This window comes from Numida meleagris, chromosome 5, assembly GCF_002078875.1.
Source record: "Numida meleagris isolate 19003 breed g44 Domestic line chromosome 5, NumMel1.0, whole genome shotgun sequence".
NCBI lineage: Eukaryota > Metazoa > Chordata > Aves > Galliformes > Numididae > Numida > Numida meleagris.
This window is the reverse complement of record NC_034413.1, coordinates 14,814,754-14,949,330: the sequence shown is the minus strand read 5'-3', so window position 1 is coordinate 14,949,330 and position 134,577 is coordinate 14,814,754. Positions and strand designations below refer to the sequence as shown.

At 37.8% G+C, this 134,577-nt stretch overlaps 2 protein-coding genes across 9 annotated transcripts; one reads left to right on the top strand and one right to left on the bottom strand.

The window, feature by feature from the left end:
• MARCH5 (membrane associated ring-CH-type finger 5) lies at nucleotides 15,909–39,849 on the bottom strand. The gene is made up of 6 exons (XM_021399270.1): nucleotides 39,574–39,849; nucleotides 25,852–26,054; nucleotides 22,109–22,239; nucleotides 19,948–20,131; nucleotides 19,338–19,504; nucleotides 15,909–18,218 (listed from the first exon to the last, which is right to left on the bottom strand). The coding sequence occupies exons 1-6, from the start codon at nucleotides 39,615–39,617 to the stop codon at nucleotides 18,102–18,104; spliced, it is 846 nt and encodes a 281-aa protein (XP_021254945.1). The 5' UTR covers nucleotides 39,618–39,849; the 3' UTR covers nucleotides 15,909–18,101.
• Nucleotides 39,785–125,512, top strand: CPEB3 (cytoplasmic polyadenylation element binding protein 3). 8 transcript variants are annotated; one of them, XM_021399269.1, is made up of 10 exons: nucleotides 39,785–39,845; nucleotides 47,191–48,098; nucleotides 69,333–69,492; nucleotides 81,486–81,542; nucleotides 96,544–96,711; nucleotides 98,396–98,485; nucleotides 114,473–114,591; nucleotides 115,893–116,007; nucleotides 118,678–118,859; nucleotides 121,746–125,512. In XM_021399269.1, exons 2-10 carry the CDS (start codon nucleotides 47,202–47,204, stop codon nucleotides 121,971–121,973), a joined length of 2,016 nt encoding a protein of 671 aa, XP_021254944.1. In that variant the 5' UTR covers nucleotides 39,785–39,845; nucleotides 47,191–47,201; the 3' UTR covers nucleotides 121,974–125,512. The 8 variants fall into 8 exon arrangements, with proteins under 8 accessions (XP_021254944.1, XP_021254940.1, XP_021254942.1 ...); XM_021399265.1 differs by lacking the exon at nucleotides 39,785–39,845 and adding an exon at nucleotides 39,852–40,063; XM_021399267.1 differs by lacking the exon at nucleotides 39,785–39,845 and adding an exon at nucleotides 40,084–40,326.

Genomic DNA, 134,577 nt, shown 5'->3' with positions numbered 1-134,577 from the left:
ATGAAAGTAAAAATATTTCTGTAAGACCAGATTTTAATTATCAAATCTGAAATTGTTAATACAGAGCATCACTGCAGCCACATTTAATCTTGTCTGGTGTTGCTTTACTTTGGTGTTGCTTTTGAGAAACTATATTCTTAGGTCATCTTGTTTTATGCACAGCACAGGATTACTTGGAGAAAGATACGGAATAAGTGTGACTGTTAGAAAAATAAATACTGTGAATTCTGACAGCGTAAAGACACAAGTCAGTGTGCACTTCTGCTGTTCTGATGAGGCTCCTTGAAGTAGCGTCTGATAGCTAGCAAGGCAAAGAGAGATGGATTTTTTTTTTTTTTGTCCTTGGCTTTGGCACCAGGAGTGGCTGGTAATTTCAGCACTGGAATAAAATGCCTGCAAACTACCTGGAAAATTATTAGTCCCTAAAATTAGGGCCCTTGAACTACACTGTTATTGTTAGAGTACAAATTGGTACAAATCTTAAAACGTTGGCTTTATTATCTTTTCAAAAAAAAAAAAAAAAACCAACCCCAAACCCTAGCTGTCCAAATACAGTTAGACTGTCATGGTTAGCCATTTAAAAAAAAAAAGGAAGAAAACCCTGAGCCTTTTCAGACCATTGTTCAAGTGTGTTGATGTGAACAGCTCGTTGATGATGTATTCATTTTATAACACTCAAGTTTAATCATAATGTATGGAGATATCATTACATAGCTTTTGAGCTTAATTTATTATTTCTTGCTCTTGTTTTACTACAAGACTAGCAGGATTCTAGTCTATCTTCTCTCTACCATTTAGATGGTTAGTATGCTTTTCCTGTAGCTCCACTGTAAAGTGAAAAATCCTTATATTCAGTCTTTATTCATACACTTTTCCATGTTTTTTTTCAATTGCTGACCATTGAACTTACGTGGTCGACTACAATTACATCTGGATCCTTTCCTTGAGCTGATAGCTAACTTGATATTCAAATCCAATTCTGAAATACTTATTTAAAAAAATTTTTTTTTAATATTATAGCTGCATGCTACCCAATACAGGATACATCTTTACTTTTTTAAAGGAAGAAGAGCTCGGGCACCTTTCTGACCTTTTGTGTAGTTTAAAAAGAAGCCTAGCCTATGCAGATTCTGCTGAAGCATTTCAGAGTCAACTTACTGTTCAAAAATGGAAGTTGTAGTGTATGCTCTTGGTAGAATTTAATTTCAACAATATGTGAAACCTGAATTTCAAATGGAAAGAAGTGTGGTTAAGGCCAAAGACACGGCAACATGGAAGATGTCACAGTTAAACCAATTTAATTGAGCTCAAGCATCTAAACAGAGTTTTAAGATTTAAAATATTTATGACTGCTTAAATTAATATTTTTAAGCCACCCCAGCAATGTGAACTGTCACGAAACATGAAACATTAAGGGATGTGGACACCACTGTGCTGAGCATTTGCTGCTGTTAACTTTTAGGACCCCCTCTTTTGTCGTGCAATGCAAAATTCAGAACTATATTTCTTTACTATTTATGCAAGGCATGGGGAGAGGTACACACCTCTGTGTAGACTTCAGGTTACTGTTGTGTTGAGTGAGGAACTAACCAGGATTAGACGGTGGGGAGACTCCTGTGGCAGGGATCCAAGTTCAAATCCTGCATCTTCCTGAGGGTTTACCACCATTCTGTGTGTTAAAGATGCTTCATTCTGCTTCAGATTTACATTACAGCTTTTCACTGCCTGCCCAGCTTCTCTTTCAAGAAGGGAGCAGGGATCTGTGGTGCTTCTCTATTGGCAGCCGCTCTGACATATAGGGCTTTACGGACAGGTAAACTTTTCAGTGGAGCAGCAGCTGGAGCTCAGGGCCCCTTCCAGCCCTCCCCTCTACCTGTATATCAAAGTGGGTGTCCCGTGGTAGGTGTGGGCTCAACGTGCGTGTGTTCTTACTCTGCAAAATTAGAACAGTTGCAACAGAGGAATGAGGGAGTCTCCAGGCTGCACTGCTTGTCTCCTGGAAGGTGAGAATTATGGCCTACAGAAAATAGGCATTGTTAAGGCCAAGTCATCTCAGGGCATGCACAAAAATGGTATTCTGGAAAATCTGAGAGAAAATCTGTGTGTACAAATGTTAACAACACCCGAGTGTTGGCATTGAAGGTGTAAATTTTTGATATGTGCTTTTTAGTGGGCATGGCTTTTAAAAATGTGCCAGCTAGCTATTGAAGTGATGCACTTCACAAGGCAGTGTTGGAGGTGGTTAAAACACCAAAAACATGTAAGCATTTCTCAGAAGTAACACTCAAAATATCTTATTTGGTGTTTTCAAACTTGATTGATAATGAAGTAAGTTTAGCAGGACAGGTTTCAATCCAAAGGTTCAGCCTCAAGTTTCAACGTTTTTTTCATTTGTGCATGTGTGTAAAGCAAGGGAGACTGATGGTGGATTAGTGCCTGCCAGTGCCTCGAAGTCAATAAGCTATCAAACAGTTCAGTGCTTCCCAGCTTTATCTATTTGTCATTCTAGTAACTTCTAGCCTTCTGATGCTTGTATTCCCTGCCTTCTGCAGTATTCAAAAGAAAGCATTTCTTAGGAGCACTTAGTGCAAATGGCGTTCTATGTTTCAACTGTGAGATATGAGTACCATTCACTGCTACATATCTGTTAAGGGTGAATTTTCAGGAATCTGAAAAAATCTGTGCAGATAATTCCCCAGTTCACAGATTTGATTGATATTTCCAGATTAAATTGTCTGCAGCATTGGAAGTATTTTAGGAACACAGGAATCTGTACTTATAACTGGATCTGGCATCTCCACAAGCTGATTGTTTAGTTCTAATGCTCCTTGTGTCATCTTCAAAGGCAGATGCCTGCTGTTCATCATGCATTGTCGAGTCTGACCCAGGTGGGAGGACCAGGGTACTCCCATTGTCATACCAGCCACAAGTGTCATCAGTGTCCCTTTTGCACTGCCATGCACTGAGCGCGGGCTGCATGCGTGTTCTGGGATATTTTTTCATTATTCGAATTCATCTTCTTATCGTGGCAAGCTTTATCCATAATGCGATGCAAAGATGGCATCCACAGGATGTCTTGGCCTGGAGAGCCACATGACTGCTATTGAAGCTCAGCACAGTGGGAGACTTAACCAAGTATTTCAGAAATAAATGGAAAACAGGTGCTACTCAATCCATAACAGGAGATTGACCTGCTGTTGTATGCACAATATTATTTGATTGCTGTAAGTAATCTAATAAAAATGTACCTTATATGCAGCCTTTTCCTGGAAGGCATATTTGAGTGGAATAGCTTGTAGACTTTGTGCAACCTGAAGAATACATATACAAAGAATGCTTGTAGTTCTGATTTCCACTTGAATTTAACTGTCAAACATCATTAGTTTTAAGATGTTATGAATGTTAAAATACAAAAGATTGTATTAAGCTCAGTGTATACAAAATGTAAGAGTGATCTTGGGTGCTTTCTCGCACTCTGAGCTACTCAATAAAAATAATGTTGAAATGGAAGATAATGCATATAAGTTGAAAGCAGCTAGTTGCATGCCATTTTACTCTTCTTGTCTAACGATCATGTCTACCTGTCATATCACTGTGTGTAGATTATAAATTCCTGTAGAAAGGATTTGTGTGTTAATGTCTGTAAACTACCAATGCACAAGTGTATAGTTAATCATTTTTATTAGGCCTTTTAAGTGTTGAGTAATTAAGAGTTAATACAAATAACTTTTTTCAGGACGACTTGCAGTGTCTGAACAGCCTAAGTTTCTTTGAGCTTTGGAAGCAACAGAATAATAGGTAGCAGAATCTCTCATGAATTTTACTAACTACATTCTCTACTAAAAAGACAGAAGAAGGAAAACCAGTTGAGATAATTTGGAGATTAAACCGTAACGAAGAGCTCAAGCTAACCAGACAGCTGGAGTAAATGTGATGCCCCGTAGCATGTTGATAGTCCTAGATTATAAAATAAGTATACTTTACAATGATTCTGGCATATAAACCCTGACAAGTCATATAAAACGATCTTAAATACTTTTGGAAAAACTTAATAGGCCTGGAGTTCTTTTAACATTCAGTTTTTTCTTTAATTGGAGATCCAGATTTGGGGTCTCAGCCTTGTATTGAAAAGGTATTAAAGAGTCCTATCGTTTCATACTTTGCTGGACCAAGCTTTAATTTAGCAGTGGTGCTACAAAGCTCTTTTGTGACAGATCAGTTAAAAGATGCTAGAGCTCCCTGCTGTTCTCCAGGAGCCACTGCATGTAAACCGTGAAGGTAAACTTAAAACCCAAGATAATGTTTATCTAAATTTGTAAAAATCTGTATTAGTTACATCTGTAATGTTATTTCTTAAGCTAAAGAAAATAATATGTTTGTGGAAAGACTTATATATCTGATTGTCCAGTAGCTTGGGAGGCGGTAATTGATCAAAAAAAAAAAAAAAAAAAAAAGGAACTGGAACATAGAATCCAAACTGGGTCTGAGTTTATGTATATAACTAAGTAGGACTATAAGGGACAGCACAGTCAGGGTCAGGAAGCTGAAACTATTTTTAGATGTTCTGTTGGTAATTCTGGGCTCGGTGACCATGCTGAGGTGCCCTCAGATGATGCCAGTGATGTACTGGCACCAGTGTGCACAGTCCTGACAGACTGGTACTGCAGGAGAGACTGCACAGCTGGGTGATGCATAATGAGAATGGAAAGTACTGCAGGATCCACAGGCCAAGAGCAGCTCTTTGCTGTTAAAACAAAACAACCCTACGTTTGTAATGTTGTTTTCTGGTTCTAAGAGTAGATGAATAGCGGAAGGCATCAGGAGAGGAGAGCAGTCCCATCTTTGTTGACCCTTTGCAGTCTCAGATGCATCTGGAAAACAGTAGAGCTCTATTCTTGGGCAGCAGCTACTGCTACAGCAGCTACGTGGAACTGCCTCCTTACTCAGCAGATCTTTTCACTTAGTTTAAGGCTAAATGTTGCAATCTCTTTCTTGTTAGAAGTGAAGTTCCACTGTCTCTCAAGTTTTGCAGTACTTACGGTGTGCTACTTAGTGCCATTTCCAACCAGTTCGCTGTACCCCAGGTAGGGGATATGCCTATTTATTTGGAAATTATGTGTCGCATCTAGTCCCTGATCTTTGGATTAAGCAAACAAGCAGAACTGGGTGTGTTATTTATGGTGATCCAAGAGAATGAAAGACCATAAATCTGAAGTTTTGGTCCCTTGCTAAGTGTGTAGAGCTGGCACTTAATATTTTTTAACCTAGAAGGCCAAGTAGAAGCAATGTAATTGACAGTAAATGTTGAAGTCTATAGTGTTATCTTCACAACATTTGTTAAGAGTGGGATTGTATGTTTAATTTGCAGAGGAATGTTCAGATTCATGCTGTATCTTAAATAATTACTTCCTGTTGTTTGGCCAGGTTGGGATAAAGGAAGACCAGGCAAGGAAGAATTAATTGTGTAAGTTTACCTCTTTCAAAGTGTAAAGAAAATTTGCTATGCAAGAAAACAAATTTCATAGTTTAATTCTTAGAAAGTGTCAAGTTTTTTAGGTAGTTATATTTTATTTGTAATGCAAAGTTTAATTTTCATTGCTTAGAAAAGAGTGTGTGCTTCAGAATCCAAATATCAGCATAAAGGACTTGCCATGAAGAGCTTTCATGGTGTCTTTCCTTCACACTGTAATGGAAATTCTTGGTGCTACGATACAACATTTGCTGTTGTTCCCTATAATAATGTGAAGAGTTGTGCATCTCATCTTTATGCATGGAAATGATTTTCTCCTTTCTGATGAGGAAAATCGTATTTGTTTGACTCTAAGGATAAAAACATAAAGAGAACTTCAACTGCTTAACCTGAAAAAAAAAATAAATTACTTTTAAAACACAGAAGTTGTTCAGCTGTGGTTTTTTTTGTTGTTGTTGTTGTTGTTTTGTTTTTTTTAATAAGCAGCAAGACTGCATCTGCGTTCTCTGTCTTCACGCATTCAGCATCTTGCTTGATGGAGAAGTCTCTTGCTGGTGAAGATCCCGGGGCCGCCTCGCCGCCCGCGTTCCTCCTCGCGGCTGCCCGGCGCGAGCCGCCCCGCTTCCCGCCTCGCCGCCGCCCTCGGGCGGAGCGGCCCAGGCCAGCGGTAGCGCCTCAGGGTGCGGGGCGCGAGGCCGCGGCCGCTGGGGGCTCCGTGAGGCGGCGAGAGGGGCCGGGCCGGGTAGAGAAGGGCTCGGGGAGGGGAAGGCGAGTGACGAATGGCGGCGGGGGGCGGGGGCGGCCCCGGGGGCTGCGGCGCGATGCCGTGAATCCGCTCCTTTCGCGCAGCCGCGGGGCTCGGCTCGGCGCGTGCCTGCCTGGCCGTTGGCGGCGCTGTCACGACGGGCGCGAGAGCAGCAGTCACGACGGGCACCGATTCGGAGAGTACCGGCCAACGGTTCGAACCCAAGAGAGGGAAACCGAAAGGGTGGGAGTGGCAGCTTTCCTTGCGCGCTACTTTACTGATTGGGACGCGGTTATCTCGGCGAGAAGCACGAGGCGTACCACACGCGCCAGCGGTGGGCCTGTGCCCGTGTGATAAGCCCCTATCAGCGGGACCCGCCCTGCCCCAGCCTCCTCCTCCTCGTCCTGACCACGTCCAGGCTGAAGTCCTCCCTGCCTCCTGATTTCCAGTTCGGTGTTTTGAACTTTGAGACTACGGGAGACCTGCTGCCATGCCTCATTAAGTGACCAAACTATCATGGAAATCTTACGTAGTTATTCCCCGTGGGACACATACTCAGCGTGCCAGCGTGGTGCTTGAAGTTTGACAAGGATCTTAGCAATTGCAAACATGGTCTTATTAAAAGAAATGTCAGGCAACCTGGTGGTGGTAGCAGCCTTTCAGCTGGAGGAGGAAACCTTTCCTTGTTTGTAACTTAGGGCTGCCTTACCCTTGAACAGCAAGGATCCTCTGCATTCACCGGCTCAAGCTCTGTGCTACATCTCCTCTTGCACCTCAGCTTCCTAGTCTGGGGGAGTGCTGTATGTCTATGACGTTTATCTGTGATTCCATGAATCCGTGTGGGCATAATGCAGGTGCGTGAGCACTGGGGAAAGTGGAGGAGCAGTCTGAGCCTTCAGTGCAGAGCACAAGAGGAAAAACTGCTCTGGCAGTAATATGTAATGCTCATTAACCACATACTTTGCACAGTGAATGAACAGAATTACACCACAGTATATGAGCACCTGCCCTTTTCTGGTTCTTCAACGCACAGGGGAGCTTCCATTTCCCCTGAGTCATGCTCACTGCTGGCTGTGAGTGTCCATGGCTGCACCTAGCTCCCGTGGCTCTCATACATCTGCTTGGAAGAGCTGCCTGGCTTGCACCATGAGAGGAAAAATTGCTTATTCTGTTTTCTGCAATTCTATCACAGAGAGCAAAACCTCATTGGACTGGTTTAACTTAAAGGCAAACAGGAAGCAGTGAGGCTGAAGGAGATAGAAAATGGAGAATTGAGTCCCAACGAACTGATTTGTATTTAAGGGCTTGCTCTGTCTTTCTAAAAATACAGTTTTTTTTCTGGTTTGGAGAAAAAAGATATAAATGATACACTGGCAAGAAGTGCATACACTCTGACAGATGAATAAACTGTACTCTTCAGAACTGTAAGGTTGAAAAGAACATTGCAGAGATAATGCGTGCTTTTGGCTTGAGAGAAGTCCTGTGCATCAGAAAGATACCCCTCTGAAGATTGTTCTGAACTTTTGAGCTTTCAGCTGAATAATTGCTGTGAGATTTGAAATATTTTGAATTATTTAAATTTCCATTCACTGCAATTGAATAACATTGCAGTTGGTGATTTTAAATGTTGTTGAATTAATTATCACATTTTAAGTTCTCTTTTGTCTTCCCTTTGTCCTTTTTTTTTTATTTCAAAGGCCTCAGCTAATGCAGAAGGCGCATCGCCCCAGCACAGAGGAGAGATGAGTCAGAGCTTGAATGGCCTTAGACCTACTTCTGCCTATTAACCACCATGATGCAAGTTTGTAGTGATGTTACTTGCATATTAAAGAGCAAGCCTAGGAAAGCTACAGCTTCGTTTTTAAGCTCTGTTCTTCTGATGCTCTCTGTTGCAGCCTTTCATGGAGAACAAGTCAGATTCACACACATACAGCTGTAATAAATTACCTAAATCTAGCAACAAAGAGAAGGGTGAATTCATGTAGGCAAAGCGGCCAGTCTGAAGGTGAGCTTTATGAGATGGCTGTGGCCATACGTCTTTATATATAATTAATGATAGCAGTTTGAATATTTGGGGCATTAGCCCCAAATTTACATCCCACATGTGACTTAAAAATACCCAAGCAAAAGCTGTCCCCAGACAGCTTCATGCGTCAGGGCCGCCATGGACTCATGTTCCCCTGCCTAATGCCAGCACCATGAGCAGGACCAGTGCCACCAGCCCCTGCCCTGCCAGCTGGACGCACCCCGAGCTCAGGCACTGCACTTTTTGTCAGAGCTGGTTCCCATGTTGGTGCCTCAGGCCATGGGCAGTAATAAAGCCTGCGAACTGTCTCATCTCCAAAAAGCAAACCAAACATGCTGCCCATATTAACAGAAGAAAGGCCTGCAGCTATGACTCTGAGAATGTGTGATGGGAAAAGAAATTACACTCTTTCTGATAATAAGCCTGTCAAAGCCTTTTAGGGTGCTGCATGTTGGTCTGCAACTTTTCAAATTTCAGCTGAAGGCAACTTCCTCCCTTGCCCGAATCCAATAGCTTATTTTTGTGTCATCCCTCCAACTCTAGTTTTCTCTGTCATGCTCTATTGCAAGCTATATATAGGAATAGAGCAACTGTCAGCTTGGAAAAGTACATGGCTCCTTATGTACACAGCGTGGGTTAGAAGGCTGTTAGAAGGTCACTGTCCCAAAATGGGTAGCAGTATACCCATACATGAAAGGAGAAAAGATGTGCATCTTCCAGATTCTTTCCATCCTCTATTCTTGTAATGAAAGTCTCATTTCAGGATTTTGTATTCACTTTCTGGTTTAGGCATGCCATGATATGTACTAACGCCATCAGTACACTAAATAAATGCTTTTTTACTCAAGACTTCCAGTGCTTAATGTTATAGTTGATGATTAATTTTACATTATAAGGGAATTATTCTCCTCCTGAGACGGTGGTTTTCATTTAAAAGGGCGAATGGATTTGTTTTATTTCTGCATTCTTGTCTGGTCTCGACTGCATTGGAACAACATTTATTTCTTAATGGGTCAGACAAATGGTTCTTGCATATTTTCATGTATCCTTTGATACGCTTTTCATTAACTCAAAACATCTTTTAATGAGAGAGCAAATCATAGGCTGGACAGTAATCATCTCCTACAAATCACCTGTTCTTGACAGAGTAAGGCACGCTTACAATTTATTCACCAGTGTTTGGTGGCAACCACTTCACGGTAAGACAGACTGCTAGTTTTATGACTAATGTCCAAAGATAAGCAGCTATTTAGGCAAGACTCCCAACAGCACGATCTGAAAGTTTTAAACAAAAAGTGAGTTTATATTTTCGGCTTAGAAAAAAAGGCTGAGGCTGGAACTGAGAGCAATAGCAAACATCTGAAAAATCAGTGCATGCTCATCACCTTGATGCCTGCAGGTGGCAAAAAGTCTCAGCTCAACAGCAGGTGCCCACACGAGAGAAAACAGCAATCTTCCCCCACGATTCAGTGCCCAGACTAACCACCACCTGCTGGCCTTCGAGAGGAGTTATCCTTGGAACACTCCCTTTGCATTGTGTCTGCCAACCTCAAGGCTTAGCACAGGACAAAAGCATCATGAATTTAGCAGAAGTACCAATTCAGATAAGTACAGGCTCAGCTGTTGCTAAATTGGCAATTATGAGATAGTCTCTGCTCCTCGCCATCGTCAGCACTGGAAGTTTTGTCTCAGTTCAGCGAGATTTCTGTTTTGTAAGCTCTCGTTTGTCTTCTGTTTGACAGCTTAGAGTGATTTTTTTTAAGCTGTACCGATGAACTGCTGTCAGTGGAAAGACCTCCAACCACCAGAGGCATACCAAAGGATTAGCCAAAATCTGCAATTCCTACACAGTTGGAAAATGCAGAGATTAATTATAAAAGGACTGGACCAGAATATGAGATCATCTTCTCAAATGCGACATGTGTTCAAGATTACAAATCCACATCTATCTATCTTTATCTCTGACCTTTAAGAGTAAATTTTCATCACAACCACAACTACTGGCAGGAGCAGCAGAAGCAGGAAAAAGAACACCGAGTGCTGGCAGGTACTGACTTTTTACCTGCTGCAGGGCTGAGCAAGTTCTGCTTTCAGATAATACAGAATTTTACGATTCCAGCATCTGCTCTAGGCTTACATTGTAACCACAGCTGTGAGAAGGAGGAATGGTCTTGTTCTAGACGCAATATAAAATCTGTGCTTTCTGCCAAGCAGTTGGTACGCTTTCAGAATCCTGCCACAATTCTCTCATCTTTGTGTTTTGCTATTTAGCAGACTCGGATGCTAACCTGACCTCTGTGAAACTGTCACACTGGTCTGGCTGCATTTTGGTGTCAGAGCCTTGTAATGTACCACTAAAGCTACAGCATGCTTTAATAATATCGTACCTGCTCGGAAAAAGCGTGCATGAAGCTCATTCAGTAGCGCAGACTAGCCTCAACCCCATCCTCATTGAGGCAAGTAACAGCTAACTAGGTCAGCTATCTGCATTTAGGCTCCACTTTCACTGTACAGTGATGGCAGAGGGCACCTCGTGCCCTCTTTGTCTTTGACTCTACAGCATGACTCGGGCCTTTCGTACGCCTGAGAACTGACTTGGCTCCAATCCCAGAGGAAGTGAGAGGTACTGTTCTGCCAGGCTGGCTGCAGTACAGCCTCATTACTTTCAGGTCAGCCCAGAGCTCTGTAGTTCCCTGCTGTCCCAAGAACTGACCTGATGCAGGTATGCAACAAGCCGATGCAGTCTCAGATCCCTTTCTGTACATATCATTAAATAAGAGCTCTGTCCAGGCAGCCATTAACCTGTTGTGCCACTTGAGCTGGGAGCCTGCTCGCCCTGGCTGAGCTGTCAGCAGCAGAGGTGGCCAGCCAAAGGGATGGGGGCATCACTGTACAACCTAACCCAAGGGCAGGAACATCAGTACCTCACCAGAATCAGCAGTCATGTGGAAGGCAGGAAGGGGCATCAGGTGATTGCTGGAAAAGGGAATTTGTAGGACTTCAGAGACTTAAAAATCAAACGGTGCAGATGGAAGTAACCCTGCAGTCCTCGCCTGTTCCATCCCTCACACTTCAGTCACCACATGACTTTGTTTCAGCATTATCACTTATTTATGTGATAGGCAAGTATTTCTGCACATCCTATATTGCTTTCCAGCGTTCACTGCTATCCATCTCCAAGCAGGTGAGACCCCTGTGCATGAACAGAACACTACTCAAAGGACCAGACAGCTGAGGCAGCAGGCTGCCACTCCAGTATCTGTTTGGTTTAGTATCAGGATTGAGCAAAAATGATGATTTTTGTGTGCCCGTGAGCAGTGGTTACAAACTGATTAGATGTTTCCATTTTTAATGCCAGTAATAATTTTTAAAAAGCAGATGCACTACCCAAGACATAGCACCCAGTTCAGCTGTTAAAGACTACCAGAATTTAATCACTGCACACTCTCCCCAGCCTTCTGCTTCCTTATGTTTTGCACAGAAGGATATCAAGTCCTGTTACTGTATTTTGATGCTGATACTGTTCCTTTAATCAATTAGTAAAGAGACTTGACTTTCAGAAAAAAAGGTTGTTACAGAGAACAGATATTTTGAGGCTATCTAATTACATCTCAAAAGTGCAATAATAAGGAAAGAAGCTGCTCTGGGAATACAGGAAATGTTAGGATGCAAAAATACACCACTCAGTTTTACAGTCTGCTTACCATGTGCTATGTAATTGCAGTGCATATTTGATTTATACTAATTACATTTCAGTGGGTTTATTTGCTTTCTGACTGGAACAGAACGGCCACATTGTGAATTCAGCTTGCTTATGCCTTTTGTGCACAGTATCACGAGCCTTGTTCTTTTAAAAACAGAATATAACCAAAACAAAACTATAAGCCAGCATCCAAGCTGCACATTGTGGCTGATGAATATACTCAGTTTCTCTTTGTCATGTTCACTTGTATGCAAACAGATTTTAAAATTGGCTCAGTGGCTGCCATTCATAAGAATATATTTTAGGTGCAAAAAAAGAATTATATGGCTTCTCAGCTGATGATTACGCAGCTGCCAAGAGGGATGAATTCAAGACTCACGCTCTGCTTTTTAAAACATTTTGATAATTTGGTCCTGAGGAATATTCCAGATGCAACTAATTATCCTGTAATGAGGCTCCTAAAGCTGTCAGACAGACTGTTGAAGGTGTCCAACTTGTTATAAATAATGATTTTCTTTTAACTCTTCATATGTGGATGCCACCAATAGTCCTAGCAGTGAAGAGAGAGGAAGGAAAACACTGTAAGGTTTATGCAATTTCATTATTGTGGCAGCAAGGACAAATAGGGTAACCCAGGCAAATGCATTCTGCTCGTCAGTTTGAAATTACTTCCTTCCTTCTGTAAGGCTTGAGTGCCAGCTACAACAAATTAAGTAAAGTCAGTTAATACGGATACAGCCCTTTTCTGCTTTTCTTGTTCCTTAGTCATAGATAAGGACAATATCATGTCTGTGGGCTACTAAAGCGTTATGCAGAGAGATTCCAACACAGCAGATACGATTTAGCTAAGCTAGAACTGAAGCACTTTGACCAGGAGTTGCTGAGAACAACATTACAGATTGTCTGTAATCACCTACTCAGACTCTCTCCAAAATAGCAGAAGACCTGAAGGCATAAGCTTTTTAAAAACAAACAAACAGACAAACAGGCACCCATAGTTTTGAAATTGCTTGTGAATGTAATTATTAGTGTTTGTTTGCATTTTCATTCATTTTTGAAATGAGATGGGTAAGTAAGCCCTGGTAATGAGTAAGGGGGTACATGACCTAAAACACACAGCACAGTATTACACCTTCTGTGGGAGACTGTACTTGGTAATGGGGGGAAGGCTAGCTGCATTGTGCAGCCTTTAATTTATGTTAAGTAGAAAGCACTTTCATTTTTACAGTACCTTGAAACTTTTGATGAAATTCAGACTGAATTATTCTTGCACATTAGCAACAATTTCCTATTGTTCCAAACATTCATTTTTCTATCAACTGCAGAGACTACCTCTCTCTGCAAAGAAAATAATTGCTAGTGTTGATGACGAGAAATGCTACTAACAGTCATAGCTCAGTACTGAAGGACTTAGGTCCGAGGCTGTTTCATTAAGTCAAAAAGGCATTTTTCCCTAACTCCAGAAATCACGCTCTAGTTTTTATTCCTTCAGTCCCCTTTCTCCAAAAGGCTTTCATCATGTACCTTGTGTTCCATAGAACTGCAACTTCACTCATCTAGAGGCAGTTGTTACAGTATGTATTTAACCAACATCTGTCTTAAGAAAATAAATCCCTAAAGTTTAAATGCAAATACACTGGAGAAGTAGGACTGTCCTCCTGCACTGTACTCTTGTTATTTGAAACAGAGTAATGCACACGATTTGTGCCCAAACAACACCTCACACTATCACTTGTACCAAATTCAATTATCTGTGGGATCTTAGCCTAGAACTATGCAAGGGAAGTAAGAAGGTAGAGATTTTCTTCTGTCAAATTAGACAAATGCTTCTGAACCAGATATGATTCTGCTGGAGGAGGAAAAAGCCTTAATTATGAACAAAATCAAGAAGCTTTTGATTCCAGGCTTAACTCTTCTATCTTCTGTGCATCAGAAGTGTCTGGAAAACTAGTGTCAGAAGGCTCCTGCAGCTCCTGCAGAAGTACACCGAGTAGGAATCTTTGCTTCTTGTAATGATCCACAGCAAAAAAAATGGCAACTACTCACAAAGTTACACATATGGTAAATAGATAAGTGTGTTCCTTTACTGGCTTCTGTTAGCTGCAGCAAAATGTTACTGAAGAGTGGAAGAACAGCTAAAAAAAATACAAGACAGTATGCCGTGCATACTGCGTCACCAATAGTGCTCTGTAGGTGGAAATAAAGTTGCATAATTTTTTTTTAAATAAACAAAGTACTTCCTATAGAGGCCCACTGCTTAGGCAATTGCTTTTCCATGGCTTAGTCATCCAGCATGAAATGAGGTGCCTGCAAGATGTGTTTTGACAGGTGCTGCTGAGCTGTTTAGTTGAGGCAGTTTCAAGTCATGTCTGCTATTTGCTTACACTGGTTTCAGAATGGAATTTTTCTACTCAACTACTTAGTGTGGTACAACCAGAAATAACTCCTTTGTGCTCATAATACACAAAGGTGCAAAACACACCAAGCATAGGAGTAAATAACAGGCAAGAGCAAAGAGGCCGCAGACCTTCAAACTTCAAGGTATAGGGGGCCATGATCTAATGGATGTGATTGGTCCCTGATTACAGAACATTTCTTAACAAGATTTTTTTTCCACTTACAGTATTTTCTTTGCACACGTTTTTTACTTGCATTTCTGGAGAGCAAGCTATGTTACTCAAGCTCGTGAATATGCCCTTGAAATTAATAAAGCCTACTTTAGAGATGTATAAATTAGTAAAGGAGAAAGAACTTAAATAGTTGAAATCCTGGGCAACCTCTGGCACAGGTATTTCTAGTTCTGCAGCTCACTCCAGTAGAGGAACTTGCTAAAGAGCAATGAAGAAAAGTCTAGGCCTCAATGTCTGTAGGAATTGAGACAACTAAATTCTGATTTCCCCAGATTATGCTGGAATGTACTGAAATAGGTTTTCTCCCCAAATCACAGCATGTGAGACTAGGGGAGAAGATGTGCCATTTTCAATCAGCAGGGTTAGAATATGGCAGTTCAGATGGAGCTGCCACTGTAAACATTAGGCAACTGAAATTTTAGTCACATTGAATGGTGGCTCTCAAAAATGGGTAATTCTGTAGTCAACAATACCTGCGTACATCTTTTCATACAAGCATAGAACTGTTCTAAATGCTTCCCTGGAGAAATGTCTCAAATACCAACACGGTCAGATCCCTCGCTGATAAGTCAAAGGAGACAGCTGCCTTTAGAGAAAAAAACATAGAAGATGAGGGAATTAATGTATTTCAAAACAGGCAGCTCAAGGAAATTGTTGCAAATGGAAACTTTTACAGGAGAAGGAGAACAAACAAAAGAGAAACCATTCAAACAAAAAAGGTAGTAGAGCTCCATTTAAATCTAAGAAATTAAGATGGAAGATGAGTGAGAAGGGGAGACTCATTCCCCATGTATTACCATAATTGTAGTTCAGTTCTTGCCTAAATGGGAAAAATAAAGACAAGTTTTAGATAAGAATGATTGAGAACTCTTATACAATAGGATTGAGAAATGCTAAATAACATCTAATGCTCCTTCTCTGAAGGTAACAGGACATTAACCTGCAAAAAAACTCATTCCTACAGTCAGTATTATCTTTCTCTGTAAAGAGGGATCACTGTATTCCCCAAATAAACTCAGCACATCAGCCAACCCAGAGTTATCTAGTAACTCCCAATCACAATTTTGTATTAACAGAGGTCTTTCACACTGCAATAATGTTTTGCTTTAAATGTTTGAGAAATGCGTTCCCCCCATGTCATTCACTGATCACAAACAAGCGAGGGGAAAAAAAACAAAGTAAATTTAAAGTGTAAGGTTGAAGTCTCAGTCATTTTTCCTTTATCCCAAAATATTTCTTTGACCTATCAACTTAAAATTGATTATATACATCCTCAGACATGCATTAAAACACATTCCATTGCTGTTGGCTTTTGTTCAACTGACAACATACAATAGGGAGCGTAAAAAATATTTATTCAGCCTAATTCAACATAACTATAATTTGTAATACTAAAAACAAGATTTACAACATAGTAACCAAAGTAATGACCTTCTGCCACCATTTTAATCATCATATAATCCAAACAGTGTTTCTGTAATGATATTTTTACAGTAGCTTCAAGTTTCAGTGAAGACAATTATCTCTTCCCGTAGAACAAGTTTCAAGACCGGTAATTCGCATCATTCAATTCTTCATGAGACTTTAAAAAACAGTAATAAATTGGCTGGAAATATATACAGTGAAGACCACTGAAAAGCTGTTTTCTCGAAATGAGGAATTCCATAAGAAATATGTATATGTTTCAAGGCTATCTTACAGAAAGCAGCAACTTTCCAAGGTTGCTACTCTATCTAGAGTTTATATAAAAGTGAGCCCACTTTAAGACAAATATAATCAGCAGACTTGCAAGATTGTAGCAATTCTTCAGTTACAGCAAGAATCTGAAAGTATTTGATATGGATTGAATGTATGATTTTCTATACCTGTTATTTCTGGATACTTGGTGGCCATTATATACACTTTTATACAGCTCTAATATTACATCTCAGTATTTAAGACAAACATACTATAGAAAAGGTACCGTATTTTGAGTTTTTTTAACATACATTATTGCAGTCAAATATTAAGTCCACTCTGCATTTCCTTCATTTCTGGTGAAAAGAAATATTTACTTATGAATAATTCCACTATTTTTTTAAATTTGTTTTTTATTTTTATTTTTTAAACCCATCTCCATGCATTTGACATCCTATTAAGAAGAAGAAAAAATCCTTTTGAGAAAAACAAGTTGTTGTAAAGAAAACTTCAAGTACTAACTAGAGGTTAGATCCGACATGAGTATTAAACGGCCATGTGATATTTGTCAAAATTTAACTTTGGAAAACAATTAATTTCTGTTGAAGTTTTTAAATATCTGAAATAACTGAAGTGCTAGTGTCTCCATCAGCAGGCTACTTTGAACATATTTTAACAGTAAAGCTTACTGTGTAAATAAACTAACTTAGTTTATTACACATTTAAGATTTATCCTTAGTCCTTTACAGAACAGAACCAAGTTGTCTTCAGCTACCTAAACTGCTGGTAATGTCTTAAACGTGGTACCCCAGTGTAGCACTGCCCTCCTTTCCAGCCATTGTTCCTGGCTATCCTGCCAATACAGATGGCTTGGGCAGAGAAAAGACTTGTCCAGACACAGGAGCTGAGCTGTGCCCCTAGATCTGGAAGTTGAAACTGAAAACTACAGCTTTCTTCTAAACGTAACTTCAGCATCCATTGTTTCCTCATATTTTTACTACTCGTCACTTGTTCTGATAACTTACATAATCAAAAGGAACATGAGAACTAAACAATTGCTCTAATACTTAACTGGAAAGTAGGTGATTGAAATTCACTTCCCCCATGTAATTTTACTGTGAAGAAAAAAGAAAGCTATGCAGTACCAGTTACAAAACAGTAAGAAAAAGCCATGAGGAAACAAGTAGGCATTGCAGAAGATACACCAGGACAATAAGAACTATCAGTAATACAAGTCACCTAGAAGCCATGCTCATTTCAGAGGCTTGTACTTAGGTGGCTAAAGCTGACATACAAGTCCTGTAGAGTGATCTTTTGCTGTCTCTGTCCAGCCATTTGTGTATTGTGCACTCCCTGTTCCATACCAGTGAAAAACAAGAAAATCTTTATTGTCTGAAGTCCCTTAATTACTTCTCCTTAGTAATGACTCACATTTCCTATCTTAAAAAAACTTCCATTGTGTGAAGTACTAAAATGGATGATAGCCCGGGTATGAAAACACGGTATTGGAAAAAAGATCTGGACATGGCCTTATATTAACTACGCAATTTAAAGTGTTTTGTGTAGTTGGTGCTATTTTTTCATCCATTCAGCAAATTGGCTCAAAGAAAGTAATTCCAAAGCCTGTTGCTCAAGAGAAATACCCCAAAACAATGAAAGCAAGTCACATTCTTAGGTTCAGTGATTACTGAAAGGATATACCCTGCCACAAGACACTGCTTTATTATATTTAAAGAAAAAAACAGGAGCAGCAACTTATCACAATTCTCCACTACTGTGCAATAACGATGGAACCAATACAACATGGAAACCTGTTAGGTGAGACTGTATGACATCAGATGATCACATCCTTATGCACCTTCTTGCTCAGGGTAATTTAAAATTTTGCGGTGAGCTTGGCGCAAATACTGCTGTTGTTTGAAGTAAACCTTAAAAGCTCCTTTTATAGCAACAAAAGCAATTCCACCCTGAAATAAAAAGAGATTTTGAAAGCCTGCAAAGTTCAGCATGACATTGCAAATGTTCTTTGTAAAAGTTTCCTATTAAATAAGGTTTACTTTCTAATCAAACAGCTTTTTCTTTTGAGGTTACCTAATTAGGACAATTCCAAATGACTCTAACAGTTTTCTGTCACATACAGCATTGCAGAGGTTCAGGTTATAGATGAAGGGATTACAAAATAGACCTACAGACATTTTTGAAAACTTTCATCTCCTTGGGAGTTCAACATATATTCTAAAAGTCTATTATTATATTTCAGGAACTAAGTAAAACAGTTGTTTATCTGCTATTTTCCCCTTCTCTGAATAATTATAGATGGCACAAATAATATTTGTTACCATTCCATAAACGGACTGTGGAAGCAGCCACTTGCTAAAAACAAGCATAAAGTGAAATAAAACCATTTTTTTATTTTTAAAGTTTTACCCTGTGTTCATCTCAAGTCTTCAAAGTAAGAAGCAACACTAAGAAGTCTTTAGTCTGCATGAATGGTTGTAGCACTACTGTTTCTTCCACAAGTTAGAATTGGGGAAAAAAAAAAAGGGACTGAAGTGACAGTCAAATCTACCAGGGATGCCAGTTCACAAAACTCAATCTGCTTCCTCTTGAAAAGCTGCAAGCCTGAGAGGTTATTCACAAAGGACATTTCTCTCCTCTACTTGTTCTTCTGCCTTCATTTAAGGTGTATGGAATTATCTTTTTACTCTTTATTTCAATAAATTGATTCTTTCAGGGAGTCAACAAAAGCTAATCTGAAAAGGTTAATAATACAAACCCTAGTCCTCACTTGTAGAGCTTGTTCTTAGAAGATACTAATTGCTCATCTACTGTTAAGGATCTGCCTAGCACAGTACCAGACAGAGGTTTCAGCCTTGTCTGGGTTACTTTAAGTCATAGGGAAAAAAGTCTCTCACATGTAATGCTTGCCCACTGCCAAGATAGACAACTTTAGAAAAATCTCCTCTACCCTTAATCAAATGCCACTCTTCAGTTCTGGCTCAATTTACACTTTTTAGTTTCCCCGACCCCATAGCATTTTACAATCCCATATAACTATTTATATAACAAAAGATAAAGTATCTTACCAAGATTGTCCTTTGTAAGTTTGAGTTAACACTGCTGAACATCAGCTTGCCAACTATTGTGGCAATAGTAGGGAAAACTAGAGCTCCACATAGAATACGTGTAGCAGAGACGTGATCGGCCAAAGGGTTGGCCTCTGCTGGAATACGAGGAACAGGACAACCAATGCCTGAAGGGATGAGAGCAGAAGAAGAGATAATACAGCCGCTGCCTCAAACAGAACATAGGGGTAACTAGTCCTGCCTTCCCCTGCTTCATTATAAATCTACAGTGCATCAGCGTAGATATTCAGTTTAATTACTTTGATAACTCACCCTCTTTTCAGCAAATATTCCATTTCAATTAAGTGACTGTATTTATTTTTACTTTCAAATAAAAAAATCATCATTTTTAGTAGCTTCTTTCATTACTAAGGCCTTAACTGAAACCATGTTCCTGGTCCTATTGCCCCTCCTACCCCACTAGGTACCATACGAGCACCATCAAAAGAAAAAAACACAACAGAAGGAAGGTATAATCACCCATACTTAAGGATGGTAAAAACTCATATCCCTGTCTCCTAGAGGGAGAAACTTAAACTTGGTATTGCCTTTTAAAATTAATTCATATTACCTGGAAAGATGCTGTTCAAAATTTGTAGCTTATTAGAATATTTGCGCCACAGTCTGAGCACATAGTCCTCCCAGCGAATCATCTTGCCCAGTATTAGCATGACTGGGATAGTGGGAAGTCCAATCAAAAGAAATAAAGGATCAGCTCTCTCCATAACATCAAGACCTTCTTTGTGACCCACAACCTGATAAATATGTATTAGTGGACAAACAAATGAACAAGAAATACAATTTTAGAAGTTTGTTTTGGGGAGGTACCATCCACACATTTTAAGATAACAAAAAACCTTCCAGCTAATGTACTCAGTCTTCCCTTTGCTTCCTTGGTTGTTTATCAAGCACAATGCAGATGTGTGAGCTTCTTGCCCTAACGTACATGTCATTGATCTTACAACAGAGACCTGTAACACAACTCCTTACCATCTCAGCAAAATTTTCATGTCCTTCAGCATTCATGAGTAAAAGCACAAACATCTGAAGTACAAAAACAGAAAGCTATCTACAATGCATACAAAAACTTAAATTTTTGAATGGTTAATTCTATATTCAAATTGATTAGATCTTGCTCTTCAAATGATAAATTGCATTTCAGGATGTTTTAATTAAAAATCTCATATTTAGGAATCCTTTATGCAACAGAGATTATACTGTATGTAAACCAGAGGAAAAAAGCTAATTCTTCAAACTGAGGATTTAACCAGGTGTCTATAACAATGTAAGTGTGAAGTTGTCACCATGCAGTTGCTTAACGAAACCCAAAACTTGCTTCAGCTTAAGGCCAGATCCTCATTTCAAAAGTAAAGCAGCTACAGAAAGGAGCATTTAGTCTTCCATTTTGTTATGTATTTCTAGAGAAGCTATAAAGATCATAGAAGTTACTGTAGAAGACTCAGCATAGTAGTTTGCAAAGAGATAAGGACTAGTACATTTCACAGAATTCCAGTTTTATCCCTACAGATGCTTGCAGTGCCCCTGTAAGGGCTACAAGAACAAGATATGAGATGAGGAAATTCATAGATACACCATTCTGTAGTTGGGAGAGTCATCCGCTGGAATGGAGGAGGTCTTGTAAGTCATTTTATGTCACTTTTATACAACCATTTGACACTGGTACCAGGGAGACTGCATCAACTCATTTGGACTCAAGTTTAAATGGCTATCATATACATTTTTGCTACAAGTGTAAGTACAAACAGAACCAAATACCACAGGGCAGTACCACACAGCTCAAGAAAAAGCAGTTCCATATAACTTATGTGGATAAGCACTAGGTTTTATATGTAAAATAAGTTACAATTCTGTAGTGTAACAGAGAATTAATAAATGCATCTGTATGCTACTGTGTATAACTGAATTACATCAGAATACTTTACTTTCAGGCAAAACACAGGTTATAGGCTAGATACAGGAATCAACAACTAAAATGGTAACAAAGGTCCTGCTAGTTGTACAGTCTATGAACTTTAGTCTTGCAGTTGGAATGGGATAGTTGTGAACAAGTTAATAGCCCAGCATCTCTCAACATTATATTTGTAGTTAAACTGCAAGTCCACAAAAACTGAAGTAGAGACGGTCCTTTCAGCTAACAATCTGAAGTAATCAAAATATACTATTAAGTTGAAGTTGCTTGCATTTGTTGTTTATGCGTGAATTGCATCCTTCAGAACATGCATATTCTCCTTTACATAATAAACAAAGGAGTTAGGACTGAAGAATTCTCCGTGTAACCAGCAAAATTGTTTCGCAGATACAGTAGAGATTAGTCTCATATCTCTCCTCAAGACTAGGAGTTAGACTACCCATTACCAAAAGCCTTGTGCTAATGGCACTTTTTAAGAACAGAAGTGGGTTCATCAGCCTATCGTATGCAGGGCAGCCAGCAACAACAGTAGTGAATTTTCTTAGCTGTAGACTGTGAACCCAATTTGAACAGGCAGAACAGGCTTTATACAGTATGACTGGTTAAAAGTAAAAAGCTTTCTATCAACCCACCTTGATTATACTTTCTAACTGCACTGAAAGTGATGAAAGTAGCTAAACCACATTTTAAGCTAAGGGAAAAAAAGGAGTCTTAACAGTTTTTTCTTCTTAATTTAAAATCCCTATTAAAAAAACCTTGCTTTCAAGGCTTGTAAGGTCTAGAAGAGGAAATACACATGTACCTGCATCACTGTCACAGCTCCATATGTAACTGCTGTCCAGTATATAGAGCCCACCATTATTCCAGCTGCAGCAAATGGACATGCCTTTGAGATCAGTCGATCTGCAAGATCCAAAACGTAAACAACTGGACCTATGACAGAGGAAAAGTAAGGTTTCAAGATGCAGACAGAAGCATGCTGAAGAAAGCTCTCAGCATCTACCACTGACAAGAAAGCTTGAACTTGGCAAAATACAAGTTTGACATCCCACGTATGCTGCTTATGAGAGCATACAGCTTAAAAGCTACTGAGCTGAACCTGTAACTTCTATGTATTATTTCATTCATTGCAACACCTCAGAGAGAAATATACTCCTTATAGCACTACTAATTTGCGCTGCTAAGTTGATTAGATCCCTTTGCACCTGTTGAACCAGAATAGTTTTGTTGTACTAACCATTTTAAGCTTAGTGACTTTTTTGTCTATGTTAGGTATTTTTCAAGAAGATAAAATACCAATTAGTTATTATGTACTCCATAAGCAAATCTTTGACAGCTTCACCTAAGAATGCTGTCACTAAGCTTTATCCCACTCTACAGCAGAAGGAGCAGTCAAAGATTCATTCCACTGGAAAAATGATGGGTTGCATTCAGTATTTTTAGGATTACCTCAAATATTGGAGGAAAAAAATCCCTTTCCTTTAGTGCTCTTGACAATACACAGTTTCATTGTTTATTGACAACTCCACTTTTGAGACTTGCACAGAGCGACACATTACTCACGCCAACTTTGATAAGCAGGGCATACTCACATCTTTTCGTTTGAAGACTGCAAGAGAACCAGCAAAGCAAAAGCCACAAGTTGAAGAGTCTGGAAAGTATGCATGAACTGAAAAGTGGCTATCACCATGACCACATTCCATGCTATTTTTGTGTTTGCCAGACTTCTAAACATCAGTAAAAAAGTAGCAATTTTATTTCATGTTTACAACGAGTTCTTTAGGATATCACATGTGTTGTCAGAAAGTAAACATAGTTGGTGACTACTACTTTTTTTGCATATTTTTCTTGCTGACAAAATTGTGACTCCTTTCATGATTTAGTTGGCTCCGCAAGAGAACAATGGGTGTGCTTTCAAAACAACCAACCACCCAATACCAATACCAACTGTAGTCAGCTCAAGCCAGCCAATGAAAACAAGTAACAGGAACATCTAGGTGAACTAGATATAATATTTATCAACACTGACATTCTTGAAAAGTACTCAAATACAGAGCAATATTTTATATACCATTTGTATGGTAGTACCATCCAGAGACCTGATGCAGGGATTGCGACTTTTAAGTGGTGGTTGTGCATGTAGCATACTAAAGATCCACAATTTAAACATATCTAGCTTATATGTAGACTTGAGGTAAGTAATTGTAAATAAGGCTAAGCTATGTATCAATCTAGTAGACAGATTTGTAACTAACTTGGGCAGAATGTTGCTCAATTAGCCTGTTAGTCCAGCTCTGGCAGCACATCATGTTTTACCCTGCTAATGCACGGTAAGTTAGTTACCTTTCCATGCATCTTCTAGTATAGAACGTGTTTGTTTTTTTTTTTTTTTTTGGAAGTTCAAGTTTTAAGGGCAGGAAGCATCTTCCTTCGCAACAGAAAATACCTCACCAGCACCCTGCTTCAAATGCATCAACTGATGTAAATTAGTCCTCAAGCAGTTGACAAAGTTAGAGTTAATGTAATCTAAAGTTGAGCAATTTATTGTTGAATACATAGCAAATTCAGTGGTTGAATTTGAAGTGATGTTTCACTCAAAATGTAAATTAGTTGAACAACCAGTTAAACTGTATTATGTTTAATTTTCCAGGACAGACTTAAAAGATTGCTGGGATATTTTTGAGAATACTGAAATAGCAGCAAGGCTAAATACATAGTAGTTTACATATCTTGATAGCTTCCCACAATCACTGAGAAAGTTTAGTGCACTATTTGGAAAATTTACGTCATTCTTCGAAGGAGGTAAAGACAAGAGACTCTTCTTCCTTCCCCCCAGAAAAACAAACTACAACCTCCCCAAAAACCACACATAACCATCATATTCTGCAAGTCCTGAAGGGTAATACAAAGTACTGAAGCTTGCCTTATACATCTTGGCAAGGTGGTAAGGCAACAGCAGGTCTAAGATAAAATATTAACAGATTGCACCCACTAATCCCAATCATGAAAGGAAGCACGCTACAGAATTAGGTACAGAATTTTGAGCAAAGGCTAGGAAAAAAAAATTGTATCTCAAGGGTAAAAGTAGTGAGAAATGAACGCAAAACAAATCTTTTAAGATGATATTAAGGAAGTAGGAAATTGAAAAAAATCACTGACATATACACGAAAGAACAAAATACGGAATTATTTTGTGTGGTGAAAACAATCATGCTTTAGCAGAAGTTTGTAGGGCAAGCCTGATTTTTTATTTGTTAAAATGAAATAATTACCTAAAAAGACATCTGGGTTTTAAGCAGCTCTTTTAGTTTTTTGTTTTTTGTTTTTTTTCTTTAAAAAAGGAGAAAATTACAAGTCCTCAGAAGAGAACAGCTGGTTAAAAACATAGTACCAATTTCTAAAATCATTATGCACTACCAAATATTAACTTTAGGAAGATACTTCACTAGGAGGAGTTGTTAAGAAGTACTCATTCCTGGAAACCTGTTTCCAGCAGTACATTAAAAAAATCTTAATGTATATAAGTTTTTGAACCATGATACGTCATGGCAACTTGGTTAGTTGCTACATCTTACCTGCTCAAGAAACTTTAGTTTTTTTGAATGGTATGACTAGTTCACAACATACTGCTGCAGCACAGGGAACCGGCTACTGGTAAGACTCCTTGAAATCTTACTGTCCTAACTCTGTTCCATGTGACCTTGACTGACTTACTGTTGAGTTCTGATGTAACAGTTCCGGGTTACTAAAAAGAGCTACAAAAGGGCACGACTGTCCCGCCTGCTTGAAGGACTTGAGGTCATAATGGAGGTTTGATGAACCCCAAATCATTTTCCTGTTCTGCTATAGACTTATGTAAAATTACATGAGACTTGTTAAATGTTATGCCTCCCTTATCTTTACCATGGAAAAAGCTGGTATTGTGAGAGAAAATAAATCAAAAGATTCCAAGATGCCTGTATGCAAAAGCTGAACAGTCTCATGCAAGAATTTTAGGCCAGATTTATCAGCAGCTAGGAATATTAGTATTTAGGCATCTTAGCTTCCAAATAAAGTATGCCACAAATTGCAGGAACAAACAAAAAGGCCTGTTTTCTTTTTCCTGTGCATGCATCTTAACTAAACTACAGGCACTTCTTTTGCCCATTGCCAAAACCTTCAAGTATATCTTCTATGTCCAGATATCAAACCCTCCTCCCCCCACACCAAAAGTAATGCTAATTATCAACACTTGATGTCATCCTCACAGTGAAAATTAAGATTCCTTTCTACCTTATAGAAAAATTGACTCAGGGACTGATTTATCAATTACTTACTAACAAGTTATCATGCCGTTTTACATTTTCTTGATCATCAACAACATACTAGCCAGTTTTCAACCCCCTTAGCATTAAGTATCATCACTCAAATTTCCTTTCACCTAAATTTTTTCAGCTCAAAGTTGTCAATAAAACAGAGGCACCAAGCATTAAAAAAAAGCAAAGAATTGGGAACAATATACAGAAACAACCCATTATATCATGTTTAAAATGATGCACATCTTACCTAGCTTTGGAAATACTATTAAATATTCTGCATTGCACTGAGGACAAGCAACTCTAGCAGTACTGTTTCCTCTTTGCTTTTCATCCACCCAGCGCTGTAGACAAGTCTGATGAACCCACTTCGTAGAGCCCCTGCACCTGCAAGGTCTCACCCACTCTGCTGTCCGATCATCCTCATCGGTAGCAAAACAAACCCAGCAGCTTCTGTAATTACAGGAAGAAAAAAAAGATTTTTGCTACTTTCAAGTGCTAAACTTTCATATGTATTTTTAGAAAATGTATACCTAGAAATGATGCTTGTTGCTTCATTCTTAATCACCAAATACACAGGTTTTTTCTTTTTAACCACAGTCTTGTCCTGCGGTATTAACAATACAACATTACAGACAGCTAGGCAGATGCTTTTAATACATTCTGAATTATTAATTTGTTTTTGATCACTTATGGGTTAAAAAGCTGTACTGTAGTTCAACTTCCCAATAATTAAACACATGAAATATCCATATATTTTTAATTGTATTATCGAGTATCTTCTTCCACACTGAGCATTTTGTAATTTTTTTTAAATGAAAAATATAAAATCGATGCAGTAGTTTCAATTGGGAAAATAAATCCAATCCTTTTACATGACAAAACCTTAACACAAATGATACAATGTAACAAACCCTGTAATTAAATGCATCCAACTGCAGTTTCTATGTAGGAACGTGTTAAGGTGGTTAGCAAAACCTCCGCTCTCCTTTCCTCTAGAATTTATTGTCAGCTGCTGACCTTCTTCCTCTCTTTCAGATCTCCTTCAATTTTTGCCCCATCTCAGCTGCTCAACTCTACCTCACCTTCACTGCATCACCCCCTCTTGTTTCTGTCAGCACCTGTACATTTACTGTAGAAACAAACAATGCAATACTACTCACAGCACTGTTTGTCTTCCACAGTTTTGTTCTTCGCTCCACTCATTCACTCCACATCCAATTTAAGTCTACATTCATAATTTATACTTTTGTTTTTCAGCTAAGAACTTCCCAACAGAGCTAGTTAGGTTTGTGGGTGCCAGTGAGGCCAAATGCATTAAAACCACAGAAGTCTAAACCGTGTTCAAATTATGAGATTTCAGCATGAACATCTTGCTATGCTTCAATTTTAACTAGTGAATATGTTCATGAGTGCCCTGTAGATTAAATTATGTTCAAGTTTTCTGTTAATAAGAAAATCTTCATATTTTCCTTAACTGATTTATCCAATTTCTTATCAGGTAACCACAACTAAAAAACTTGAAAGACTCATGAGAAGAGTAACAAAATCCTTTATAGACTTAAGCCTGTAACAAGTCATAAATAATAACAGTAAATTCCTCATGTTTGTCATCAGCTTTATCTCTTTCCATTGACTGCATCTGTAGCAGAGAGAGCTAAATAAAAACATTTCAAACAAGCAGCTTGGCTCTTGCCACATTTTCCATTTTCTTGTACTGAATAAAATATGACCTTGATTCTTACTACTGAATGAGGTTGCTACTCAGATAACCTGAAACAGAAAAGGCTGGCAAGGCAGAACAAAGCATTGTTTTTGATAGAAACAGAAACCTGTTTTCCTTGATGACTTTTCTACAGAGCCAAATCAATAATACTGATGCATTTTTCTATACTTCCATGGTGTAAAAAAAAAAAGCAATTAAGAGCACCACGACACACAAAAAGCAGACCAGTATCATTTCAGCTTTGAATATAAGATTACAAATGCCTTTTAAATTCAGGTCCCCAGTACTTAAAAGTTGTCCTGACTCAAGAAATTCTATTCTGACTCAGAAAAACTAATTGCATCCATTTTATTTTCTACTAAAGACAAATTCCCTTCAGGAGACTATGCGTGAAAAAAGAAAGTGGATAGGTAGAAAGCTGTATTAAAGATCAGAGCGCCTACACTCCAAATGTTATACAAGTAATCTAGAAATCCACGGCTTGCCTAAGAAGCTTCTCCAAACCACAAATTCTGCATCACTGAGGGACCTGCTCTCCTATAGCGATAGCACCAACACACCAGGAACATCCTCCCATACCAACATACAGACTGCTGTTTTACTGCGTTATACTCTGTTTAAATATTACTTTTTTCCTCAAATCAGCATTAGATGGGATCCAATTAACGTTACTGAAATCAAATCACCACAGTCTGTGGGAGCTGAACTAGTCACGACAAAGCTTTGTTTTCAAGTGGGAAACACTACACAAGCAATACAAACATTTTAAAAGCAGCTAGTTGTATACCACCAGTAAAGAGCTCTCAAAAAACCTTCGAGGCCCAATAAGCCCAGCAGACATCCCTGTGTCCACAACACTTAATGGAAGGTGATTTGCGAGACTAGGACAGCGCAGCTGCTTATAGCCCGGTTCCACGTATTCAGTGCTTCCAGAGAATGAAAAAGTCTTGGAATTTTCCCCTAAGGTTCAGTGGCATACACACATGAACTTCAAGTGCAAGCAGAAAACTTCTGAGAAGAAAATTCTCGCAAGACTTTCAGCAGGACCTAGCACTTAACCATGAGCCAAAAAGGATTTTCCTCCCATTACAGACCCTTCATAAAATACAAGAAATCTCTTCAAGAAAACTTTTCTGCACTTCCCCCCACATTATAAAGCATACCATTTTTCCTTGAAGCACAAATTTACTGTTATCTTGATATCACAATAAAGCATCCTTAGTCTGCTAAGCACTGAATACTTACTGCAATTGAATTTAACATCTGAAAAGAAGAAAAAAGTGAAAAGGCTGCTCATAGCAGTGATAGCATTGTGAGCCAATGCAGTAACAGGTGAAAGCATGTACTGGGAGATGTGACTGAAAGGACTCCAAGAACTGGCCGTGAAAAGGCACTGTTCCAAAGGAATAACCAAAGTCAGCTGATTGTAAAGCAATTTTTCATGAGCTTCTAAGTTTTTAATGCATAGACAATACTGACAAAATATTACTGATGAATAGTAATAAGCTTCCAATAAACCTACTGACCACACTCGAAATACTGTAAAATCATACATAAGTGGGAAGACCAGGAATTCATAATAAAAGGGAGTTATGTAGCAGTATGCAACATTGGCTAGCTGCTTTGCAGCTCATTTCAGTAGAGGAACACAGTGAGCTCTTTTCTGAAGAAGCAGTGAAACAATACACTGCAAATACTCTGCTAAGCACTTCCTGAGTTGGAAGGAGTCGGCAAGAAGATCCTGTGCTAGAAGGCCATTCTCTGGTCACAAGAGACTTGCAGGCATGGCCTCTGTGTCTGACAAAAGCTATCAAGCAGGGAGTGCCACTTACCACGAGATATGCTAGTTTACCTCATGTTTCATGGGGCAGAGCACGTGTTAAACGAGATGCATTCAGCTGCAAAGCCTAAAGCATCATGAAGACTTCAGCAGCAGAATGCATAAGACCTATCCAACACAATGGTGGAAGCTCGTTAGCAGAGGAAAATTGAGACTGCAGCAGGATTAGAGATGGAGCACTGCTGTCTCCCCAGTATTTTCCAGTTCTCCAAGAAGAAAGTGCTTTCATTTTCAACCTGAGTTCTGTCTATCAAACTCCAAAAACTCTCCCAGCGTCCTGAGAGAAAAAGAAGCTCTCACACCAGTTGAAAAAAGGAGTCCAGCAAGACAGCAGTGCAAAGCTGCTCCAGTGCATGACACCAGCTTTATATGATCCATCATGACTTCTACCAATCTTCTTTAAGGCAGTGCAGCATAGCAGCTACGTGCCAACTGGGATCATTCAGCTAGAAAGCATGCTGTCACCTTGAAACTAAGTGTAACTACTAGAAGGAAGTTTCTGAAGGTCATAGGTCTTAATATCCTGCCACCCCTGGTCAATGATATGGTGTAATGCTAAGCAAAAGAGAAGCTGACATAGCCTTCACTACAAAAGTAGTGCTTTTTTCAGAAACAGCCGGGAAAGTTTAAATAGATAATACCAAAAACAGACATGTGGCCACACAACTGTGGTATCTGTATGAAAGCTCCAACTTCCTCTAACCGCAGGATGGCATTGTTTAAACTACATTTTAAGCAGCTTTTTGATATATATATTTCTTTAAAAAAAAAAGCCCCCCAAAAAGATGACTAAAACCCAATAAGCAGTCAGGGAAACGCATAAAAGCAAAACAAAATAACTAGAAAGCGTACCAGAGATCTAGCGATTAACAGAAGTTCAGCTTGTTTATATGTTGTGAATAATAGCTCCAATTAAGGAGAAATGGTTTACTCTTGAGCTAACTGAACTATATAAAGGAAGAGATGTAAGTAAAGGACAGTCCATAAAATCCTGCTGGCAACTTTCTAGCTTGTGGATAAAATTAAACCTCGGACTGCCAGCCACCATCTCTTCTGCTCAAATCATGCCTTACATGTATTCATGGCCTTTGCTTCTATTTAACTTGGAGTAAGAAATCCTCCACGGACAAGTACTTTTAAGTTCTCATTGGGTTTTAGGGCCTAGTTTATCAAAGAATCTGCACTATTGGTTGAAGTAATAATAATAACCACCTTTCATTCAGGATCTATCAAACTGTCGCAACCAGTTACTCAAGCATATGCCCCCTGTGAGGGCTTCAAAAATCAATTCTCTTAAGAAGGGCTCAATTTGATATTACCATGCTGTTTCACTTTCTCAAAAGGAAAATGTGAGAAATCACCAAGGCTCCGCAGCCTTGCTGCAGGTCTCTAAATACACAAAGAACTTTGCTGTTACAAACATTTCTTTTATTGAAGTGAAGAGGGAAAGCAGAGCCCTCCTAGAACTGCGCAAAGGACAAATCAGGCAAAATCAGTACTCATAACAAGCACCTTATTACTGAAACATTACACATTTTCATTAAGCTGTCATTATTACTTCTTTAGCAGCTTAGCATAGACCTCTAGCGATTTAAGACACTAAGCAACTGTTAGGGGGGCAGTAACACATGACTCTTACCATCAGATACAAGAAATAAAAAAATGAATAAACCCAATAGTGCGGGGTGAGGGGTGAGATCAAAGCTTGCACACAAATTACTTTCAAAACTGAAATATGGATTGAACATTATTCAAAAAAGGAAGGCTGAGTAAAAAGTAGCAGTAATATGCAATATTACTAATATGTAATGCTACTATTGTAATCATACAGTAGCAAAACACCTAGCAAATTATGATTTAGAGGTCATTTAAAAATACTTCCTTCAATGTTCCTTTAAACATCTTAATAATGTACTAATTGCCTGCAATAGTTGCAACATAGTACGGCAGTATGTCTGAAAGCTCTCATGAGGAAAATGAAAACCAGAAAAAATTCTTTAGTGTCTCAACTTCTCTCAGAGCTGAACTGCAGAGCAGCATGAAATCCATGTATAACAGAAATAGTACGAAGTTAAACGAGATAGAATTTGTATACCAATATTTACTCTGGCTGTAGAAAGAAAGGCTCCTAGCACGTGCAAGATACTACAAGAACTCCAGATGGCAAGAGGACCACACGCGTGTTCTCCAACTGATAACATGACCTGCTATTAAGGTAGAACACCCAACTCCCGACAGGCTGAACCACTCAATTTTTACACCAGTAAGAGCTTAAAGGAGGATGGATTATTACGAGGCTGAAAAACTTTGTTCTAGCAACACTGCCAGATGTAGCAGAGGAAGACTGAGTAAGACTTCAAAGTAGATTCAAGTCATTCTTCCTGTAATTCATCTGCAATCTACTGTATTGAATTCTTACACCAATGCCCACTCCCCAGGGACACATTACATGCTTCACTATGTGCTAAACTTTGATTTTCAACTGTTTCCATGGTTTTCAATGCACCAAATTTACTTGCCAGACAATAAAAGCGTAGCAAAACGAGAAACCATATATCTGTTGAACTTCAATCATTTGAGGCCTCCTGGGAAAAGCATTTTCAACTATACTCTTGATCACAGTCATCATGACCTGGATTCTATACTTTGAGGAAGAAGAAAAGATTACTTGCACCATTGCTTTCAGCAGCTCAGTCAATACCCTCTCCAGTTAGAGGGTGACAACACTTCAGTCAAACCAATGCATAAAAAATGTCAGTGAAAAAGCATTTAATCAAGAACAACGCATAAAAAAATAACTCACTTATCTCTTCATCTTATAATACTCAATTACTACAGATAAAGAGAGGACAGGGAAAGGTTTGAGTGGAAAAAAAGTATCAGTGCAGGCAGTAGAAAATTGATCTGAGACTCTAAAACACAGGAGGTTGTTTCTTAGTAAGAAGGAACTCAAAGCATGCTAAGATATTCTTAGATGCTCCTATTGCTTAATTACACATTCAAAGGATTCCCTAGTCAATGTTTCCAGAAAACAGCTTTCTGATATTACCGGAGAATTTAAAAACATTAGCACTGAGGCAAACCTTGATAACAAAACAGCTTGCATGGAAGTGCTGTCCATGCACCAAGGTTAGGTATCACGGTGCAACCGCTTCACGCTTCATCAGAATCGTATTAGCTGCACCCTCTGATGAGCAACAACTGTATTCATTTTCCCTCTATTATTGAAGAAAGAAATGCTGAGCTGACTTAAAGGAATTTAACCATTATTCCTTCAAGTTCTGAGTCAAAGGATACCAAGCACTGATTCTTCATATCTCCTGGAGGATTTACTTTTCCATAACAGAAGGTTAACATTTACTTGCATTCCTTTATCACGCACTAACCATACCTGTGTGTTCTCAAAGACTGGTATCGAGATATTTTTAATACGCTGTTTTAAATTGGAGTGTTAAGTACAACTGCCAGTCTCAAGAATAAGATGAAAACATGTATTCTCCCTTTTTAAAAAGCATTAAAATATGTAAAACAGTTTAATTTGCACTGGAAGAAGTAGAATAGAAACTGCATCAGAAGAATACCAATATTGGTGTTTGCGGTACAAGTAAAAAGTAAGCGGTAGATGTTACGAACATCAGAAGCAACATAAATAAAGAACAGAACTTTGATATGCCTAAAATTGAAGCCATCTTAACATTAAACCACTGCTGTGACAAGCAAAAGATGAAAGATAAGAAATACAAACTGTGATTCCATTCAGAGTCTGCATTATTCAAGCTCAAACTCCTGCATCAATTTTCCAGTATCGCAAAGCTAATGTAGAAATAAAACTTAATCTTTAGGCACAGCACAGTTAGAAGTAAACACATTAGCAATGACTTCATCAGACAAAAACCAAGCTCATGGCTGTTCATGTTCCATTCTTAGCTCCATGGTTAAAGGACCCATCCAGGGTAAGCAGTTTTTCCTGTTATGTTCTTCCAAACAAAGCAGAAATAAAATAGAAAGTGGGGTCCTAAAGCTGCAAAAAATTGGCAGGAAGTCTCTAACCAAATAGCTTTGAATTCAATAGCTTATATAATAGATGCTATTACTGAAGTTATATTCTTAGTTTATAACTTCTATTTTTATTACAGAATTTACAGTATGTGGGAGAGCAAACAAAAAAAGCCCTAGAAGAGACGGTCACCTTATACCTTCCTAATATTTGTAGTGAAAATTAAGGAATGAAACATCAAAAAGTCACCAAAAAAAATCTCAATTCAATATGGATTTTAAACCCCAAGAAGAGAGATTCTTGGAAGGCAATAGGCTCAGGAATAGCTACTCATGTTTGGCTGGCATTGAAAATTTGGAAGAGTCTTTAATAAATGCATACCAAGCTCCAAGGTGTCTGATCATAACATTAAGTAACTCTCCCCAGCGCTCTCAAGCTGACTGCATGACTCACCAGCAGAACAATGACAAGCACTCAGCACACAGCCTTCCTAACAGTATCCTTCCCAGAAGGCTACCTTACGTTAGCATGTTTTAGTCCAACATATAATACTGACTTCTAAACAAAGTACTCAGATGCCAGGAGAAGGCATTTGTTAACAGGAAAAACAAATGAGGGGAGAACAGAAAGCTATGTAAAGACACTACAGCTTTAAAACAGAAGGTCTATTTCACATTTTCATGCATGGAACTCCCTATCATCTCTACTGTACAGCAGGACCGTAAGCACCAATGAGCATTTGGTACGTTCACTGCCACTTGAAGTTTTCTTTAAAAATCTTCTAAAACTACAAGATTAAAATATTAATTTATCTTTTTTCCCCTGAAATTATACATATTAAAATAGTTACTTTGTATATTTGTATTAGTTGTCATAAGTTTTAACTTCAGCAAACACTGCAAGCCACCATGCCAGGGGAAACAATCACAGCTATGAGCTATTACAGAGATCTAAGGAGCTATCAATAAAGTCTTCCTAAGGCTTTTTAGATGTAACACATGAAAACACTATTTGAATGTCCTGAAAATGTACGTGGGGTACTAAGATTTTCAGTACCAAAGATGATAAACAGCTTCTTGGGTGTTGCCTCACCCTAAAAATCAGAGAGCTAATTGCCTACTGTCTGCAGGTACAAATAAGCTGTTAAGAAGCATGAAGTTTAAAACATACAAGTTTGTATGTAAGCCTATCAAAGCAGATGTCAACATGGAAATACTATACACATAAGACAAAAGCCTTAAGGTTAAAATAGCTTACAAATAACATCCTGACTTTTCAACAGATGGGCAAACACTTATCTTTGCTGATAAAACAAGAAGGAGGCATTACTTTCAGAGCAGCCCTCGTATATTGGAGGGAGGAGTGGTCTTGAATTTAGATAGTAAGAAAACCACCACAAATAACTACCACAAAACAAACAAATCAGCATTCTGAAACCTGAATGTAACAAAACTGGGAGAGCAATCTGCAGAGAATCCTGCTGAAGTCAAGAGAATAAAGCTTAAAAATAAGAGTACATTTTAGCATTATGGCTCATATTAAGGTAAAAATAGGCAATGACATAGCTAGAAAATGCCAGTGTGTGGCTAAGCATTTAATTTCTTATTTTTTAAGACAACAGATTGACCAGATTATCAACACCAAATATGAATTAGAAGCCATCCAATGAAATGTTTATCATAAAAGTAAAAATCTTTACAAAGACAAGTCTGACAGCTTCCAGGATTATTTTAGAATGAATCAAGTATTTATACCGTGTAGGTTTTCTATCAACTTGGGCTTGTCACTGACTGCATTAAGAGAAGTAGACTTATAACAGCTTTTTAAATCTTGTCACTTCAGAAAGTATCTGGTTCAGCCAACACAGTAAAAAGTGCACAGTAAGATTAATAATTATTAGTTTTACTGTATGTACTCTAACAGCAACTCTGGCAAGTCACAGTCAGGCCCTCTGTAAGAAGGCTCAGCAGTACAGGACTGTGCTAACTGCTGTCCTGGCAGTAATAGGAAAGCTGTTACACAGAGCAACAGAACAGCAAACTGACGAGATGCATCTACAGACATCACTTGAAAACAAAGTGAATTTACACGTTATTTATGCCTAAAAACACAGCTAAAGAGCTACATTTGACAAGTAAACGACACAGGAGAAAAATAAGTATGAAGGCTGCTCTGAAAGAAATGCCTTCTATTTTACTGCATTGGCCCACAAAGTCGATGGTGGTGGTATGGCAGTAGAGGCTGAACCTTCCCACCAATATCCCATTACATTTTGTTGCTGTGTGACAGACGGCAGCAGAGGGGCAGTCTGACACAACAGCACCTGACATGGAAGTGCATATGCAGCAAAGGTGTGTCACTGAATTCTTCTGTTTGGAAAAAATGGCACCCACTGACATTCATCAACACTTGCTGAAGGTGTATGGAGACCAAACAGTGCATGCGAGTGACTATGTTGAAAAACAGCATTTTGTAGCTGACAATTTACTCTATAAAATAGTGTTATTGTGCTCTTTGTATCTGTTCTAGTTTCCATGAAAATAATAGGAAGCATTACTTTCAGAGCTACCTATGTACTTAAAAGATTACGCTAGTAATCAAACCTAGCACCAAAATCTGACAAAGTTCAACAGCTTATCTTCCAACATTACCCAGAAAGAACAAGAGTCAGAAGCATGCACAAAGCAGCCAGAACACCTGACAAGGGATAAACGAGGCAGCCAGAAGAACATTTACAAGTGTTCAGCTGGAAGAACTACTGTTAAACAGTGCCAAGATGGGAAGTTTATAGGACCTAACTGAAAGAGAACAAAATAAAAAAAACCTTCCTTCTTTTTTAGCTTACTTTTAAAACGATATTTAAAAAGACAACAAGGACTCTGTTCATGATACTGGCATACCAACCACAATACTTTCATTGTAAAGGTTCAAGATCCTCACACCATTCTGAGTACAATATTTCTGGGTTATTTCCTTGAAGAAAATGCTTTTGCATTAAAGTACAGCATACCAAATAGCCTCTGCCTATTGAAATTTGACAAGTGTACTAGAACAGACTTTCAAGTAAAGTTTCCCTGTACACTTTGAGTAATAGCTGTCATTTTTAAAGTATTTTCATGTAAACCGGTGAAATCTGGTCATTTGATTTAAGTCAGTCTTGAAAAATGGTTTTCTTGTATTGATTAACAAAAAAAGACTGCTACAATTTCAAAGTTTTAAATTGAAATTCTTATTATTCTGTAATTTCGACATTAAAGACATGAATAAATTGATTAAAAAAATAAAATCTCATTACTTTGACCAATAAACACCGTCTTCAAATGCATATATCATTCCAGAAATACAGCTCTGAAATTGACTGCATGCAGGAGAGGACGCTATTTTAAGACTATTACCCTGGCCTGTTATTCAAACATGAACCAGAAGAAAAAGTGACAGAGATGGAAAATCCAACTTTAAGGCCAAAAAGAGTAACCAATAATCATCTAGATTAAACTCCTAAATGCCACAGACCACAGAATTCCAGGAGGCAGTGTCACCTTATGGTCATGTCTACTTCTCATGCCTCTTATATCATGGTGTAGCAACCCTTCACTTCAGCTAAGTACACAGCCCTTAGCTAGAAATTTCAAGGAAGAAATTCGTTACACCATAACAGCTATTTACCCTTTTTATTAGAAATGTGGTCCAGATTAAAGTTATGCAGGAAAAATAACAGAAGATGAGCACAAGAAAAGTCACATAGATGTACAACCTAAGAGCCAAGTAAGGAAGCCAGATGTTATCTCTCACAAATACATACCGAAGCATTTCATTTAAGAGCTATCACCCTTGCATAAGAATTAGTGCATACATTCACATCTACAGCAATAACTTACTCCTGATACAATAGTACTTCAGCATTCTCAGCCAATTCTCAGTGATACCACCTAGGTATCAGAAAGAAAACTACTTTTCTCTCCCAATGAAAAGTATTAGACTCAAATGAAAGCCTTATTCACTGAAAAGCTATTTTCTGCATCCTTCACTACAAGATTTCAATTTAACAGTATGTGCTCTGTGTGAAATGATAATACATGAACAGTTACTCATAAGCTTTTATATACACACTTCTTACTGCTACCCAGGGCAATAACAACCCATCATTAGCAGCAACGATAACAGCATGGAAGAAAAGGCACTACTGCCCTTCAGAATCCCTACAAAGGAATCATTCATGGGTTATGTCTCCTGATGTGAAATAGTGAAAGGTTTTTCTTGATCATCACTACATTCAACATGAAAGCAGTTATGTATGATCTTGAGAAACACCAGATGAATGAACAAGAGTTTCTTGTAATGTAACCACACTCCACAACCCCAGTAGGAAATAGAAAACTTATTCACACTGACTGCATTTTGAGGTCTCGTTTACTCCAAGATCCTTCTACTTGTATTGTACTGAATCTTGAATTAAATACAAATCCTAAACACTTGGCACCTTCTTACCATTTCCATTCATTGTTTCCCACAATGCTGCTTCTAAAGCTTCCTATACTGAGTCCAACAAGCTTGCATGAAAGCTGCAGTCTTTCTTCATACCTCTTTCTATGCTTCCTAAGCACTTCAAACTTTTCCCCATTGTCCTTGCTGTTAAGCAAGCCAGGAACACTTTCCAATTATTTTAGATGATCTACTCTTACTCCAAATTGACTAGGAAAAGTCTTTGGAAAGGGCCAGATATATCCTTTCAGCATTGTGAAACTGTAGTTTATAAGAATATTAAATGTGCATCAAACCCCAGATATCCATATATCCAATTAAACTGAACTAGTCTGGCTGCTAGTTAACCAATTTCCTTTTTAGCAAATGCTCACCTAAATCTTTCATGACTTTCACTACTTTCTACATGCTGTTCAGTTTTAACAGTTTTTCATAAAGTTTACTGTAACATTATCATGAACAGTAACCTTTGCTAATACTGGGAAGGCCCTAAAATCTCTGCCAGGATACAAGAAACATGGAAGAAAAAGACATTTAAAAAATATAAGTTTTAAAAAAACCTGTAAAGATATCACAAAAGATTTTAGGTTTTTGCATGCCACCGTCCCAAATGCTGACACAAGCACAAAAGAAAAGCTTCAGTTTTACTGGGCAGTGTCATCTAATTACATCAATTTACTGTTTGCAACACAGATAAGCACCAACTCAGACATTTCCCACTGAATTAGGACTTCATGATATGTTAAAATAGCCACAGACAGTAGGGCAGAATATCATTATTTATTAGGCCTCCAAAATAATGAAGTATTACATATCATCACACTACAAACTTCCGGATGAAGATAAAATTTAGTTTCAGGTGCGCAACATTCTTCTTAATCTTCCTCGTTCCTTTCTGCACAATAATTTTACCATCCTCCTCCTAATCATTTGCCATCCTTAACCATCCTCCTTTTTATTCTCTATATCCACAGGAAATAAAACAGAATCCTTTCCCAGCAGTGCTTCTAACAACAACTACCTCCTTTCCGTTACTTCTTGCAAAAATGTTTCCAGTTCCTGACTGTTAGCCTCCTTAACAGCATCATTTCCCCAGGTTTTCTAAAACACTACCAACTAGCATTCCCTCTTCCTCTACCCCCAACAACTTACTTTTAGTCTTTTTCTACACCAGGCTGAAATTCCTTATCCTCACCTTCCAGGCAGTGCAAGCTCTGCCCTTGTCTCCCAGTTTGTCTCTTCATCACCTGCCTGATGGCAGCCTGTATTTCACTAAAATCCTCTAACAAAAGGTAAAAAACGTGTTTATCAGTAGAAGATAGATTCCTTATGAGTTCCCACTTCAGAAGCACCGGGCTGTCACGCCTCCAGCACTAACACCCCGGTTATTGTGTCGCCTATAGTGGGAGGTCCCATGAGCTTCCTGGATGACTCAATGCCGTACAGTGGGAATCTCAAATCCTCAGCAGAACAGGGGGAAAGTGCTTCGTATGCAAATACAAGTAAGCAGAGGAAGTAAGCCAAACAAGAGCGAATGCCTTCTCTCACCTAGACTTCAGTCAGAGCAGTTTACAAGTTGTACTTTTTAACAGCAACTCCAAAAAGCAACTACAGGCTTTACCCAAAGACGACAAAGCCAGTAACAAAGCCCACAAGGCCCGGCTAAATTCACCTCACCTTTCAATGCCTCCACAAACCAAATGCTTCCCATGCCTGCGTTACCTCTCGCACCCGCAGGAAGCGGGCAGCCCCTGCAGACCGCGCCGCTCTCCCCGCAGCCAGCTACGGCCCCGCCACGCGCTCCACGCTGATATACGGCCGAGTTTAACACGGCCCAGCCCGCTCAAGCATCAGAAGCCACGGCGAACCCACAGATACGCTACCGCCCCCAGCCAGCCCGCGCCTCCCGGAGCCGGTCCTCCCGTACCTGTCCATGGTCTGCGGCAGGGCCAGGCCCGTCTGCTCCGACATGGCTCCGGCAGCGGAAGGCGCGGGCCTAGCCGAGGGCCCGCAGCCTGACAAAGGGGCCCAGCGCGAGGGGAGCCGCGCGTCACGCCGGGAGAAAGCGGGGCCGGGCAGCGAGGCCGCCCCCCCACCACGCGCCTCCCTCAGCGGGCGGGACGCGGCGCGCGCTACGCACACACGGCGCGGCCCGAGCCGCCGCGGCGCTAAGGTGAAAGGCGGCGGAGCCTCTGTGAGGTAAAGGCCGAGCGCAGCCGCGACGCCCGTCCCCGCCCTCTCCACACCGCGCCTGCGCCCAGAAGGCAGCTACTGCTGATGGGCACGCCGGGAAGTGTAGTCCCTCCGCCTCCGGGGGCTTAAAGGTCCCCCGGGGCACACCCCCCTGCCCGCTTTCGTCCCTATGCCGCCTCTCGTTGCCGCTGCCTAACTGCTGCCCGGCACCGCGCGCGGGGCAGGTAGGGGCCGCGCTCTCGCGTAGAGGGCTTCGACGGGGGAGAGTCAGTGCCGCGCCCGGCCCCGCGCCCTCCGCAACGGCCGCACCGGCACACGGTCACTGAGCGGAGAGCGGCGGGAGGGGCCCTCGCGCGTCCCTTCTCTCTCACGCGCAGCGGCCGTTGCGCTCCGCAGCCCCTCCCTCACGGCGGCGGCGGCTGAGGGAGCGGCGCAGTGCCGCTGCTGCGGGCGAGGAGCTGGGAAGGAGCTGCCGCCCGGCCGGCAGGTGCAGCCTCTACCCCTGGGGGCGAGAAGCCCCGCGCGGTGCTGGGGAGGCGCTGCGATAGCGCTGCGTGCTTGTGGCGGCCGCGGCCAGGGAAGTGCCCGGCACCCCTAGAAGCGGCCCTTCGTGCCTGGGGAAGGCCTGGCGGCCGGTTGCACCCTAGGCGAGATGTGGGGCGGCTGGTGGTAGTGCAGCGCTTCCACTGCAGCTCGTAGGCACGGAGAAAACGTCCTTAAGTGCTTTTAAAATCATCCGTTGTATGTTCTGAAGTCGATACACAGCAGCACAGTGTGAGAAGCTGGAACTTTAAAGTCTGAAAAGCCTTTATGGAACAAAGGGATGGACAGCACCTGGGAGACGCTGTCATTTGTCTCCCCGGGGCCCTCTCCCCCTCCTCCCTCAGCCCAAGTGTGCGCATACTGGCCCACATGGAAAAGTTCTGCATCTTGTCGTGTTCCCCACGCAAAGGGCAGCGTCATTCTTTGCAGAGACACTTACTACATTCCCAGTTCCTAGGAAGGTTGGTTGATAAAGATCAGTGTTAGGTCTTCCTCAAGTTTTGATAGATGTGTATATATATCTAATAATGAACTCCTGGAAGAAGCTCTGCTGTGTGTAATCAGTCCTTGAAATCTTGTGCCAGTTGTATCTTGCTTTGTTACACTGCATCTGCTGTGCAAGGTGGTAGCTTTCCAGGCCAGCTCCACACCTGTGCCACTTCTTCAGTGCGCATCAGTTCTTGCTTGAGATGAGCAGAATTTGCCTGATGGTTCTGTACAGCTGCAGAGATCGGGTAGGACAGGAAGGAGGCTGCAGTGAATGTACTTCATCCTTTGACCCTGCTGTTGTAGCTAGGGGAAAATCAGTCTGGTTTTGAGTCTCTGGGGGGAGAAAAATATTGTAAAATGTGTGTAAAAAAAAAAAAAAGTGGAGTATTGCACTATGTGAATAAAACAAGTGTATAAGTTGGTTACACAGTTGGACCCAATTTTATGTACATTATTCTGTTTCTGCTATTGCTTTGTGCCTGACCTTTTTTTTCCTCAGATCTTATTTTCCATTTGTCTTTTATTATCTGGGCATAGACTCACAAGCTGTATTCTATGTATAGAATAAGGACAGTGTTGTCTATTTTCTGATTACCAAAACTATCATCATCAGGAGTGCTAAAGCAGTTACACGTAGGTAAATTTTTCCTATAGAAAGTATCTACAGAAGCAAGTAGGAAGAAGGCAGCGTGCTGACATCCTGTCCGAGAAAATTTATTTTGAACTTTGTGTTAGGATAGGAAGATTCAATTTTGCTTGCACTACTGAGAAGTCTTGTGCGTACAGTGGCCTGAGTAAACCATGTGGGTGTGGCTTCCTGGAAGAGAATCTAATACCCACTTTCCCAATTACAGCTGCTTGTGAAATATTGAGAGCAGTGTTAGATAACAGAGTTCCTGGTTCCTAGTCTTCATCTGGAATAAATGCGTTGTCTGTTGGCCAAAGTAGTGATCAGAGAGACCAATCAAATGCTTGGGTTTTATATATTTGTTCTGAAACCTTACAAATAGAGGTAAGGAAGCCTATTTTATTGCTAGGATTCTGGGATTTGTACAGTTTCTGTTGTTTTGTTTTGGGGTTGTGAGGATAAGCTAGTTGCCTGCCATTTAGGGTAAGGCTATGAGGTTGTGATCAGCAGTAATTACTATGGGCAATAGTTACCTGAAGAAATGTAACTGGAGTCCATCATCACCTGGCAACTATAAGAGGCTTAAGTACAGTCTCTGACAAAGAAGGCTGCTTTGCCCCCTGCCAGGGATGACAAGAGTGGTTGAAATTTGTGTACTGAGTCATGTGGTAAACACTTGGCAGGTGTGTACATTGTATTTCCTTGGAAACATGCAATATGTAAAAACATATCATACCTTCTAACATCCTACAAATAGCTTAGAAATCCCCAAATCTAAAAACTATTTTGTGTCTTTTCAATTTTCAAGACTTCGTCAGACTGCTTAGGGTATGGAATCTCAATGTGCCCTCTCAGAAACAAAATGTGGTGTTGAAATACATAAATAACCAACTGTTTCTAAATTTATGAGAACTCGCCTTATTCCCTGACAGAGCAAAAGTTGTCATTCCATCCTCATCTCTTCCCCCTTAACAGGACCGGATATGCAGCTGCTCCGTTCAAATGCTTTCTTTATTCTACCAACAATCTCCTTCTTCAATTCACTCTCCCTATCCCCTTTTACTGTTCCTTTTCTTTCTACTTTTTATTTTTATTACATTGGCAATTTCTAATATAAACCTCAGGCTGGTTCTCGCAGCTATTTTATTTTTTTTTTTAATTATTTTTTTTCCATATCATCCCTTAATAGAGTCCTCTTTGTTCATTCCTCTGTCTCTCCAGTGGCTGCACTGACTTATTTGGTCCACTCTCACCTTTGCCTTATGGGAGCTGCATTTGAGCCTGGAGGGGACTCCCTGAAGAGGACTCCCTTTTGCCAATGCAGAGTGTAGGACGAGGACTGCTACCACTTGACATCTGGCAGGACTCAGCCTCACTGATGCCAACTGGAGGTGGCAGCCATTTTGAGTTAAATAGAACTGCACACTTGAAGGCAAATACAGGATTAAATGAAAACTACCACAAATAATATAAGCTTTTTAGGGCTATCAGATTTATGCCAGAAAGTCACATTTTAGAATACAAAATTGTTTGATAACAAACTTGCACAGATTTAATTAAGCTTATTAAAGAAACTGATAAAAAATAACTTTATAACAAATTTCATAAAACAAAAATGCACTCAGTACAATCTTAGCTGAGTTAGCTAGGCTTACTTGAGCCTTTCTTACACTTGTTTCTTTGGAGCTGGCCCAGCTCAAGCAATTCAGGTATCAGATTGAATGGAGCTTTTGTGTTCTGATACAGCTGTTGTTATTATCTTTTAACTTCCAATTACAAAATAGTTGGCTGGTAGGAAAAAAAAAAGCTTTCCTTCTAGTAGCTAATGGATTAAAAGCTTCCATTAAAGCTTGGATTTCTTTGGTTATGTAGTGCTTTGTTTGTGACTGTCACAATTGCTCTTCTTATCTTAATATTTGATCTGCAAAGTGAAGCTTTCTCTTGTCTCCTTCCGCACCAATCTTCACAGCATCTGCTGAGCAGTGACCCAGGGAGCAAGAAGGGACATAAATGGGGGGTGCACAGTGGTCAGAGCCAACCCTGTACTAGCTGAGGTTTCAACAAATGAGATATTTTCAGCTGCTGTAAGAAAGCAATTTTCCTGGCATTTAATGATTCAGAGTAGTACAAACAGGTTAGAACAAGTGTTCAGAGACTCTTAATTACAGCATTAATTCAAGGCAAGTGGACCACGCAGTCCAACATAAATAGACAGCAGAAAGCAAATACAAGGGTGGTTGAACAAGCCATTTTCAACTACCCTAATTTATCTTTCTCCAAGTTCAGCCATAAAGCTATGCATATTTCATCATTTGAAAAGACAGCCTGAAGCTTTATAAAACACTGATATTTTCACACTTTAGATTTATGCTATGTGATTTTCATACAAGTGTTAGCATTCTTTTGCCAGAATTATCAATATTATTGATTATCCAGAACAAATATCCAGAATAATTCACAGATCAGCATAATATGGAATACAAGTGCCCGCAGACTAAATTCTAAAAACTGTATCTGACCTATAACATCAAAATGAGATTCATTCCTTTCAGGCTGTGTACTGAAGTAGAAGCTGGAACTAAATGGATAGTGGTTATGGAAGGAAGGCAGCTGAAATGAGGAGCTGCAGCGTAGAGTGGATGTGATAGTAAATAGTAAAATATTTACCTTCTTCTTTCTCTGAGTAGTGTTATTTTTTCTTCATTTATCTGAAGGATTTTAAGTTATAACAGTAGCTCAGTAATGAAAAAACAATAATTTGCGATTTGGAAGTTATTCATATAGTACAGCCCACATGCTGATTTTTGTTTTGAAGTTTCGTTCTTGCCCTATTTGTGCTGGAGTCGGAATGCTTTAAGAAAGTGTTGTGACAAGTGGTTCCCTAATGTTTTCGTCAGCTAAGCAACGTGGCACGATCTCCTTTGTAGTAGCTGTGATTTTTTTTTTTTTTTTTAATATAGCCGATACAAGTTTGGAAATAACGTTTTGTCCATAAATTTGGAGTTTTGAAGAAAGTTTGGGAATACTAGCAGCACTCCTTTGGCTAGCGATTGCTGCTCCGTGTAGCTGTATGCTCTGGGTTTACAAACGCTGCGAGCAGCTCAGCTGCCCTTGTGCGCTGTCAGCTCGGCGCGGCGGGCGCTGCTTCTGTCCGAGCTCCCTTGGGCAGCGGGGCGCAGCAACCCGGGCTGAGCTGCCCGCCCGCCGCTGCAGGCCCCGCTCGGCCGGCAAACACCGCCCCCGGCGGACTGCAACACCCAGAATGCCTCGGCAGAGCATGCGCTGAGAGCTCCCAGTTGTCAAAGTGCTCTTGCCAGAGTGGCCGACTGTTTGTCACACACCAAACCCGAGAGAAGAAAATAAACACACTGTTTTGTTGAGCTTTAGATACAGAAAATCCAAAGGTAACTGTTCCTTAAGAATTTCTGCATCGACTGCACGGGTATACTGCATGCAAGCAGAGCTGGTATTGCTGTGGGGATATAGATTTCCTGTTCTGGATTATATATTTGCACAAATACTTATAGCACCTCTTGATTATTTGCTGGTGTATGGTAGTCCAATGTTAGACATGGGTGGCCTCTCAGACTTTTTTTTTTTATCCAGTGCTTTTCTATTCAGACTGGCTTTGCTGTTAAAGGTAGGTCTTGACCTTGACAAGAGAGTTGAATTGTGGTGATTTTACCTTTAAGAAACAGAATGAAAATGAATGTGGATTATGGTCTTTCGGATAAAGTTCAAAAACAAATGGCCAAGTCAAGGTACATATGTGAAGCAACTGCTGTGCTAGTCACTATAGATAACCCGGTGACTAACTGATTTAAATATACTTTATTGATGACAGAATGGTAACATTTCAGCTGCTATATTTTTCTCTCTAAATATAATTTTATACTGGTAGCTGAGAACCAGGGAAGGGAGAGGCAATTATGTTTTTTCTCTCTGTTATAGAACTGTCAGTAATTTCCTGCAGTCTTAGGAGTAATGGTGATTTCGCTATAAATGCAGCTGATGGAAAGCTACGTGGAACTTGGTGTGTTCTGTTTTTTTCTGCAGCACTGCTTTAAGCTGCCTCCAGGTTTCTCCTGCCCCATCGGCAGCAGCAGGGCAGCTGGCTGGATGCAATCCTCTGTTCTTGCGAACTTGCCTTAACGTTGTCTCTAGCATAGCCTTTTCTTGAACCCTTGCTGTTCGTTTCATATGGAGAAGGGAAATACTAGGGAGCAAGCCAAGTAACTTAACTAATAGTAGAAACATATCCTTACATTCATTTGCGGTAAAAAGTCTATGAATGACTAGGTAGAAATTGGAAAAAAAATAATAAAGGTGTGCATAGACCATCTCAAAACTGGAGTCAGGAGACACTGACTTCACTCTTCGACACCTTTCTTAACCAGATAATTGGCTTGGCTGAACTTTACTTTGTTACATTGAAACAGCCATCCTAAAAAGAATGTTACCAAGCTGTTGTGATTAGCTCAGTAGAAATGGGATTAGGCATTTGGTGATGACCATCTTTGACATACTTTAATTGAGAAACTGATTTTAGCTCATTCAAAATGCTTTTGAGATTTATAATAATCACTTCAATTGACTAGAAGCCTGTGAAACGTGAAGGACCCTGTTCTAGTTCCATGTAATGATGTCTGCATATGCATTAGTATTATTGTGTTTTGAAATATTGATCAAATGCCATTACCTGCCCTCCTTTATATGAATTCCCTCTTCTATCAGGTATAAGACTCGGTTCTGCTATGTACATTCGCTTCTAAAAGTTTAAGCTTGTGTATCGGTGTAGCAAATAAATTCCATCACTAGTCTTTGTCTTGTGCATCTAAAGATGGCTTTTAAAACGTACCATGTCTCTATTTAAAACATTTGGATTAGCCTCATTTTAATTTTTCACTGTGAAAGCATCGGGAGCGTTGCAGCCGAATGGCACCTCCCCGATCTGCTCCTTTTGGCCTTATATTTCCCTAGAACAAATGACCGATGATTTTCTGGAGAAGGCAATAGAGCGGGACGCCTTTGCGGCGAAGCAGCGCTGCGCCCGCACTGCCGCCGGCCCGGCCCCGCCGCAGGGTCACTCCCCGTCCCCGCGGCCCCGGCACGGCGGTGCCGGCCGGAGAGCCTGAGCCTGGCTGCTCGCTGGCGAAATGGGTACCGGCTCCTTTAAAGGTGCCCTCATCGGAAAGGGGGTGGAGAAGAGCGGAGACTGGTGTCTCTTTAACCTTGCTGAAGGACGCAGCAGTATTTATTGACGTATGCAAATAGCCAGGGGGAGGAGGTGGTGGAGGAGGAGGGTGCTTGGAAAAACAGGAACCAGAATCAGTTTCTCATTGCAGGGTGAGAGCTCTGAGTTCCGGTGTAAGAGAAAAGAGACGTGGCGAAATTGCTGTATATCTCTGCCCTATAAGCACATCTCTCATTTAGACTGAAGGGAAACAAGGCATCAAAAAGGGTGAAGCATCTTAAAAAATATTTTCAAGGCAATCTAGCATGATTAAGGCTTACATGTTCCTAAATGGGGGAGGGGGAAGATTACGGGTTTGCCTTGCAACTTGCTGTAGCATATAGCACTACTAACAGGAGGAGATTTTTTGACCGGCAAATGATTAAAGCAGCCTCGTTTGTGCTATGAATGACAATGCTAATAATCTGTCTTTGTGGTTTTTTCCCCTACTGTTTCAGCTGCGCAAACCATGCAGGATGATTTACTGATGGACAAAAGCAAAGCCCAGCCCCAGCAGCAGCGGCAGCAGCAGCAGCAGCAAGATCCAAACTCAGCAGAAGCCCCCTCTACGCCCATCTCGTCAGAGACGCCCAAGCCAGAAGACAACAGCTCAGTGACTAGTATCGGCACATCGGCTCCTTCCCAAAATAGCAAGGAGAAGATGCAGATGGAGTCTCCCATTTTGCCTGGCTTGAGCTTTCACCAGCCTCAACAAGAACCTGCAGCCGGCACCTCCTTGTCTCCCTCCTTTGGCAGCACCTGGTCGACGGGGACCACAAACACGGTGGATGATAGTTTTTTCCAAGGGATTACTCCAGTCAATGGAACAATGCTTTTCCAGAATTTTCCACACCATGTCAACCCTGTATTTGGTGGCACTTTCTCTCCTCAAATTGGCCTAGCTCAGACTCAGCACCACCAACATCAGCAGCAGCAGCAGCAAGCTCAGCAGCAGCAGCAGCGGAGGTCACCTGTGAGCCCTAATCAGGCACCTTTTGCCCAGAGAAATGCTGCTTACAGCCATCAGCCCATCATGACCAGCAAACCGTCTTCCTCCTCTGCATCCTCTTCTTCTTCCTCCAGCTGGAATAACCATCAAAATGCAGCTTGGAGTACACCTTCCAACCCTTGGGGTGGGCTGCAGGCTGGTAGGGACCCTCGAAGGGCAGTTGGAGTGGGGGTCGGCGTGGGAGTGGGGGTCGGCGTACCCTCCCCCCTCAATCCCATTTCACCCCTTAAAAAACCATTCTCCAGCAATGTCATTGCCCCTCCGAAGTTCCCACGGGCTGCACCCTTAACCCCCAAATCCTGGATGGAAGACAACGCGTTCAGGACGGACAATGGCAACAATCTGTTGCCTTTTCAGGTAAATGTACCTTCTATGTGGTGGCAGCTATCACACGGTTGTATTTTATTGCAGAGGTATATTTCACATTGCTCTTCTACCTCAGAGGCATCTCCATACTTTGTGTCTGCACTGACTAGTCATCCCATAAAAAAGAAATAAGCTTGGTCTCAGGCAGTGCATACACAGAGGTTTTGGCTTGATGTTAACAGTCTCATTGTTCTTATAATCTGTTCTGAAATGTGACCGGGATTTATCTTTTTTTTGTTTGTTTGTATCATTAGAAAGGTGGTAGCCTTCCTACATGAAAAGCAGGTTTTGCAGACTGTGTTCTATTGGTGCTCTATTTTATTTATTATTATTTTTTTTTTGTGTTCTCCCATATGAGAAAAGCAGGAGACATTAAAATTGCTTGCTTCAGTATTCTACCTGACATGTTAATTTTAACCTGAGGTGCTTTTTGACTTGAAATACAGTTGATTATTTTATCACCATTGAAATAACCATTTGTCTTTATGCTGGGGCATTTAATAGGGGGATCTGTTCGTATAAGGTGTATATATGAAAAGCTGTGCATGTCCGATGTATCCCCCTGTGCTGTTATATTCACGGTGGACGTTTTGAATACATCTAGAAGCAGCGTGGGTGTGTGTGGAAAGAGTGGCGTATCTGTCCTTTCCAGTAAGGAAATGCCCAATACAATTGACGTGATTTAGAAATGGCAGGGAGTTACTGTATAAAATAAACTAATTTATGCTGTTCAAAATATTTGCAGAGAAAAGAGACAATAGGACACGACCTTCAGAGCCATATTGCAATGGAGTCTATTTACTAGCTACATAGCTCTGAAATATTTAAAGCTGCAGTGCCCTTCAGTGTGTTGTTTGTGTTTTTTTTTTTTTTTATCTATGACGACAAAGCAGATCAATTGCAGCTGAAACTGGGCCACATAGAAGATTTGCAATTTTAACGCAGAACGAAACCTGTCATGGTGTGAAATCCATTTTAAGTTAAAAGAAGCAGAGCATGCACTTGCAGTTCTTTCTATACAAGGTGAAGTGAATCACAAATTTCTTCCAGGCTAGCTTTTTTAGTCTCAGATATATCAAAATTTCCTGTTTTGGAATACAGTGAAATCATTTGTATAAGCTTTCTTTTAAGGTACTAGCTTTCTCAGTAAGTTGTGAACTCCCAAACATTTGTAACAGATCAGTTTTGTACGAATGGCGTCTGGCTTGACACTTAGTGTTAGAAACAAAGCAAACAAACAGAGAAATCCCGCTGATTACTTTAAGAGATTGTTGAAGTAAGATGTGTGCATGCCTGTGCACTTTCTAGTCCCATTCAAAGAGGATATCTTATAGTCAGCCCTGATATTTCATTTTGCTGCTTCATTCTATTTAAAGGGAGAGTTGCTAATTTTTTATTGGCTACCCTAAATTAAGGCGGAGTGTCTTCTGGTGAACTGCTGGGCAATGTCTCTGTAGAGCTGAAGTCTGGGGAAAGGTTATACTTCAGATACAATATGCCTAGTGAAGCTATTATATTGCACAGAACGCTCTAGCACAAAAGCTAGTGGATGTAGCACCCAGTCGTTTCTTCAGGAGTGTCAAATGTTTCAGTTTACAAGTATTCCTTTATTTATCACCATTTAAGACCTTACAAACTTGGATAAATTTAATTTAATAGAAAAAGCAACAGCAAATGATCTTATTTCTGTGCTTTGGTCAACGTGATATATAAAATTGTGTATTCATTGAGGAGGTGTTTATTATTGTGACTAGAAATTGTCACAAATTAATCTGTCTGATATTTAGTCATCACAGGTGGGAAGGAAGTAGATCAATGCTTTAAAGAAAAGTTCATTTGAGTTTAAAATTAAGGCTTTGAAAATGTAAGGTATTAGTCAGTATATAAATTTGGAAACGTGTTTTCTTCTCTGTGAACATAATCTTGTATTTTCCTGTTTAGCTGAAAGCAAACACTTAGACTCATTTCAGCACCAGCTGAAATACCAGTCTGATTTCAGAGACTCAGTGAGCTTATGTTGGTTTTTTTTTTTTGTTTTTTTTTTTTTTTTTTTTTTTTTTTTAATAGTACATTGTTTTTAATAGAAACGGCTGAACTTTGCATACAAGATTGTGATCTGCATTAATGCCAACTGCTCTTATACTTAACAAATTGCCAAAGAAAACTTGAAACTGTACTTCTGGTAGGATGCAACTGTTTAGTTCAAATTTACATTGATAAAATGAGTTTCATATGAGTGTAATATTTGCTGCCTGGGTTGTGGTTGCATTTGTTTGTTTTTCCTCATAGAAATTGGGCAACATGTTGACACAGTAAGTTCTGCTTGTCAGCACTATCAAGAAATTCTGGCAGGTTTGTCCATGTATGTCTGCCACCCTTTATAACTGAAGTTTTTGTTGTTGTTTTTAATTAGCTTCAGAAATACCTTTCAGTAAACTTCCCATACAAGTAAAAATTAGTAAATTCTTTGTACTAACCCATTCTTTTATCTTTCATTGACATTATACGTTCTTTTTACATTTTTAGTTCATCTTGAATTAATTAATAATTAACATGTGAAGCTCAAGGTGTTCCGTGTAAAAAGGAAATTAATGTGTTCACTGTTGGAATTAACAATGATACTTTTTTTTTTTTTAATTCAGATTAAAAAAAGAAATTGGTGTAGAGAACTTCTGTAGTCAAGATTTGTAGTCTGAATTTGTAATATATGAAGACAGCTGGTATCAACTTCTGGTATATTTAGTTGTGTAGAAAAAAATAGAATTGGTTGACGTTTCCCTAATGAGCATGTATATAGAGCAATACAATAGGTGTCTCTATCCCTGAATTTGAGCGATAGAATAGTGTGCCGTGTATGTCAAAACCTATATGGTGGCTGCTTGGAGGACTTGTGCTGAATTGTCTGAGAACAAATAAAGTATCAATTGAGAGGAATGCTGTTGGCATCTGAATCATGATCAGTGCTGAAAGACAACTAAAAATGCTTTCAAGGAGACTGTTTTAATATGCCTGCTGAGGAAAATGGATTGCATTGTATTAAAAAAAAAATCTGAAGATACAAAGCTGATAGCTGTAAAGGCGAACAACAAAAAGAAAAAAAGGCAGTTTGTATGGAATGAAATGTACTGTAGCAAATAAGAGTTGGAGATGAGATTGCAGGATTAGATGTGGAACAAGGCCAGATATGAAATACAGAAATGCTGCCGATCTGTTCTGAATGTTCTTCAGCTTATGAATGGTTCAGGCCAAATTCCTCTGTTGTGAATGTCATGTGATGAGCAGCAGTGTTTGCCATTATGCCAGGTTATCCTCGTTTCTGGTGTTTGAGGTTGGCATTAACTGATTGTCCCTGGGACCAGGGCTGCGGTTCAGTTCCTTTTTACAGTAGAGCAGTGGAGCTTGAAGAAAGCTATTGTCATCTCATGCTTCTGAGCTGCTCCCAGAACTCTCTTTTCCTTCAGTTCTCTCAGGTAAATAGTATATTTCTTTTGGCTTTTTCCTTACAAATATGTTGTGACACAGCTCATGGGGTTAGGAGGATTGATAGTGCCTGAAATAGATCCTTGAAAGGATGGATAAGAAATTGTCTTTACTGTGGAGAAGGTAGAGAAGGAATTAAATGTTTGGAGGCCAGTATGTTAATTAAAGAGGTCTACCGTGTGGGATTTTAATAGCACAATGACACTACTGCAAATAAGCGAAAGATTTCTCAGAAGTTATACAAGTATTGCTAGATCTACTTCTTTCCCAGTAATGTTATTTAGAAAGCATAAAAATGCATAATGGCAAGCTGTAGATTTAAAAACTGCATAGCAATTTAGTGCTCTGAAGATTCTGGCATGTATCGAGTTGTTCTTGACAGCTTTACTAATAAATACATCCCTAACAAAAATAAATGATGGGGCATATATTGTGGATAAAGATAATTTTAACATGCCTTCTTTTGCAGAGCCTGTTAGTACCCAGGGATCAGACGTAATAATGACAAAACTTTCTTGGCCTCGTTGTTTTCCATTTTTGAAATAGTAATTGAAAAATTGAAATAGGAATTTGAATAGGGATTAGCTTTCATACAGCTAAAATAATAAGGTAAATTAAAAAAGATATATATTTTACTCAAAATAAAATTCTGAACATGAAGCTGGTTTGAGTATAAATATGTGTATAGATGCAGAAATATGTGTTAGTATGTATATTCAGGTATTTAGATAAAGATACACTAAATAGTAACATGTTAGCAGGTTCAAGTACTTTGTTGTGTGTAGCAGTAAACACACTGTAGCTGTTTAATGAGTGAAATGAAGACCAGGGAAATGGCCACAGAATAATGTTGACAATATTGATGTGATTTTCATTTGAAGGTTAATAGACAGCTCCATAAGAGGCTATTTGCTTTAAATATTTGAAGTCTTCAGGCCTGTCATGTTGGTCCATACGTAGCTTTATCTACTCCACTGCAAGTTTATATTCTAAATAAATTATGTATATGCACACATACACGCACGTAAGTGTACATACAGTAGACTCATGCACGGAGTAATTGTCTTCTACTTCTGTGAAAAAAAATCCTTATTAATTTCAATTACGTAAATTTAAAGACTTCAGGTCTAGATTTGTTTTTTTCAACTAAAAATTGCATATCATGCAATAAGTCTATCTGAAGGCTTTTTGAAATGCCATTTCCCTGTTCTAAATTTGACACTCTGGATGCTGGCTTCTTGACACTATAGTAGGTAACTATAGTGATAACACTAGCACTATTGCTATCTTGAAAACTGTTTCTTAAAGTGTATTCTAATATTGATTTTTCTAATCTGATGGTACACAAGTATGGACAGCCTGTGACTTTATGAAACAAACAAACAAAATAACGCAGAAGACATAGCTGTTGTTGTGGAAATAGCTTAGTTGGATTTTCTGCTCTCCTGCCCTCGCTTGCCTGCTGACGTGCTTCTGATGTTACTGTTTCACCGAACATAAATAACACCAAAAGTGGCCTGATTCTGAATGGTCAAGGGTGAGAATATGTGTTGTGCTATCTCAGTAATCTATCAGAGTGAAACTTAACACTGATACATGACATTCTAGCTTTAGTATTGTGAATTGTATTACATTTTTTGTTAGATGCTTGCTTGAATTTGAAATATCCATGTTTTCAAATAAAGCCACAATAACACAGTACAGAATAACAAATGCATTGCTGTTTAATACTTAAAGTGTGATGATTTGAGCACTAATAACTGATTGCCTTGATTTTAAGCAAACAGCTGAATCACATTTAAGCCCTCACTCAAAGTTAATGAAGGTAGAGTGAAGGTGCCTGTTCAATATGCAGGTGAAGGTCTCTGGAAGCCTATAGATAGGCAGAAGTTCCTCAAAGATGTTGAAGGTCTTAATATAGTACAATGGATCAATAATTTTGTCTTAAAAATTTGCTAAAGGAATTATCTGCCTCTGGGAGGCAGATATTATCTGGGAGGTAAGGTAGAAGGGAAGGTGAAGAGCAAGCTGTTTGTTTTGCTATTTCCTTTCTTGGATTGCATTCCCTTGGCTTATTTATTTATTTATTGACTTAAGGTGGCTTTTGTGAATTGAATGTCAGACAGAGAGAGATGGAAAAGCGATGTTTTCCCTGCCTGCATGATTTTCAAGGAGAAAATTAGAGTTTGCTGTGTGGATTATGAATGTTTCCATTTCTTCACATTTGGTAAAATAGTCCTCCTTTCCGTAAGGTTCCTTGAGTGCTTCCTGGGTGAAGTACATCAGAGGGAAGCTAAAAGGTAGCGCTGCTTAATTTGAAGTTACTTAGTTATTTTTTTAAACTGTGCAGATCTGATTTTCGCTTAGGCTGGGTGGACTAATATGCTTTCCAAAAGTTTCAAATTAGTCTGAAGAGAAAAGCATCATACCAAAACTAGGCAGTGGTGGTGATGACCTGTGAGAGAGATTCTAAGGTTCTCTGACCTTCTTGTTTTTCTTTTTCCTACTGATCGCTTGAGATAATGTTATGAATTTGGAAACACTATTTTTATACAAAAGATGATTGTCATAGAAACTTCATAAAAATGTTAATCCAAATTGTAACATAAACTCCCAAAGGAAGTAAAAACCTTTACAAATTTCAGTTTTTTCTTTCCCCCAGTTGGTGTGCTGTTTTGCTTTTGTAACCTGTAATATGTTATTTAAGAGGGATCTGCTGAAGTCTGCTAGCATAGTGGCAATTACCAGACTTCACATGCAAAATGTGTTCTTTCTTTTTTGTCTTTCCCCTCTCTGTCTCTCAATTCTCTCTCAACAGAAATCAATATAAAAAGCTTTTCATGTATAATAATTGTTTGCAATTACCTGCTGAAAATTAAAGATAGCAAAATCTGGGTGAAGAAATTCTGTATGATCTTCAAGTGGAATAGAATTGGAATGATAGTAGATCAAAGATTCTGCCTATGCTCAGGGATGATCAGTTTTCTAGTCTATTGCAAGCCCAAGTAGGTGCTCAGTTCCACAGTCTGCTACCCAAAGTAGGTTTTTTTTTTTTCCCATTTCTTATCAGCCTACTGTTCAGTAAGGTGTGATGGAAATGAAATTTCAGAAAGGGCAGGAAGCAGAATTTTCTAATTTCTGTTGACTCAGCATGAAGTTAGCTAAATTTCCCTTTGGACTCCTGCTGCTGCGATGTGCACATAGAACTTCCCTTCTACATGGAAGCTTCCTAAATGTCTACATATATTTAGAGGTTTTTTTCCTCTAGCCAGTGATAGGAGTAAGTGAAATGCGTAGTATGAGATGAATAAACAATGCATACTGCAAAGCTTTAGGCAGATTTTTCATTCCTAGTAATGTTAGCATTTTGTGTGTAAATACACATAAAATACATATGCGCATACGTATCTGTGTGTCTGTGTATGTATGAACAATTCACTTTGTTCAGAAAACAAGGTCTGATAATATTCAATGACATCTGCCTTAGAACTGCATTGATAAAGTAGGTTTAGCTGTTATTAAAATAATTTGCTTCTTTTCATATTTACTGTAAAAACAGATTTATGCAGGTGGAAGTGTAATAGTTCATCGTTCTCGTTGTCTGGCAAGTACATTGGAGCAACATCTAGATTATTCAGTTTTTAGGCTATTGTGACATACTTTGTTCTGTAACTAGATTTGGAGTCCCACGTTTTTCATTATTCCTTCTTTATTCAGCTTTCCTGTTCCATTTAGTAGAAATTTAAGTGCAGAAGTATTATTTTTAAGCAATTGTTATCGGAGCACTACACATATATACTACAGATATGCAGGTGTTCTGTGTATCTTAAAACTTGATCAACATTTTTGTTTTTGCTTTCATAAGCTTTAATTATAAGATTTTATCTTTTCTGTTAACAGTATTATTTGTAAAACACAGCTAATTGGTACCTTCCTTTTCCTCATTATTCAGCATGACTTTGTCTTTTTATTGCATGCCTTTCAAAATAATCTCGGATTAAAAAAAGTCAGTTATTCTTAGATCATAGAGAAGCACTGTGCACTGTCTGTATCAAGACAGATACTGATCTCCTCTGTTCCATTAGTGTTGGGAGAAGAAGAGGTGGTGTAATTTCTCTTCTAAAGGCATAAATAAAAGGCGCTGCTTGGAGAAATCATTTTCGTCTCATGTTCAATCTGAGAACACTAAAAAGCTTTTATTCTGAAATACTTGGTGTACATCGCTTTTTATTCAAAGCAGAACATCCATTGACTGCCTTTGTTTGCTGCTTGTGTAAATCTCAAACTAGCACCAGGAAGAGAAGAAGATAAACTGTCACATATGAACAGTTCTAGTTTTAGTTACAGGGTGATTATTCAGGAATTAAGAACTCTTCATCAGAGAAAAGAAGAAAAATAGTTTATTTCTTTAAACGAAATCTGCTTTTGTCTTCCTTCAACTGCCTGTGCTGTGCTCTGTACATCTTTCAAATTCTGCATGTGACAACTTAGAGCTGCTGTAGGCAAACTTTAATTGCTGTGAAGGTCCATTCTGGGCACTGGCTGAAATAGAAGTTGTGTTGGAAAAATGATTTTTACCATATACTTAATAATTCATGCAGAACGGTACAATTTAAATTGCCCAAGCAGTCTTCCTTCTGTGCTACCTTGTTGTATGGCTTTACAAAATTCAGAGTTCTCTTCAATTTTCTAGAGCAGCGTAAATTGTATAAGTGTAACCAAAGATAGTCTTCCATTTTATGATGATACTCGTATGATTCATCAGCCAAACTGGAGTCTTTTGATCAACACCACAGACTGTTCTTGGATTAACATGGTTAATGAAAATGATGCGTGTGGAGTACATACTTATCAATGGGTTTCAGAGACATTCAATATTTGGCGTTCCTGTCAGGGTTTTGAGTGAAGTGTGATTTTTGTGCGCATAACTCCTTTTTCTTGTTTCATCCAGTCTTGAACAGTTCAACTCCATTCCTTTCAAACTTCCCTTCTTCTACTTCTTTCTGTTCCTGCTTTTTGTTTCCCTTTTTCTTACCAAGGCTTCCCATTTGAGTTGGCCTTCCCTGTTCTGCTTCATCTGTCAAAGCTTAAAGCTACAGGGCAAGGCCCAGTAATCTTCAGTAGTCACAAGCTGAATCATCTTCACTTTTTCTATGGGAGCTTAATATTGTCTTGAATGATTAAGCCTTTTCTACCTCTTAAGAATTAAAAAGGTCAACCTAGTGAGTTTGACTTGATTTTGAGGATTAAAGTTGAAATTGTAACTACGGCATCGGTACTCTACCTCATCGCTACTGTCTAGTTTATTTACACTGTATATGTAGATGAACTAAATTTAGGATCAGGAATTGGAACAAAATTACTCTGTTAAATTACTGTAAGAGCAATGCATTGCAAGATGCCCTGTTAAATGTTAGATCATCTGCCTTCTGTTGTCATGACTGCCATCATCCAGTCATTCCTTTTCTCTTTTCTGTTGGCCTCTATTTCTTTCAATTTTTTCCATGTCTTTCCTGTTAGCTTAAAAAATAAAAATAATAAAGAAAAATCTTTCCAGACTATCCCATTAAGTATTAAAATGGCAGTGCTGGGTTCAGAAAAAATAACTGCAAAATGTAACCCTAATTTTTCTAAGCAAATGTTTGTGCTTTAGTTCAAGGAACATTTTTCATATATTCAGTAACATTTTCATGTTATGTGTACAAGCACGACAAGCTCTTCTTGAATCACTGAGCAATTCTTGTTTGTATACTATCATTGTGGATCAACTAAGGTCTAGGTGACCTTGTATCTGCTTAGTTTATTAGACAGACACCTAGAATTAAAAGGCAGAAATATAAAATTTATCATGTGATAAGCAGTTGGAAATGTGGTAGAAAATTAGCAGCATGTGATAGAACATCTCATGATTATCTGTGGCTTTCCAGCAGTCCACATTCATCCTTCAGAAACATTAAGTTGAATGCACTACACTACTGTGTTTGCTGTGGTCTCACAAGGAAGAGCTTTCCACTGAGAGCAGAGCTTATTTTAGGTGAGTCCCATAACACAGTATTTTACTTTGTGAAGGAGATTTGTTAAATGCATTAAAGAATGAACCGGTGAGTTGCTAGTTTTATTTCAGTTTCCTACATGACCTTTGCAGCACATTTGTAAAGAATTAATAAATGATTAATGTATTATCTGATTGTTAGGGTCCAGCACATTAACAGGTGGCTTGTAAATAAATTTAATATCATTTTTTTTATGTGCTTAGTAACCAGTAAGGTCTATAATAACCAAATCTGTCAAATGTTTATAGTATGCTTTGTGTTGCTGACATTTTCTTTTCTTTAAACTATTTATAAAGATACCTTTTAGTTCTAAATTAATGATCACAGTGATAGTCTGGTGTATTTTTTTAGCTCTAAAAATATCTCATTTGTATACTCTTTCTAGGCTCATTTGTTCCTTCCTGTGTCATTTAAAAAAAATACGTAATTCAAAACAATGAAACATCTCACAGTAACAGAAAGGGCTTTTCTTAAAGCTCATAAAGGCTGAAGTAGTAGATAACTGTGGTAGGGAGCATAAAGCACAACAGGAGGGTGAAGGAAACAAATTTCAGGGGTGAGAACCAGTAGGATTTTTATAATGCAAAATGAAAGTGAATCTGTGGTGTTTTCATATATGGTTATCCAAGGTGACAGTGCAACTCGTCACTTTCTGTAGATGAGTATTTCAGCTAATGAAATCTTGCAAACATTAGGTTGGATTTTACACTGCAGTAGGAGGGGTCCTCAGCTTGGTGATCCCTGCTGCTTTTGTCTGCTAATAAATGAAACTATACCTGTGATACCTGAGAAATCGAATCAACCGGAGTTGTCAGCAGAGCTTAAAACTAATGTTTTATTCTAAGCTTCTCTAGACAGTCTCTTGGCCCTTGTCTAAACAGGAACACATTCTTCCAACATGGTTTCACAAAGTAGAAATAGAAGATTACTTATATAACAATTTTTTCTTGTTAACCAAGGCAGAAGTAAGTGACTTCCTGTGCTCCATTTACAACTACTTTAAAATGGATTGCAGTAAATTTTACAGATTGTTTGGAAAGGTTCATTTTTAAAAGAAACTGGAAAGTTCTCTTGCTATTTCACCTTGTTTGAATATAAACTCAAACTTGTATACGTTTAAAAACAGCTCATTCCTTAGCTTTGTTGGACATGTGGATGAATGGGAATAACAGAGAGAATACAATGATCATACATTTTCATATATATACAAAATATATAAGTATGAATGCAGATGTAGATAGATGTAAAAGGCAAACATACTAGAAGTACCATTTTTCATGCAGCCTAGATTTTTTATTTTATTTTATTTTTACCTTTTCACGGTTGCATTGCTATTTGAGGATTGTAGTTGTGCTGAAATTTACTAATAAACTCTCTCCCTTGTGTCCTACTTTCTGGTTTCTGAGGTCTCAGTTTATACTGAAAACTGAGTCCTTGATCTCATGATCTTGTAGTTAGTAATATTAAATATTGTTCTGCTTTACTGCAGTTCTTCAAATTCATTTAGTTGGTTCTGTATGATGAGCTGGTCTCCTATATACTGATTGTATCTTGCAAATATCACTAGTGTGCTCCTATTTGAATACCTGCATTTTAATACATTTGGTCTTAAGCTTTTTTTTTTTTAAGAAAATTCATTAGTAACTCTTCTTTAGACAACATGTGTTCAGCACTATCACTTTTTTCCTTTTCTGATGTTTTGTTGGTACCTCAATTGCACTATTTCCTGCTTTTTTCATTTATGTTGTTACTCTTGCTTGTAACACTGTATAAAGTGCTACACTGTAATCCTTGTTATATCAAGTGTATCATACTCTTTCAAGGGTGTATCATACTATTTCTAGAACCAGAAATCATACTCTAGATATTGCATAGTTACTGTATGATGCTGTTATCTCTACTTTTTCTTTCTTAAAGACATCTGTGAATTTCAACTGTAAAAACTAGAAAGAGCATTTGTCTTCTACAGTTTCATATCCTGCTTCAGTCATTGCATTTTTTTAGCAGTCAGATGTACACATTATCCACATTCTCCTAATACTTTTTATTTAATTCTTTTCTCCATGGGGCTGGGCTTTCCTAAACATTTGTTGTTTGAGTTATTATTGCTGAATTTGTTACAGTTTCCCTGAGTGTGGTTAAGTGGCTGAACATCCTGGTTCTTTCCTTATGACAAAATCTCCTAAGGTGCCCATCAATCCTTATTACCTTGTACAAAATAGGAGAGTTCTGTTGCAAACTGGATGGCTTTTATCTTAAAGTCTTCTCATTGTCTGGAGCAATCTTAACTACATTTCCCCTGTACTGAATCAGTTTCAGCTCAAAAATAAAGAAGTAAATAAATTACTCGACTCTTGCTGTCCTTAGGTAAATTGGTTTATTTTAATGCAGTTATTCTGAATTATTTTAGTTCATTAAATCCAAATGTCTAGCAGTTATTTGAATGCATTTCTCACCTTGGTTGCATATTTGCAGCCTTCAACAACTTTGAAGCTCGTTACATGGTTGACAGGGAATGCTTTTAAATGAATATTTTTAGCATAATGATACTGTTGCAAAAGGATTCCCTCATTTCTCAGTGACTATACAGGAGTCCTCAGCTCATGTTTAGAAATAAGTGCACAGCTGGAGAGAGCCTGTGGTCCGCTTTCCTTTATGAGAAGATGGCTGTAACAGCTTTGGCTTCTACAATAGGTTATATCCTGGATGAAGGCCCAGGATGGAGAACATTTGCTGCCTAAACTATTTGCATTCCCCATTAGGAAGAGCATGACTGGCTGGACTTCTGTGTGTATCTCTTCTTAAGCAGGTTTTAAATTCTTGTGCCACAATTTGTCATGCCTATTAATCATGCTGTAATAATACAATGTTAGGATACAGACCGCTTATAGAGCAATTCCAGTGATATGGCAGCTAATAGGTTAAACATCTTGTTTAAGTTCTGCTGAATGCAAAGTGACATCACACTGAAAAGGTCACCTTCTTGTCTTCTTTGGTGCTGGTTTTCACTGAGAGTGTTTGTGTCCTGTTTTAGACCTGTCAGTAAGTGACCTCACTTTCCTTTTCTTAGTGAACAGTATTCCCACTGTGCTTTCCTTTTTTTCCCTTTGTTTCCTTTTAAAAGTAAAGGACTACACTGGCATTGAAATGGAAAAATTCCTCTTTTCTCTAAGAGTAGTTTTCAAAACTTGTAAGAGAAGATATTGTCCTATAGGAACATAGGAACATGTGAAATACCTTATTCCTTTTTGGTTGAAATATCTATCGTAAGGCTTGTTTTGCTCAGGAGCTGCTATCTCCTGAACATAGCAGACATGGAACAGGAGCCTGACTTGAAGCATACCAAGTAGATGTTATTTTAATTGCATTGTTTTTTAAAAGCAGTAGTGTGAGTTATGAGACAGTATTTTGTTTGCCATAAGGCTTAAACAGCGTAAACATTTCAGTAATGTGCTCTTTTTTTTTTTTAATTTTATTTTTTGATCTTGGCAATATATATCCTGTGTCAGTGATTATTGAAAAATAAAACCTGTTTCTGTTTTAGAGAAATCCTTGAGATTCCTTTACTGTGCAAAGGTGATCAGACTTCTGCAGTTACTGCTTGCTTGCTTTTCTATCCCTTTTTGTCTCATTATCCTAAAACAACATGGGATAGACTGCTCTTAAGTCTTTTTGAGAGCTTCCTTATACTTTGCCTCTACTCTCGTTTGCATTATGCAGTCCAGACTGTGAAGCATGGTCATTTAGATCCTTTTATGCTGTAGTATCCCTGGTACTCCCTTCTTCATTTGCAGTCTGCGTCTTTGTATTGCTTTGATTTTGTGATTTTAGGTTTGCACCTAAGTTGTGCTCATTTTTAGTGAGTAAGGTAAGTTCTTAGGTCAAAGTTTACCTTTCCTTGCTGTATGTGGAACACTAGGATAATTCTACTGAACAGAATGGTGGAAAACCAAAGGTAACTTATCAGGGTTGAAGTCTTGTACAGTATGCTGCTGAACCACTTAGATGATGTCTTTTCGATAACGTAAGGTTATAATGAATGGCCTTGTACACCTCACTGCTGACACCTTTTTCCACTTGCTTGTTTTTGTGAACTGATGATCATCTTGGGTGTAACTATGTTAATCCTGTATTTTGGAGTGGTTGCAACCATTTGTTACTGGAATCAGTAACTATAATAGAAAGTGGATACATCAGCTTTTTGAGATGCATTCCTAAACTGGACTGATGAGCAGATTTTTATCTAAAACAGCACATGGAACAAAATATGGCTAAACATGAATGCTGCCAGTGAGTGCTCAGACAGTGGTGTACAGACCACTCCTTATAATAGCATATTGAGGTATTAGAATAATGAATAGAATAATAGCATATTGAGGTATTAGAATAATGGCTGATTTGTGGATTCTTTTTTTTTTTAACACATTGTCTACTTGCCATTATTAATGGGAAAAAAGGAATACGTTTGGAAAAATTTAAGTGCATTATATTGTTGTTTGCTGGTAATAAACAGTTTCCTAGTTGGAGCACTAGGTTACATGGTTAAGTATTTGACTGAATGATTTATTGTCTTTGAATTTGAGGTAGAGGAGTAACACTAGTGATATGTAAGTAGTGTTCTTAGCATAGCATCAAAGTATGTGTTGGAAGAATAGGAAAGGATCATTCAAACAGTGCCATAAGTAGGTTATTGCTTAATAAGGCTCTGCTGAGTAGCTAAAAGAAACAAGTAATATAGTATAGAACAAGAGATAAATATATGTAATTTGTATCCAGCAGCACCATATTTTGGTCTGTTCTTTGTAATTTCAAAATACAAATTACTCAGACTCAGCCTGCCCTATAGCCACCACCTCTAAGAAAAGATTGGGTAAATTCCATTACATTCTTCATCATAGTTAGTGAGCAAATATGGAATGTTTAGTAGCTTGTCAGAATATTTTCTTCTTTATATTGCCAAGCCTTATGGCTGTAAAGCCTGAACACTTTTCTGTGTAGTTGGAGGGTGTACAAAAAGAGAATCGCATCTTTACTGCAACGCAAAATGAATTTTAAACTGAAGAATATAACTAGGATTAGTTTTTCTAATTCCGTCTCTAAAGCCTGTTCTGTCTCTACTTATTTCTGTGCTTTTTGGTTCATTCGGAAATGCAAATTGCAAACATTCCACTGAAAGATTTTAGTTTCCTTGTAATAATTTAGGGCTCAGAGTCTGTAAGAGGCGTTCGTTTGCATACAACATTTAACTTTTTCTGAAAAGCTGCCTGAGTTGGCCAAGTTTTTGAGGCTTTTGGATTTCATCTGAATTCTTGCATGTTAACTGTAAAAGTTATATAGTACGGTGAAGATGATTAAGTGTTCTTAACTAGAAGTCCAAAATGTCATTGCTCAAATGGCAGAAAAATGTTTCCTTAATCTATATGTGATTAGATATTATTTTATATTGTTTTCTTTTAAGCTTCCTCATTTTTCTTAGTCTGTTTGAATAAGCTAGGAAAAAAAAAAGGCAAAAAATTCACCTTTTGCCCAGTGAACTTCTGAATATGTAGGAAAGGAAAAATGTGCTGTAGTTGGTGGTGAGAAGAGAGAAAGAAATGAGAATTTGGTGTGTTTCTTCTGTGGGCATTCTAAGAACAATGATAACATAAGTAAACAATCCATTACTATTATTTTTTTTCCAGAGAAAGAGCATAGTAAGTCTGGCATAGTTTAATACTATCCAAAATTAACTGGAAAGTTCAAAGAAGAAAGTGGAATTAGAATAAAATTCCATTAAGACTTAGTACTATTAACTCTGCTGTTGTGTTCTTTACCATGGACATGTACAGATTTACCCTGTTTTTCCTTCCTGCCTACATTTTATGCCTCCTTATTTGTTTTGTTTTACTTAATATTTTTATGAAATCCAGCATGAGGAAAAAATTACTGAAATTTCTGGTTGTGCTAGTTCTGCCCACATCTGTGTTGTCAGTCATGTTGCTATTGGCAATATTCCAGCGCCAAGCTGCAAAGGAAGTAACACTTGCTATTTACAGTTTTTTCAGTTCTTTCACAAAGCGATCATTTTACTTTGCCACATGGCCGTATTCCTCAGATTTCACTTCTGTTGAAGAATGTATCTATATCTGTATATTAAGTCTATGGAGGGTGCAGGTGGGATTGCATCAGAGGAGGCTGCTAGGAGCCCACGGTTGCTCAGCAAGTGTTCAGAGCTTGCTAGATGCGGTCTCTCACATGCACCATCACAGCAGACTGAGCATGTCCCAAGCCAAACTTCCATAGTGCTTGCTTTTTTTTTTTGCTTTTTTTTTGCTTGTGTTCTTAGCAATAACCCTTCCTGCAGGTGCTTGAATAGAGTGAGCGAGCCCAGTTTGAGACAGTGCTGGCATTTTACACTGTATTTATTCAAAGCTGTACTTCCATTGACTTCAGCTTTAGTTGGCAATGCTTAGCAATGTTGTGCGGCCAAATCCAAACTTGGCCGAACACAGGCACAGAAGGATAAAACACAGCAATGACGACGGTGAAGGCATTCACCTTGATAGGAAAGTTATTTAAACCATAAGAATTTTAGCCATTCTCCAGTATCTCCTCTCTTCCTTCTAATCTACATACTGCACGTAGTGTCCTAGAATCTGTGAGGAAAAACTGCTTGGGCTTCTCTGAGCCTAAATGCCATTTGGTATTCCCTTAGAAACAATGAACAGCTCAATGAGCGGAAGCCATCTTGCTGCTCTGCAGTCCGGCTGTGCTGGTGCAGGCAGCCTAAATCTAGGGCAGCAGGAAAATATAGAACACTGAAATAAATTACTGAAACTGAGGTACTGTTCAGAATATAGAAAACTTAGCAGGAAGTCAGTGAGTAGATGACCTGAAATATATAAGCGCAAGGAAACGTCACTGGAAGATTATAGGTACCTGAGGTTTTGCTGCTTGTGAGCTACAAAATAGGCACACTGCTTGTATCTCACAGCTCAGTGCGCATTTTGTGTTACAAATGCAGATGACCATGCTGATGTGAATTCGACACATGCATAAATAAGTGTTTAAAGATTTTGACTATGAATGGTAGCTAGGCTTGGGCAACATGTGTCAGATTCCTGACATGCCTTCTCAGGGTAAAACTTTACTCTTTGTGACTGTAGTTCAATCAGTTCAATGTCATGTTTCTTCTCCACTGCAACCCACTGCAGAGACAGTGGGAAAAGATGCAGCTTTAGTTTCTGGAACAAAAGTGTGTGTCTTCTATGTTTCTGCCATGGGATATATTGATCATTTCCTTTATTAGTTCATTAGATCTGGTTACTTTGAGCTACCTGTTGAGATTGAAAGGAAGTCAGGCTGTATGAGATTCCATTTAAAACCACTTAAGACACTAGCTGTAGATCTGGTCTTGGCTTTGTCATCCATAATTGCTGGAGTTTCAAAGGGTTAATTAAAACATGCATTTTTGTTAAGGAGTCCAATATAGACTTTAAAGTAGGGTTGCATATTCTTATGGATTTTCTTTTTGAACCCATTTGCTCCTTTCCCCTTACCTGAAAGTGATTGAAAAAAAATAAATTTCCTCTAACCCATGTAACATTTCTCAAAATGTCTTGGTGACGAACTTGCCATATTAGCTCATGCTTCCAAGATTGAATCTGTTACCAATTTATCTTTGAGACTTGTAAGGTGGAATCTTCCACTGTTATCAAAATGCAGCTTGTTGCAACACAAGCAACTGCAGCAGTGTTGTGAGAAATGCCTAGTAAAACAGAGATGTTGATTATTGTTTACATTAAGAATTCCAAGTCCGTCTTGGATAAATTCGGACAAGGAAAATTTTTTGAAAGCGTCTGTGTTGTAAGCATGTGCATGTGCTCTGTCATTCAAAGATTGTTTACAACTATCATGCAGGTACTCACTGTCTATGTGGTGATGTATTCTTTTCCCATCCTTAACCTTTCCCTCTTCAGCAGTAAAGGGATGGCTTGCCCCTCTGTTGAGGGAACTGAAGCAGTGCTGGGTATGCTTTGCCCTTACATGCTTTTGCTCTGAGTCGAAAGGCAGCAAGACAAGGCATGCTATATTACAGGGTATGACAAAAGGGAAAATTTCTTTTGATTTCAAATGATAGGATGTACATGCATGTCAATTACATTTTTCAGATAACTTCAGGTACTGCTAAGTAATCTTTGCTTCATAATTGAAGTATCCTTTAAGAACATCTTTTCCCACCTTGGAACTTGTTGACAAACAGATTACACCTCAGCTATCTCCTGCAATAAACAACAGGGGCATCAGTACTGGAGAGGAACAGACTCCTTCAAAGCACAGTTTTGATCCATTCCTAGATGAGGTTCATTATGTGTGTTGGATGGTGACTGGAGACCTCTGAAAAATTACTATGATTGTGTAGTTAAATGCTAGTGTAATGCATAGGCAGAGGAGTGTAAAATGAAAATTATTGTATTTTCTCATTTTATTTTAGTGTTGCAACACTGCAAGTATTTTTCTGGCAGAATTACTGTTTGTGTTTTAATTAACAGAGACAATTTGTAGGTACTGTATTTTGTGAAATTTTCAATGAGTGGTAAGGTATTTAAAGGTGGAAAGCTGAAACTCAGCTTCAACTGGAGGTCTAGTTTTGCTTTGTGATCTTTCAAGAAATTGATCTTGCATATTCATTTATAAATGTTTTACTATGCTTAACATAGACACTTTGAGGAAGCCTATTCAATGGATGAACTTACACGTAGCAGACAAACTGAGATTTGAAGTTCTGGGACCCGTATCTTCTTCAGGAGTTGTTCTTCTTTCAAGATGAGAGCATTGTAAGAACTGAAATATGCTACCATATCTACAAGAAACTGACAGGGAAGGAGCTGTTGTCTGTACAAAGCAAAAGTACAATCCAGTTCTGGCAGGCTGGACTTAATTTTCTGCTAGCTTTTTGTGATTGCTTTTTAGCTAAATGCAGTGCCTTGCAGCTGAAGATCTCTTTTTATCCATGATTTAGGTCTTTAGTTTAGATCTTTGTCTCATTTAGGCCTCAGCAGATTTTCCAGACTTGCAAGATTATCAAACTGCTTTTCCAAATTTTCTTAGTATGCTTTATCATTCTATAGCATATATTTTGATTTCTGATCACCGTCCTAGTCCCAGAATCTCTTCGCAACATTTTCGTGTGCTGCTGGGTGCCTTTGTGGATTGTTTCCATTGTTGGGATTGTTTGGCAGCACATGGGCAGTCTGATGAAACAATGCAAAAGGCAAAGCTGGGAGACAGAGCAGTACCAATTCACAAAGCCAAGAGAAAACCATTCCTGCTGAGAAATAAGGAAACATCAGCCTTTCTGTGTGTGCAGGAACACAAGGCTTCTTGGAAGAAATTACTGAATGTATAAAACAATATGTGCTGAGTACAAATGAGTTTCTAGTGAAATTAAAGCTCCTAGGAAAAAAGGTAGGAGATTGTTAGCTCTGATTTGTTTATCTCGCACTCTACAAAATCTGTAGTGAGCATGCATTATACTTAAGCACACATCATAACATACTCGTAAAAATTGGTTAAGTCCAAATTTCCTTCAATTGATTTAGTTTGATGTACAGTGGAAAGTGCCTCGGTAAGAGTCTTGATTAAACTAATCTTCCTCTGTCCAATATAGGTGCAATTTCATCTTGAAAATTTATGGCAGCTTTGTGTTCCCCTTTAAGGCCAGAATGGTTCTGCATTCTAACAAATCTGCCCTGTGCCATAGCCTTGCCTTTCATGTCATGATTTTCATCCCCCTTCCTTCTCATGTGTTCACGTGCACAGCTCCCTGGGAAGTTTTACAGCAGAACCTTCCGTAGATTTGTAGCTGCATACTTAAAATATAACAACTATGTTAAGACAGGATAGTTAAAGTCAATTTGTAGGCTTGGTCCTCTTCTGACCTCATTCCTCCTGAGTTCCAAGACTTTAATCTTGGGAATGTTTAGAGCTGGAATAAACTATCATTGTGGCAAAAACATCAGCCCTGCCTTTGTGCTCTCCTGCCACTGTTGGTTTTGCCAGCTAAGCTCTCTGTGTAGCAAGCCAGATCAGGGGACTGAAAAATGCTTCCCTCCTTGTAATTTGGACTTAAGCTGCGTGTTTGCTTCTGTATTTTCTCTTCTAAAAAATACCAGAGTTAAGTACTGAAACTCTTCAGCTCCACACCTTCTCACAGTAGAGAATTATTAAATACTTAGAAGAAACAATTAGAAAATAGTGACTAAAATTCTTATTATTTTTACTTTGAGAGGAATGATGTAGATCCTATCTATCAAAGTCCTTAATATATCACAAGACTGTGGGCATTTTTTGTTTTATCTTTTTTTTTAACATCCCAGGAACAATTTTCAATCTGGCCTTATATTTATTTCTAACCTACAACATATTGCCAAACAGTGGATTGCCTTGTACCAAAGTATTTTGTTAGATACACCAGAATATTTTTTTAATTTTTTTTTTTCCCCAAGACCTCTTTTAGATTTCCTGGGCATAAATTTTCTTTCCTGTGCTATGTGTTCACATGCATGTATTGATCCACTTAGGTAGGTGAACAAGTTCATTTTAAAGTAGCATACAAACATTGGTTTTCTAAGCAGCTGTCAAAGGCCTTTGGATACAGCTGATTTTGGTCTAAGGATTTTAATTTTTATTCTCCCAAGCAAGAGTATTATCTTGTTTCAACCAGCATGTGGAAAACTGTTCTGGGAATTCTGAGGGCATAAACATGATAGTGAAGGTTTCAGTCTACACGGTAGACTCCATTAATTTTAGCATAATATTGTGAACAAAAAAACCCTGTAAACTATCTGTCATCTTTTACGTACTTTTGGTTTGCCTTTTTAATGATACTGATGAAATTAAGGAAGTTAAGGTTTCATAAAAACTGTCTGACTCCAGTGGGAGGATGGGCCATTTTGTTTTGCTGTCCCCCTGCATCCAGCACTCTAGATATCAGTGAATCAGAGATCAGTAAATCTCCTTTAAAACTTTTCACTAAGTGATTGAAAGTGATTATTTTTATAGACCTGTTGTATTTTTTAATTACATGAAAACAGAAGATGAACCACAGCAAAACAACAGAAATGAGATTTTCAAACAATACAAAGCCCCTATTCTGGAAGTGTGGCATCTCCTATCTTGTATTTTGCTTTGACTTGCTTCTAGTGTACTCTCTGTAAACCTATGAGATTTGTGTTAGATATTTTCAAATATCATGGTGCTTTCTGGGACAAATATGCCTGCTGGTTTGTTGAACATTGCTTGCTTCTGCTTTGTGTTATGGAAGCACTGTGACAGAGAGCAGATGACGAAGCTGTAGAACAAATTGCTCTGAACTCTGAAATAATTTCACTTCTCCAGTAGATACACTGATATATCTGAATTTCTAACTTTAATATTAATATTTGCAATTAACTATTTTTCAGATATGTATTTTCAGAAATACTGCGAAACTTCTGTCTATGCTGTTGAGAGCAGTAGTTAAAAAATAAATGGTATATTTTTGACAACTGTAGAGGCTTATCTTTGTAAATTTCTTTTGTAATATAAAAAGAATGTATCGAGAAGAAAAGTAGAACTGCATTTTGGAGTTCTCTAAATGAGCCTGTGTTAGAAAATGATTAGTCTGTAACAGTCTCTTTCCTTTTTTTTTTTTTTTTTTATTTCCTTCTAGGACCAGAATAGGCCCTATGACACTTTTAACTTGCACTCTTTGGAAAATTCCTTAATGGATATGATAAGGACTGATCATGAGCCTCTGAAAGGTAAACACTACCCTCCCAGTGGCCCACCAATGAGTTTCGCTGATATAATGTGGAGGAATCATTTTACAGGTTAGGAATATTCATATGTCCATGCTTGCTTGGTTTTTAAACAAAAATCAGCTTTTCAGTATTGCTATAAACTTTTCGCTAATTTATGAGCTGTCAGCTATGTAATACTTCTGTTTCCCATCTTAGAGTAATCATCTCTATTGTAGGAAGATAAAGTGAAAGGTGTACTCACTTGGTCTAAGTGCACAATCATATTATCTAATTACTGTCGTTTCTGGAAACTTTATGCATCACCAAATCGCACTGTTCAATTCACAGAATGTGTAGTGCAACTGGAGTCCAATTATGTTGAAAATTCTTGTTCAAAGCTAATATTACTTTTATTTACAGACCATCAGCTGATGTACAGGGATCAGAAAGTGGCGCTGTATCAAGCTTACTCTCCATGATTATCTAAGGATGGTTTTTAAAAATGTATCTTGATTTGGATTTCAGAACGTTAGGAGGAGTCAACAAGTATTAGGTGTTGTTAAGTATTAAGAAAGTTTGATTATTTATGCTACTGAGCTGTATTTGTTCTACCAGGTGCAGCAGTGGAGATGAAATTATTTCTAGTGTTTAGCTGATATAGAATAGCGGAAGGCTGTAGAAGCATTTCAATGAATCCTAATTATCTGTCACAGTTCTGTCTTCATCTTTCATTGATTATGTTTCAAAACAGGTATACATTCTTGCTCACAAGCTGCTAATTTTCTTCCTTTGAAGACTGAAGCTAATAGTAAGCTATGTGCTAGGGGATACTGAACTAGAAACAATTCCCAAACTTTAAGACGCTGGAACTGATAGAGGAGAAATTGTTTTGTATAACTCTTACTATGCATATACGTACCCTTCTGATGCAACAGTTACCTCAACCATTCCAAACTCAGCTCTCTTAACATGAGCCTTCTTCAGTTTTACTGTGCTATAGCCTTCATACTTCTGCCTTTAACTATTATTCAGCTGTCTAAAATGGCAAGAAATAGTCACATCTCTATTCTGATCATATTCCTCCAACATAAATGGTAATTCAAAACTTATTTTTTAAAAAGAGTTGAGATTTCTGCTATATACACATTTCATGATTGGTATTTTCCATGTACATTTTAAAATGAAGTAAAATCATGACAACAAAATTACTATGAAGCAGATTTAAGAATTAATTGTGCCCTATTAATTTGATTATACTCTAGCTAAACAATGTGTTTTAAAATTTAGTGTATATTTAAATATATAAATTGAAACTCACTTTTTTAAAGGCTGAATTTTCATACGATTCTGAGAATGAAAAAATCAGGAAGACTGTAATAGAAATTGTATTACTCTAGAAAAAGACTTTAAAATCATAGAAGAGCAATCTGGCATATACTTTGTCCCATAACAGCAGTTTAAAAAGCATTTTTAGATAAGAATATTAGCTGATAAAATAACAATGTGTACAAATACTTAAGTATTCAGTCTTGTTGACTCACTGTATCACAAAGCTGAGATAGTCCTTTGAAGTGTTGGTGTTTCACTGATGCCTCAGTTCATGAGGTAACATGAGATTCTTGGCTTTATTAAGCATCTTCTTGCTTTCCCAGCAAAGTATCTTTTTAAAAATAAGTAAATAAACCATATTTTCACCTCTGTGAGGTTATTGACTTGTATAGGAGGCTGTCCAGTTTAACGAGATACTTGAAAACAACAGAAACAGTGTTCCCTCTACTCGAAGCATAAAACAAAGTAGTTGGTTATTAATTGTAAAGTTTCAGTTGATCTGTTCCATTTGCCAGTAGGACTGTTACCTTTACTCTAAGAAGGGTTTCTTTCGCTTACTGAATGTGCTCTTCCTGACATATTTTCTGAGTGCTGCTCACCTGTTTCAGCCTTCCTGCCTTGTTACTTAGGCTCTCCCAGGCCACTAACTTCTGGAGAATTCTTATTTACTATTAGATCTCTGATTCCATCTCTGCCCAGCTGTTGTTTTTCCATCAATGTAGTTAATTCTTACCCTTGCTTTCTTTTCCTCCTCCCTCCAAGTACAGGAATGACTTTGCTAACCACCAGCCTTGGCTTGACCTTGCGTGCACTTCCCTCTGCTCCAGTTCTCACACTGTGCAGCACAACTGGCAATATTTGTAAGAGAGGCTGTTTCAGGACATGGTCATTCTACCTTCCTAGAAGTGCTTTCTTCCTCTGTATTAAATAGCTCCACAGTACTATTTTAACTGATTCCTTTTTGTTTAGAAACAAAAAGCAAAACCAAACAAACCTGCAAACTTTGATCCTCAAATCATTCTCCTATTGCATTTTCACTGTTGTCTTTTCAGTGAAAACTGGTCTTGACTCTTCCCCTGTATCTCCAGCTTTCTCCTTCTCCACAGATAGTTTTTTCAGCTGCCCTTCTCTGCACCTCCCTTGGATTTCACTTCAGCTTGGCTTTATTCTTATTTATCCCACTTTCCTCCAGCTCTCCCACTTATACTATCAACACACTTTAGTTTGAGAAAGTAAGTGATTAATTTTGCTTGCATTTTCTTGTTTCACCAGGCATTGCCCCATTTTTTATTTGTTTTCATCTCTAAGCTTTTTGAATGTTCTGTTTATGTACTTCAGTTTGAATTTTCAATTCCTCATAGGCATTCCTATGTGAATGCTTCTTTGCTAAATTAAAACTGCTACTTCTGGAATCATAGTAATCTGCTCTCAGAGCTACTTCCTCTTTGGAAAATAATGAGATACCCTTCTCTCAAATGAATTCTTTAATTGTTCATTTTTTTGGTAAAATAGCTTTGTTTTCTCAAACAGTTTTAGCTTACAGTGCTTACAAGTCAGTTGGTCTTATTAGTTTTAGTATTTACTTTTAAGGTTTTTAAATGGAAGAGATGAGACAATGAGTGGCAAAAGCCTCTGTCTTGGAAAACATGGGAACGTTTCATTCTAGCAAAAGCTATACAGTCTTAGAACCTTCGTTGTGTGTTACAAAGTCTGTGTGGCTATTTCAGGATCATTCCAGCCTGCTACTGTCAACAAATATCTATTTATAAAAGTATTCTGTATACTATTTTTTAATTAGTGGAATATTGCCTGTGATTTATCTGAAGTTTGAAACATTGCTTAGATCATAGCCTATCTTGGCTCCGCTTTGTTCAGCGCGGGTAAGGGAGAAGTTCAGGGGTGTGAAAGGAAGTCTGCCCTCTTATTTATAGTAGTTGAAGCTTCATTGGATTTAGAGGTGTATATGATCAGATTTTGTACTGTAGACCATGAAAGTCAACAGTTTATTTCAAGGTTGTTGAAGCAGGTCACTTTTCTCAAAGCAAGATCTACTTGGCTTTGAGAGGGCATGTGATTCTGTGGCTTTTTTTTTAGTGTTGTTTCAACTGTGGAATTAGAGAAACACTGAAGGATTTTTGTGCAGCAGAAACGAAGCGATCCTTGGTCTCACAATATTGAATTACTTGACAGAGTACAAATTCAATCTGATTGGCAGGCTTGCTTGGTCCTCTCCAGCTAGGGTCACTTAGTTCTCTTTGGATGTTTCATGCTGTAAGAGAGATTTGATATCTAACTTAGAGGTTTCTGGACTTAGATAAATTAACAGCTTATCCTTCTATGTTGCAATTTATCTTGAGCCCAGTCTTGGCAGGTTTCCAGCGTCAGCTCTTGCTGTTTTTCTGTCTGAAAACGATTCCTCTCCCCTCACCCTAAGGCTTTTCCTGCCAGATAGGAATACTGTGCTGTAGGGTCCTCTCATGGTCTGGGAGCCGTGTAAAAACTGTAAACTCTCTTAAAAGAAGTTTCATTTTCTTCCTCTTCCAAGACACTCAGGTAGATTTCTTTACCTGTTTTCTCTGCTGTCAAAAAATTTTTCAACATTTTCTTCCCTCTTTCCATCTATACTCAAAAAATCCTTTTCTTATTGCAAACATAAGGGACAAATGAGGTAAAAAGTACAGCAGAAGGACTGATAAGGTTCCTCTGGTTAAAGATAAATTACTGCGTATGACCAAGGACATCTAGCTTTGTGTCAGTCGTGACACAGCCTATATGGCAGAACTGTGCAGTATTTTGAGATGCTTTTTCTGAACTGCCTGTCTTATTTATTTTTCTGAGCTACCGATAAAATATATCATACGCTACAGAAACAGAGATTTTTATTTTTTACAATGGAAAAACGTATTTGCAACAGCTTGTAACCTGTTGGTATATATGTCCTGCTTCTACCTAATATTGTAGGGCAAAACTGAATTATCAGAATATGAGCAGTTGCTACTTATTAGTGACTAAAACATATCTTTCTTACATCAAAGTGTCTCCTATGGTGTAATATGTCACTGTTGCAATATGTTTATCTGTGTCAAACTATTGCATTGCAACACAGAGACGTTCTGATGTATTAAATATATTTTGATCAGTAGTAACTAGCAGCTGCCTTTGTTCTATTTTTAAATAATTAAAATATTTCATCTATGTTAGTTCATATGTTATGCACATGTACTCCCACAGATCATGAAGCTGACTCAAAATATGAAATTGAGGAGGGACATCATAGCACTGTGAAACGTTTGTTTTTAATGTTTACTGTTATGGTGGAGTAACTGTAATATCTGTCTTTTTTCCTAGTCAGTAAGACAAATTTTGCATTGTGCAGATCTCCAAGTAAGCAAAAATCTGGAGGTTTTTATCAAGTAACCATGTGACATATCTTCAAGTATGAGCATTTGGAGACAACCCATGTACAAGCAGAATTTCCAGAGCAGGCTTTATTTTTACTGGTTGTCAAACTGCGGAAGGATGCATAACACAATACATGCATGAATACATGTGATACTGTTTCAATAGAATGGACAGCTTCCTGGCTATTGTAGCATTTGTTCTTCTGAGAGTGTTTGATGTTGTTGTATATGCAATTAGGAGGAAGTTTTTCACTCAGAAGGTGGTGACGCACTGAAACAGGTTGCCCAAGGAGGTTGTGGATGCCCATCCCTGGAGGCATTCAAGGCCAGGCTGGATGTGGCTCTGGGCAGCCTGGTCTAGTGGTTGGTGACCCTGCACACAGCAGGGAGGTTGAAACTCGATGATCTTTGAGGTCCTTTTCAACCCAGGCCATTCTATGATTCTGTGATTTTTTTATGAATATACAGTAGTTCAGAGGTAGAGGTAGCATCTATGTTGAAACACTTCATCTTGATTGTCAACACTTAATGCTGCCCATACATTTACACAATAGAAAGCTGAAGTTACTACCTGTTAATCATTCTAAAAAGTATACCAGGTCATATGAAAACAAAGTAAAATATGAGATTTCTGCTTATCTTTAACTTAGTGATAATATCGTTAATGAATTTGACAACAGTATTTGAAGAGTATATGTGAGTTAGAGAATATTGTAATACATATAGAATGGGCATTTACTTTTCCATCTCAATCTTCAGTTAACTTGAGTGCATGCCAACAGATTTTGTTCTGCTCTAATTGTTTATAAGCTTTTTGTAAGCAAAGCAGTAAGTTTGCCACATGACCTGAGAAAAGTGAAGGTGAATGATCATATTTGTGTTTGCAGGCAGCAGCTGCACACAAAGGTCATGCAAATAGAACAGATGTTGTCATCTCAGTCCTAGAAATGGTGCCATTCAGAGCTTCTTGCAACAATTTTTTAATATAGAAAAAGTGCACTGTAACAGCCTTTCTTAAATTCTTGATGCTCCTTGAGCACCTTTCTGTCAATGCACATGAAAACCAGTGTGAGCAGACAGATGTGTTTGCATATCTATTTATGTGTAAAATTAGGCCACCCAAGATAATCCTTTTAAAGGAAACATACTGTGTTTCCTTTGGCTTTTAATCACTGCTTATTCAAGAAAATCCTCTTTAATCTTTGTTTCAGGACAGAATATGACTATTAAAGGCTACGTATTTCTTACTGCTTACTTCAGTGATTCCATGATCTAACCATGCGTCTTTATTTGCTGCTGGAATCCAGCATGTCCTTGTCATTGACCTGCTGAGTCTGTTTTGGGCAGGACTGAGGATGTTGTTCCCTTTAGTTTGTTAATAGAACTGGTGATACAGATATACATTTTCTTTTCCTTCCCTTTAATTCCATTTTTATATTGTACTGTTGAGAACTGGCCTCATAAAATCTTTTTCCTCTTTGATTTTTTCTTCACTTCTCTACTTCTGTGAGTATTTTGTTATGTTTTAATATAGACTGCTGATGGAAAGGTCTGCATTCATAGTGGTTGATTTTATTCCTACTAGGCTGCCCGGTAAGAATACCAATTTTTGAGTGGGGTTCTAGATCTATAGGTAGAATGGGTGTATATATGTACATGTCCTTGTCTGCTCCTCATAGGTAAAGTCAGGTTTCCTTTTATGTTCAATAGTTGTTCTCAAGCTAAAAATATGTTTGCACCACTGACCTTGGCGTTTTATTGGAGCAATACATTTCACTTAGGAAGAATGCATTTCATTGTCATGTATACACTGTTTTATTTTATAGATATCTTTCTCTTCTGATGGCATATGCTTGCTTAGTCAGCGGTAGGAAATTAGTATCAGCAAGTTTTACTACTGATAGTTGTATAGCAAGCTTTGTTCCTGATTGATAGCTGTTAGTTATACACTCCTGTTCACATTGCTACAGTATGTATTTGTAAGGAAAATTGTACAGTGTGTGAACACAGTAATCTCAATCTTTTTGTTCTGGCAAGCAGTAGTATTCTTGTTCTGCTGTGTATGTTAATGTTTAAAGGATATCTGATTCTCAAGTAGGTGTTTAAATTAGAGATGTGAACAAATTGTAGATAGACTTTAAAAAAACAAAAACAAAACCAACAACCAAACTCCTGAAACTTTTTCATGGAGTTATCTTTTATAACTCTCTGTACGAACCCTTGCTTACATAGCTAATGCTTGTAAAATTGTTCTGGTCATGTTTATTGAGTTAGTATAGCATCCTTGTCAGATGTCTATAGTTTGGGGTGGAGAAGAAGAGAGAGAATGGTCTGAAGTCTATTTAGATTTATGCTCTTACATACACACATGCACGTTTCACACTTCGCCTTTTGTTATTCATGGTTAAGCCAGGTGTGTGTGTGCATGTAAATCATTTTGACCCATGTGCATTCAGTGGTCTAATCTTGTTTCAGGTGTTTGAGGGAATATTGGTCTTGCTTTGATTTTTGAACATCTGTGTCTAAACTTTGCTCTAACCTACTTGCTCTCTGTCCTTCCAAATAACTACTGCAGTTTTGTAATGCCTTATCTTGGCACCAACTTTGAAATCATATGGTAGAAGAGATAAGAACAATAAAGGAGGTATTACTAAGGAAGTATAGTTGACCTTGTCCTGTTGACACTTTCATTTGACATTGCCACTGGAGTCTGTAGTCAAAACTTGTGGCTGATATCACCAATGATCTTAAGAACTGAAATGTTCTTGTTCTCAGCGAGTTCAGGACCAGTTAAAAGCAGGCTGTCTTTGCTATTTGGTAACAAATCTCATGCAAAATACCAACTGCTGAATTTTGTGTAAGTGGCTGATCTTGACAAAAACCACGAGGTGTAACAGTGCAATAAGTATTACTCAATGCTTCTTGGAATGTTGTCTGTAATATCAAAATGATGAAAATAGATAACTGTAATCTTAATTCTTCACCAATTGAATGTGCACATCCAGGAGCTAATTAGGATTTCAAAATTCAAAAAACCATAATGCACTTAGGAAGAGAAAATGAATACAATTCAGGACGCGAAATACTTACAGATCTGGAACTTCTTAATCACTGGTGTTTGCTTCAGACACAGGAAAATAATAAAATGATGAAATTGAAGACCAGATTTACAGTAGCTGTGAAGATCATGTTCATGAGCTTGACTATCTGCTATGAGTAGTGGATTTTAGAGTTGAGAATAAGGAAACCTCTATAGGCAAACTTGGCTCTGGACACTGAAGGAAAAAAAAAAAGTAAAAAACATGCCTGTTATCCATGTTTATTACTTCTGAAGCAATATTCTTTCTTAAAACTTTAATGTAATTCAGACCTATCTAGGTAATTTAAAAAAAAAATTGGATTACATGTTTGTGAAAGTTATACTTCTTCAAATTACTGGAAAGATTTTGGAACTATTTCAAAATCTTTATGCTTTTCTGTAGAGAATGGGATGAAATTAAACAGCAGAAAAGACATTATATACAAAAATATACAAAAAATATAAAAATTATTGAAGTTGTGAGTAGAGACAGTCTCTTAAATTGCTAACGATGTTTTCCAAGAAAGAACAAAGAACTTGCATATCAAAAGTATTTCAGGATTTAATAAGTTAGATCTAGATCATTTTGGTGAGACAGCATTATTTCAAACCCTATATGCAATATCTTGATAATTGCTTATAGAGAAGAGTAGAGGAGGAACAAATTAAGGAATCTGAAACTTCTAGCTCAAGTACTAAAGTCTGGGTAGATGAAGGCAAACAAAGCATGTCTTTGGCACTTTTGCAATGAAATTAATTTGGAACACTTAAAAAGAAATTACTTGTATAAATTGGGAGGCAACAGTTGTACTCACCAGCTTAAATGTATTTCCTTATTTAGAGTTAATTTCATCTTCAATGAAAGCATTTCCACCTGTTTAAAGTTATCATTGTAAATTGACTGAAAGTGTAGACAGAGTTCTGAAATGTCTTTGAAAATTAATGCATTAAAATAATAAAATATTGAATTTAATTGTTTAATATAAAATAATTTTGTCTATCAAAGGCAGCATCCTCTTATTTCCTGCATGATTCAGAAAAGACAATGCATATTATTGAGATGTGCTCTGAGAAAGGAATTGGGCTCTCTGCCATAATAAGCATATTGGACATGCAGCAGAGAACTTAAGAAGTGCAGCCAGAAAAGCCTATCCAAATGCTGCTAGGAACAAGAATTTAAGGAATTTATTGACATAAGAAGGCATGCAAAAAATACTAGCCTGCAATATAAGAATGGTTAAGACCTTATTTATGCTCCAAAATGTTAAAAGAGCAAGAATTCACCAACTACTGTACTACTACTACAACTTGATTCAATTATTATTAATATGTTTTTTTATATAAATATTTTTAAATTGGAAGGACTTATATGAGTGATTGTTACTGAAGTCTAAGTACGGTTATAGAAAATACGGTTATAAAAGTATGTAATTGAATATATATTAAGCAGTTAGCTATGAAACCAAGACAGGCAAATTGAAAATGGCAGGTGTCCACTGGATACAAGTAGTAGGGTAGATGTTACGGAAAGGGCTCCTATTTATGACTTCAGTGAACTTGCTGGAGTACCTAACTTCTGTGCTCTGTCTTCTCTGCATTTCTGCTTATTTTGCTTCAGATTCTTGAAAAGTAGAAATTTTATCCAAATGCTTCATATGAAAAGTAAAATTGGAAATGCGTGCTTATATAGACTTAGTAAAAGTCCAGATAGTGTACATGTGCTTTCCTAAAATTGACTGTTTCCTAATAATAATTTCTATCTTTAAGCCAACTATTTCCTTGAGAGTATATGTTTCTAATTGCATTTCAGTTCTGTTGCACCTTTTGTGCTCTCTTCTCGTTCTTTGGATAATTACGCAGTTTTGTAATCTGCATGTGACTTCTTTGCTTCAGACAGTAAGATGTTAAAAATATATCATTAATATGAAAGGCCGTATATCAGTTACTGCTTGTCTTACAGTTGGTGCACTACCAGTCCATTTTGAATGGTTTTAATGTGAGCGTGTTTGGATAGTGTTCCATTAATATGTCTCTGTAGATTTGCACTAGGGGTCCTTTGAAGATGCACAGAATTATCCCCACTATTGCTTAGCTCAGTATGTGAACATGCCCTTCTGCTTGTGCTGCTCTGTATTTTCTGCTCCTCTTAAAAGATAGCTGACAAGAACAGTTTAAAAATAGCAGGCCAAGGGCAGGTGACAAAATGTCACGCAAGCAGCACCTGGTCCAGTGACTGCCTGGAGGGAAGAAAAAACCAAACCCAGATGTCACAGATACGATCCTATTTCTGAAGCTGGGAAAACGGCAGAATTTCAGCTTCAGCAGGGGAGGATTGAGAGCCCATCCAAGCATTAGGCATTCAAATTCTACTCTTTTTTTTTCATAGCAGACCTCTTTATTCCAAGTCTTCATTAAAAGTGTAGATTATTATATACACCTTTTTTTCTTAATAATAATGAAAATATACTTATAACCTCATGCTTATTCAACATGCTGTTACGCAAAAGGAATTACTCTGGCAAGATTTCTGAAATATTTTAGCAAAAGCTTATACTAACTGAAGTAACAACGGCTTTAATGTTTCTGCAGTGCCAGATTAATGTGAAAATATATTGTGAACTATAGGAGATTAGGTCTGTAATGAGAAAATCTGAAGTAGTTAATGAAGATCTCTTTAAGAAGCTTTGTTCAAGGAGCTGGAAAGTAAAACAAATTTTATTTGCCTCCCTTTTCTCCCACTCCTTTCTGCAGGTGCTGTTTCCTTCACTATACTCTTCTTGTGGGAGACTTTTTTGTAAAAGAATGAGAAAATGATAATATGAAGAAATCTATTTGCTTTTCTTAACTGCTTGTGACTCTAGTTTCAGAATTGAACTGAAACTTTGTGTTACATCTGTTCAGAAGGAGTATTAATTACAACACAGCAGTCTCTGTGACTTGAAATAGAAGGCTTTAACATACTGATAGGAGCTAAAAATGTTGGAGAAGATTGGCCTTAGCTCTGTTTTGTCAAAGCGTATTTGTTAGAGCTCGTTTTTGTAGTACTAGAGAAAAGAGTTTGCACTGGAGGAACTTCCCGGTTTGTATTACTGCTTTAGTTAGCAAGTCTTGAACTCCAGTGTTTGAGTGCCAACTTAGTGAATAAACGTAAGCCGTCTACTTCCTTAGCTCTTAAACTTAACCTCAGATCTAAAGATACACAGAGTATATAAAATGGATTACAATGCTTGTAGGTAACTGATGTGTATAGTGGAAATATTTTTTTTACATGACTGTAATAACCTCTTAAATCCTTTTCCAAACAATGGCTAAATCAATTATATTTTTCTAATTGTGTGTGGGGGGTTAATGTAGTAATTCCTGTTACAAAGTTTCTTCAGGGTGTGCTTTTAATACTTCAGCTCAGTTAAGGTTAGTCTTAGATTCTAATACTTCAGCTCAGTTAAGGTTAGTCTTAGATTCAAGTACTACTTAACATTAATCAAGTTAGCTCATTTCTTTCTTTGACAGTAAGAATAGATTTTTGTTATCTAATTCTCCTCTAAAACAAAGTAAATGTCTGAATTGTTTCCCATCCCTGGTTCCTATAGTCAATGAAAATCTTCTTAAGCCAACCTTTAAACTGTTCAAGTTAGCACTTTTTTACCTCTCTCTATCTTCTGGGACTCTGTCACCAGCAGAGTACATTTGAATTTCATGATGAGCCTGCTGTATGCCATGGCCCCATGTTGTGGGTCAAAAATAAGAGTTTTTCAAAGTACAGGTGAGTTTTTGTACTCCACCAGAACAAAGCTTTCCAACACAGTATCTTATCTCAGTGAGCAATAGCAGATTGCAGTGTAAGCACTCCCAGCCACCAGTGATCAGTTTCTGGTGTCACAGCTAGTATGGAAAATTATGATTTATTTTTACCAAGTAAGGATTGTTAACTTAATGCTGTACCCATCTGAAGCCTATAATAAACTGCAGCAAGTAGAAGGCTGAGCACTGAGGTCTTATTTTGAAAGAGTAAATATTTACCTAGTACAAAGCAAAGGAGCGTGTTAAAGAAATACTTAGCTCACTGGTCTATGACTTTTCTGTATTTTAAGAACGTAACATTGAAGACACTGCAGTGTTAAATATTCTAAATCTGTGTTCTTGAGGGGTTATCTGCAGTAGTCGGAGGCTTTGGCTACCTTGACTGTTCACCCCCTCCAGCGATTTTTCATGTTAATAAATTGTATTCAGTTTTGAAACAAAAACATTAAAAATAGCTTTTATTTATATTGCAGGGCGTATGGGAATAAACTTCCATCATCCAGGAACAGATAATATTATGGCCCTTAACAGTAAGTACCTAATACATGACATCTAATATTGCTATGTTGAATATTTTCTCTTACATTTATTGTGTACAATAATTGTCATAGCTAAATATCTGTAATCTGAATGCAGGGTAGATTGTAATGGAAATTTTTGTCATATATGAAAATCTGCAACAAACATATCCACAGAAATGTTCGTTTAACTACTTGGAAATTTATATTTTTGCTTAGAATGTTGTATTAGTCAGAGGCATTAAGATTAGTTTGCTAACTTCTCTTTTTCTTTTTTGCTTTTTTACTATCGGTATAAATCATATGGTATATTATTGATAGCTGCAGATTTTTAGTCTTCGCATATATTAAAAATATAATTATATGTGAAGAATGGAAAATTTGTAACAGAAAAGGTGCACATGTTTTAAGCTTTTGACTTCTAGTGCCAGCCTTTGGAATCTGTAAGACTACTTGTGCTCTCATTTAGTTTTACACATTTAATGATGAGATTTTTTTTGCAGAGTTTCTGTAGTCACGGTTAGAATATATGCCTCATTTTGATATGGGCACACGTTACAGGAAATCAAGTAATTAAATGGGAGAAATGCTTCATATAATTAAGGACATGACTGAAGGCGAAAGCTGGCTGTGTGTGGGTGCAAGTCCTACACATCCCAGTGCTGTTGTTTGACAGGAATTGTGGTTTCAGAATGCATTTGTTCTCATGTGGGCATTTCAGTTGCCAGTTGCAATAGTAATGTAATTGTGAAGACAGGAGGCTACGACTGAATTTTGAGTTGTTTTTATTTGAAAACAAAACCAAATGTGGTTTTGTTTGCTATGGAACAGATAGAAGCATTTCTTGTAGAGCTAGGATTTTTGAAAAACAGGAATGGAAAATGCCATACAAAGCACTGTTTTTGGCCTTACTGAGAATGCAGAAGCTAGATTAATTGTTCTGTGAAACCTGTTTATTTTTGTTCTTAAATCTTCGGAGAGTTGAGAATAAAATCAGATTTTGAAGTATATAAGCTTAAAAATTATCTTCTGTTTGTGATTATAATCTTCTTTTCTATGCAGCTAAAGCTAAGAAATTTAGAACTACTTAACCCCCATGTGACCCATTATCTTCGCCATGGGGAAATAAGCTAAGAAAATTTAGTCCACTAAGAAATTTTCCTTCCTATATTGGAATGATTGTGATCTAGATTAAAAAAAATCTCCAAGTGATTTTATTCCAGTAAATTTTGGAACTCACATAACTTCTTTAAATCATAATACTTATAATGTCTGTATGCCCACAATATTTCTGAAACTGGATGACAACTTAGGCTCATGCCAACAGCAATGCAGAACTTCTCTCCTCTCCCCTACAATGCATTAAGTATTTTGAGGGATGGTTGCCTCTTTAGCTTCTTCTCATCCTTTATAGCAATTCTTAGTTATTGATTACACTACCACCTGTCATTGTTGAAGGAGGCTGTTTGGTTTGAGGCAATGTACAACTTGTGGCTTAAAGGACCTTAAAATCTCCAAGTTGTCATCTCTATGCAAAAAAAAAATTGTCATCTTGAAGCATCTCATTCTGAAATAATAAAATTAGTAAGATAGAAAGATTTCTTGTAAATACATAATTATTATGAATTTATTGACATTAATGGCATTATGCTTATGTGCAGACAAAGTTGTACACGGGTACAGGGCAGAGGTGCTTGATGTCCTTAATGAAAATTAGACCTTTATTGAGGAACGTGCTGTTCAAATATTTAGGCAGATCTGAGCTGATCTTGTTTAGGAAAAGTGAGATGAAAATGTTTAGATTTGGAAACCTTATACAAAGGGGAAAGCTACTGTTTTTCTATATGCTAGGTCCTCAGATAATTTAGTGATTACAAATCAAGTTGTCTTTGCAAATATTACATTACTCTATCCCTTACTACTACTTAGACAAAGAGTTTTTTGTTTACTAGTGTATGATTAGTTTCAAAACTTAACAGTTATACTGTGGAATTGAAATGATTTCCTTAATCAAGAAGTGACATCTGTTTGTTACTTTTCTAATAGTGTCATTGAGCTGAACAGTCAGTAGAAGATCTTTATGAACTTTCATCTACAGCATGTTATTAAATACAACTGATAGTGTAATTTCTAGGGGAAATTGGGCATAAATGAAATTACTGATCATATTTGCATAAATATATGTCTGAACTTAGAGAAACCAACTACTGACCTTGATACTTTTTGTTAGATATTTGCAATCCTAATTAAATATGATGTTTACAGCACGAAGTAAGAGTTGAATGTAAATTAATCTGCTTGGCCAAAATGAACTGAAAGGTGTGCGCTGTCCCCTTCTCTTGCTGGTATTCATTCCCATTTTCAGTCATACCTTTCTGCAGCCATTGCTCTAATGGGAACACTGGGCTTGGACGTTCTTCTGATTTAACACATGCTTCTTTTGAATTTAGCTATACTAGGACTGAACAGTCAGCATGGGGACACAGTTACCTGTCAGCTGGGTGGTGAGCTGTCCTTAGTGCTTCTTGTGAACTCTGGAAAGCTAGCAAGAAACTTCAGTAGGAGGGAAGTATACAGGGTGAGAAAGGGAGTTGCGTGCATTCTTCTACTCCTTGCCTTCATTTAAGGAAACACAGTATTGCTGGGATACAAAGCTACCTTTGTAAAATGAATTTAGACTAAAGGTAATTTAAAAACAAACAAACAAAACCGATCAACCAAAAAACAGCCAACACCCTCCCACTCATTCCCTCAAATAAATAAATGAACAAATTCACATCTCTGAAATGCTGGGATTTTGTTTTTTCCTAAAGCTCCTATGCACAGTGACTTTGCACTGCTGTTGGGCTTCGAATGTTCCATCTGGTACCAATGTTCATTCTTGTCTCATCTAAAAATGTATCATCTGTGAGGTCTGGTACTGTTTGCTCATGATCTGACTGTCTTTTCATTACTGTCATTTAGTTCTATTATTCCCAAATAAAATAGTTTTTAAAATAGATTAAGGTAACATTTTAGGGCACAGTTTCAGGTGTATGAATAGAGTTTGTTTTGATTTATTAAGTTGAATAATAATTATGGGGGGAAATCTTCAAGCCATGACATAAAATGGAAGCAAAACAATTTATTTTCATGCTTATTGTGTCTTTTTACAATTGTCTTGTTTCCTTAAGAGCAATTGTGCTTTGCTTTTTGTGTGTTCTGACGTACTGCATTCAAACATGTCATGTTTAGATGCAACAAACTTTCTGGAGTATCATTGTATATTTCAATCTTCTGCCAGTGACATACATATACCTTGAACTGAACTCTTCCAAATAGAAAGCTTACTGAATTACTTTTTTCTTGCAAAATCTTTAGTTGACAGTTTACTAGGTAATATATATATAATTTTTTGGTAGTGATAATATTCTTGGAAAATATGCAGCTAAGTTCTAAGAGGTGTCAGGCTTCCTGATGATTTGTTATCTATCTACTGAAATTCTCTGCCCTCAAGCACAATCGCCACATCAAGCTGCAATCAATTACTGACTCATTAGCATATGAGGAAAAATAGAAAGGAATAAAAGACATGGAGAGAGCAACATTGGGTCTGTTTTTACAAACCTGGTCAATCTAAGAGATCAGAATTGATTTAATGGGAGGGGGAAATGAATGATGAAAAGTGTGACACAGCAAAGGCAGCAGTGTTATAAGAGTCCCAGAGTGTGTGCCTTGTTACGTTTTTCAGAATCAGCTGTACAAACAGTTAGGTTTGATGCTGCCCTGGGGACTGTAAGATAGGCTAGTTATAAACATCAATGCTCCTTCTATGCTTGTTTAATAATAATTTTTAAAAAAAGCAGAGAGAGAAAAGGCATTTTTTCTTCTTCCCTTCCCTTGAGTTTTTTTATAAATATCTGCATTTTCTGGGATCCGAACTGGCGGTTGCTGAGAGCGCTATCACTTGTCAGTGATTGCCAAAATATCTTTGTGACAAAGGAAGATTTCTTTACTTTTCTTCCTTTTAGTTCCACTCGTTAGCTCTGTACTACCTTCTTATTTTATCTCACTACTTTTCCTGCATCTAAACCTCACCAGTGTGAGGTTTTCTTTCAACTGTGTGATCCTCTCTATTTTGGGTGAGTGCCATCTGTTTCTGCAGCATTTTATGATCAAGATTATGCCAGGCATATATATAAGTATTATATATGGTGCTAGAAGAGATGGGACTGCAGTCCAGAACTGTGTTTGATAGATTGAAAGCAATATAAAGGAAGTTTCCATCAGCTTGGCTGTTAGAAATGTGAGCTTTATCATTAATCTACTTTTAAAATGAAAACAAAGAAATGAAAATAGAAGTCTTCTCTCCTGCACAGACGCCTGCCTACTAACTGTGCTTGAAGAAGAAAGACCTAAGCTGTTTAAACAGTGTTTTTTTTCTGCTGCAGCAAGTTTTGAATATCAAATGCCGTTCACTTCTGATCAAGTATTTGAGATCCAGTGTGGGTTTTACCTGAATATAGCTTCCATATGTACTTCAGTATTCTGAAGGTGGGATTCAATATTATATGTATGCTAACATACTTTAGCAGAGAAATTGTTGTAGCAATCATTTGCAGTGTGTCATTGGAAAGAAGTGAACCAGAAGGGACTGTCATACAACTACATTATCACAACACCAGTCTGCACATCCAACTCGTCTATCAGTGGAAACTAAGAACTATCTTTTGAACCACTCTCAAATGAATAAAACTTAATTACTTGGACTGTATTTTTTTCTTTCAAAGACCTTCTTAAAAGGAGTGGAAGATGGACATCTTGTTTTCTATGAACAGCTTTTTCAGCCAAAGAAAGTGGAAGACAGAATTATTTTCTTAAACAAGCTGGTCATCATAATTTTAAAAACTACCTCTGATAAAATGGAGAGAATAGTCTGAAAATGACAGCTTAATATACAGAAACCTTTCTTCGTAAGCAAATAGATTCCTGTGCATGTAAAGCTCAGTAGAAACGTATGGCACAGAAGCGAACAGTTAATATAGTGAACCAAGCTGAGTACTTTATTCTCAAATATAGTTCTTATTTTTCCATACTTCTGTGCGCATACTCACTGAATTTTGTCAGATGGTGTTCATTTGTCAGCTTGCTGCTTATGTAGTTAAAATCTGGAAATGTAGTCAATGAATAGTATTTTATATTCACTAAATTCATGCTATTTTTATTAAATATTGGCCTCATCTTATATGCAAACTGTTCTTGTCAACCTTGACCCCTATTTTAGGTTGTAAAAATGTTGAAATAATTCTGAACTACCTTTATGTGTATATAATATATATTATAGTAGCTTTGATTGCTACAAATTAAAGTTACTCACTGTTTCAGCTTTAGCTACTGCATTTCATAGGCTTCCATCTGTACAGAAACCCAGTTTTTAAATAGAACCTACCTTGCCTAGCTCTTATTCAGAGATTTTTTTCACATGTGTTAACAACAGTTTATTCAATAATCTTCACCATTCAGACAGAACAGGGTGGATTGACAAAGTGAACTTTTGGCTTTTCTTGCTGGAATTGCAGTAACAGTTTTTTTCACATGGGTAATTTGAGACACAGTGAACGGTAGACACTTTTTAAAAATCAGAAACATAACATTTATTTATGTACATTATAGCAAACGAATTGACTTAAAGAAATTTTTTCAAAGGAATCCAGACTATGTGGTCAGCCTATGTTGAAATCTGAGAAGATCTTTCACAGCTTGTCAATTTTATATTGCTGTTAGAACCCAATTTAAAAGACGAATTGACAAATTGATTTGGCAAGATTATCTCCTTTAAGAGCCTACTGGAAGTACTTTGTCTTGCCTATAGACTTAAGTTGCCATTTTTTTAGTAAGGTTTGAAAAGGTTCTCCAGAAGGCTCTTCCTTACCAGTGGTTAATACGGCCATAACGAAGCTGTTGAAAGCTTTTGATCTACTTGATGTAGGTGAACAACTACTTGTGTTTTTATAGGGACAATTTTTGATGATAGTGATAGTAACATGTTTAGTAAATATCAGTTTCTAAGCCATAGAAATTGAACTTGTAACTGAATATCCACTCCAACATTTGAAGCTCATGATTTCACGTTGTCTGGAAATAACAGATATTAGTCAAGTAAGGTGTTTTGGTTTTGCCAGTGTTTATTAACTTTAAAGGCTTGGCTCATAGAGATATTGAAATATAAGTCAGTATTGTGCCTTTATGTACTGATGTATTATGTCGGCATTTAATTGAATCATGTCAGATGGTACACATTTCTAGGTTGAACTTCCACATAGTTATCACTGATGTTTATTTTCAACAGGTGCTAATGACTTTTTTCTGGTAACTTATAGCTGAATTGTGCTGTGACTAGAGCCTAGTACCATCTTCGTAGGAGTGCAGCAAGACCAGTTAGCAGTGTGATTTGAGACCAGAATGGTAAACAGTTAAGAACCCAAAAGCATATGTATTTTTCATGTAAAAATGTTCTTATGGCCTCTCTCATCCATGAGAATAAATTAAACCAGTGAGAGAGCACGTAACTTTGGGTTTTGGAAGCTTTCTCTGTAGTCTTGGGTAAAGCTAATGAGCCTAATAATGAAGATTAGTTTCACTGCTGTTTCTGTTTTCTTTATTCCTTTTGAAAGTTTGGATTTTTATCTATTTGGTTTTTGTTAACTATGCTCCTTCCTTATTTCATACTAACTCAATCAATAACTATTAGAATATAATTTGCTGTGTATCCGAGAACTATTCTTTCTTATTGTCTATCTCTGACATGACCTTACTGAATTACTGAGACTGAAGAAGCTGAAACACTTCAGTTTGGTTAGGAGAATGTTGAGGGTGAGTGTAATGGGGCCTTACAAAAATCGCAAACGTGCAGAAAAGGACAGTGTAGAACTGCCATTCATCATGTTCTACAAGGCTAAGACTAGAGGGACACTTGGTAAAACTTCTAGCAGATTCATTTAAAACTCAGAAGTAGTGCTTCTTTAGTTCATTTCTGGAACTTGCTGCCACAGAAACTTTGTGAAGGAGGTAATATCAACAGATTCAAAAAGGCATTAGAGAAAAGGTAAACAAAATACTTCTAAGAAGGTATTAGAAGCAGGCAAGAGTGTGCCTCCTAACATTTTTAATGTATTTACCTTAAATGCCAGTGGAACAAGAGAGGAACATACAGTGACCTGTCTAATGGACTCCTCCTAATATCACTGTGGAAAACAGAATGCTCGTCTGGGTGGATCAATGGTCTTGGCCAGTAGGGCATTGCATGTCAGCTCTCACAGGTATTCTAGCTGAGCTGTATGATTGTTATTGATGTTCTAATGTGCACTAGGTAATGGGTAGTATACGATAATGTTTTAGTCAATCCTTTATTTTCTATGGCTTTTTCACTTGGTTTCATTTCACAAATGAATTGCAGAACACCTGTCTTACTAAAAATAATTCTCAGAAACCATTTGTGCAATTCTGGTATTTGTTTACATGGTTTGCTTTTATCACACAAATTACACAATGCTCTTTTTGTGTTGGAACCTTCCAAGATAAACAACAGGACAAACCCAAACTTATTCCCAGCATAAGAAGTGAGCAGAAGAGTGAAGGTAGTTTAATTGTTGGTTATACAGTGTTCCATTGCTTGGTTATGTTGTTCTTAGTTTTCAGAGTGTATATTAAATGAGCAGAAGTAACTTTAAACAGGGTAACTTTCCTCATCCTTGTCCCTTTTCTTGTCTTGCCGACATTGCTGTGCTGTGGATGTCCAGTCCGCTGCCTTCCTAGGGCCATAGGCAGGGGCTGTTAGGTCACTGCTTTTTGCTCAGTCCTTGAGGGCCATCTTTTATGGATGTGCTTCAGTGTGTCATGCATCTTATAAACCACGTTATCTCCAGAGTTTTGTGGCTCTTCATCTCATTTTGCAAAGGCATTCTTATGCCAGCAGTGGATTCTCTCTCCTTTCACTGCCAGATAAATGTTATAAAAATGCAAGCATTCTAGCTCTTTTTCACCCATTTCATATAGCTTTTCTTGAGATGCAGTTAAAATTTCTACATTTCAATTTGTTGCATTTTGATAAGTTGCAACAGTGGATAACTTTAGCTGTAGTCTTCCAAGATTCCCAACAGCACTAAATTTACTTAATTGCATTTCATTAATTGGTGTTTGGGGAGGTTGTTTTGCTTGTTTGTAAAAAGCTTAGAGTTCCATTCTTTAATGTACAGTTTCATGTTTGTAAAGCGCACTCAACTCACAGGATGGAGATGGGTTAACAGTTTCAGGAAATTAAAAAAAAAAAAAAAAAAGAACATGTTGTTCCTTTGTGCTTGAGTACATGCACTCTGGGACATGGTGGCTCTGCAACTTGCTACCTGTCAGAGCTGAAGAAAGTTGCAGAGGGTGGGAGAAATGGTGACCAGCAGTGGTCACGCAAGGAGATGCACAACCGACCAGGGCATACTTGCAGCTATCTCATGCTGTAACTGGCAAAATGGGTTCAGTGCTTCTTAGAGTAGCCCTGTTTTCTTTAATGCTGTAACGTTCTATGAGGTGCCTAGGAAAAAGGCACTCTGTGTTAAATTTTGGGACCATTCAAGGGGTTGGTTTTTTGTGCAAAAAGATGTTCACATTTGGCACAAGAAGCAGAGTATGGAAGAGGCTTCATCTCTGCTGGGTACAATTTTGGGAGCTCCCCATCTTTTTTTTTTTTTGTCTTTTGTTGGAGTTGGCAGAGAGAGAAATTAATCTTAGGTATACAACACTAATAATTTCATTGTCCATAATAGTACAGTTGTTTTCTTATTAGTTCCCAAATATGCACACATTCTTATTTTTCATCCTGCGTAAACGAAAAAAGAAAGGGTATGTTGACATTCCTAAGTTGCCTGGCTGAGTAACTCTTGGCTTTTTTTGGAAAAAGTAATTTTGAAACAATTCTTCATCACAGGCGTTGAATTATTATTATTATTGTGCAATCCCTCTAATGAAACAGTCAGGTAATTGCTTTTTTGTCGCCTGACTGCTGGGATGTTGAGGAGAGATGACACAGTTGTGTGTTTTCCAAGGCTGCATTTCTTCAGGGCTTGAGGAAGAAACTGTGCAGGATTTTACTGGCAGGGCCCTGGGCTGCGTGAGGTGACAGCTATGGGCCCACTCAGCGGGGCGGGGGGGGAGGGGAGGGGGGCGGGAAGATGGAGGTGTGGAAAGCTGAGTACATGGTTAGACATCTCAAGGCATGCATTTATGGATGGAAATATAAATATGAGAATAATGGGAAGGTAGGGAATGCTTGGAATATAGAAGGAGGGAGAGGAAGCTAGATACGAAGTCAGTTAAGGGGATGTTGAGAGAGCTAAAAGAATCACACCTAAAACCTGGACCTGTGGGGCAGGACCTGAAGGCACTGTGTTAAATGTGAAAGCAAGAGATGGAGTTGGGAGAGAGGAGGAACACAGGCAGTATTGCACTGAAAGACAGAACAACTCCTCTACCTACTATCTAAACTCTCTTTCTGTTGACAAACTCTTACATGATCCTGGCCTTCATGTTTGATTTCCTTAGAAGATGACATATTTTGTTGCATTGAATTCCATGTATGGAAGACACTGTTTTTCAGGTTATTTTCTGGTATTCTAAAAGTTCAAATGGAAAAAAAAATGATGCTTTTTGCATTTCCATTTATATAGTGAATTTTTTTTATAGCTCTGTGGCTTCCACGCTTGTACAACACTGTAGATTTGCCATTGATGCATATCACATTGAAATGCTGTATTAATTTCAGTTCTTATGAAGATGTTTTGCCAATCTGTTTTTATTAGTCTGAACATTCTGGCTATTGAGTTCATATGGTTTTGGTAGGATTTTAGTATTTGCAGATGGCTAATTATTTAACTTGAAACATAATTGGAAAACATTGTCCACAAGCTAATTAATGAAATGGAAAATGAATTATTTTAATTAGGATTACTGTTGATGATGTTTATGCTCTTAAAAACATAATCCTAAATTAATCATCTATAGTACTGTAAGTCTTATGTGCCTGATTTTTTTATTAATCTTGACGTGTAGAAAACTTGCACAGCAGGTATGGGGTTTTTCGTTTTTCTTTTTTTTTTTTTTTTCCCTGGCTGTGTCATCTTCAAACTTTTTCTCTTGTCTTGGGTTGTTTGAGTTTCATTTTGCACACTTTTGAATGCCTTTTCCTTCTTAATGGTGGGAGGGGAAAAGAAGACTTAGAAGCTACATTTTCTTTGCTTTTGGAGCTAAATCTAATGACAGCTGTACCGACAATTTTCTTCTGTGTTTACATGCAGCCAGGAGCTATGGGCGGAGAAGAGGTAAAAGTATTTACTAAATGTTTTGTTTGCTGAATAGTGGGACATATAAATATTGAGTTATCTTATGATGTTACCAATTTTAACATTATTTGGTTGATCAGTTGCTTCTTATAAATCAATTTGATGTTCTTCATTTGCAAAACATCTCCCTTTTTATATCATCTTAAAGCAGTGATGATTTGAGCAGGTAACTTAGTATGTTGCTGTTACTACTGAACTGAGAATGGGTAAATGTTAAGATTCTTTTTCATGACACATATTTATGATTTTAAATGTGTGATGTTCCAGAAATGAAGATAATTTTCAGATGTTTTTTGTAGAAGTTTAATGTTTAGCTAACTTACTGAATTACTTCAAGCATACTTTTTTCTTGGATGAAACTTCTTTTGTTGAAGATCATACCTGAGAACTGCATCAGATTACCTTAGGCAGAACACTGTGAATACCAACACTAATAACTGTCCTCAGTGGGTGAATACTGACAATCAAGAGAGGGGAAAAAAAAAAAAGAACATTTGAACATATTTTAACCGTATTCATCATTTAAGCAACTCTTACAAAAGTAAAAACAGGCTGAAAGCATTATGCAGATGTTGTACAGTGCTGTGTTTAAGTTTATTTTGGGAGATTAATGAACGTGGACAAGAGCAAACATGTTGGTTACCAAGAAAGATGCTAATGTACCTTATTTTTATGTGCTGTGCTGTAGTTGACACTGACTTTTAAACTGAGAAAATAATGGTGAAGATTGTGGCATTTAACAGCTAGACTTGGACAGTGCCATCTGTTTGGGGTACTTTGGCATTACATTTCATTTTATCTCTTTTTTTTTTAACGTATGTTCTGTGGCAGCTACGCATGTGATGCTGCTCGGAAGGCCTCCTTTTCTTAGTGTAGAATTTGCATCAAATTTGGAGACAAACGTAGTTGTCCAAGCTACCCGATAGCCTCTAAGTAACATGTAATTTGCACTTATGTGTGAGTCAAAATAGTAGGCAGTACTGATAGTGTTTCTAACATAAAGCTTGAGCTGATTTGATTCAAAGCTGATGGTGTTTAGCTTTTAATTTATAGGTAAAGGTAAACAGAGAATAGTATTTTTAAAACTTAGATTTTTCCCCATAAACTTACCTTCTTATTTTTCCCTAATTCCAGAGAACAGTCTAGTGTTAACAGATGTCTAAAGCATGCTAGTACTTCTCTTTGGTGCTCTCATGGTACTGAAACCAACTGGAAAGTATGTAGAGTATAAAATATCGTAAGCTCCGTATGCATGTGACGCTTGTGCCAAGTGTCTCCAGATTTATTCAATGGCAGCAAAGTAGGAAGGGAGGTGGAAATCATCCGGGCACTATTAACTTCTGCAACTTGTGTTGACTTGTAGCAGCAAAATGTAAGTGATGTGGCAATTGTAATTGTGATACATTCAGGGTAGGCTGTAAAATTCAGTGTAGGCTACTTTGTAGAAATTGTGGTGATGACAAAACAAGGCAAACAGGTTCTGGATGTGCTGGACTTTCAGGATTTTACTCAACCAAAATGCATGTTTCCCTCCATAATAATTGTTGCCTATGTAAAATTGTCTTCTGTGGTAACAAGCTGGAGTGTGTGTGTGTGTGTGTGTGTGCGCGCGTCTCTTGTCATCAGCGTTAGGGATTTTGTGACAGGCCCTACTCGTATAATATTAACCTCTGTGATATCCCTGCTTTTTCAGTACACTGAATTGCATAATGTTGTTTTGAGCTTTCTTAACCTGAAGAACCATGCAATTCTACCGTTGTCTGCTTAAAAAAAAAAAAAAAAAAAAGTTGTTTATCAAATGTTCTCATATTTATTATTTTTTTTTACCATTTGCATTGCGGTAATACTCAGAGAACTCAGTGGCAAGTCTGTGCAGGGACTCATTTCATATTTATTACACTGGAGTATTTTAATTAGTCTTTCACTCTGTCACTGTGACTAAGCATCTTCAGTGGGAAGGGTGTTGTCAGAAATATATTGGGGGTTGAGTGTAACCTATCAGCTTTCCATTTGATCCTCTGTTTCCTTTGTGAATTGAGCTGAGCTTTTTTTTTTGTAGATATTACACTTCATGTTGTTGAGTTGTGCATCCTGAAAACAAGATCCTTACCTTGTTTTCAATATTTTTTTAGTTTTTTTTCAGATATGGCTGTAAGAGTAGCTATAGAAAGTCTTTCCTCCTGCCTTCACAACTCAGAGGTGCCAGGGAAGGGCTGCAGGCATATAAAAACAGGGCACTTACTAATGCTTTCCCATGATACTCTACAGAGATTTGCCCTGGGTGTTTTTTGATGCGGCGTTTCAATTGTTAATGCTCCAAGATGGGTTTTTCTACTGTTCTTGCTCATTCCCTCTTTCAGAAACTATGTGAACTTTTTAGCATCCTAAAAAGCCTGTGGTAAGGGGTTCCACAGTTTGGCTTTCTTTGAGCCTTGCCATGTACTGATTGTGTTTAATGTACTTTGTTTCCCCTCACTTGGAAGAGACAGTGAACAATTGTTCCCTACTCCATTTCCTCTCTGCCTTTTGTGCTATTAAACATTTACTTTATACATTTAACTGTATGCTTCACTATAAAGCTTTAGATCATCATCTCTTGTATTCACTTAAGCTGAGTATAGTGTCTGTGAACTGTCAAGCATCTGACCATCAGAAGGGACATCTTGCTTTTTAAGCCACTATGCATTTTGTTGGATTTCCATCAGAAATCAGCTCTCATCCAGCCTCCTCAACGGACCTGTAATTCAGTTGAACAGCTAAATATCAATTTATTTGATGTGTAAGCTTCTGTCTTCTTTTTTTAAGAAAGTATGTTTGTGGGGGGAAATAAAATATTATTTAACCTGTTAATAATTTTATATTCTTACACATTTTTACTCTCCATACCTATTATTACTATCATTCATATGCTCTCTCTTCTGCTAAAATGCATATATTCTTATATGTGCATGCCCTCTCCATGCATTACCAGAATATCTATCAAGTCCTTCCTGGCTTATGCTCTAAAGCTGCCATTTCTGACAGCCTGCTGTGCTAGACTTTAAGAGTAGCATCTCTAAATCCTTCTCTGATTGTGGCATTTGCCCTGTTTCTATATTGGTGCTTAAAAGCACGGTAGGATTTTTACTTCTGTGGATTTTTGTATCTATGTTCTTTGCCGATGTTCTGCATTCAGTGTATTCTTCCTAATCAAGTCCTTTCTGGTACCTGGTGTTCATAAAAATTCAAGCTCATGTTTTGTGTCAGTCAGAACATCTTTCCTGTTGGTTGTTTATCTTGTTCCTACATGTAGGTTTGTTGCTGCTTTTTGTAATGTAGCCTTTACTGTTCAAGGCTCTATTACTGATAATTTCAGTGTATACATTTTTTCTGACTAGCTTCAGTCTGCATGTCTTTGTTTTACTCCTCGCCCCCATCTTTCCTCCCTTTACTTCCATGTTCTGTTAGCCCCAAATATAGCTTCCTCTTCTTTGGGTCTTGCTGGAAGTTAATTTCATGTGATCAATTATCTTGTAGTTTAACTATTTTTTCCTGCTATTTATATTTATAGTTAACCCCTCTATAAGCTGCTTGTATCAGTTCATTTTAATTCTGTCCCTGGGAGCAATCCTACATGATATGAGGGGACAAGTAGTTTATTCAGAGTTGAGATGAGGTTCCCATTTACACATCATTCCACTTTACAGGATTTATTTTTCGACTCAAGTATAGGAAATTAAATTCTAAAGCTACCATGTTCTGCTGTGCTGCTTATGTACAGCCTTTATGTATGCTGAATGTCTTTACTACTTCCATTTGCTGAGTTAATAAATCTGTTCTTAAGATAAGGTGTGTATACTTTAGTAACAATAGCAACAAGTTATTTGAATCAAGAGATCACAAATAATTTACTTTTCATTAAACAACTGAATAGCAGTCATTTGTGTTGCTTTTTGTTCATTCATTTACTGAAAGTCTGTTTTAACACTGAGTAACAATTTGACACTTGACTGCTGTAGCTAACAACTTTTTTTTTTGAGTGCAAGTGTTTGTGTTTTGTTTAATAAGTCTTTTAAATATTTTATCTTGTTAGCTAAGCTGTTTGCTTCGCCTACACGCTTAATATCCACTACGCAGAGCTTTTCTGTGTTTATTTTGCTGTTTGCCCCGTGCTCAGACTGTGTCTCCTCAAGGAGGAGCAATGCAGCCCTTGTGGTTAGGGTCCCTTAAGGCATTCTGAAGGAGGCCATCCTGCCCTGCAGTGCCATGGCTTGAGTGATCTGCATTTTGAAATAATTTCTTTGAGATCTGCTATGAAAGTTTTAAATCAATAAGGATTTAAGTGCTCCAAGGTTCTTTCTGTAGCTATGACACAGTTTCCTCAGACAACTTGTTGGTTTCCAATTGCTAGCCATTCACAAGAGTTTCTGCTTTAAACTAAATTAAGTTTATTGTCTTCTAAGAGTAATATAGTTACAGTTTTAAAAAAAATAGAAGCAATACTAATGACCATGATCTGAATAACTTAATTGCTTAGCTAGACTTGTTAATAGAAATTCTCTTAAAAGCAAAACAGTATTTTAGGAAAGGAAATTGTAAGTTTTCACTGAAATATTTAATTGTCCAGGAAATAGCTTTAACTATAGATACTACAAAATCTGTTACAGGTCGGTCTTCACTCTTTCCTTTTGAAGATGGCTTCCTAGACGACAGTCACGGTGATCAGTCTTTATCATCGGGTCTCAGCTCTCCGACACGCTGTCAGAATGGTGAAAGAGTGGAACGCTATTCTAGAAAGGTGTTTGTTGGAGGTCTTCCTCCTGACATTGATGAAGGTACTGTGAATAAGTTACACTGGTAAGACATGGGAATTGGCTTTTATATAATTACTTAGAAAAAGTCATTTTGTCATGGAAAAAGATGTATTTTTCCAGGTATATCACTTGTAGAGCTTGTGGCATTATTTAAAACAGCCTCCCCGCTTTGCCCCACAACACCTGAGAATTTCCTTGATGTTCTTGATACTGCAGATTAGAGGAGATGAAGACAGAAATGCCTGTGTAGCAGGTCTTTTAATCTGCACTAGCAGCATGTGTTCCCACATACATAAAATGGGAAAGCTGGAAAAAGGAAAGATAGTGGGTACTGTCAATCCTCTGCAGAATTTCCCTTGTTAATAGAAGTGGTTGATTTATGAACTTCGTTAATGCAGTACTTATCAAAGTAAGTTGGGTTCCTATCCAGCACATACGTAGTGTTCAATTCAAAAAGTAGAGCATTTAGTAAGGTTGCAAAAGCAACCAGCTTAGTAGGGATGGCCGGTTTTTTTCTTCAGTCCATATTAGCTCTGTGTGCACGTGCACGTGCACATTCGGGCTCAAACCAAAACATTACAGTTCGAGGTGTATTTTTCATATTGCAGCAGGAATCCATCACGGTGTAGCTTCAGTTGGCATATGCAAGACATTTGAGGATGCCTTATAAGGGAGGAATCTTTGAATCTCATCACCTACTAAACTTAAAAAATAAATGATGTGCAATTTCAATTATAAGAAATGAAAATAGGATGGGTTGCCAATGAATGGTTCACAGACAGCTCAAATGCAGTTCCCACACTGCATCACCAGTTGCAGAGTAGTTGATACAGGAACTCATCCATGGGAGACTGACTCTAGTAACACCATCTTCCTTCAGCTCCTGATTTGTGTGTTCTGTGTTTTGTGGCTCCTGTTGCTTGAAAAATCTAACATGCAGCTCATGGGGGTCAGGTAAACTGGATGCATCTCAAATAGCAACCAAAACATTGGAAAACCACAGCTTTTCTCTTCAAGCTCTTTTTCTGATGAGTTGTTGCTCTGATCTATCTAGTGTTGCATTAGATATAATTCTAAATTTCTACTTTCTTTAAAATGCATAAATACATTGACAATATACTTTTTTTAAAATAACTTAAATAAGTTTGTGGAAAAAAAATTCTTTAAATAAAATCATCCTATAGGATAGTTTCAGGGATAGTTTCAGATGTTTGCTCTGTAGTGTTTTTAAACTAATGCTTTTAAAAAAAAAAAAAAAGTGGTTATTCAAGGCAGATTTTCCAAGGGGGCTGTGGAGGTGAAGTCCTCACAGTCGCGTGGCCTGATGCAGCCTGCTTTCCAGATCGTGCTACAAGGAGTGGCCATGCAGACATGTAGCTTCTCCATCAGTCCCCATGTGGCTGCATCTGATCCTGCTTTGTGGCTATAATTAGACGTAGACCACAGCTGAAGCATATTCACTTCTGATAGATCGTGTTTGCATTTAATCCTGCTGCAAACCTGTATTAATAAAATGCAAAATTCCTTTTTTAAACAGCCACGTATATCACAGAACTGAAAGAACATTTAGGCATTATCAATGTGCATTATTGCAGTTTTTATTGTTCTTGATAGGTACAGAAAATAGACTTTTAAAAGAAAAATGTTTACCTTGCCACTGTCAGCCTTCAGACTTTCTCTAAGGTGCCTCATTTGTTTTTTGTAGATGAGATCACTGCCAGCTTTCGTAGGTTTGGACCTCTTGTGGTGGACTGGCCTCACAAAGCCGAAAGCAAGTCATATTTTCCACCTAAAGGTAATTAGCTTAAAATGTATTTATGCAGGCTGTTCTTGTAAAAGGAAAGTATGTCTACGATGTGGCGATCAATTAAAAGGAAAGGATTTGATTATCAGTGATGAATTTGCTCTTTCAACAAGTGTATTTTCAGCAGTTATCATGATGGAAAAAAACCAATTCAGCGAATGAAATGTAGCCTTGTGTGTGTACTACAGCAAGCCTGGAGTCCTTAATTCAGTGTTTAATTTATACTAGACTTAGTTTAGAAGGAAAGTTTTAGAAATTTCCTATTCCTAATTCTGTTGTGGTTTGCATATTGTTGAAACTGTAAGAATAATAGTATGAGATTTCTCATGGCCAGGAACTCAGTGGTGGATTGTAGAGATGCACGAGCCTACTTTGTGGTGTGCTGACCCAGGAAGCTGTGATCCTGCTCAGAACCAAAAGATTTGCATCAGACTTTGCTGTTGCTGAGCTACAGCAATGAATTCTGTTAAGAGATGGAGTATTCAGCTTGGACAGGTGTCATGCACTATGGTCACAGAGCTTCCAGGCTGGAATTGATTTGTTTCAGAGTGGCTTAGAGTTAAGCAGGTGGGGCTATTTCACATCCATCAGCAAAATATTATGCTGACTTATTTGGGGTTTATGGGAAAACTGGCTGGGAGAGTTGCTTGGCTAAACTCAGTTGCTTTGATTGTACTGTACTTTCTGCTGTGATTTTATATTATAGCATATAGTTTGTGCTCAGTCACGCTCGCCTCTTGCATATAGTTTGGGAGTTCATGCATGATCTAAAACTGTAGCATAAAATTAAGCACAAGATTTCTGATCTATACCTTAAGATTTTCTGCTCTCACTGGACCTCAAAGTTCTTAATTGCTCATTAAGGCCACTGATTATTTTGGTAGAAGAGTAGGATGCTCAGTCACTGAACTAGCTAATCCTGCAACATTTTGATAGATAGATTTTTGACCACAGCAGACAAGTAACTAACAGTTTATGAGGAAGCTTGAGTGCTGGAGGCAAGATAGGTCTGTGACAAATGCTTTTTCTCTAAACAGCATTTGGGCCACTTGCTTTAAAAGAGACCAACAAAACGTACATGCTCTGTCTTTCCCGTCCCATTCTCATAACTCAGCCTTGCTGTCAGGAGTTTCTATGCAACATCTGTTCCTGAATTAATAAATACATAAAGCACATATTCTTAAGGACAGTTAGTAAAATATGCTTTTTTTTTTGCGTTTTCACTTAAAAGTTTAAAGAACAGTATTAAAACAAGTTTCTCCTTGTCCCTAGTATCTCTTGTCGCTCTCCACTACAATTTTTGTCCTCAATAACTATATTCAATAACTATTTATGGCAGGTCAACATGGGACTTCCAGTTATTGTTGAGTTTGTTCTGTATCTGACAGTGGACTAGTTATGCCTCACCAAACTTGTGAAAATGTTTTTGAGTAAGATCTATTTTAGCAGAAGACAAGGGAATGCAGGCTCGCATCTATTTATGTCATGATTCTAATATAGGAAACAGCTTTCAAAGCCCCTGCCAGTTGCCCTGAATGTCTGTCTGAAAGTGCTAAACAACAGTCAATCCCAACTGCTCCAGATTTATTTATAACTAACTTCTTAGTTATCAATCAGGACTGCAGCATTATACATCCTGCATTCCTGTCTTAGAGATTCTCTTATGAGTTGTATTAAGCTTGGTTGGTAAAATGTACATGAGTTGCTGTGATTCCATATAGGCAGTAGCTGCATAAAAGACCAGGAGTCAAAAGGCCAAGATTGAACGCATATTGTATTTTTTTCAAATCTTTTGCATCTATTTTAAATATAAAGAATACTTCTCTTGCAAGGTTATTATGAAATCACTGAAAGAAGCACCGCAATAAAATGCCTCTATTTCTGTTTTTCCACAGAAGCTCCTTTAGAATTAAAATACAGTATTTATTTGTTTTAACTTGTTTTATTTTAAGCTGTTCTCATTTATTATCAGGCACTTATTTTCAAAAAAAATGCAATGAAATGAAAAGAGATGCTTGAAGTTATGCTTTTGCACAACATTCAGTGGCATACTTATTCAGCTGTCAAATGCTCATGATTTTAGATGCTTTCTCCCTTTTTTTTTCTGCGTCTTCCAAGTCACATTACTAATCTGTAAAATTTCTGACAACTTCAGTATGATTGTTTCAAATGTAAAATCTGTCCAAAATAATAATTGAAAAAAGACAGACAAATTTAATGACAGAGGATGTCTGCTGTGTGCTAGCAGTCTCAAAGGAGAAGAACACTGGACTGTGGGAATGCAGTGGGATGATATGGAGGCTAATCTTTGTTCACACATTAATAAGACTGATCTCTGAGGCTTCTCCCACCTACTTGAGCGTGCCTGACTGGCAGTAATATTGAACCCTGCTCTTTATGAAAATAGGCTATCGCCTCCAGATGGACTTTAGTGGCCTTTTGGTGGATAGGCTTTTTTAATTTCCCCTTTATTTCTGTAGGTCGGGCCGAAGGACTATGCCTAGACTTAGAACAAAAGTTGTTTTTTGTTTGCTTTGATAAGCATTCAGTTACAGGCTTGGAGCAGATAAAATCATACCATCGGGTCAGCAGAGTCAGCTGAGTTTTACACTGGGGCAGTTTCATCAGGGATTTCTGCCTTCGCAGTTTCATGCAGCTGATGTCACCCCTTACGGTCCTGAGCGTACTGATACAGACTTTCAGCAGCTATGTTGATTTTTCAAGAAAAATGCTATGCCTTATTCATAATTTAATGAATTTGTGAAATGTTTACAACATCGATGCAATAGATGAATTCCATATAGTTGCTTTATTTTAGGAGCACTATCTTGATATCCTTAAGACTAGGAACAAAATGCTGCAAAAGCTATTAGCCATGACTAAGCTGATCAGGCATGAAATCTGAAATATTAAAATAAAACTACAATCTAATGACTTTTTTCCCTCCTCTCTTTATCGGGTGTTTTATCTGGTTAGTTTGGTGGGTAAGTCAGACCATAGATGAGCAGTCAGTCTTGATCTGGCAAGCCATATTAACTCATTTATTATCTGGTGTGGTTGATTAGCTTAGGTGCAGTGTCACCTAAGCTGCTTTCAGGGCTAACTGAGGTCCAGAAACATTCCCACAGTGCTGAGCTTGAACAAAGAATGCTTTCCTGGATTTGGCATCCTGAGCAGGGTGATGCCATTGGCCTGTACTGTCTTTGCTTAAACACATCCGTTAAGTGCTGCACCTGATGGACATAGACCGGTTTTGTGTCACATACACTGAACTGCAGTCTCCAGCATGGTGAGTTACACAAGGCTTATTACAATATGATTTTGGACCTGAGGGGGACTACAGATCAACAAGGACGTGTCTGTATCATAATACTAGGGCACGCTGTGTACTATGTCATGCAGGTTTTCCTGTTTTTGCAGGTATTCTAGGTCTTTGTTACCTGTACTGAATCTTGCCTGACATGATGACACTGTGAGCAGGTGTTTCAGAAAGAGATCTGGCTTGATCAGTAGTTAAATTTTGGTTATTTCCACAACAAAGTCAAAATTATCTGGCAGATCAAACAGCCCCTACAGGAAGCACCAGCGAGCTCGGTATTTAATTGCCAAGAGAACACCCAGCTGTTTTGTCACTGAAAGTGTAGATTATTGCACTTGAGCAAGAGAAGTTGATAACAGCTGACAATGTGGATAAGAGGCTGCTATTTCTAGTTCTGAGCATCTGTATTATTGCCTCAACATTTCTTTTCACCTCTCCTATGCATTGTAAAGCTTAGCACTGTGTTTTTATGTTGGTGTCATCCATGAGGTGAATTTAATGCTTTGCTTCTGAATAAGGCCAATTCATTACTGCTGCTTGAAGAGTCTTTGGATGATTGCCTTTGGCATCTGTTTGGATGCGTTAGTAACAGAACTGGCAAAATTTATAAATGCCATGTGTTGGTCTTGGTAAGCAGATGCCCAGTTTGTAATGTGTTTACTTGGCTTTCACCACAGAGTTTTGGGAACTAAATGTGGCTTGTGATGAAGTATTTTCTGAGTACCTATGAGATGTTGAGAAATAATTAAATATGCACGTAAGTAAGTTATCAAATGTAGTTACACATAACCATGACAGTTTATTTCACTCTGGCAAAATCCAGGTAATTCAATTAGTATTTGATTAAAATATGAAGGCTTTCCAATTTATTTACTGGTCTGCTGAGTTAAGCAATGTTTATGCTAACAACAGTCAATTTTTTTCCTGCTTCTTTTATTAAACAGATGGTGTCAACTGTTTCAAAAACATTCTCCTTTCAGTTTTTTTTAACAGATTGTTAGCTTTAAAACAATTTCTTAAAAAAAAAAGAGCTTTTACTGATTTATTTGTGATATTTATGATTTTTCTAGCTCTCACTGAAACATGTATGACATTTTACAAAGAAAAAAGTTTATACTGAAATCTTTCTCTGCTTCTTTCCTTTTAAGAGGAAAGATGTTACAGAGTAAGAAAATGAGGTGGGACAGAACTTGAAGACAGGGTGCATTTGGAAGGGAGGAATGCATTGGTTTTACAGTTGATTAAGATGTCTGGTACAACAGTCTGATCCTCTTGTATTTTCCCTGTCCTTCAGCTATTTATTTGATTAAAAATAGACACATTGTACTTACTGCTCACAGGGCGCACAAAGATGGGCAAGATCTCAGGAAGAAAAGAATACCATATAGAAAGTTGCATAAAGCAACACTGGGAAGTGATTGCTTTCATTTAAAACTGCTGGTGCGACAGACTGTATGAGCATTCCTGATGATCTCTAAGGTAAACTAGTTGGGAATGCTGTCATTGGCAGTTGTCTGACCTTTGTTGTGTGACTGAGGTCCCTTTGCATGGTTAATTCCATTGCCAGTGCAGTAGAGATGGTAGTTTCTGCAAGAGCAGCAGCAATGAATAGTTACAAGGATAAAGTATGGGGCCATAATTCTGACTGTCAGCTAGATTCAGAAATTGGCATCTGGTTTGTCTGAGTACAGTGATCTATTGTACAGAAACTAGTTTCAGTATTTCAGAGAAGCTGTGGATGCCCCATCCCTGGAGGTGCTCATGGCCGGGTTGGATTGGAGCCCCGGGCCCTGATCTGGTAGGTGGCACCCAGCCAACAGCAGGGGGTTGGAACTGGATGGCTTCCAACCCAATCATTCTGTGATTTTTTTTTCTAGTTATTTTGGTCTAAATGATCTAATATCATACTACTAAAGTATGGCACAGAATGCCTGGCCAGTTTTTATACCTTACAAACTGAAATTGGAGATTGTAGTATTTTCTAGAATGGAAACTTAAGTTCCTTATCCAGAAATGCATTGTATGGCAAATATCAATGAAAGTTCTAAAAAGAATTTTATTTGTGTATGTTTCCACACAGCAGTGCACAAGATCAGTCCTTTAACCACTGACCTCTCAGGCGTTGTACGTAATTTGGAGGCCCTGTGCCTTCCCACAGCAGGAAAGCATGATCCCAAAGCAATGCAATTCACAAAGTGTGTGGCAGCAACATGCAGTACATACAAATTTGCCATTTAAGATTGTTTTTAGTGTAGAAGTTGCTTTTAGGTATGCAATTAATTTTGTTTAAGCCTTCCTTTGTAAAGATCTTCATGCTATTTCCTATCCAGTGCTTAATGAGTCTCGGTGGTGAAGTGATAATGATTTTAAAATATTTGTCTGATAACTGGCACAGCAGTCTCAAGGAGCACTCAAGAAGCTGCTTCACGTCAGAGAATGTCTGTCCCTAGAGCAATGCCATTTGCCGTTTCTTTCTGTAAGAGTAAACAAGAATCTGATGAGGCATAATATAGTTATTTTTGAGCAAAAGCCTAGGCAGGGCAAATCTCATTCTGAGGTGGCTTTGCAGGATTAGTCTCTCCCAGCTTTCATGTTGCCTTCAACAACAGATGCTATTTCTTTCAGAACTGCAGCCTAACTCAGAATTCAGCTTAGCATCTTATGTACTTCTAGACTTTTCAAAGGTATATCTTGGATGGTGTCTTTTCTGGTGGTATAGAGGTAACTGACTGACTTCAACTTTTGAATATGTTGGGCAGCTAATGTTAATAGAGCCGTACTTGTGATCACGGGCTTTAAATCTTAATGTCCATGAAGATGATATTAAAGAGAAAGGAGGTGCTCTACTTACCTTCTTAATAGCTGAAGATGGATCATTACCATTCCAATTCAGGGACAGAGCAAAGGTGGAGCAGAGATGCAGATCCTCTTCAGGAGAAAGCTTTGTGTTTTGTGAAACAAGCACATAGAGCTTGATGACTGACTTCACTGTTGCCTAAATAAGAGCACTGAGTTGTACGCTCTTAGGAGCGTGCATCTCTTTGTCACTTTTGCAGATGATGTATACTACTGTGATATAAGGTATACTAATTAAACATCTATGTATATTATACTGTTTGTATCAAACTGAGTTGCTGAGTAGCTCATACGTCACGTGGCTCGCTCAGGAGGGCTGGCATACGTTTTCACTGTATTTGTAGTGACTACAAAGCGGCAGTATGGGGAAGAAAATGTGTTCTGATTGTGAATTCTCTAACAGATAACATTTAAAAATTAAATGCATATTTAACTGATTGTTAGACTAAGTAACTTAATGTAGCTACTGTTTATACTGAAATTTTGCATTGTTAAACATCTGTTCTCTCCTGAAATATCTCAAAAGGTAGTATTTCCCTTTCTTGCTTTGTATAGTTTTCAAAGCAGAAAGCATGTACATTTGTCACACTTGATGTGAAAGGTTGCTACTTTTTCCAAATTATTTCTTGTGTAAATGTTACTGTTGTGTCAACTGCATGTCAGCGTGTGTGCAGAACAGCAGTCCTCAGCCTTTCCCGGCATATTAATGATGCAATGAGGGAGGAGAGACATTTGACATTGACACACAGTCTTTATTTTTATCTAAAGCAAAGGTCAGTAAAGCCCTTCTTAATTGAAGTCTCCCAGAAATAACCTCTGATCCTACTTTAGAACATACATACTTGTTGTCAAAAATACATTTTGGATCCAAGAAAATTTTAGATCATTAAGTGACGTTAAATGTGGGGTTTGGGAGGGTTTTCTAGCCACTACTTGAAAGCCTTCAATGATTAAGGCAACAGAATGAAGAAGTCGAAAGCATTACCTGCAATGTGAACATATTGAAGTACAGAAAAAGGATGGGTTTTTTTGGTCAGTTATCCCTAGGAAAGAAGCAGCCTGCTTTTGTCAAATGAAAGCAGCTGAATATTTGTCTGATTCTCATAAACTGCTTCTAAAACCACATCAATTTTACTGATGGTCTGGTTTTTTTCATAAAGTGTTTTTTTCCCCATCAAAACTAAATTCTATTTTTCTGCATTTTCTGTTGTTTTATAAATGGGAACATATGGGTTAATCTGTGTTATGGGCTCCAGAATAAAATCAGGTTTTTGAACGGAGATATTGAGGTCTATGGAGGTTAAGACTGGGCATAGGAATTCATCGGGTGTCGGAAGATGCTGCTCGGGAGTGGATCTGCTTCCCTCTGGTTTCAAAAGCTAGGAGCAGCAGAGAGCTGTTCTCTCAGATGTGTCACTGCTGGCACAGCAGCAAAATCGCCCTAGTTTGGGCATCTGTGACGTATGTGGATAACACTATCTCAGTATAATCACTGCTCTGTTACATCACGATGGAGACTGCGCAGTTTTCATTTAATAAAATGAAAATCATAGTGGTTTAGAGGATTTGGTAAATCCTATGATATTTTTTGTAAAATATACCATTCTGATATCCCAGAAAAGTGCATGCTAAGTAGAAACTTTGAGAGAGAAATTTGTTCAGCCGATATGATTAGCTGAGTTTTGGAAAAACTTTCTGTCATTAAGGTCTTCAAGCTGCATCTGTTCTATACAGCCAACAGAGATGAGAGACTTGAGCAACTAGAGCTTAAAAACAATCACATGTGAGTGAACATTCAAAGCAGTTATTGTTAACCAGCAACTCGCTGAAGCAGAAATTGACAAATTGACTTCTTATGATTAAACCTAGTGCTGAAGCGATGTAGTCAGCAATGGAAACCTTTTTGTTAAGGGAAACTGCTGACAGCATTTCTTTTTTGGAAAGAACTAAAATACCAAGTAATTGCAATTTTCATGTTTTTAAATTATCTTTATTTTAGCTAAGCTGTAAAAATGAAACAAAAAGAACCTTCCAAAAACACTTACTACAAAATTACCTCACAAAATGTGTAAGATTAGATTAGTGAAAATGCCAACATACAAAGTATGTTCTGAATGCTGCCAGGAAGAGATCTTTCTCACTCTAAGCTGAAATTGCTTGATTCTTTGCACAGTTTTGTCCAATATCGAAGAGTTATTCCTCTTTGCTTGCTGATGTGACAGAAAAGGAAACAACAAAATTTTTCTGTCAGTAGTTCTTCGGTGAAGTGCTGAATTAACCTGCATGGTATCTTCAAATAATGCTAGTTAAGTACTATAAACTAGAGAGACATGGGATTTAAAATCACAATTTAAAATGATCTAAAATATCCTCTCAATTTAAACTGTCGCAACCTTTTTCTTTTTCTAGTTGCTCTGACTGTTTGATATACTGTACATACGCAGTCTCCTTTATGTTGTCCATTTACACCACTCCCATGGATCCGTAGCTTTGGTGTTTTCAAACTATTTGCAGATACCACAGCTGACACCATCTGGATAGCAGAACGGGGGAAAATTCTAGCAGTAAATTCCACATGAAGACCTTGAAACTATCAGTTGCTCAAGGATAGTACTGTGATTTTGCAGGTATTTTTGTTTCCCTACTTCATCCTCATGGATAAATGATGGTGCCAGCTCTGTACGTGTGCAGAAGAACAGAAGCAGAAGGGATGGTTTTCAGATATGGATGATCAGTGGCTTCAATTGCAATAAGCTTGTTAGGAAAATTCTTAAACCGTAGTAATGTTTTTTCCCCTTGGATGAACACTGACTAGCTGTTCTGGCTGGATTAGAGTCAGTAGTGTGGAGTGATCCTGTAAGACAACAGAAGCTCTTCTCTAAGATTTTGGCTTCCTAAGCAACATTCCTATTGGAGTGAAAGGTATTGCTCTTAGGGTAAATTCCTTAATGTAAAGGATGGAAAACATAGCTTGTCTGAACAGTTGCCTTTCCTGTTTTCCCCCATCTCAGAACTATCAAGCCCAGCGTCTGCACTGTCTTAAAAAGTGTCTTGCATTTCAGTTCCTCTATAGACAGAGTTACAAAGTCATGGTGAAGTGCACATAGGACTGCTGGAATCACAGGCATGGGGGAATGTCTTGCTGGCTTCTTGGTCTATGTAAATGACGTCAGGTGTTACGTCTTCTCTTTTTGTTTGAAGATTATTGAGAAAAGCTCTTCATATCAATTCTGAGTGTTTGGTGCGTCATAGCTGTAGCAAGTTTCCTCTCTTCTTTAAAAATAAAACTTAAGAAAAACATATAATTTTAAAAAGGTACTGTGTTGTAAAATCCAGTATCAAAAATTTTTAACTAAAAATAACTGACTTCAGCTAAAAAGCAGACTGGATGTTTGGGTCTCTGTCTTCTGCCACGAAAATTATGTCATCAATTTATTTTACCTCCTGCTGAGGTAAGGAATGGCAGGTGAAATCAAATAGACTACTGACTTATCTAGAATTTTTCTATATTAATATTGCTCAGAGTAGAATCTGAAATTGGCTTCCTGACAAACAGGAATAACTGGGCTTTCCTTCAGACTTGGAGACTGGTTTCTTTTCCGCCATCTGCTCAGAGTTAAAGCAGCAGCAGCAGACCTGAGCCCTGTGGAAGATGAGAAAGAGCTGCTTTGCCCAGAGCAGCCGTGATTTAATACTGCCCTCGCAAACTGAAATTGACAAATTCACTTCTGAATTTAGTTGCGCTTTTTTGTGTTGATGAATGCAAATGCCTGCTATTTCATGCTGCTGACCCAGTAAACTTTACAGAGATAGCTCTTGCCTCATCAAAAATTAAGTCTTTGTCATATAATTAATTCATGTGACTACCATCATAACTATAATAAAGGAAATTGTATGCTATAGCTTTTTTTTAACACCCTTTGATTCTGATTTAGAGCTGCTATGCTTTCTGAAGTCTGAAGTTTTAAAATGGTGGTGACCTTTGAAAGAGGAAAAAAACATACAAATTTGCTCTTGCAATATTCTACACAGTGTAGAAGTAAAACGCCACATAAAAGGACAGGTTTCAGTTCCCTTTCAGAATATTCTCCATGAGTTTAGTGGATTTTTTAAAGGAGGGGGTGCATTTCAAAACTTTTTTCTTCAAAAAAAATTTGGGGAGAAGCATCTTTACTACAGGAAAAACTGAGATGGTATCTGGATACTAATGTTTTTTCCATAAACTGTAAAGAAACTGTAGGTAGCAATGACCAGCAAATCCTTTCTGCTCCTTGACATGTTATAGAGGTGAAAGGACTCTGTAAATCTCTACGTGTGTTTATGCACTGCATCATTATTATAATACTGTCCTCTCCACTCAGCAGGGAGGAGGAAACACTAGGGCTTCTTTCCCTTGTCCTCATGGACCAAGTGGACATGTTTTTTTCATTTACATTGAACATGTGGAAAAGATATGGATAAAAACTTTCCATAATAATTATGACAGTGTAGGAAGTCACTGATTCTTTTATTTGGAGTATGTTAAGATCACTAACAGCAAAGGTAAAATGTTTACCTTTCACTGTCAGTGATCTATGTGATATGGGCTATGTAATAGTAAAACCGGGATTATGAAGACATGCAGTTCATTTCACAGAGGCTACTGATCCAGAATCTGTTCTCATTAAACCCTTCCATATGATCTGCTTGCTGTGTTGACTTGTCTTGATATGCATCTTGTCTTCCAATTAACTATGTAACCTTCATTTAATTACTATGTAGATTCTAGGTTATTTTTCACAGCTGTGGAACTGAGGATATGGAGAACATACCTTTAATTAAAAGCAAACAAAAAATACTCCAAACCCCGACTTCAATGTGGCGTATGGAGAATTTCTTACTTATCAGATTACTCATACCCAGTCTAGTACTCATGGAAAAAAACCAACCACCATAAAGCCAATAGCAGTCTAGCTGTAAGACGCTCAACTGTTCACATTTCTTACCTTACACTTTTTTTGAGAAAAGAATCAGCTGACAGCGTCATACACTTCTATTTAAAATTAGACTGCCTAAAAGAAATCTTTGCAGCCCTGACTAATACATAATTTCACTCTTCTGCAGTAGCTAAGTGAGATTACAGTCATTTCTATTTTAAGGTTTCTTAAGTATTTAAAGCCTTTGATGTCGTCTTGAAAATCCAGTCATGTCACTGCAACGTTCAGAAAGTCTGTGGGTTTTTTTAACACCTTGGATTTTTATTTTTCAAAAATGAGTTTCATTTTTAATAGTTCTTTCATCTTTGGATTTAGCAATGTATTTTATTCACAGTCAAAGCATCCTCTGGTAAGATTACTAGCGGTGACTTTGAGCAATGACCCTCTGTCATCACATCAACTGATTTAGTAATTTAGTTCATACTAATTCTAAATATTCCTTTACTGTGGGCTTTTAAAGCAAATCTATTCAAAAGTTCTAGTACGTACAACTGCAATACAATTTAAATACAATTTTTTTAAAATCCAGAAAAAAAGTGAAAAAGTGCTATTTATCTTCCATTAAAAAGTTACATCTATTTCAAGCTACTTTTTGAGGTAACCATCTCAACCATAAAATAAAGTCACAGATATTAAATTGGAATATTAATTTTCTTTGCAAGTTTAAGTCCATCTTATTTTTTCCTTAATAATATGAGGTAGATATTGAAATAGGTAAGAGAGATCACAGGTGGATGGTAGATTATCTTGTCACGTTGGATTCTGAATACATTAGAAAAAACTTTCAAAAGATGGAATGAAAGAAAATGTGCTTCAGAGGTAGTTCAACTTCTTTCAAGTGTTTTTTTCCATTGTGCATATGAGATAAATACACTTGACTATGCAGACTGTTCTTCCTATACAGTATGCAAAGAGAAAGTCCTCCTCTTCATATTCTCCTACTTGTCTCTCTTCACTGCCCAACATCAGTGTTATAGAACTGAGAACACATGCCCCTTTGAATACAAATACCTGATTTTTCTAAATGGGCTGAATTTGGGAAATTAGGTACTTGATCTCAAGTACAGATGAAATCAATTAATTAAATGCAGACCTCTGCCATAGATACAAGATCAAAGAGTATTTGAACATGTATATAGCTCTTCATTATATATTTTTTTCTTTATTTGCAAAGTAGCTGTGATTCTAATAGCCAGAAATAAGTTGATCTTGCCAGCTTTGTATTGAAAGACGGAACTCATGATTTATGCAACTTATATACTGCTGTTCTTAAGTACAAGAACTTAAAACGTTTATGAATTATTTCTAGTAGATGCAAGCTGAGCATAAAATGGTAAGCTTCTGTTACATAAAGAGATGAAATGATCTCACAGCTAGTTGAAATCTCTGAGAAAAACTTCTGACTGAATTCAATCCACTCTAGAGCTCATAAGTGAGACATCTGCTACTCTGTTAGCATCTTTCTGGAATATTCCTGTATCATGAAGAAAAAGACTGTTCAGAGAACCCTAGTGAAACAAAACAAAACCAAACAAAACAACAAAAAAAACCCAACCTACCATGTTTTAAGAAATTTGAGTATGATACACAGAGAGGAATGTGCTGAAGCACATGATGCTGAGGCATCTGAAGCAGCTTTCAGCATTTGCTAAATAATTCACATTTTTTGGATTAATATATTTTTGTTTTGGAAACTAATGTTCTTATTAATTCTACGTCACCCACTGTCCTTATAGAATAAGTTTCTTCTAAACCCTGAAGTCATTACAATTGCTAATTCTAAATGTTAGAAGTTGACTGGCCAAGAAGCAGAGTTTTTTAGGGATTAGGCTCATTTCTCATTGTAGTAGAAATAGGGATAAAAATATTCAATAAAACAGAACACAATATCTAAACTGGATGTTTTGAGTTCTATAAAGCTGTAGCCAAACTTTGCAGTCCAACATAGCTGACAGGAAAAGATAATAAAAATTAATAATAAGTTACAGTTTAGATTGCTGCTCTCTTCTTTAAATGATGACTGAACTTACTGAAAATGCTGTTTTCTTCCTCTGCAAAAAAGCCCCACCATTATTCACTCTTGATAGAATTTAATAATTCTTTTTTGCAATGTCAGTTTTAGTAGATGTATTTTTCCAGTTTTATTGTTTTTATAATGCAATCTGAGTTCAGAGTGCATCTTCTGCTACAGAGTTCACTTCAAACGCTCCCTTCATCCAAGGAAGCACGCACATGCTTGTACGAACGAGCAGGTGTGGGCAGTGGTATTGTGGAGGCTCAGTTATCAGTATTAGCAATAGAATATAAATAGAATATAAAATAAAATAGAATATAGAATAGAATATAAAATATAATATAAAATATAATATTTTACTAGAATATAAGTAAAAATACTTTCAATTTTGGCAGGTACCTTTCTTGCCCATATTAGTTTCCTTTAATTTCTGTAACCTCTGTTAATCCTGAGTATGGAAAGCCCTTGAATAACGGCAACAGATGCGCAATTACCAAATTCTGAAGTAATACTGAACACTGTGTATATGTACTTTGCTAGTCGAGCCTGCTTGCTTCTCTAGATTAACAAAACACTGCTGCTGTCATCTCCTTACCTGACTGACTTCAGAGAGCCTGCAGAGACTCCTTAGCAGGCAGGCCAATGTGTTCCAGTCATAGAGGTTCAGAAAAATGAGTTGTTAACTTACTAAAGTTCACAGCTGGTGCTGGCCTCAGGTTAGAAAACAGAAGTTGTACTAATTTGGACTGCCCTTGTAATCAAGCAGCCAAAATTAGGTTAATTTTATCTAGCTTGTGATTTCTATGATCGTGCAATTCAGTGTATCCAAAAAAATGCCTGTCAGTTCCAGCTACTACTGGTGGAACCTTCTACTATGACCCTTGGAAAAGTTCCATAGGAGAAAGAAGTGTTTCAAGCTGTTTTCCACCTTTTTGCTAAGCGATTAAGCCAAAAAACACATTTACCAATTTTGATTTTGACTTCATGCTAAAGAAACTTCAGATATTTTGCTGGTTTAAGATTATAAACATCTGAAGTAGACAAAGTTCTGTTGTTAACACTTCTTTTTATGCCTCGGAAAGAGCCAGTCATACAGGAGTCACACAGACCTAGAGACGATAAGGAAAGAGGTGATTTGGCAGATAATGCTCTACAGAGGAAAATGCTTTTGCAGTGTCTCATTCATTTTTCTTTTCTAATAAATCAGAGTTGTGCAGTATACATTTAAAAAGACATACCAAGTAATATTTGCTCAATACTGCAAAATTAGGGTAAGTTACAACTATTTTAATAGCAAATAGGCTGTGTAAAGCTATACCAAAAGTTGTCATAATGTAAACATGGAGTACCACTGGGTGGGTGCTTAGTTGGGTCTGAGGCAGGTAAAGTCCTGTGGTCCTTCACTAAACTCCAGCTGCTTCTAATTGCTGCGGATTTTCTGAAAAGAGGTAGCCTGTAGGACACATAGGTGCCAAATTATAAAGGTCAAAGCCAACACGTTCACATTCAGTGACAAAAATGATTTGTGCTGATTATGCAGCAAAAGAGCATGCATGGGCAGCTGTATTCAGCCTAGCAGCCAATCTTTAGATGATTTTGCTTACCGTAGCATGTGCTGTGTTAGCTTGCTTCTGATGCGGCAAAACGTGATTGCTTGGGCCAAATCTTTAAAACTGAAGAAAGCTTTATTGATAGCTACATTCAGAAGAGCATTGAATGCCACACACGCTTTGTTTTACTGTCTTAATTTCAAGTCCTAAAATTTGGAATCACTTGGAGTAATTTTTATTGGACTTTCTTCTTCCTTTTGAACTGTTGTATTTAAATATAAATAACAACAGTACGTCTTTTGACTCATAATACAACACAACAAATACCATTCTTTTTCACTCTGGCTTGTTGTTTTCAGGTAAGCGTTTTCTTTTTTTTTTTTCAGACTGAGTTAAGTATGTGCACATAGAAGCGTTTAAATCTTCGCAGAGTTTAAATGAGCAGCTATTTAAAGATTTACTTTGTACTTTGTGAAGTTTGTCTTATTTCTTGGTGTACTCTGCTAAAGTTAACTTTTGACTTAGTGTGTCACAGTGTCTTATTAACAGCATGTTTGTGATCTGTAAGGTAAAACACTAATCTCACCTTGGGGGATAACCTTCCTTTGGAATGACTGTTTTTGAATGTTCTCAGTGTTTCACAACTTCAGACTTCACAGTTTTAAAGTGCTTACAAAAATGTAAAAATTTGTTCTAGGTAAGTGATTGAAAATCTCATTTGACAGTACACAGTCTAGGTGATTTTGCTTAGAAATAAACTGTACTTACAAAGCAAATGTGTAGTATAGTTAAATAACCATAATTCATATTTTCATGGTGTGAACATCTCTGTCCTGAGCAGGCTATTTATCTGTTTACCTATATGCTTCTTTGGCCCTTTCTTCTAGTATTTTTTCTTTGTATATAACAACCAGAAATTCCGTACTCCCATTGTGAGATCATAAGCACTGATACCAGCATGTGTCTGCTGGCTGGATAATAAGGATAAGAAGAACCCCCTAGTTACCAGCCTATATTCTCTCTCAAATCATTAAATAAAGAAATAGATATTCATATCCAGAAAGCATTCTCTTTTCCATTCTGAAATCAATACTGGATGAGAGTATGATATATTAGGTGAATTTAAATTTATGAAAATAAACTAAGAACTTCAAGTTAGTGAAAATTCTTATATTTTATTCTTTTGGTGGGCTGTTTTCTTTACTAAAAAAAATGTTTCATAAATTAACCTGTTCTTTTTCCTCCACCTTTATCCTTTCCAAGGTTATGCCTTTCTGCTGTTCCAGGAAGAAAGCTCTGTACAAGCTCTGATAGACGCCTGTCTGGAAGAGGATGGGAAACTTTACCTGTGTGTGTCAAGTCCCACAATTAAGGATAAACCAGTAAGTAGCTTATGCCATGACACCTATGCTGGCCGCTAACCCACTTGCTGTTACTCTTTTCAGTTAAATAAATAAATAAATACTTACCATTAATTGTCTTGTCCGTTTCCTGCTGCTGCCCTTGATGTTACATTGAATTGACTTTCTGTATCGGCGTAACATGGTTTTAACATTTGCTTCTTTCTGATAAATGTCACATTCAATTAACTTTTATATTTGGTACTTCTGGTGTCTCACAGGAGCACACATCCTTTTACAATGTTAGTTATAAAACAATTAGATTCAACATTTTTCACTGTATGTTATTTGAAAGAAAAGAAAGCTTTATGCAATGAAATGAAAAATTTAACTATCCCCTCTTCTTTCCCCCCATTAAAAACCAGATAGTTTCAAATATCTCCTGTAATCCATTAGGTTTCTTAATTATTATTTGTCCTGAATGCAATAACCAATTTATAACTTAGGTAGGTCTAATTTACCACATGTAAACTGAAGGGTAAACACAAGTAATGCAGAAAGCTATGGCAGAACATATGGTACCTTGTTTCTATTGTTAACATCTCTAATACCCTTCAAAGCTAATCTTTTTCGTGGCTATGGATACATACAGATTAGATGGAAACTACAAATAAATATAACTAGAGAAAAAATATGCTGCCTTCTTAAAACACTATTAAAAAGCTTACAGAGATAAATGAAGGATCTAATATTACAGCGGAGTCAGTGTGTGTGTGTACTTTCTAAGATCAACAAGCAGATATGAACAGCTTTATCCAAATGAATTGTGAGCAGTTTCTTTCTGCAAAGTTTGAAGACTTCTTCTCAGCTGTGTTGCTTGCTGCTTAACACAAGTGAGCAACTGCACTTTTTAAATAAACTATTGTATCCAAGCACAGAAATTAATCTCTTCCCATTTATCAGTGCTTAAAAATGCGTGGTTCCTTGAATGTGAAGTCCAAACTCCATCTGTAATTATACACAGGTGATACAACGTTCTGGAAGTCCTTTCACAGACTGCTTGTTATAAATGCAAGTTGGGGGCAGGGAACTAATGAGGTAGGAGAGTTTGCTACGATGAAAAATTTAACTCAAGCCTGGCCTCTAGAGGTGATAAATTAATTGTCCACCTCCTCTCAAACACTTAGATAAGCTACGTTCTTGATGTTTTGGTGCTCGTGCTACTGATTTACTGCTTTTGCTAAGTTAAAATTACATTGTTAACTAGAGTACTATTTAGCAATTGTTTCTTTATTCTCAGTTGTCAACTTCCTCTACTAAAAACAATCTAATTCCCTTTACAGGTGCAAATTCGACCTTGGAACCTAAGTGACAGTGACTTTGTAATGGATGGGTCTCAGCCTTTGGACCCAAGAAAAACTATTTTTGTTGGAGGAGTTCCACGGCCCCTCCGAGCTGGTGAGTAAAAGGAAAATGCTGGGCATGTAGTAGAGTTTTCAGATTTTTTAATGTTTTCTGCTTAGAGATGTACAGTATGTTTAAAAGAAATAGAGCAAAAAATATATCCCATATTTTCTCAAGATCATAGCTCACTTTAAGTCAGTCAGTTTCTTCTTGTCTACAAAATACAAAACCTGAATTTTTTGATCTTCTGAATAGATTACTAATTTGGATAATAAATAGAAACAGTTTTCCTCAAATTTGCATGGTATACAGAAACTGGCTGATTTTTTTTTCTGTATTTATACACCATCTTAATCTTAACCCTGATTTGCCTGCTGAGATGCAGATGAGTTTCCCTGCCCTTTGACTAGAATACAAACTTCTCCAGGCTCCTTTCCAGACACATTCCAACTTTATAATTTCTCCCTCTTTCTGACCCCTAACTCTAACTTTCCTGCGGAGCTATGGACAAGGCCTCAGCTTTTGTTCAGAGGAAAGATTTCTCCCTTCTAGCCTCACTTTGTATGTAAGGTCACTTTCCAGACCCACTCCTAATGTAATTCTTTCATTTTTATTATTTTTTTCTCCTGAGCCATAGAGAAGACTCCCAAGCCTTAGGCCAGGGGAAATATTTATTATCCCAACCCCTGGTTTGTTTTGAGGATGTTTTTTTTTAACACTGCTCTCAGCACTACAATCACTTTTTTTTTTTTATTCCTAACCTTTATATTTTTGTTAAGCCATTGACAAAGTCACAAAGCCAAAACACTTCTCCTAGATCTTCTGGCAGCCCTCACTTTCCAGTAGCAGTCCCTTTCCAACCTCTCTCCAAGTCAGCTGCACACCATCTCTTCCTCTTAATCCTAAACCTAGTTCTCCAGGGCTGTGGTAGACAAGGACTATCAATTGTCCCAGAGAAATACTTCTAGACCAGGATTCTTGGTAGTCCTCGTTTTCCTTTGGCAGCTCTTTTCTAGCCCTCAACAACTGTAACTCTTTGCTTTCTCTTTCTTCCAAGCCCAGTCCTATCCATCATTCTTCTGGGAAGCTGTACACAAGATCCTCAGTCACCGCTCTCAGAGAGATTTCTCTCAGCCGAGGTTTCTTGGCAGCTTCCATTTTCCTCACCATCTTAAAATAAGGCATAATTGTAAGAGAGGGTAATTATGTAAATGATAACAATTAAACATCACCTCACTTCTAATTATAGCACTTAATAAAACTGTATATCATTTGGCCTTTCATAGCTGGTTTATGCACTACATTTGAAAACAGATAGTTACATTCTCCAAAGCAGACAGTCATTTTCCAGTTTTTCTTGTTTGCAACTTTCAAGATCTCATTCATGTTTTACGCAAGATGTCTGAACATTGCATGGTTTCCTTGCTCCTGGAATCATGTATATTCTTCTTCTACTGGCAAGAGTAACTTGCTGGAATTATTTTAAGTGTTTTTAAAAGTTCTTGCTTACTCCAGACTGTTACTTTCTGGGATCATTACCTAAATAATGGTTACAAATCACAGGAAAGCAAAAGAAAAATTTAGTCTCTGTTATGGAGATAGTTTCCCCTTACTGTTTGGAGTATGAGTTTGGTCTAGTTTGGTGAAATGGGTTGGACATTTGTTTGCTCATTGCAAATAAACAACTTAGCATTTGGTCTTCCCTTAAGGTGACACTTGTTTATACAAATGCATGTTTAAATTATTAAATGTGCTCAGTTTATTAATTGTCTCTATTCTATGTGTAGTTAACAAGTTTCGTGAGAATTTCAATGGTTTAATACTTTTTCATCTCAGATTTCTAAATTTTTACTTGCTACCAAAGTGTTTTCACACGTTGGCATTAAAAAAATCATTGACTTGGCAGGTCTCAATGCCTTGCTTTGCAAGGGGTTTTTCCTTCACTCATCAAATTTGTTTCACTGTAAGCTTACAGAGAGAAACTGGCTCAGCAACTGTACGCCCTCACACAGTTTACGTGCCTCTTCTCCATTTCCTTCAGCTCTTTACCTTCTTTCTGTATGTTTCCTTAGCCATACACTCACACTGTCTTCTAAGTGATCTTTATAACTTCTTTTTAAATTGTTGGTGTCAGGAAAAACAGCAAACCATTTTAAAAGACCAAAAATCAAGTTAATATTGTAGAAAAATAACAAAATTCACCCTAAATGTTGGCATGCGTTAAGTATAACTTCTGGTGTTTCACCAAATTTTGTTTCAAATATAAAATACTTCCTTAATGCCTTTTCAAACTCTTAGCACGTAGGCTAAAATAACAGATTCTAAATAAAGGAGTATGTTTTAGTGACCTTGTATCTAAAGCAGTGTTAGCAAGACTTGTTGGAATTGGGATAAATCCTGAGTACTTAATCCCATTCACCACATTTCTAGAATTTATCATATAGCAAATTGAAAAAGTTGAACTCACGCCTACTCCAACTCTGCATTTTTTTTCCACAGTTCTATCACAGCAATTTCATTTCTAGTCTGTTTTTTTTTTTGCCTTTAAATTTTACTGTAGTTTATATACAGTTATTTCAAGCTGTTTAAAACTAACATGTAGGTTTGCTATTTTAGACTTTGGAACACAAGCATGCTAAGGCAAATACCACTACTTTTTATCCAACAAACCAAACAGAACTGTTATTTATGTTGAATCCATATTTTTAAATTGCGTTCTTGCAGTTGAATTGGCAATGATTATGGACCGCTTATACGGAGGTGTCTGCTATGCTGGCATTGATACAGACCCAGAGTTGAAGTATCCAAAAGGTGCTGGCAGAGTGGCTTTCTCTAATCAGCAGAGCTATATTGCTGCTATCAGTGCTCGCTTTGTCCAGCTCCAACACAATGACATTGATAAACGGGTAAGTAAAATGGTATGAAATGAAGTGATTGTTACTAATAAAACTTCAGAGATTAAAAACATCCTTACACTAATACTGTGTAAGAGAACACTAATTTCTGTTCTTCAGTTTACAATTTTTAATTATTTAAAGCATAGTGGGAAAAGTAGACCCTAAACATCTCAAGTAACAATTTTAACACTGAAACCAGAAAATAGTTGGTGGTAAACTCAGTTTAGTCTCAGCTTTATTTGTTTTGAATTCTGAAGGTCAAACTCTGTAGAATTAACCCACCTTCTTTTGCTAGCTTTAGATGTTTGCCTGTTGTGCATCGGTAGATTTTATTTCTGGCTATTGATACAGCTTCTGGCAACTTGTATCATTGATGGCGTTTCTGCAGTCAGGCAACTTTTTATCTCCACAACTTATGTCTAGCCTTTAAATTCCCCAAATGCAGGTGTTATTGTAGGAATAATAGATAACAATGACCTCAAAATTTTGGGTATTATTTAACCAAAAAGAGATGCCAAAAAATGCTTGATGTGTAAATGGGAGGGAGAAAAATGAGGTTGTTGCTGCCTTTTTTTTTTCTCAGTCTACGAGTTTTGAAGGGTTTTCCAAGTAGAGGCTGAAATTAATGTCTTGACTGAATTCTGAGTTGAAGACATTAAAAGAAAACATTACTTAATTTCCATGAGATCTTATATCTTCAGACTTTCTATCTTCATCTCTTGATTGCAAGTACAAATAACACCCAAGGTTTTGAGGACTTAGTGTTTAAAATTATTCAAAAGACCACATAACATGCAGTGCTGGTATGTGTAACATTAAGGATGGCTGTTTTTCTACCTAATCTATTATGAATTGTTTAATAAGAGTCAGCTTGATGGGTACTGGGTATGTCCATTACATGCAGTATGTAGTTAAAAACACATACCTGCAGAGCACAGTCCAAGCAGGTTTTAATTTATCGTTAACAATCTGGACTGGTTTTTTTTGTTGTTGTCAGATTAGCTGAGGTTGTAGTTACATCTCCTCAAACTATTTTTGTGATGCTACTGCATGTTGTGATTTTATCTAAGATGAGGCTGTTCCTAAGTCTTTTTTGTTCACTGAATTCTTACAGTTTCTACCGAGAGACTAATAAAATGAATTTTGGAGTCTTAATTGCAGGGTTAAACCCTTTGAGGTTTATGTATCACTTGTGCTTGAAAACATGTTTTCTTTCTAAGCTTTGAGACACATCCGCAAATGATGCTAGTTGGCAGTTGTTTCCAACGACCAGTACTCATCCCAGATGGTTGACTGAGAATTTTAGCTGAACTTCATTATCTTTTATCTGTTTTTAATGTAGGTTTATCCATGAGTTTAAAGAAGCATTAATTCATTTAATTCTGTCCTCAAATTTTTATATCCAATAGATTGAAATCCCTGAATTGTACAGTACGCATTCTTAATACTATTTCACTAGTAATGGAAACAAGAAAAGAAGTGAGAGAATCTATTTCAGACCTTCACAATTCACATTTTGGAAATGTGAGTAGGTGGAGATCTAGAGATGTGCTGGATGCTGGACCTGCCTTCTTCTGATTTCATTTGAGACAATGGCAGGGTGTCTGGTACGCAGACATCTCCAGTGTCATACCGTAGCACAGTGTAATTGAAAAAAAAAGACTGTTCTATCAGTTCCATAAGCAATAAACATCACTTGCCATATAACCTTTACTTCAAATGAGTAGCATTTGTTGACAAGCTAAAGTAAAATTCACCGTTTTTGTGCAAGTTTCTTGTTTTTCAACTTACTGCTTTGCTCTGTGTCTAATATTGTATTCATTTAAGAGTAGTTACTGCAGTCAGATTTTCCATGCAGTAAACAGACTTTGCCAGACAGTAACACTCATGCAGTTACAGCAAAATTATTTACTAAATATGCATATCTCATCTTTTTCTGTCTTTTTTTAACGCAGTTAACTGAACTTAAACGCTTTATAAATAGCATCACGGAGACGTAAGAATTACACACGCACAAACTACTGACTTCCCCAGAAGAAATGAACTGTCAATTTAAATGTTGCTTAAATTTAAATGGCATGATTCAGAGGAACAGAAAGAGGAGAGAACTCGCATGCTGTCAGCTCCTGTAGTAGTGTTATGGCAAGTGCCTAGTCATGCACCAAAGTACTGCTGTGTTTGGCACAGGTGCTTCACAGCCAGCAACAAATTCCCTGTCCTTGGAATAGTCAGCTGCTTCAGCCTATTTGTAATTGATTGCAAGGCCACAGTTTCAACAACTGTGAAATCTTACCACATTTCTAGAGCACGTAGAAACGTAGACAGTGATTTTTGCAAGCATAAGGCAGGGTGTTTAACAGTAGCGCGTCGAATTTTGTTTATCGTGAATCATTTCTTCATCTGTTAGTCTGGTCCTGCATTTTTGCAGTTCACAAAAAGCAACCAACAACAACAAAAAAAACCCCACCTCTGAAGCTCACCAGACTCTCAGCTCTGAAGTTTAGAAACACAGGTTTGTTTTATCAGCCAATCCACTTTCCTTCACATACGCTGCTCTCTCTCGCTCTGCCCTTGTAACAACTGTGTTCACGTACCTGGAAGCTTACTAGCTGCAAAATCCTCGGTGGCGCTATTTTTGCCATACCTTCATCTTAGTACTTTCACGTTCTTAGCTTTTCCAAGAAATGTTGAATGGCTATCTAAGTGCAGTGCTCCTTCAGATTTTCTGACAAGTAATCTGGTTGGTAAGAAAAGCTGACGGCCGAGCCCTTTGGGTTAATCCAGAAGCAGTTGGAAACCCTCAACAGAGTCAAAAGAATTAAAATACTGTTCCTTTTATTCATACTCAGCAAAACAATGTAATCTACTTACACTTATTTCTCTCTCTTGATGCAGGTGGAAGTGAAGCCATATGTGTTGGATGATCAGATGTGTGATGAATGCCAAGGCACTCGGTGCGGTGGAAAATTTGCTCCGTTCTTTTGTGCCAACGTTACCTGTTTGCAGTATTACTGTGAATACTGCTGGGCAAGCATACACTCTCGTGCTGGGCGAGAGTTCCACAAACCACTGGTAAAGGAGGGAGGTGACCGACCCCGCCACGTGCCGTTCCGCTGGAGCTGAACCCCAGGCCTCCCCCAGCAACAAGTACTGGAGTAGATAAAATCGAGGGAAAAAGAGAGCGCTGCCTCAGGGCTTAGTGTTCTGGAAATTTGTGCATTCGTCCTCGACTTTAATGAAGATATGGGTCTTTTTATTACTATTATTATTATTTACAGTCACATTACTGAACTCAGTGTCCAGTATAATACAAACCGGCAGAGTGTAACTGTACTGATTTTGCACTTTGATTCACACAAACATCTGCTTGGTACCTTAATTTCCTACACAAGACTTGTCACTAGTGACATTATGTAGACTGCCATTCTCATCAGCCTTCACTGGGTTGATGTGTATGTGATGAAGATTTTTTTATTATTATTATTATAGTTATTTTTATTTTTAAACTGGAGCATGCACTTATTTTCAGAAATTTAGACTTGCCCCTAGCAGATGACTTACCAAAGGTAATATTCACAAGTAGGTGGCAGATGTAGCAAAAACTTAAACAGATATTCAGCAATCGTTAGTTTGGGTCATTTAGAGTAGTAATAACCCGTCAAGAAAATAAGCCTTTAGTTGCTCTCCATTTTTGACTTGTAAGGATGATACCTCATAAGCTGGATCAGACTTTTTTTCTTTTGTTTTGCTGAGGGTTTTTCTTTCTTTTTTTTTTTTTATTTTTTTAGGTCTTTTAGTGTTATGTAAATGTATGCTGCAATAGCTTTTGCTGCTATTAAAATGGTATTACTAATACCATAATACTCTATTCAGGCTAGGGTATCAATTAAAAAATGAATATGTGATTAAAATAGTGATGGCTGCTGAAAGGAGATCAGTATAGCATTCAGAAAAGCTTCCAAGGAAGGTCAATATTTTTTGACTGCATGTTTACTTAATCAGGTTGCTGCATGCAATAAATTTTATATATGTCTAATATAAAACCTGCCCACAATGCACAAATTATGAGTCTACTTAGGTGACAAAATATTGAGTAACGACAAAAAATGGATTACTGACTGGAGGAAGGCATGCCTCAGTAAATGTAATGCTTCTGAAATTAGGATCAGCCCATTACAGAATGACCTATACTACAACAAATATAAAAACTAGCTGTAGGATATTCTTAAAACAAATTTGTGGATGGTAGATGAAGTACTTTGCGGTGCTCTGTTATATATCGTGCAATTTATTTTATATAGTAAGGTGATTATGTCTAGTACTGTGATCAAACTTAACTGTTAAAGCCTCTGTATCCAACATTAACACACTCTTGACAGTTCATAACAGGTACATAAACAGAAATGAGCTCTTAGTTACAATCTCTCTCCTAACGCTTGCATCAGTTCTGTAGTTGCAGACTTTGTCCAGAAAACCAAAGAGCTCATAATAGCATACATACACTACCAATTAGATAGTCTGTCAAACTAATAAACTAGGCACATTTAAGGAAGTTAGAAAAAGTGGTGCTAAAGAAATGTCTGCATATAAAAGTAACATGAGATGTCTGCTCTGTGGATGTGGCGTTATCTCTCTAATCCCTGGATGTATCCTGTGAAGCTTGAACACAATTAAGACCTGCTAACACAGTGGACATTTTTTTAGCATGAACTACGGGGCTGCAGATAGCATATAAACATAAACACACTTGGTATACTAATGATTGTGAGAATGTGTACACTATTTTTTTTTCTTTTTTTTTCCTTTGTTTTTGCAGTTCTGGGGACAATCTGACTGGATATGACACCGCATAGTAGATTTAAATGTTCTGGGTTTTGTTTGTCGTGGCGTCCTTGTTTGCGTCTAATTTAGTAAGCTGTTTTTCCCAATGTTTAGTTGCAAGTATTGGCTTTGAAAGGAACTTTTCTGTTTTTGAAGAAAAAAAAAAGAAAAAATAGTTTTTTACTGGTTTAAAATGCTAATTATAATTATCCCTTTTGAGGTTACTTCTGGGCATTTTTGTGATATTGCTTTTCCCGGCCCAGGTGTCTTTTCTGTTGTTTTTCATCTGTACAAGACATTTTGTTATGCACTACTTTTTGTATCTAGACAGTTTTCAACAGTCGGCTGATGATTTTTTTTAAAGAAAAAGGCATGCTTTCTGACTGACATGATCTTTTGCAATACCTCAATTTTGAAATATAGGAAAGAAAATGATATTTTCTAAGTAAGTTTATTCAGAAAAATATATATTAATTTAATTCTGCAAGAAAAATGATTTAACAGATGGGTAACTTTATTTTTTTCATGCTTATTTGAGTTTTTTTGAAAATGAAGAAGTTAGAGCTTTATAACTGTAATATTAAAGATCATAGCTAACCTACAGAAATCTACCTAATTATGTGAAAGAAGTAAACCTTTTTGAAGAAATACCCCTCTTTCATGTACAAACACACCCCCAGAGAGTGAGAGAGAGAGAGAGAGAGAGAGAGAGAGAGTGAGAGAAAGAGAGAAGCTGGAAGATGTACAATACAGCGTAACGTTGGGTTAAAACTAAAAGCAAAATTATCATAAAGAACAGGTGTAAACAAACTCCATTTGGTGCTGAAAGTTGTGAACAGAAGGTGGAAAAAATATTTTCCCTTAATTTGTATATTTATAATCAAGTGTGATTATGCACGACTGACCAGAATTGTGAGAGTTCTTCTGTTTGTATTTTTTTAAAGAGGACTTTTTTTAGTTTATTAAATTATAACATGCTCCCTTTTGTTTTGTAAATGAATGTGCCCCTGAGTTGTTAATATGTTATTATTAAAAGAGGGTCCTTCAAAAAAAAAGTTATTTTTTAAAATACGGAGTTCTGAACTGCAACTTGACTAAGAAGCCCCTGGGTACAACAGGTCCGATTGTGGCCTTTTCTGATGTGAGACTTGAACTAGTCGATTTTTTTGAAGGCTAACCTAACCTCGACTATTTGTTGTTATGTGCAATACTGTTTGTACTGTTTGTATAAAAAAAAAAAAAGAAAAATGAAAAGAAAAAAGGCATAAATCTTTATTGCAGATTTATTTTCATTGCAGACTTTAGACATTGTGATTCACTAAAATCATTTTTCTACTGTCAAATATGTACCTTTTCTTCATGCTGGTATTTTTTCAATAGTAATGTAGCCTTTGTACTGAGACAAATTTTCATTGTTATTTTTAGAAAGATTTTTTGCTAAGAAAAAAATTAAACATATTTACATATTTTTCATTTTTATTTCGTATTTTCTTTAAGGAGTGCTTTCTCAACCATTAATATAGTTGTTTCTGGGAGAGACTTTCATATCTGGTCAATGTCATTAATATTATTTTGTATTTTTACTTGGAATAAATTAATTTTATGATGCTAATTCTTTAAAAGTTTATTTTTTTCATTTTCAGTTATTTTTGAAGCTAAAATCTTTGTAATATTGTTACTAAAGTGTCTAGTTTTTTGAAATGCAAAGCTTTATGTATTAACTTGCTGATGTGGTTTACAATAGTGTGGCAATGATGAAACGGTTGGTTATGTAAAGTGATTGGAAAATTGTAACAAAGAATTGGGCAATAAAATGACAGAATGAAGCAGAAAAAATGTGATATTTTGAAAAGCCTTTTCCTTTATCAAAATGATTTAGGGAGTTAATAGGGATGTCACAGTACCAGTTCGCTGTCTAGATTTATACACCACCAGTGTCAATTAAATACGACTGCCGTTACAGTTAACTAAATCTATTGAAACGATGGGTGTTTGACCCTGCCCGTTCAGCACAGTGCTCCATTACTTTTCTCGTCATTAACCTTTTAAAACTCTTTTCGATAGTCTTAGACTGAATCTCCTAAAATATATATATTCTTCATCGTATTTTTGCCACCCTGTTATTTATTTTTTTTAAAACTAAAATGACCCTTTCCTGCACAACTTCCTTCTTGCATACATTTATCAGTGGCAGCATGGAGCAGACTGTAGGTACCCACATCATTTTCTAATGAAGTTACCACACAGTGTTGGTAGCTGCCTAGTTAACGCAGAATAACGTACGTCCGTTTCCTGGTAGCAATGCAGTAACCCATATTGCCACCACGTCTGAACATTAGTTCAGCTTCTTTGTCTTTCTCTGTTCTTCTCTGCCTCTCCTGTGTCTTTGTCCTTTTTTTTTTTCTTTCGTATTGGCAACACCAAATGCAACATCAAAACACTCGTCACGTCACCTCCATTTACATCACCTTTGTTTTCCTGTGCAGCCAGGAGACCCCTTCCCGAAGCCAGTGACTGTTCTGTCACCTAAACCAATCCAGACTAAAACTGGTGTTGCGTAAACAGGGCATACAGTGACATTCTCTGGACAAAACAACACTTCAGCGAGTTATGGATGGCCTTTTAGACTAACTTACGCTACTGTTAGAGCGGCTCATCCATAACTTGTGGAAAGAAAAGTGTCCGGAGTCGGTCTATTGTGTATCCTCTGTGTGTTCAGTTCTGTAAGTAATGTATAGACTAGATCAAATAGTGAAGTAAAATTTAGACTCAAATTAGGTACTACTGGTTGGAATGTACACAAATTGAAAACAAAGGAGATTAAGGAATGAAGAGGGAATAAATAATTCCTGCTAAGTGGTACAAAGTTTATGCTTATATTTCTGCCTACATGCTTGTATTTTATAGCCTGCTAGCAAAGCATGGGCTAAAACAAATTGTATTGCAAATATGCAGTTAGCAAATAACTTTGCTGATTTCACTGTTAGAGTAGTTAAAAAAAAGAAAAAGAAAAAAAAAAAAAGAATGGCGCTTAACTGGGAAAAGCTCCCATGTTAATATTTCAGTATTGTGACATCTCTACTTGCAAGGTATGAGTGAAAGATTAGTCACAGATATGTAGAAATGTCTCTTTTGTTTAATCTGGCTTGTATGTAGTTGCTTTTATGCTAGTTTGTATGATGTCAGCTAAACCCTTTTTCTTTTCCTTTCTTTCCTTTTCTCTCTTTTTTTTTTTTTTTTAAACAAACTTCTTATCTCTGCTGCTATAGTGTTCAGTCATACCACAGAGTATTTTCTATTCCTGTTGGTGACACTACTCTCTGTACCCCAAATGGGTAGCCGGTCAGAAATCACATTGCTTGCATAATTCTGGTTCACTCAAATATAAATGAGAAAAAGTTTAGCAGTAAGTAAAAAACCAGGGTGCTAACAAGAGGTCATTTTGTTTATTTCTTTTATTTTTTTTTTTTCCTGGATGTAGTTCTGTTGAGGTATAAAGTATTAGATATTTGTACTTTTACTGTCAAAGTAATGGACATAACTTTTAGCGCATTCACAGCTAAGATCTCTGTACTTGTTTTTCAACTAATTTTAAATGTACTGTATCTTTTATTACATGTTCTCTTAGATTGTTTTTGCTAGTAATTCTAACAAGGCTTCTTCCTTTTTGGCTTGGACTAATGCTTGTATGGAACTGCAGTACTGTGACTAAACATGGAGCTTAATGCTGCTATTGCTTACAACTGCTTAAACTTTGTAGTTTGGACTTTATTTTTTTCTGTAATAACTTATTAAATATAGTTGTATGAAGTACTGACACTTGTCATCCTTTGCACACGCTAAGGAAATCCTGGGGTATGTATTATGGGAATGCAAACAAGCTACAAAAGGAAAAAAAAAAAAGCCCACCAAATCCTCTGTCATAAAACTTTATGCTAGATAAGGCTAAGTGCATACACATCATACTTGTATGCACACAAACAATCTTTTCCAGTTACTTTATGAGTACGTTGTCCACTTACATTTTCTTCTAAAATGGAAAAGTCATCTTTATGAATTTATTAAGCTAAGTTTATTATGCTAAGTTGAAGGTAAATACAACAACATATACTATAGAAGTATTTCTGAGGGTGTAGTTTTTCCCTACCAAAAACAGAATCAAGTGCCTTTTCAATTACTTTCTCTGAATTTAACAATTGCCAGCTAACTTATGTCGCACTTTCTCATCGGCGGATTAATGATGGCTGCAAGCTAAACACTGGACCAATCAATTAAAAAAAAAATGGAGAGAGAAAAAAGCACCACAATATTAGTTGCTAATGGTTTCTATGCTAAGAATAGGAGACAACCAACACTCAGCAATTCAGCTGTTTGGAACCATACAGAATGCTTCCATGAAAAATCCGTGACTTCTGCTATGCTGGGGCAAGGGGAGACACCACATGAATTGTGCATGTTCTATATCACTGCTTTCTTGTTGTGTCTGTACAAAAACACAGCTCAACAACCCTGCTGGAACCATCAGCACTAGAAATTACAGGCTGACTCCAATGCTAGAAATTAAGTGCATATTTGGAAAGTATTTGAAAAGCTGATGAGGTTGGGCACGCCAACCAAGCATTGTGCACACTCCCCTAGCGTGCAGAAAGCTCGGATGCCAGAGAGCAAACAATGTTCAGGCACTGACCTGTTTTGAAACAGGTAGTGAATGACTACAGCTCTAAGAAGAGCATACTGACTGCTCTACCAGAAGTGGCTTTACAAGACAGTGATCTGTAATAGGAATTCTAGTAGTAAATAAATGTATGAAAACTCGTAGACTTCTGGTTACTTTGAAGTTGAATTTGAGAAGGAAGCTCTTACAAATAGCTTCCAGTTAATGTGTGTTAAGCTGCTTGTTGTAGCCTCTAGCTGCAGAGATCCTATGTAAGCTGTGCACTCCAAATACATCTGGCCAAAACTGAATTCACTTTTACTCCCATTCTCTACTACAGAGAATAACTGTGGGAAGAAGTGCAGCAGCCTCTCTGGAACTTCTAATTCCCAGTTCTTCACTACTGCATTACTAATAGGGCACCTGCTGCTACTTGTAAGGTACTAGTATCGTCAATTTTCCCTCTTCAGCTGATAGCACCATTTGACTCAGATAATGCAATGCTCATATTAAAAATGCTTTCAGTAATTTAAATCAATGCACTTCAAAAGTACAAAAGACTGTGTGACCCCTTCTGCTTCTTGTTTGTCTCTGTTGTTTTTGCTAGGCTTAAACTGAATCGAAGTAACTACCTGTATGACTACTGAAGCTTGTGTATCAAGCCTATTTAGGTACACTTCTAAGCTAAATCAGTAAAACTCTTTTTACTCAAGGCAGCAAATCAAAAGCATGGACCTGTAGAAAAGATAAAGCTTTGCTCTTACAAGCCGTAAGCTGCTTTCCTTGTGATCTAAATAAACACAAAAGCTAAGCAGCATGAGCACGCAGGAAGACCTGCTGTACTCTCCTAGGGAGAATGGATTTTAAAACAAGTAACTATATTTAATCCTTTTTTCATAAAAAATGCCACTGGTTAGTTGCAAAACCCTTACAGCACACAGTTCTGTTATGAATACGACAGAGCTGCATGCACCAGGTGCATACGCAAATGATGACTGTTCAAATGAAACATATCCACTTACAGGAATACTTTTTCATCTGCCCAGGGCAAGCAAGGTTTCGCAAGGTTTATCTGGCGATGGTAAACCGTGCCGACTGACAACATGCAACCAACATGACAACCCATTTATACCTTGAACACATCAATGTAAGATCACTCGCTAATCAAAATGTTACATAATATCCGAGGCCATAAAAAATAAAGGACAGACTATTGTTTCCACCAATTCAAAGACAGAAGTCTTTCAGACTTCAGTGGGACACCACCAGAAAATGTTCTGCCTTTCACTCTGTTCTCATCTACTCCAGCTTTAGATAAAACATTAATATCACTGTTGTTAATTTATACTGCAGTCTATCTAAACATGTTCTAGCTTAGGAAATGCCTACATCGTTGCCTTCTACCCACCGGTTCATCTACTAAATTGCACCTAATTACCTGCAGGTGCATACTAGCAAAGCTGAGGTGAGGAGGAATGGGAAAAAGTTAAGTACCCCATTTTTTCTCTATTTTAATCAACATTTTATCTAGAAAAAATTCAGTCTGGCAGAAATAAGTAGAAGTATTTGATATCCATTATAACAGATACTGTGTATCTCAGAAATAGGGCAGAAACCAGAACCACGAGGTCCTCTTTCCCACAAGTGTCCGAACCTTTCAGTTACTCGTTCCTGAGCCTTCACCCTCTCAGCCCTGAGGACCTTGGTTTGAATACAGTGAAACAGCAGAAAGCAAGAGCCTTTCTCCAGTTTCAAGCAGTGTGAGTCAACTCTACTGTCAAGAGCACAAAACTCTGTGATAATTTACACTGAAAAGGAACCAGGCTAGCCAGTGCTAAAGCACCTTTCTTCTACTGCTTGAGCTACATTGGGTACCTCTACACCACATTTATTGTACAGGTGCCTAAAACTCAGGGGCACGCATTATGCCCTGAAGCCCACAGTCTAAACAATTAGCCACAACACTACATCATTCCATGGATTCAGTTTTGTCATCTTGACCTTTTTTTCCACTTCTCACAGATTTGCTTATCCGCTAAAACTTTTGTATTATATTCTTTTATTCAAAGACGCTAAGCACTGATGCTTGACCAGAGCAGAAACAAAACACTCCAACAAGCACTGAAAAAAGATCTGCCATGCAGGAAAATGACAGTAAGGCCTCAAAGTGCTGAAAAAACCTTGTACTGTGAGGTAAAATATGAAACCAATGATAAAGCAAACCACACACACAACCCAAAAAAAGGGAAAAAAATCAAATCAAGAGCTGGAACTTTGTAGTACTTTTCTGTTAACAGAGTTCAGAGGCAGAGAATGACCATTACTTTATAGCTGTGTAATGAAAGCACTATCCCCACAGCCCATACGATATAAAAATGACAAACTTTAGCTGTCTTGCTCTCTCTGATTAAAACAAAGTGAAAGTCCACAGCTGCAGTGCTGGGACACATTTTCCCAGTCATCAACCAGCTGAATTGAAATAGTTCATTTGGAAGAGACCTACAAAGATCAATGAGTCTAATTGCCTGACCACTTCAGGGCTAACCAAAATTTTATTAATTTTGGCTAACCAGAATTTTATTAACTGCATTATCCAAATGCCTCTTAAACACTGACAGGAATGTATTGTCTGGAAAAATCCCTACAGGACCAGGAAAATTCAGTGCTAAAATTCCATCAGTAGTACTACTTCAGTTACTATCATAAAAAAAGTTTAATATGGACCAAGTAGCCAGAATGACCAAAAAACCAAACACACACCACCTGCCATTCACAACCATACTATGAGCCTGAGCTCCACTGTACAGCATGTATACAGTATAAATCATATGATTCTATGATTTCATAGGCTCATAGCATGGTTGTGAATGGTGGGTGGTGTTTGTTTGTTTGTTTTTTAAATAGTTAGGAGCAAGGAGAAAGATGAGTTTCCTGTAGTTTAGCCTTTTGTTAACACAGTATTTAAGATATAAAATAGGACTCTATAGAAACATAATTCCACATGCCCTGAACCAAAGATGCCATTGCTGAAATCGGACAATGATTCCTGTCATAAGAGGACTTTAAAAAAAAACACTGTCTTGTTCCTCACTTGCTGTTTCTGGATGACAGGAGATCAGGTGGGTGACAATGGCCTTACCACTGAGGAGTGATGCCAAAAATAGGACAACACTACATGACTTTCTCCTTTTGCTCTTTTAAATACAGTTCCAACTCCTGCTCTGCTAACCTTATTTGAGTAGAATTTAGAACTATATTTATAGCAGCTTTTCTGCTCTGGAAACTGCTTTCACTTGCAGAAATGATGTTCTCTAGTAATTAACTTGTATATTATAAGCTGCAGCAACAGCCTCTGAGCAAAACAGTTTGGGCTAAGCCTTCCTGCTTTTAATCCCAGTTTCTTAACTACTATGGATCAACCTCTCCACTTGTGTTCCTGTCAAGTGTGAAGAGTTCATGGCGATTGGTTGTGTCAGTTCCTTCCACAGGGGCATTAAGCCGCATTCACAATGCCACAGAAGCTACTGCAGAGTCAGCAAGTGGCGGTGCCTTTCTATCATAGAGTCCTCTTAAATCATGCTCCGAAGGAAGGGTGCAACAGAAATAGCATTAGCGAGAACACTTCATATCAAGTACTCAGACTGAATCTTTGCCCAATTTTTGTGCCGAACTCAAATGCATTGTCAGATTAGTAACTCTGGAGGGTTTTGTTCTCCCATTTGGTGGGAAACAGCTGTGAGAAGACACCCAAGAAAGGCAGTCAGTGTGCTGAAAAGTCAGCTTCAATTTGCAAGTTCGGAAAAGTTTGTCCCAGAGCTCAGGCTGTGCTGCTGAGCCAGTGCCCACGTGACAGTGAGTCTGCCCAGCTCCTGCTAAAAGGAGTTCTCCCTGGCTATCTCCAGCACACATGCTGTTCTCGCAGACTGAGCCTGTCATCACCAGCTGTACCACCTGCTTGGACTCCCGGGGCCCTTCTGCAACTCCTATTCCTAAGCCATTCACTAGTTATAGCTTCATCCTGGCAATGGGACAAGGCAATCAGCGAAGACACTACTTCTTTCTGGATCTGAAGAACATGATCTCCTTTCTGAGGTATCAGAGGGCAGCTGGTGTCACCTGTCAGTTCGACCTCTTCCCATGAGCAGAGTCCCAGCCATGCTCCGGACCCTTTCACACCTCCCTTCTGATCACCCTGATCTAACTCTAAAGAGTGAACAGAAGGCTTAACTGGAGGACTGCACAGCTGAGGAAAGAAGAGGGCAGTATCAGGCTGTGCTGCCGGGTGCAACCCACAGAGCTACATGCTCCCATTTCTCCTACAGAAGCCATGAAAACTTGCCATAAACTGCATCTGACTTCTTGCTGCTTTGCAAGAGATTCGTGGGCTGCATCTGGCAGCAGCTGTGGATTTTCTAACAGAGAAGACCAACTGCAGCTAACAATGTTCCCCAACTATGTATGGCTTTTCCTGCTTCCTGAAGGAAGTGCTGAAAATGTGGCCTAGAGCTAGGAAAAAGTGACAAAGCTGGCTAGCATGTAGCAGGAGGGTGGTACCTTAGGCTATAAGGATCTTATCTAGGCAAGTCACCACTGATTTGAAGTTGCCTTCTGTAGTTACAGACAACTGAAAGGCCCACGCAATTCTTTACATGCTTAGAGTTGCCAGTACCAATCAACCAATGACCCTTGTAATTTCATGTCTCACTTCAGAGAGTTATAAGTCTCAAATCCTTAAGCAGGAGGCAAAAGAAATTGTTTTGTCAATGGTGGAACATCTTGCCCTGTAGAAGGATCATGCTGAAGTAAATTAGAAGTTCCAGAAGACAAGAAAGAGTTTTATGTAATTTCTTTCTTTCCAGCAGCACGCAGGGTCTGTGGTTTGGAAAACCTAGCACTGAACAAGATTATTGCAAAAGTGGGCTCATGTCCCAAAACCTCAATGGTGCAGGCAAAGCATGTTCCAAAAACAAGAAGAAATGAAATATATATTTAATGAAATTGCAAGTAAGTTTGCATAATGCACTTTTGTTTGGTTAACAGTGAAAGCGCAGCCTCCTAGGAAGAGCAAACTTATTGTTAGCTTTGCCATTCTTCCACTGTGACCTGGGCCAAGCTGGACAATCTGTACTTCAAGGGATGGATGTCATTAAAATACAAGGGAAGGCCCGCACCATAATGCAGTAATTTCTTCTTATCATAGGCTGATTCTTCCACAGTCAAGGACAGGGCGGAAGATGGCCTGTAGACATTTCCTAGCACAAGTTATTAAAAATAAATGATCTGATGCATCACTGCCCAGAGGAAGGGAGAAACTCCCTCACTCATCTAGGTTAGTGTGCAGTACAGCAAAGGAGTGATTTTTAAAAATTCAAGACAAGGAACAGAACGATATAAATACATTTCTCCACCTACAGTTGTCCCAAGCAGTCCTTCCTTTCCCTGAGGAGCTAAGCTGCTGTATCTTCTCCTTTGCAGGCGTGGGCTCTATTTATCTCCTATTTATAATGGAGCTGATGTAGCCCTATTTACTGTCCTAGTTCTTAGGGGAGTACATATCTTTTTCCCAATCCACGTGCAAAAGCAATTCCACTTAGAATCATAGAATGGTTTGGGTTGGAAAGGATCCTTAAACTTCTAACACATCTCTGCACTGCCCATTTTGAACTCTGTCAGCTTCTGAACGTTGCGGGGAAAAAAGCACCCAATTTTAGAAAAGCTCGTGTAAAATTTCTGCCATCTAGCTAGGTTGACCTGTGTTTCAGCTTTAGTAATATATACTGCTTAGCCTCTCAAAGTTACCTCTAGGGTGTTTATCCCCATCTAATTATCCATGCAATGCATAAGCGATAGATCCTCACAGGATGGTAGCTGAAGCAGATTTTCTGCCTGTGATGATACAGCAAAGCAGGCTACCACCTTTCTGCCACAAGGGAGTAAAGCAGAAATGCTGTTAAATTTGGAGGAAGACTTCTGGGAGCCAAGATCTGAACAGCTTTAGAAGCCAGAAATCCCCCAGTCAGCAACGCACTTAAACACTAGCCTGCCTGACTGGAATTACTTATGAGCTTAAAATTATACACACACTGAAGTCATGGCCAAACTGGGGCCAGTGGCTTGCTCTGGCATAGCTAGGTCAAACAATCACTAACCTAGTGTGTATCAATATTTCTGCTGCTGAACCTGTACAATGATCAGTACCATTAATACGTAATGTAAGCCTTTGACTTAAAGGGTATGAATAACATTGAACTA

What these genes read in the sequence shown, in the direction of transcription:
- MARCH5 (XM_021399270.1), bottom strand. Translation starts at nt 39,617, where the DNA reads ATGTCGGAGCAGACGGGCCTGGCCCTGCCGCAGACCATGGACAG. An exon ending in AATAGTATTTCCAAAGCTAG is followed by an intron (nt 22,240 to 25,851) that starts GTAAGATGTGCA and finishes CCTCTGTCATAG; the next exon opens with GTCCAGTTGTTTACGTTTTG. An exon ending in ACTTACAAAGGACAATCTTG is followed by an intron (nt 18,219 to 19,337) that starts GTAAGATACTTT and finishes TTTTTATTTCAG; the next exon opens with GGTGGAATTGCTTTTGTTGC.
- CPEB3 (XM_021399261.1), top strand. Translation starts at nt 46,764, where the DNA reads ATGCAAATAGCCAGGGGGAGGAGGTGGTGGAGGAGGAGGGTGCTTGGA. An exon ending in AATCAGTTTCTCATTGCAGG is followed by an intron (nt 46,846 to 47,190) that starts GTGAGAGCTCTG and finishes CTACTGTTTCAG; the next exon opens with CTGCGCAAACCATGCAGGAT. An exon ending in TCCTCCTGACATTGATGAAG is followed by an intron (nt 96,712 to 98,395) that starts GTACTGTGAATA and finishes TGTTTTTTGTAG; the next exon opens with ATGAGATCACTGCCAGCTTT.